The sequence below is a fragment of the Pogona vitticeps genome, chromosome 15 (assembly GCF_051106095.1).
Source record: "Pogona vitticeps strain Pit_001003342236 chromosome 15, PviZW2.1, whole genome shotgun sequence".
Taxonomy (NCBI): domain Eukaryota; kingdom Metazoa; phylum Chordata; class Lepidosauria; order Squamata; family Agamidae; genus Pogona; species Pogona vitticeps.
This window is the reverse complement of record NC_135797.1, coordinates 4,833,357-4,941,280: the sequence shown is the minus strand read 5'-3', so window position 1 is coordinate 4,941,280 and position 107,924 is coordinate 4,833,357. Positions and strand designations below refer to the sequence as shown.

The following is a 107,924-nucleotide window of genomic DNA, read 5'->3' as shown; positions in this document are numbered from 1 at the left end:
CCCCTGTGGGTTCCTCCTCCAATTTTGGAACGCTTGGGAGCTAAAATAGCGCTCGCTTGTTATTCGAAAAAGACAAGAGGCTCCCTGTTTGTGCGTGGGGGCGTTTTAATACTTGTTAATGATCTGGCATATTCCCAGTGTGGCATATCAGATATAGAGAGAGGGATTACTAGGACTGGGGGGGGCACAGAGTTCGAATCCCTGTGCAGCCATGGGAACTGTCAGAGGGAGCGGCGCTGGTAAAACCACTCCTTAAATATATGACTTATCTTGAAAGCTTGATCAGGATCAGTATAAATTGGTTCCAACTTGATGGCATAGAACACACACACAAGAGCGGCTCACGACCTGGTGAATTCCTGCCTGAGTCAGCATTTGAGCTCGCAGCTGCCAGGTCATGAGCACCGTCTTGAGATCCCCTCACTACAGAAGCGCCGGCTCCTTTTTGAAAGGCCACCAAAGCGCAACTTTTATTGAGGATCCCTACGAAGAAACGCCATGGGCAGGCAGAAATCCCACCGGTGCCGTTCTCTACACCGCGAAGGCGAGGCAGGCAGAAGACGCGAACCTGTTGAATTTCTGCCTGACAGGAAGAAACGGCTTCCAAAGGCCCAAGAGCTTCGCCCGCAGGGGCGACCCTTTAAAGCCCGCCTTTGATTTCGTCCATCCGGAACGAAACTACAAACCTTCGTGAATGAAATTGAAATACTTCGATTATAGAACGTTGAGAACAACCCAACGTTCCATTCGCCCCGCCTTCCCTGTCCTTCGAGCCACGCCCCCTCGAGATTTCATAGGGCGCCGTTCGGTCAGCCCCCCCGAGCCCTACGTCATCTCCCCCAGTAGCCAATCGCGGGAGGGAGGGGCGGGGCGTCCGGGTTAACTGACGGGAAGGGAGGCGGGGAAGGGAGACCGGATGCTGCGTGCAGGGAGCAAAGGAGGCGAGCAGGAGGTGAGCCTTGCACGGGAGGGTGCTCGTGGGAATGCAGGCAGAAGGCGCGGGCGGGAAGACACGCGTGTTAGAAAAGGGAGCCTTTGTTAAATAAGGGCCCTGAATGGGATTGGGAGTCATTGCAGGCTGCAAGGGTGTGTTTGTATTTAAGGGTGTTTATTATTATTAATTATTATTATTGTTGTTGTTGTTGTTGTTGTTCGACTTTAGCAAGCCTGGGTTCTGCCATCCGGACAAGCTGGCTTTCGACCGTTGTCTGACGGGGCATGTTTATTTATATTTATTTATCTATTTCAGTGTTTTATAACGCTGCCCCATTATATATATTGCACCATTCTGGGCATTTTACAACAGTAGAGGAAAACATAAACTAAGGAATCTTATGAGCTAGGTGTGTCTCAGTCTGAATCCAAAATTCTCTTTTAATTTTTGACATCGCTATTTTCAACCACTTTTTCAAATGTATGGTACCACATTCATTTATTTATTTTTTAGTCACTGGCTCAGCCCCCCCCCCCCCCCCATTCATTTACTCTGTAAGTTATATGAGGAGGTGAAATCATCATAATCTTAGAATTGCAGAACTGGAAGGGACCCTATAGATCATCAAGTCCAGCCCTTATCAAGGAGTGCCAGTGCTGGATTCGAACTCCCAACCTCTGGCTCTGCAGCTAGGGACCTAGCCCACTGAGCTATCCAGCCAGCTTATCTTAAAATGTAAATCCTTTTTCACCCTACCTTTATTTCGCAGGTGTGATTCCATATAGGCAAGATTAAAAACAAAACATTCAGATAAATGAAGATATTTTTGACCAGAAGCTGGCTACTTAAATAGCATTCTCGTGGCTGTTTGCTAGATCTTCATGTGTGTGTGTGTGGCGGAGCATAAATTGCATGCATAGAAATGCCGCATGGATTGAATTTCTCCACAGTCCCAGAAAATGTGTCCTGTATCCAAATAGCCTCGTTTTACTCGGTCATGAGGTTGCAATTACAAATGATCGGGTGTACGCCGTTGTAGGTGGCTTTAGTACGTGGTCAAATCAAGTGGTTTAACCTTTCCTGGCCCTCCTCAGGGTTCCCGATGCAGCGGACAGTAGCCGTCCTCGGTGGTGGGGTGAGCGGCCTGGCGGCGGCCTTTTACCTCACCCGAAGCCCGCAAGCGCCCAAGGTAAGAGATGTATCTCGTGTGACGGGCTGTGGTGTGTAGCCAAAACTGTCCTGAGGTTAGAAACGTGCGCAGCCAAAAGTACAGTGGTTCCTGTTCCAGGAAAATCGCTGTTAAGCTAAAACATCGTAAAGCAAAAAAAGAAAAAAAAAGAAACGCATTGAAACCCCTTCAATGCATTCCAATGGGGTCAAAACTCACCGTCCAGTGAAGATCCTCCATAGGGCAGCTGGTTTCCCTGCCTGTCTTGCGAAGAATCTGTCCCAAAAAAACAGCGGGGAGCCATTTTGTTTACCCGGTGGCCATTTTCAAACTGCCAATCAACTGTTTTAAAATAATCATTTTGCAAAGAATCAATTCCCGAAGCAGGGAACCGATCATCACAAAGCGAAAAAACCCCATTTAGACCATCGTTTTGCGATTGCAATTGCTATTGCGAAAAGATCGTCGTAATGCGGTTTTGTTGTAATGTGGGGCAATCGTAAAGCGAGGCACTACTGCATAATGGATCCCACCAGAATGGAACAGGGGGCGGCCGGGTAGCCTGTCTTAAGAGGGTCCCAGACAAAATCTTGAAAGGTTGTGTTTTTCCCCCCCTCAACTTTAGCCGTTCAACCGCCAGATGATCCATCTTTTAAAGTAAAGTGTGTTTAAAAAGTCATGTTTTTCCCCAAAAAAGGAAACAAGGTTTTGATTTCAAAAAGAGGTGCTGTTTTGCTCTTTGAGCATCGTCCCTCCCCGATTATCATCCTCCTAGCATGGCAGAGCTGGAAGAGACCCTCTGGATCATCCAGTCCAGCTCCTGTCAAGTGCGGGGGATTCGAGCTCCCCATCTCTGGCTCCTCAACCAGAGGCCTCCACCACTGAGCGATTCAGCAGTTCCCAGTTCCACTGGGTCACCTTTTCTCGCCTTTTCTCCCGCCAGGTCATCCTTGTGGAAAGCAGCAGCCGGTTGGGAGGCTGGATCAATTCCACCCGGAAAGAGGACGGGGCTGTGTTCGAACATGGACCCAGAGGGATCCGTCCTGCCGGGGCCGTGGGGAAAAATACTCTTCTTCTGGTAGGCTGAGAAGCTGGGAGAGGAATCGAGATATCGTAGGACCTCCGTATCTGAAGAATCAGTGTTCACTGATCTGCGGTCTGAAAATATTAAAATGTTTTTTTTAAATCCTATATATATATTTCTAAAGAGGAAGTTACCCAAATTATGTGTAGCATTTGCTGTTAAACCCGAGTTTGGTCTAATCCACGTTTTTCAGCATCCGCGAGGGGCTTGGGACCCATCTCGCGCAGTAGTGAATTCTCATTTACGGTGCCCTAAATGACTGAGGGTGGAGGAGAAGGGAGAATCTGAACTGGGCACCAGCTTCTTTGTTTGATGGTTTTCTTAGCTGCTTTTTCTGGCTGTGGTCTTCCTCGGGTAAGCCTGTGATCTTACGCTGCCGCAGGTATAACAAGTCTATGAAACAACTTTTTTTAAAAAAAAAAAACTGTTTTTACAGTGGGACTGTTTAAAAAGAACCGATCCGAGCTGCGATAAGAAGACATGTAATAAAGATCACGACTCAGAGCATCCTGCCTCTGGTACCCTAAGGGTGTTTGGCCCTCTTGAACCATGGTGTACAACCTTTGGGAAAACCCGGATGTTTTTAGACTGCGACTCCCAGAAGCCTTTGCACCACCAGATGTGCCGACCGGGGTTTCGGGGCATTGTAGCCCAAAAACATCTGGGCTACCCAAAGTTGAGAGCCACCAGTCTAGAGGATGGGCTGCGATTTCCATTACGCCTAGCAAAAACCAACAGAGTGATAGGAGTTGTAGTCATAAAATATCCATTTTGTGGAAGGAATCGTTTTAAAAAGCAGGGGGGAAAAACCAGCAACCCGCTTCACCTGTCTTACTTCCAGAGAACGACCCGTTAAACCAGACACAGTTTACTCCACAAACGGGTGTGGTTTGCATTGTGGGAATCATCCTCTTAGAACTGCAGAACTGGAAGGGACCCTTTGGATCATCCAGTCCTGCCCCTGTCAAGGAGTCCCCGTGGGGGGGAGATTCGAACTCCCAACCTGTAGCTTTCCCATCTTTGTGCCCTGTCCTTTGACAGAAAAGAAAACATCGCTGTCTCCAGCTGCTTAGCAAATTGCAGCACCCTTAAATACTGTTTCTTTTAACCTGGCGTCCTCCTTTCCGTGATGGTATGTTCAATTGTCTAATCATGCTGGGGAAAGGTTGGAGGCAGCAGGAAGAGAGGAAGACGACCATGTGTGAGATGGACCGACTCTCTAAAGGAAGCCACAGGCTTGAGTTTGCAAGACCTGAGCCGGTCTGCGGAGGGCGGGACATTTTGGAGATTGCCTGCGATTCCCCGTTCAGCTTCCTAGCCTCGATGGTCCATAGGGTCCCTTCCAGCTCTGCAATTCAGTTATGATGATGATGATGATTCATGGGGGCGGAGGTAAATCGACGGCCCATTACGACAACAAATACAACTCGCTGTCTTGTTTTGAATCTGTTGCTTGGAAAACACACACATGCACACGCACACGCGCACACACCGAGATTTTCTTGCCATGGCTAATACATGATGGAGCTAAAATGTAGACAGCATGGTCTGCCGTGTGGTTGAACATAGCTGGATTGTGATTGTTTTCAAGGTTTCAGATCTTGGGCTTGAAGGAGAGATTCTTCCCATCCCCGGTGATCACCCAGCTTCCAAGAACCGCTACCTCTATCTTCACGGAGCCCTACATAAGCTGCCTTCAAGCATCGGGTACGTCCGTTTTCCAGAAACCTGGAAGATGATTTTGGGATATCCGCCTGTCCTTCTCTTAAGCGCCGCCGGCAATATATTGTGTGTTTTCTCCGGGATGTGCGAGATGATTTTTGATTGAAGGAGATCGTGCTGTGGTGTTGTGGCACCTGTAGGACATGCTACGAAGGGGGGCTTGTGGAATTCCGGCAGGGAGAATAAAAATGAACCTTTTTCTAACATAAGAAAAAAATCCAGCAAGTACAAAATGATGGAAACCCCGGAGAGGTTACAAAATTACCAAATTGTGTCAAATAATACAATGTTTTTAAAGAATCACAACTAAATTTGCAACTTGTTTCAAAACGGAATGTAACTAAATATGACAAATTATATCTCTAAATAGTTTATCATCTATTTACTCCCTTGACCTTTTAGCGCTCATATTAACCCTCTGCTTTTTCGGGGCGGGTTTCCAGCGGCCTCGTTCGGACTGTGCCGCCCTTCTCCCGCCCTCTGATCTGGTGCGGCCTGAAAGAGCTAATAACTTCTCGTGGCTCCGAAGAGGACGAGAACATCCATGCGTTCGTGCAGCGCCGTTTTGGACAGGAGGTATGAATCTTGTAGATCTTTCAACTGAACTATTTCCAAGGGCCATTAATTTAAAAAAAAATCCTTTTATCTTAAGGAAAAGGTTGCCACATTTTCTTCCCAATTGTGCTCCTCTGCCTTTTACTGTTTGAACAGTTTGTGGAAGTTAAAAAGCCTGAAAGTTTAGGGTCCCTTTGCCAGTAAATACGTCCCCCTGCTCTGTTTCTTCGTGCCAAGCTCGAGAGAGAGAGGGCGGGGGTAAATATCCAGTGGTGTCCCCTCAGGAGAAGGCCATAAGGAGAAAAGAGAATTCTGCAAACGCCGAAGTTGCCAACTTTTCCCCCTATCCTTGCTCTTCTGCTTCTATGAACAAGAAAATTCCTAAGAACTAAGGAACATGTAAAGAGGAGACCACGTTCTTGCTAGCAAGAGCAGAAGTATTCGAACAGCTTGGTTTGCCCACATTGGGGGGCAGAACCGACAAAGGGAGACTAAGATGGCAGGCGGGAACCTAGTATTCCTAAATTGAAGAGTGTGGCAGGAAGGAGTAACCTCGAATGTGCATGAAGAGGTTGAGGAGTGATGTTTTGCTGAACTTCGTTCTGATGGACGCTGGACGACGAGAGAAGCGAGCCAAGGCTGGGACGTGGTTTTAAGGCTTTATCAGCAGCGCGCAGTGCTGCGGAGAAACGACGGCACCCTTCCTACCCTTCTGCAGTTTGTTATCACACTTCTTCCCCCCTGCCCCTCCCTGTATGGTCAGGATGAGGCCCTTGGGGGTGGACATTGTTAAAATGTTGATTAAAATGCATCGGCAGTTTTGGCTGACCGCCAGCCTGCCCTGTGGCCCTTGAAAGCTAAACTTTGAGAAAGATGTTTTTTAATTGCCTGGCCCAGAATCCCCCAGCGCTGAGGTGGGGATGCTGGGATTTGTAGTAGGTGTTGTTGTTGAAGTCAAGTTCTGCCCGGCGTCCCGCGTTTTCATCTCTGCAGTTGGCCGACATTGTGATCGACAGCCTGTGCCGAGGGGTGTTTGCGGGAGACTGCCGGGCGCTGAGCGTGCGGTCCTGCTTCCCGGCGCTGTTCCAGGCCGAGCAGAAGCACCGATCGGTCCTTGTGGGCATGGCGTTCGGCGGAGGTGAGGCTCGGAAGGCAAGCGTAATGCCGTGGTGTTTTTTTTTTTTTTTTTTTTGAGTCTGTGTAGAGCAGAGGGGTGAAATTTCTGGAATGTTCCAATTTTTCCCGGGGGAAAAAAACAACGGATTTTTTTTAGAAAAAATAGAATTTTTTGGAAGTTTTACATCTCAAGCGTTGAGGCTAATTCCCTATTGAGGGAGTCCAGCTTGGGTTTTTTATATATATATATCATAAAGGTGGGGTAAAATGGAATTTAATTTAATTTAAAAGACCACTTCAGAGAAAAGTTGGATGCTCACCAATTTTTGTAACGCCACCCGACCATCCTGAACGCACGTGATGCCATCTGGCTTGGGAAGCTAAGCAGGATCCGGCTTGGTTATTACCTGGATGGGAGACCTCCAGAGAGAACCACTTCGGCAGGTTGGGCTAGCCTAGAATCCCGCCTGGAAATCGGGACCCTTTTTGACCCTGGGTTCAAATAAAGCAAATGACTAATTCAGGATAATCTGTTAAGGCTGTACCTGTTGTTGTTGTTGTTGTTGTTGTTGTTATTTAAACTAGAGAAAACCGCCCCGGTGGATTCGCCGCTCATCCGTCGGGCCCAGGCGGAGCGCTGGAGCCAGTGGTCTCTGCGGGAGGGCATGGAATCGCTTCCCGAAGCTTTGGTGGACGTCTTGAAGCGGCGGGGGGTGGAGATCCATTGCGGAGCCCCCGTACGGCAACTGGAGAGGACAGCGTCCGGTTCCTGGCGGGTGAGGAAGGCGGAGCGAGGATCAAAGCTTTCTCCCTCTTAATTTGAATTTTATCCTTTCCGTTTTATCCCTGGATCTTGGCCGAGAAGGCAAGGAATTCTGGCGTTTTTCTTCCGAGCCACGTGTGGTGGTTCTCCTTCCCGTATCTGGTGGTTCTTCGGGTAGGTGGAAGTACAAGTCCCAGCGTCCCCATCCGGTCACCATGCTGGCGAAGAATGATGGGGGTTGTAGTCCCAACTCCTTTTTTGGAGACCCTAAACTCTCTCTTTCGGGAGGCCAAAAGGTTGATGTTGAAAGCTATCTTACTCTCTGGAAAAGACAAATCAGGCTGGAAAAAAGGTGGGAGACTCCTCTACCTCACAGGATTCCCGTGAGGGTACAGGAGAGGAAGGGAGAATCACCTTATACCATTCATTCATTCATTCATTCATTCATTCATTCATTCATTCATTCATTCATTCATTCATACCCCAGCTATCTGGTCAAACGACCACTCTTATTAATAGGAATAAAATTCTATATTAAAGAAATGAGTGTGGGATGAATTCTCTGGGTGGTGTTTGGTTATTTTAAAATACAGTGGTGCTCCGCTTGACGATGATAATCAGGAAAATCGCTGTTAAGCGAAATCGTCATCAAGCAAAAAAACCCCCATTGGAATGCATTGAAAATCGGTTAATGCGTTCCAATGGGGAAATACCTCATTGTCCAGCGAAGATTGCCCATAGAGAACCACTGATCAGCTGTTTAAAATCGTTGTCTTCCGAAGCTTCTGTCTGGAAAACAGCCATTTTGCGAAGGGAGGGAAGCCATTTTACAAAGGGCAGCTATTTGGCGGAGCCAGAAAAAATCATCGTTTAGTGAACAAACGGTTTGCAAAGCAGGCTTCTAATCAACGTCAAGCAAAAAAAACCCATTGGAACCATCGTTTTGCAATTGCAATAGCGATCATAAAAAACTAATTATCAAGCAATTTCGTCGTCAAGCGGGGCACCACTGTAAAGCCATAGAACAAAATAAAATCTTACCAAAATTCCACGAAGGAAGGGATGTATGCAAAGAAATCGCTGTGTGGCACTGGAAGGCTGTATATCTTGGCCAAACCGCTCAAGAACCTAAAGTTCTGTTGGGAGTGTAGTTATTTTGAAAAGCAAAGAGGGCAAGAAATAACAAGCGAGGGCATCGGAGAACAAAACAAGGTTTTATTGCTGGTATCAAGAGCTTTTGCAGATCTCTGTGTAATACCAGGAGACGGGAATTTATAGAAAACTGAATGTTGGGTTTGAGGGGGATGAAGAGCCATATCGTTTATGCCTATCCTGTCTTGAAGATGGTCTCCCTCTGGGCTGTGAACGCGTGAGATTGGTGGGGAGTAGCCCATTCAAATGCTATCAACCCTCCAATGAAATCCCAGCAATTAGAAATCTAGCAATTCAGGGAAAAGACTAGGCTACTGGCCTGCTAGATTTCTGTGTGCAGGGAGTGGGTTGTAACTTGGCTAAATGGCCTCCGGAGAGAGATTAAGACACTAGGAAGAGTCAAATGAACCCTGACGGTGCTTTTCTTCTTTAGATCACCCTGGATGATGGCGGTGTGGAGGCCGATCACGTCATTAGCGCTTTGCCAGCCAGAGGTAGGAAGGGCCACCTTTGCTTTTGATACCGGGGTTTGATGACCTCAGCAGCCTTGGGTCCTTTTTTTTAAAGGAAGAAAACTAAATAAATAAACAAAGGAGCATCAAAGGAAGGGGGCTGGCTACCAGCTGGAAGAGCAAGACTCCGTATTGACACCGGGTCTTGCTTGTGGGGATTGTTGCGGACGTTAGAGGGAGGCTTCCGGGCAAAAAAAATTAAATTAAATTAAAATCACTCGCTCGTCTTTCCTTCTGCGCTTCCTGCTTCTCCTTCATGTTCTCTTCCTGCTTTCAGCGCTGGCCGAGTCGCTCCCCGCCTGGGCCGAGCCGCTAGCCCGGGAGCTGTTAGCCATCCAAGCCGTTTCGGTGGCGGTGGTGAATTTACAGTACGAAAACGTGGCGCTCCCTGTTACGGTAAGCCACCGCCTCGCCCACCCACCCCGTCATCCGTAGTCAAAGCATAAAGCGGTAGAGAAAAACGATCTCTTTTCCCTGGGCCGGATTGTCGATTCGGTCTTCTGCAGATATATTTGCCCGCTGGGGGGTCCCGCTGGGCTTGACGACGGCTGTTTCTAAGCTTTGGCTCGTCGTCCGGCTGTGCTGGTGTAATGTGTGTTTTCAACAACTCTTTCCTTCCAGGGTTTTGGGCACCTCGTTCCTTCCTTCCAGGACAGCTCCTTGCTGGGCATTGTTTACGACTCCGTCGCTTTTCCCGAACAGGACGGGTCCGGAAGGGGTGGCGTGCGCCTGACGGTAAGAGCTGGGCTGAGGGAGTAGGGAACAGGCGAGGAAATACCTTAAGACAAATATCTTGAGCCAAATTGCAAGTAAAGGGGCTCGCTATGGGGCCCGTGAACACATTTGATATTTTCCAGATGAAAAATTAGCTTTTTGCAGTTGTTTTGTTTCCTCTGGGAATTAAAGCGTTTTATCGGTTTGCTGCTGAGCTGATAGTGAGGATGGAGTTTCAGTGGTCTGTGGGTTACCGTCGTTTACAAAAGTTTGCTTTTATTCCAAGCTTGGGAATGGATTTGGGGAGAGTTCCCCTGCGGATGCCGAAAACGGCAGATAATAGCAAGCGCTATACATAGCGTGGTAAAAGAGAGGAAAAAAATCAGAAAAAATATTTTTACCATTTATTACATTGAACTGGCCACTAGAGGGAGCCAGAGACCATGTTGTGTAGGCTTCAACAACAAGACTATGGTAATATGGTCTCTGGCTCCCTCTAATGGCCGGTTCTGTAAATACATCATAAAAATATGCATTTCTAGGTTTTTTCTTTTAATTTTTAAAAATATTATTAGACTGTGGATAAATGAAACCACAGATACTGATCCCGTGGGTATGGGGGGGGGGTAACTACACAAAATAGGCTAAATCATTGTGCAGCTCTTTCTGGTGTTCTTTGCTTTGTAGGTGATGCTAGGCGGTGCGTGGTTCACACCGGGTCTCGGGGACCCCGACAAAATCTCCCATGCGGCTTTGTTGCAGCGTGCCCAGGCTGCCGTCAAGGAACACCTCGGGATATTGGCCGAGCCCTTCCGCACTATTGTCAAGGTTCATAAAGTATGTATGTCCTGGAATTGGTGTGACAGATTATTTATTGGAAGCCTTGGGAGCCACCGGATGGGAGGAAGAAGTCTTTCGTTGCCAGACATCCCTGCTGTTGTTTGACATCACCAGCGGGGGGAGACTTTTTATTTATTGGAAGCCTTGGGAGCCACAGGATGGGAGGAGGAAGTCTTTCATTGCCAAGCATCCCTGCTGTTGGTTGACATCACCAGCAGGGGGAGACTTATTTATTGGAAGCCTTGGGAGCCACAGGATGGGAGGAGGAAGTCTTTCATTGCCAAGCATCCCTGCTGTTGGTTGACATCACCAGCAGGGGGAGACTTTTGGCAACGAAAGAGTTCCTTCTGCCATCCGGTAGTTCCCAAGGCTTCCACACAATGGAAGGGGATTGTTCACAGGTCAGGAAGCACATGGGTGAGGGCGAGGAATGGAAAAGCAAACGGGTGTGCCGGCTGGGGATTCTGGGAACTGTAGCCCCAAACAGGAGACATTCCCCGCCCACAGCAATTCATGTAAGTGAAATGAAGATCCTCCAGGGTGAGATTTTGAACGTTCTAAAATATTGTCTATGTTTTGCAGGCCTGCATCCCGCAATACACGCTCGGCCACTGGAAACACATAGGTAGGCCTTGAAAGGTTCTCTCTTCCTCTACTCCCAGAATAAATTATCTGCCTGGAGGATGGTGGGATATGTAGTCCCCGGTATGATTTTTGGCTTCCCCAAACCCTGCCTTAAATCTCACCCGCTCCATACAGATTTGGGTGGTTTAGCGCCAATCCAGGGCTCCTAAGCAGAGATGTAAAAATTTCTGAAGAATTCCACAGGGAAAGCAAACAGGGAAGAAACTGTGTGTTTATTGGGCGGGGGGGAAAATGGAAATTTTTGGAATTTTTACATCTAAACCTAAGACCCCCTTTTCTCTCTTTCTTTCTCTCCAGAGAATGCCAAGGCTTTCCTGGAACAGAGAGAGCTGCCTCTGAGCCTAGTAGGGGCTTCCTACGAGGGTGTATCCGTCAACGATTGCATTGCCAATGCCCGGACGGCGGTGACCAAGCTTCTCAGCCAAGTCTGAGCCTCAGATTCCCAGACTGGAAAAAAATATATATATGGTTCCCTCGGCCGACGATGGCTCGCTTCCCATCCGGCTTTCCTTCCAGGACTCTGGGCCAGAAGGGTATGGCGTCGGGTTTTTCCAGCGAGGAATCCCCCGACCTCCTGTGGTTTTTAAAAGGTGAAGAGGTGGTTGTAGAATGGAAAAAAAATCCTTAATTTTCCTCCTTTTTCTTGCTTAGAATGGACGTTTTAAGGGCTGTGAAGAAGAAAAAAAATCTCAGGAATGTGGCAAAGGGGGCTGAAACGTCAGGCCTCCAGAAAGGCCTAATAATAAGCAGTAATGACATGCTGTCAGGCCAATTTTGACTGATGGGCGACCCTCTTTTTTGGGGTTTTCCAGGTAGAGAATATTCAGAAGTGCTTTACCCTATCCTTCCTCTAGGGGCGCTGTGGGACTCTGTGCAGCTTGTCCAAGGCTACCCAGGCTGGCTCTTCTCCCTGGAGGCCCAGTGAGGGGATTCGAACTCCCAACCTCTGGCTTAAACCATTAAGCTTTCCAGCCAGCTTCACTCAGATAGGCTTTGGGGGATTCTAGGATTCAGAGAGCCCCAGAAACCCCCTATTTCCCCATGGGGGTGAGCGACGGCCTCACGCTTTCCTGCCCACCTTATCCAGAGGGGGGAACATAATGTTTATTTTTCTCCTGTCATGTCACACCGAAAGGGTGGTTCTGCTGCTTTCCAAAAGACCCTCAAATGTTCACTTATCTATTCCCAATTTTTAAAAAATGAACCATACATCATCATTCAATTTTAACTCAACAAAGTCTGAAAAGAGTGATTTTTCTCTTAGGGTGAAACCTCCACCCCTATGGTGGGTTTTGATCTGCAAATGTCATAAACCCCCCTCCCCTGCGCATCCTTACTCGTGGGTTGTCCTGGCTGGGGTTCATGGGACTCGTAGTCCAAAGCATCTGGAGGATTGCCAGATGGTTCAAAAGCTCCTGTAATTTTTATATCCACCTTAAACATGCACCCCGATGCACTGGGGAGGCGCCCACGGCTTTCCTGGCGGCTGTGCAGAAGCAAAAGGGAACATTTTGAATGCTGATGTTTTTGGGCTGTCGGAGGTTAATTCTGCCCCCATTTCTGGTGAAGGTCTTAAGGGCTTGCGTTTTTATACCAGGTAGAAATTCAACAGGAAGACTATGCAGGGGTGTAGAGTCGTCCACCTGTACTCTGGATTTCAGCTTGCAGAATTTCAGCTTGCAGAAACACCCGGGACCAAATAGCCAGTGGTCTGGGAATTAGGGACCTTTCTCCCATTTATTCTCCTGGAATGGGAGTGACAGCTGTGGACTTTTTCTGCCTGGCGCCTTCGGAGGCAGAAACCCGAGATCAGGGCGGGCAAAAGATGGCGATTTAACTGGAAAGGACGACACAGTATTTAATCTATGGACAATATATTTTTATTTCTTTTTTTTAAAAAAAGCCATTATCAAAAACAGGAGGGGAGGGAGCACAGGGGCCTCTATCGTCAAGAGAGAACTCCATAAATAGAATAAATAACTACACACTGTTGGCTAAAAGCTCGAGATTGTGAGACGCACGAGGGGGGGGGGTTCAGAGGTGGGCAGGGTCTCTTTGACAGAGGGGGGGGGGACCAGCCCTAAAGGTATTCGGTGTGTGTTTTGTGTGACACAAGACTACAGCTACAATTTCTGTGCACACAGCAGGGGCAAGCAGCTGTGGCCCTCCAGATGTTGTGGACTACGGCTCCTATCATCCCCCGCTGCCAGCTATGGGGAATGGGAGCCAAAGACCCGAAATCTGGGAGGGGGGGCACAGAGGCCGTGCTTACAAACCCAGCTTTGGGGGGGGGACTCAATGAGAGTGATTGACGAGAAAAACAAAAGAGTGCAGCAGCTTAAAGAAAGGAGTGGTGGTCCGCCTCGTTACACCGGTGTAGGCAGCTCTTCTCTCTGGATCCAGCGATGCCTTTCCCCGGCAGGATTGTGGCTACAGAGTCCGGTGTATTCGGAGGCAGAACTGAGATTCCAGCATCCGGTGACCGGCCTTCGGAAGGCGCGAGGAGCGGTTATTGCTGCAGAGGGGAGAAAACCTCTGACGGGTTCAGGGTCGCTCAACAAGCGGCGCTTTAAAATCCTTGGCAATTAAATTCGCGTCTTGCTGGGCATGAAACAAATCCAGATGTTCCGGCATTAAAGGAGAGCTGTAGCCAGAAGTGGGAAAAAGACCGGGGGGCCCAGACAACAAACCTTAAGTCTTCTTGGCAAAATCGCGGACTGCGTCGCGGTCAGTTTGCTGCTCGTCTGCCGGATCTTCTTCCTCGGAGGTGGAAAGCGGAGAGATGACCCCCTCCGTGCAAAGTCTGCTTCTCTCCGGCGCGATCGGATGATGTGGACAAAAGCGGAGTAAGGGGGCGTGTGAAAAATAACGGGGCCAAAGATGGATTTACAAAGAAACGGGGAAAGGCCGGTCTGTGTTTGGACTCGAAAGGCTCTTAAAGCGGGTCGGGGCAGCCGCGCCCGGCTGCAGGCGTAGCGTCCAGGGACCCCCGTGGCCGCCGTGAGCCGACAGGGCCGTGGGATCGCAGGACGCACATTCTGTTCTGGAGCCACAAGCCGTGTAATCGCAGCTTCCACCGGGATGGCGTGCTTCTGCTTACGAGGAATCTGCCACTGCGGTGGGAGGATGGGGGAGAGCGTGGGACGAGCCCCACAGGCGATTCGGGGGTCGGACCAAACTTAGACCACCGCTCTCCCCTAACCTTCACATTTCAAGTTAACATTGTCGCTCTTTAAAACAGTGTTGAGACAGAGAGTCTCCCCCCCTGCCCCAAACCTGCTCTCCGTAAGCACCTCGGTAGTGGGATAAGACCCCGACGCAAGGGGCGGGCAAGGCCATGCCACAGGGCGAGCTTTCTGCCGAAGGCGAGCCAGGATTTGGGTTTCCTGCTTTCAGGAGGGGGAGCTGGAGCCCGGAGCCGTTCCCGTAAGGGGAGGACGGCGCGGATCTCCTGCCCGTCGCCGCCGTGACGTCCTCGCCCGCTTCGGGGCCTCTCTGCGGTCCTGGATCTGGGCGAAGTCCGGCTTTGAAACCCAGCAGGGAAGAGCGTCCTCGACCCCCTCCGAGCCCCGGCGCCGCCTAGGATTGGTTCTAAAGCACCGAGGCTTGGCGACAAACTACGTGGATGTGCCTTTTTTTCTTTAGTCCGCGATTTCGGGGCCGGTGTGGTTGCTCTTTGGCTTCCGGAAGGAGGCGTCCGGGGCGGGGGTGTCCGCCGGAGGTTGGCGGGAGACGTCGCTCGATTGCCCTGCTCTGGACGCCTGTTTCCTTTTCCGAGCATCTTCTATCCGGTGCTTCAGGGCGTCCGAGGTGGGGCTGATCGGGGAAGAAGCAATACGGCTCGTTTCTCCCTCTTTCTCTCGAGTCATGCCAGGAGACCGCTTCGCTTCTTTTCCCGCGGCGGGCTTCGTCGGGGGGTTCTCCGACTTGGGGGGCACCGGTTCCTTCCTCCCGGCCTCCAGCAGGGCCTGGACGGTGGCGAAAGGCACCTCTCCCCACCCCATGGCCTGGGAGAGTTTGGCGAAGGGGGTCTTCCGCAGCATCTCCTGCCGAAAGTCGTGGTTGCTGCCGGTGGGGTAGTTCCTCCCCCCCAGGCTGGGCAGGGCCGCCTTCCCGCCCTTCGCCGCCCGCGGGTTGGTACCGATGTCGGCCGTGATGTTGGTGTACAGCGGGAGCAGCTCCTTCGACAGGAGGGTGTAGGCCAGGGAGTTCATGCCGTCCTGCGTCCACGCCCGGTGGGTCCGGATCAGGAGGTCAAACCTGCAAGGGAAGAAAGGCCGGAGCAGAGGTTTGGTCCGCCAGCTGCTATAAATCTATTATTTCAATTTAAATGATTTATAAGCGGCCTTTCTCCTTGGACCAGGGTGGCATACAACAGATAAAACAACAGATTTTAGAAACACGGTAGATCAGATTTTTTAAAAAATCCAATGGATATTAAGGCTAAAAATCAAGTTTAGAAACAGTTCGGAAACATTTAATAAGAATCCACCATGAGCCGTCAATCCTGACTTACGGGAACCCTTTTAGGTCCTTTTAAAGAGAAAGGTGGGGTAAACATATTTTCAATAAATAACAGCAATAAATTTCCTAGGTAGAGAATATTTCAAAGTGGTTTTACCCTCCCCTTCCTCTAGGGGCGCTGTGGGACGGTGCAGCTTGCCCAAGGCTACCCAGGCTGGTTCTTCTCCCAGGGGTGGGAATCGAACTCCCAACCTCTGGCTCTGCAGCCGCAGACCTAACTCACTGAGCTATCCAGCCAGCTGCTAGCCACTGCACTGCGGTCCCCGGAGAAGAGAAAGCGGGCATACCTGTGCGGGTTTTCCTCATTCCCTTTGTCGCCCTTGTGCTTCACCATTTTGTAATGCCCCACGGAGACCGGCGGCCGCGAAATCTTCAAGCCGGCCAGGCGTATCCTGCGGGGGAATGCAAGAGTCCCAGAGTCAGGACTAGATTAGGGGGTCCTGACATTTCCAGGGGGCGGGGTCTACCGAAATCCCTCCCTCACCCAATCTTTTCATAGATTAGTGAATTTGGAAGTGTGGTGTCCAGAACTGGACACAATATGCAGTGGTGCCTCGCTTAATGATTGCCCTGCATTACGATGAATCTGCTTTACAACAATCTTTTTGTGATGATCGGTTCCGTGCTTTGAGAACCGATTTTCGCTTTACGACGATCAAAAACGGATGATTGTCGGGTTTTCAAAATGGCCGCCGGGTGCTTAAAATGACTCCCTGCTGTGCTTAGGGATGGATTCCTCGCTATACAGGCAGCGAAAATGGCCGCTGTATGGAGGATCTTCGCTGGACGGTTTTTATCCCATTGGGACGCATTGAAGGGGTTTCAATGGGGTTTTTAATTTCACTTTAAGATGTTTTCGCTTAACGGCGATTTTCCTGGAACGGATTATTGTCTTTAAGCGAGGCACCAGTGTACTCAAGGTGAGGCCTAACCAGGAGAACAAGTATCTCATGGGGTTTGGAGACTTATACCTCTCTTAATAAAGCCCAAAATAGTGTTTGCCTTTTCTGTAGCAACACCACACGGTTGGCTCATATTCAGCTTGTGATCTAGGACGATTCCAAGCTCCTCCTCGCTCGTGGTATGGCTGAACCAAGTATCCCCCATTTTCTAACTGGTTTCTTTTTCTGAGGTGCAATCCTTTGCGCTTCTCCCCGTTGAATTTCGTTCTGTTTTTCTCCAGCCCAGTGGCTCCAGCGTATCAAGATCACTTTAAATTTTGTTTCTGTCTTCCCAGGGTATTAGCGATTCCATCCAACTGTGTGGCATCTGCAAATTTGATTACCATCCCCTTCATCCCCTGATCGAGGTTATTCATAAAAATGTTGAAGAGCCCTAGATCCAGGACTGAGCCCTGGGCTACCCCATTTATCATCATCCTCTGAGTATGATTCCGGATACGATCTATCCAGCCCACACCTCGTTAGCTTGCTAATCAGGGTATCCCAACATCACACAAGATGTTGGTAGGGGTGGTGTTGTGAGGTGAGAGAATTCCAGCCCACCAGGGCACTGGATTCGAGTCACGTCTTTTTTTAACCTGTGTTTTAGGCTGGTTTTTTTCCCCCCCAGAAAGAATCGGGAACTGGCGATGCAAAACTCCCACTCTAGTTTCTTGCTGTTTTTTCTTTATTCTCAGCTCGGGGGTTAAGAATTAAATTGTTTTTCCCCCACACGGGGAGGGGGAATAGCTGCCATGGCAACCCAGGGAAACAGCCATCATCGCCAAAAGCATGCCAAGGGCACACCTCGGGAGTAAGGAAGAGCTAAGGTTTGCCCTGGACAAACGACGGGAACCATTTTAAAAAAACGTCAATTTTTTCGGGGGGCTGCTTTGTGGATCACGGTCTCGGCGACACCCATCATCCCCCAAGTGCTAAGGCATCCAACGGCAGCTTCTTCGTGGAGGCCCCGGACCACAGCACCCATCATCCCCAGCGGGCCAGCCGGGTTCAAGCATGATAGGAATGGGAGTCCAGTCAAAAACAACGGGATGTCCCCTCGTCCCACTTTCAGCCCATACTGCTGTTCCCCAAACCGCCATAGGCTCCCTCTGCTTCCGACTCCGAATCCCACGGTCCCTTGCTGAGCCGTGTTGGCTGGGAATGATGGAAGCGGTAGTACAAAACAGCTGAAGAGCCCTGGATTTTTGGGGGGGAAGGCTGGTATCCTATTCTGTTTGAGACTTCAACTCCCGTGGTGGCCCATCCATCCCTCAGGCTGGCTGTGGATGATGGGAGCGGTAGTCCAAAGCATCTGAAGGGCACTCTGTGCCAGGACTGACAGGATGATGGAGCCAGACACACCCTCACTTACCTGGATTCTGCCGCCTAACTTTACCACACCCTGTGTGAGGAGAAATGAGCATGCAAAGGTCCCAGGGAGCAGAGAGAGACAAAAAAAGGAGAGATGATGATGATGATGATGATGATAATGATAATGAAGGAGGGGAGAAGGAAGACAGGAAGGCAGTGCCCCAGCTGGAAAAGCTCAAACTGGGGAATGGAATAAGCGTTACACACACAATGGGGAAGAGAAAAAGCGTTGCACCTGGTACTACGAGCACTGGGTTCAAGATCTAGGCTGTACTGGAGGAAGACCCAAACAATGGAGACAATGACCCCAAAAACGGCCTAAACGAACACTTTTGTCTGGAAAATGCGTGTCACTACGGGGTGGTTCTGCACCACAAACGCGGAGGAGGAAAGCTGGCCCTCAACTGCTATTCCTTTTTTTAAAAAAAGGAAGTTTCTAGTCCTCAGGTTCGGGGCCCTGCTTCATGAGGCGGGAGAGTGGGTACGGTTTCCGGGGGCGTGAAGGCCTATGGCCGCTGAGGACGGCAGCCCCAGCCAAGCAAGCGGTTCAACCTACGGCGGGAGGTCAGAAGCGCAGGAAAAGCAATGCCCGTTCAAAGCATCAGCCTCGTGCCTCGAACGCGGGGGAAGGGAGTCGCTCACCTGGTGGCAATGTCATCATCCTCACCCCCCCAGCCCCAGTACTCGTTGGGGAAACCGTTGATCTTCAGGTACTGCTCCGGAGTGAGAGCCGAGACGCCCCCAAAGTACTGCGCGTAGGGAAGGCTGGAGGCAGAGAGAGAAAAATCAAGATTTCGCACAGCAGGATTCGGGAGCAGCGAATCAGCCGACACCGATCCTGCCAATCCCAGGATCCGAGTGTATTTAGGAGTTGGGATTCGTCGACAAAAAAACTAACAGCTCAACTGAGTCCCAGTTCCTTCAAACCCTGCAGTTGGTTCACCATTCTTTAATTCGTGCCGAGATCTCCTCGCCCTGGATCTACATCCGTGATTCTTAACCTCCGGGCGCACAGATCTAGCTGAATGACAACTCCCATCGGCCGAGCCGCGGACGATGGAAACAGTTGCCCGACTGCATCCGGAGGCCCGGTTCCGAACGCCATTCGGGTGCCTCCCGGCGCATGGCGGGAAACCGAAACAGAGGTTTCCCAAGCCCGCCTCGGCCTGCGGCTTCCCCCAGGAAAGCCGATTTCGGCCACGCGGCCCTGAAAAGGGGCCAAACCTGGAAATCTGTCACCTAGACCCCCCCCAAGCGGCGCCACCCGGGAAGCCTCTCGGGCGCTCCCGATGGGCCTCCGCTCCTTACTTGTATCCGAACTTGTTCATGGCGATGGAGACGTGCTTGGGGCTCCAGGGGTCGCAGACGTAGAGGTTGTGGTCATTCTCGGGGATGAGATCCACGTCGTGGACGAACAGGCAGGACCACTCCTCGTCCTTCAAGGCCTCCTTGACGCCCACGTTCAGAAGCTTGGCCCGGTTGAACGTGGCGTTCCCGGCCTGTAGGGGTGGGGGGGAGAGCAGGGGTTGATGAACAGGGCAGGAGATGATGAGAGGAGAGGCCGTGAGCCAACCCAACATAAAAAGTGAAAAAAGGCTCCTTGCAAAAGACAGAGGAGCCATTCCACACTCAACCCTCCCTCTGCTTCTTTCAGGGCTTCTGGTGGCTGGACTACAAACCCCATCGGCCCCATCGGTGGCTACAACAGTCCAGCTGCCTCTGGAGGCTCAACTTCAGGGCCACTGAGCTGAAAAGCGGGGCAAAAAAAGGGGGTCCTTTCGTCAGAAAAAAAAATATGGCTGCAGTAGCTCCAGGATTTATGCCTCTGGCTGCAGAGTCAAGAGGGTTGGGAGTTCGAATCCCCACGGTGCCTCCTCGACGGGGTTCTGGGCAAGATGGTCTACAGGATCCCTTCCAGCTCTGTAGGGCTCAGATTATTCTTATTATTCAAAAACACCAGGCATAAAAACACTGACTGGTGTTCTATAATAGGGACAGGCTTTAACCAAAAACCTATCTGTTGATGATGATGATGATAGAAAGGAGGCCGCCCCCCTTGTATCTATCGGCCAGAACAGTAGCAAATACAGGCCACGGGCCCACCCACCTGATGGACCACGTAGATGCCGTACTGCAGCTGCTGGCGTTGTAGAAAAGGGTGCAGGTAGTAGAGCAAATATCGCAAGTGGGTCTCCCGATTGCGGTGCGGGATGATGATGGCCGTCCGGGAGCGTGGCTCGCAGTTGGGAGGCTGGTACCGGCCTCCGGGGGTCACCGCGGGGTTCTTCTCCCGGATCTGCTCCAGCGTCGGCACCTGGCTGAAGCTCACCGTCAGGGGGCCGACTGAGATCGGGCCGGTAGAGCAAGGAGACGAAAAAGAAGCAGGGGATCAGAAAGAGCACCCTTGCAAGGTCCCACACCCCAGGTTCCAAAAAATAAAATAAAAAAAGAGGCCCCGGTGCGTGTTCTGGACACGGATAAAATCTCAAAGCACTCCTAAGTTCCTGGTCCTCAAGAGAAACGTTTTTTTAAAAAGCAAGGGAATCGTTTCTGGCTAAACGCTTCTCGGCCCAGATGCGGAGAGCTAAGCCGCGTTCACCTTTCTCTTGTCATGCTAAGGGGACTCTGTGCGTGTCAGGACTTTGAGTGATTTAATCTTTAAAGCAGGATTTTGGAGCAGGGCAGGGAGTGACGGACAACCTAACCCCAAAGATAAGGATAACAGCAGCAAATACTACACACGCACACGAACACACACACATCCAGTTTTGAGGTCTTCATTCCTTTCTTCACTATGATAAAGAGCTTGCCCTTGGGTAAAGCTTGGAAGACATTTGCTTCCTTCCCTTGGCTTGGGTGACCGGGTTAATGGAGGATACTGGGAGCTGTAGTCCAAAGGGCGCCTTTCTAAGCTGCTCAAAGATTCTGGGCTTGGTAGAAAGGTGGCTTCCAGCACTCCGAGTTCCATCCTCCACAGCCGCCACCCTCAACCCGACACTGTCCAGATGCATCAGGCTACACCCCTCCCTGCATCTTCCCGCCCTGTACTGAAATGCCCTCAAGATGGGCCGGAGGGCAGCTCCTGAGGGCCTGAGAATGATGGGAGTCGTAGTCCAACAAAGCTGGAAAGCAGCCGTGGGTGGGGGACCCGGCTTATCCTGGCCATTGACCCATTTGCTTCCAAATGCATTGTCCTCCAACAGAGGTTCATAATAATAATAATAATAATAATAATTAGCTGTCATTTCCTGCATCAGCAGCAGGTCAGACTGGATGGTCTTTGGGGAACCCTTCTGTCTTCCAACGGGATAGGATCGCCCTCTGCCCTGCCAGGAGAGGTTGGCAAAGCTGATAGAAAAAAAGTGGACGGGTTCAGACCTTTCTCCTCCTTGAAGGAAATCGTTCCTTCGCTACCCCTCCCGGACCTTCGCTCGGGATCTGTTACGTTCGATTAAACATTTACCTAAACCCAAGCACGAGGCAAGAGATCGGGCCTCGACGGGAAAAGCGCTGGGCTCATGCGCTTTGTATCTTGGCTTTCATTATTTCTCCCTCGCACGCTTTTGGCCGTTTTACCCTGGCTTGAACGGGGCAGAGGTTGGGAGTTCGAATCCCCCCCTTGGAGTCTCCTGGAGAAGGGCTAGACTGGATGATCTCTAGAGTCCCTCCCAGCTCTGCCATTATCCGATTATTATTAATTTGAGGATCACAGCCTGTTTGCATCTCACCAATCAATTAGTTCAGGACTCTTTGGCGCGGAGAAACTAACAGGGTGAATTCGGTCGAGGTTTCTTGGTGGAAATAGTTTTATCCGGGGGGCCTCGAGAACCCAGAATCCTTGATTAAGAAAAATCCACCCACCCACGCCCCGTCTCTTGTTGTCTGCATTCTGCCCCTTGGCCAGGGCGTTCCGGCTTTCCAACCCCACCCTCGCCGATTGGAAGCACCGATCCTGCCACGCGTGACTCACTGAGATAAGGCGACCGTTCGGGGCAATAGGGCAGAGGTTTCCCGGGCCTCCCGCTGTGGGTCTGCAGCAAGAGGCTGAGGTTGGTGTAGACATCGCGGGTCCGGGAGTAGTCGAAAGACGGGTTGGCCTCGTGCCCGAAAATAGAGGCCAGATTCCGGAAGCCGCCGAAGGAGAAATAAGCCATGAAGGCAAACTGGAAGCCGATCAGGAGGGCCAAGGTGCAGGGCCGGTCCAGAAGCCGCCGGAGCATGGCGCTGGGGTGCGGCCGGGTGTCCTTTCTGGGCACCGGGAGGATAGCGATCGCACCTGCAAAAAAGCAGAAGAGGGGTTCGCTTGAGGATTCCTGGCTGGAGGACTGTGGGGTTTGTAGTCCAGAGAAGGTCCCGCATTTCCAAGTCCAGATTTGGGACACCGATTTATGCCTAGCCAGCTTTACGAATCTCATTGACTATTTTGTATCGCACTGCCAGAGCGCCTGGCGCCTCCGAAATTTAAAAAGACAGAATCTTGCCGACCTATCCGTCTATCTACCGTGTTTCCCCAAAAATAAGACAGGGTCTTATATTAATTTTTGCTCCAATAAAAGCAGTAGGGCTTATTTTCAGGAGATTTTTTTTTCATGTACAACAATCTACGTTTATTCAAATACAGTCGTGTCATCTTCTGGTTGCTGAACAAGAGTAGAGGGTGGGGGTTTCACTTAACTAGGGCTGATTTTCAGGTTAGGCCTTATTTTCAGGGAAACGGTAAAATATTCTTACCTTTTTGCCAAAGGTGGATTACATGATTAAAAGACAATATTTTTAAAGCAAACAACGGGGAGTATGCAAATACTAAAAAGGGATCAAATTAAGTAGCACGCTAAAAAACGGTAAACAAAAGCAACACCAAAACACATTCAAAGCAGTAAGGTTTGATTCTCCCCCCACACACACTGTTTGGGGGGTGAGAAATGCCCACGGCTCAACCCCCCAACCGGGATAGTCAAAACTGGCCAGGACGGACCACCGCTTGAAAGCACTGGGGCGCTTCTGATATCCTTACCCCTCGTGACTCGCACAAAATCCCTTTTGCCCCACGACATGTTCCTTCAAAGACGAGCAATCCTCTTAACTGACAACACATACATTCAGAATGTGAGGTTTTTCATCTGACTCCCCGACGTTCCATGTCAGAATGACGATTCACTGGTCCCCTCCCCCCGCCCAAGACAGAACTCAAAGGCACCAGTACAGGACTGGGAAGAACTGGCTCTGCACCAGTACCTAAAAGAAAAACCTAGGTTACTTTAGTGGGTCCTGAATAGGAGCCAGCAGAGAGACGTTGCGGCTAATAAGGCAAACACAATCGTTAAGCCGCCTTAATGGAACCATGAATAGTAACAGCTTTCCTCTGTTTTGGGGTTATTCACCATCTCTGGGTGCTGCGTTTTAAGAAAGACACAGACGAGCCGGGGGTGTGAACACGGACGTTGTGGGGACTACCGCTTATGAGGAAAGATGTCCAAAGTTTGATCTGCAGACCCTATAGATGAAAACGGGCTGAAAAAAAATAGAGCCATCTGCAAATATTTGAACACTCGGACCTGGAGATGCTCCCTTTTGCTCCACAGGGCCAGATGTTCGGTGACGCTTCCTAAGTGCTGTTCTGTCTCGGAAAATGCCGTGCGCTCTTCTGCTGTCAGTAATTAAGCGGAGCCTACGGGATCAGGAATCAAGAATAAATAGGGCCACAATTACTGACTCCAGGTTGTACGGACCAGCAAGCGGTGGGTCTCTGCTTTGGACCCTCCAGATGTTTTCAACTTCAGTTCCAAATCATCTGGACAGCCGAAAATCAAAAAGGACTGGGTCAGAGCATTATTTTTCAAACTGGGAGTCCCCAGATGTTCTTGGACTGCAATTCCCAGAAGCCTTTTCACCCCTTGCTGTGCGGGCCAGGATTTATGGGAGTTGCAGTCCTTAAGAACATCTTAAGTTTGAGGATCACTCAGGACCTGTAGGACTGGAAATGCGAATTTTCACGGGGGGCTATCCAGACCCCTTTATTTAGCATGACCCTTGCCACAAGCTAGTCTCCTCCAAACCCCACCCGTCCCAGCCTTAAGGGGGACGATGGGCGTCGTGAACCAAAACGCTGATTTGGAGACGGCTCCGATACGCTCATCCTTCCTCACCCACTCAGGTCTCTCTGGCATGGAAACGACGACGGCGGGTCAAAAGCTGAGGAAAAATCAATCACGACACCCCAGCTATGGAAAAATGCAGAAAACAGCCGCCAGCCCCCCACCCCACCCCAAGGCACAAATAAAATAATTAAAATAAATCTCAGCCAATTCAGACATTGTTCCGAACATACAGAAATAGCGCGACGTTGACAGGATGGGAGTCTGCTTTGGTACCAAAAGTGGGGTAGGACACGAGGAGAAGCCACCCTCCAGGGTCAGTGAGCAGCTAAGGACGATTCAGTAAAACAAATACATCATTTTCTGTTCTCGCAAAAGGCTAATAAGTTTAAGTTTATTTCCCCATTACGCTTGCTTAGTCCTTCGGGCGCCCGGTACGGTTTTGCTTTTTTCGGTGGCCGCAAAGGAAATAAATTAGACCCCAGGAATTTCCATTACATTAGAATATCGGAAGGTTACGCGGCCGACTTAATTTATGAATTTTTTAACACACGAAACGGGAAGCCCACCGCCTGGGACACGCCGTTTGCTGGGAAAGCCAAGGTCAGAGGAGGATGAATCATCTTCCCAAGCCTTTCACGGCGTTCCAAAGGCTAATTATGAGAATTATAAATTACAGTTATTACGGTCGACGCCAAACCGGGCCCTAAGTTTTCCTTTCTGCCCACCGGTAAGCGGTTCCGGAGCCAGACAATTAAGGGCTGGCAAACACCCACGCAGAACGCTTACCCCAAAAATGCTCAGTTATGGGGCCAAGCCGATTTTTGCATCCAGAAACCTAAACCTTTAACAACTTCGGAGGTCTTGGTTATGGTTGGCACGTGTAATAAATTCATATTATTAAGAAGTCTTTGTTACATTCCTCCCTGCACCCATGGGCTATCTCAGTACACCTATTTTATCTTCACTGCAGCCCTGCAAGGTAGTCCAGAAAAATAAGCACTGATCCGGTATAATCCCATAACCTCTCAGAAGACAGTGCATCTCTGCTAGCAGCCACTCTGGAAACAGTCCGAGCGCTACCTCTGTCCATATTTACTTACTGTATTTATATTCCAGTTTTTAAACCTATGAAATATCTCTAATTAAATCAGTCTCTCCTACGAATATAATGTTCCAGAACAATCCATGTTACAGACGCTCTCTGCTTCCTAAAAGCTGTTAAATATGGTAATTCGGTGCATGACATTTTGGGTCCAGAATCAGATTTAGCAGGGAAAAAAAGAGGGTATTTGTTTTTAAAAGCAAGGTTCTAGATTTCATAGTTGCAGAGAGAGATCGGAAAGTATATATGTACGGGCAAGCTTCGGAAGCCAGAGCGCAGGCAGAATTGAGGTTTCCAGTGGCTTCGGCGTCCTGCGTAAAATCCCAGATTATCGGAAAGCAGAATAACAAGGCATAAATCCACATACAAATTTCAGAATAAATCACGGAAGGAAGAAATGACTCGGGTTGGCCTTTGTCCTTAAGACAGCGGCTGGGGAACCGGTCGATCCCGCCTCGTGGCACAGTCTGTTCCTCTCCCCCCGAATGCCATCCTGCGAATGTCAGAGAGGCTCGGTAGCGTTCTGTGGAACTCTGAAGCTGGCACACCTGGAAGGGTGAAAACTCTCTCTTCCAGTTTTGGCTTACCTTCTATCCAGTCATCTGCTCTCATGGGTTTAGCAAATCTCCAGGCTGTTCAACTTTAAGGATCCCAATGAAATGTATGAGCAGAGGAACCCACACCCATATATATAGAGATTATATATATAATCCCTAAGGGGGTGATCAAAGCCAAGCCAACCTGGGTAGAGGGAGGGAAAGGAGAAGCAGAGGGCCAGATCCTGCCTCTCCGCCCCCACCCCATTCTCATCTACCCGGATCTATCTTCCAGAAAGAAACAGGTCATTAATTGCACCCAAGCCCTTCCTGGAAACCAGCCTTTGCAAAGCTGGCACTCAGCATCCTTGATCCAGGGGGAGGACTGGAAGTGGGGTGCAGAGGATATACCCCCTAGCCCCCCCAATATCCTTTCTTGCAAGGATGCACCCCCTCCCTCCTTCCCTCCGGGTCACCTCCAGGTACCTGAATGCGTGCAATTCTCACGATCTCAACCCCACCCCAGGATCAGCAGCACCGCCGCCGCCATCTTCAAGGAGGTGGGGGGGAAAAAAATCCAATAAAAGGGGCGGAGAAGCAGTCAAGGGGAGGGGGGAGGTTGGAAAGAGAAGGGTTTGTGACGTAGGTGAACAGGGCGGGGCTTTGAAAACCCCGCCCCTTAAAGGGAACTCCAGGGACGCCCTTCTCAAGGAAAGGCGTGATTCTCCGTGATAACCTCAGAAGGGCTGGAAGGGACCCTCGAGATCATCCAGTCCAGCCCCTTTTCCAGAAAGCCCAGGGGGGGATTCGAACCCCCAACCTCTGCCTCCGCTCAGCTGTCCAGCAGTCCTGTTGGATCAAATTTCAGACTGCTGCCGACATGGAAGGACAACAAAGAAGGGGAAAACATTGGTGGGATATTAAATAAATAAATAAATAAATAAATAAATAAATAAATAAATAAATAAATAAATAAATAAATAAATTGTGGCACTTGAAAGACTTGGCAAATAAATAAGTCGGCTGTCCTGGATCCAAATCTACTTCTTCAAACCCCAAACGGACAAAAACATGTCTTTTATGTTTGATACCTATCCTTCTATCACACCATCGTGGGGAAAGGTATATACAGTATATAGAGAGAGGACATATATGTGTCTCCAAAGAAGTGGATTTTTGGTCCAAAATTGTTCACAAATCTGTTTGCTTTCAAAGCGCTACAATGCCTACATTTTTTCCTTTTTCTTCTTTTTTAATATATTTTTTTCCCTTTTCTTGGAAAGGAGAGAAAGAGAGGGTCTGGCAGTTTTTTAAAATGTGATTTTCTGCACAATTTAAGCCAAAGGAGCCCCTGCAGAATTTTCCTTTGAATGCAAAGTTGTCCTGAGCCTTCTTGGAGTGAGTTGCATGCACTCCTCTGAGCATGCACAGAGCGGGAGACCGTTACAGGGTGGCCCATATGCTCTCTGCTCCAGCTATGACCAACCGTACAGTTTAATCTGTTGCAAGAAAAACGAGGCATTCTGTGGGACCATCAAGCCCGCAAAGTTTACAGTGGTAGAAAAAGCTTTAAATGCAGTGCATTAGATACATGAAGGATGATTCTAAGTTGGCATGTTCAGTTATCTCTACTGAAACGCTATCTAAACGTTCTGTGTCTTCCCTGAGACTTTTTTGTAATACAAATTGGTGGTTTTCCAGGTATCACAGCATTCTTGGTCACTTTTTTTCCCTAGCAGCAGACTGAAACACAGCGATTTTTCCAAAGTTTCTACAAAAATAAAAGCTGGAAGGACCTGTCCTTGTGAAATGAACTGGGATAATATAAAATGTGAGGAGACATTTCCTGCAACCTGTAAAACAAGTTTATTATAGATAAGAAGCACCAGGAATCCAAATTTCTTGTCCTTTTGTGGGGGGAGAAATGCAGGCATACCAGCCCTTATTGAACTTAACAGGCCTTCCATTGCAAACTGTTGAAAGTTTTGAAAATTATCTTGTTTTCAATCTGCAACATATTTTTGGAGGGTAAGTTTTAGGTAATAAAACCCTTGGGACAGACACCGAACCTCTATTTTGGTTCTTAAAACTGTCGTTCCCACGTTAGCTCAGGATTGACTCAATCATAAATGGCAATTTTTAGTTTTATGTGATGTGGATCTTTATATTTGTCTTTTAAGTTGTTATACTATTGTGTATTTTCTTAATAAAAATAAAATAATTATAAATGGCAGCAGCTGGTTATTGGAGGAGCGGATGCGCCCTTTAAAATCTTGAGATATGTGGTTATTTTTATTTTACGAAGCCAAAAGGTTGCGTAATTTTATGCCTGTTTTAGGGCAAAGAAATCCGATCCATGCACCACTTCTGCATATGCAATTTACGCTGCATCTCACGGACACAAGAAGAGCTTGCAAATGGCTATTGAAGTCGCCGGCTTCTGGTCAAAGATAAGTCTCATGATCTTGGCATTTTAATTTAATTTTGACTAGTTTATTTTACGTCGGTAATTTAAGGTTTATGCAACCCTTTTGTGGTGAAAAAGAAGATGGGTTAAAAAGGAAAATGTGGTGATGGGGCCACTATGGCTTGTTTAAAAGCGTGGAGGGAGTGATTTATTTTATTTATTGTTTGCATGTATAAATAAATATATTTGCATTTAATATGCAAATATTTAATATGCAAATACCATCTGGTAGAATATACCAGATGGGCGGGATATAAATCAAATAAATAAATAAATAAAAATAATTTTTTTAAAAACACACATCCGAATACAAAGCACCGTTGTGAGATCCGTGGTGATTTATTTGTTTATTATTCACTATTAAGTCCAGGTTTTGGGACTTAATAGCGACCTTTACAGCGAGCCCATAGAAGCCCTGGCTTCCTACTGCGAAGGAAGGACTGAGGGGGAAAAGCGGTAGGCCTCGTTGCCATGGTAACAAGGCGAGCGAGCGACTGACTCGCGGCGGCGCCGGCAAGCTTCCGCGTTCCTCCCTCTCCCCCGCGCCGCGATTGGCTGGCGGGCGTTCTGGGAGGGCGGGACCGGAAGTGCCTGGGGAAGGTTGCCATGGGTGCGGCGGTGGCGGCGGCGGCCGGGGGTCGATGCTGGTGCGGCGGGAAGGGGCGGTGCCGGCCGGACCCGTGCGGGGTGCTGTGCCTGCTGCTCACCTACCTCAGCGTGGGCTACGCCGACTATGTCATCCTGGAGCATGTCCTGCTCCAGCCGGGCTTCCGGGGCAGGTAGGGCCCTCTGCACATGCTCAGGAGCACTGCCCCTTTGGGTAGCCGGGCAGGATGGCCGGGGGTGGAAAGCAGTCAGCACATGCTCAGGAGCACCGCTCCCCCATTGCTGGCCGGGCAGCGTGGGCAGGGGGGTTGAAAGCACTCTGCACAGGCTCAGGAGCACCGCCCCCATTGGGTGGTCGGGCAGGGTGGGCGGGGGGTGGAAAGCACTCTGCACATGCTCAGAAGCACCGCTCCCCCATTGGGTAGCCAGGCAGGATGGGTGGGGTGGAAAGCACTCTGTACATGCTCAGGAGCACCGCCCCCCATTGGGTAGCCAGGCAGGATGGGTGGGGGTGGAAAGCACTCTGCACATGCTCAGGAGCACCGCCCCCCATTGGGTGTGCCCGGCAGGGTGGATTTTTTGCCGCTGAGGGGTTGGGGAGTGGAAAGCACTCTGCACACGCTCAGGAGCTCTGCACTCTAGCTTGCCAGGGGGGTGTCTGGTTTCTGTGGGAAGGAATGCTTCCCGTGGAGGAAAAGAGGCTTTGCACATGCACAGAGGCACTGGGCCATTGGAAGGTGGTGCAGGCCTGGGGGTGCATCTTGGAAGCCAGGTTTCCTCCAAGAGGGAAGGCCGTCTGCACATGTTCAGGGGCCTTTTGCCCTGGGTTGCAAGCATGGATGGGTGTTGTTCTTTTCGCAGTTCCTTGTTTTTCCAAATTACATCTCCAAAACACCTTCCAAAACGGTGCCCCTGAGCATCTGCAGAGTGTCCTGTCTGGGGATTTTCAGAGGTCTGTATCCAGGAAATGAATTCTTGCTGAATAGCTCAGTGGTTTAGGGATGGGAGTTCGAATCCCCTCCACAGGGCCTCCTTGACAGGGGCTGAACTGGATGCTCTCTGGGGTCCCCTCTAGCTCTGCCATTCTAAGGTTATTCAATTAGGATTATTTTCCCGGGAAAGGAACGGGGCTGCGGTAATTGGCTTAATTTAGGCTGCAGTCATAAATGCACTGGGGAATAAAAACCAATAAACATGATGGGATATGTTTGCAAGTAAACTTGTCTGATGATGTGAGTGACTTTTTCTTCTCATGCACTAGAATGAAAAACCGCAACATTTCTCTTCTTTGTCTAAAAGGAAGTGAAATATCTTTTGGCACTTGAGATGTGGGAGGACAATTTTTGGAGAAATTGCATAAATGATACAAATGGGGCGCAGTAGGGGGTAGCTGCTGCTTTGAGGGTACAGAATGTTCAAAATCAGAAGCACTGGATAGGTTGTTTCAGTCTTGTGGACCAATCAGCCAGTCTTCTTCAGCTTGCTGTCGTTCCGCACCTACTTCTTGTCTTCCGCTGATGCCCAAGGCGAAGAACTTTGCAGGGGCTGGCAGCCTTTGAGCAAGCTGTCATAACACGTCAAGGCAATCTGCTCTGTGAGAGAGAGAAAGAATAAATTTGTGAATATTCTCTACATCTAGTGACTGGTGCCCATGAGGTGGGCTTTGAACGTCCTGTTCCTTGGACAACTTGTTCTTTGATTTCTCGCTGCTGCGTTTTCAAAGTGTGAAGCCTTGAAACCAGAATAGAAAAATGTCCGACTACCTCGCACCAGAAGGGCAGGTTAAGTCATTCTCCTATACAGTATGTAAATGTGAATTCCTATCATCATAAAATGAATACCCCTCCCTTTCTTTCCACAAAGCAACCCAAGGCTTGGCTATATTGGCCATTTGATCCCTGCCGGGCTGTCAGAAGGTGCCGCTTGCAACCGGATCCTCAGAGATTTCAGGCGATTGTGATGACAGTAGAGATAGAATGGACCTCTCCGATTTCACTGACTTTGCCTCTTTGAAGTGTTAAGTTGCTGATGATCTCACTGCTTCCTTTTGTCGCAGCCTCTGGTGCCCGTTCCATGCTGTAGCGTTCAACTTCATCGTGGTGATGCTTCTGGCCTGTCATATGCGAGCTGTCTTTGCTGACCCAGGTAAACTTTCTCTGTTTCTTGCTCGAGCCCCTCAATGCCGTGCCTTTATGCCTTCCGGGGATAAAAAGGCCACTGTGTGGGCCTTCTTTTCCTCTTTCTTAAATGTCTTACCTTCGCTGTTCCAGTCCAATGCCCTTCCCACCAACTCAACCTTGCAGCTCTTAAGTGGGATACAGTATAAGTCCCGTTTGTAGCTTTTATGCCTTGCTTTGCAGCTGTAAAGAGTCGCAGGCAGTTGGTGGTATTAGAGTACAGTGGTGCCCCGCTAGACGCTTACCCGGTAGACGACGAAATCGTTTCACGATGAGTATTTTGCGATTGCTATTGCGATTGCAAAACGGTGTTTAGATGGGGAAAATCCGCTTGACGACGATCGGTTCCCTGCTTCAGGAACTGATTTTTCACTTGACGACGATCAAAACAGCTGCTCATCGGGTTTCAAAACGGCCGCCCGCTGTTTCAAAATGGTTCCCCGCTGTGTTTCCTCGCTTTACAGGCACCGGAAAATGGCCGCCCTATGGAGGATCTTCGCTTTACGATGAGGTATTTCGCCCATTGGAACGCATTGAGCGGTTTTCAGTGCATTTCAATGGGCTTTTTGCTTTCGCTTGACGATGATCTAGTTCTACAGCGCTTTTGCTGGAACGGATTGTCGTCGTCAAGCGGGGCACCACTGTATTAGAGTCGGACTTCGGAGATCTAGATTCCAGTCTGTGAAACTGTCAGAGTGGCCTTCCTTCCGTCCCTCTCTTTTCTGCCTATCTTACCTTGCAAGGTTGTTCTGATGATACAGAGTGGAGAAGCGGAGCCAGGGTGCTGACTTGAGCCCATGGAGGAAAGGCAGGACATGAATGGAGCATATACATTTTTTTAAAAAAAAAATCTAGAGTGCTTTGAAATTTAATAAAAACAAGGCAGTTCCTTGCGCTCAGGTTTCCAGTCTAAATGGGCACACGGCGTAAAAAGAAAGAGAGGCCCACAGGGCAAAGGAGAACAAGAAAAACAATCTCTGGATGTGATGATGTTTCTGAGCTGGGTAGAGCGGTGGCTGGAGGGTAGCTCAGGCGAAGGAGAAGAAAGCTGCTGTTTGCTGCTATAGAAGATGAAACCTTCGCGTTCAGAGACAGGGTTTGTTGCCATATGAGGCGTGGAGTAGCTGCATTGTGCAGAGGGTTGGTCTAGATGGCCTCTCCAGGTCCTTCCAACTCTCTGGCTCCGTTCTGCCCATGTAGAGACAAGGGTCCGAGTAAACAAAGCACCGCTGAACACAGTACTCGTAGTTTTGAACAGCTCTTGCGGAGTTGCATTGAGTGTTTTCAAAGCACTTCGACAACCCTGCGGGGTAGGCCACACACGGACAGCCTTGAGGCTCACGGGACTGATTTGGGAATCAGGGGCAATTACCATCCTCTCTGAACCAAAATGCAGTCTACAAAGACACAGTCGCCTGTCCTCTGCCGTCCCCAACATGATTGTCTCCATATGAGAACTGGAGGTGGGAAATGGCCTTGCCAGAGGTGGGCACCATGTAGCCCTCCAGATGTCGGATTGCAACTCCCATCAGCCCCAGCCAAGGGGGAGGTACGCTGAGAGTCTAGTTATGTCTGGAAGGCTGTACTCTGACCGCGCCTGCCTTTGGCAAATCCCTTCATTGAGTTAGCTTGTGGCCTAAGCAGGATTCGAACTGGGGTTTTCCAACCCCAATGGCTCGGTCCCTTATCCCCCACGCTAGCGGTGATGTTAGTGGCGTCGGGCAGGAAAGGGGCCTTCTATTCTTGTTCTGCAGATCAATCTTCCACAGACATCTGGTATGCCGGCGGGAAAAGACCAAACTCTAAACCAGGTGCACCCTGGGTGGTCAGAAAAAGCTGTTTTAAATTTCTTTTAAACTGTTCCTTCCTCTGTCCCACCCTTTGGCCATGTCAGTCCCATTCCCCACCCCCCAAAAAACCACCAAAATTAAGGGTCCTGTTCCCCTTGCACGCAGGAAGATCCTGGGTGCATTATTTTCTCCCAATGAAAAGGCAGGTTTCAGGCTCCTGTCTTGATGATAAATGAGGAGATTCCCCTGTGTCGCCTGGTTTGGAGAAATCCTGGCCCCGATCCTCGTTCCCTGTAAAGGTACCGAGGCCTGTCCTGTTCGTTGATGAGTAAGGCTTGCTCCTTTTGCAGCTGCTTCTCAGCACATGGAGGCAGAGCAGCTGCCGGAAGCCGAGCTGCCTCGCTCATCTGTTTCTTTTTCCAGTAGCTGCTCGCTGGGGCTCCAGCTGCAGGACATCACCTTGGCCTTCTCAGAGGTATCATCTTACCCTGGAAAGGGGCTCCGGAGCCTGTGGATCCTCAGCCGTGTTTGTCTCCGGCGCAAGGGAGGCCGTCCATCATCTTTGCCAGTGGCATCTGGGAGCGAAGCCGACAGGGGTCGACTTTATTTAAACGGATTGGCCTGCTTTGTTTGCATGGCTTCGTTCTCTCTGCTCCCCTCCGGACGCACAACCCGACCATGGCGCGCATGTTTGCTGCGTCACACCGGAGAGGGAACATCTCTGTTGACTCATGGGCCTGCATCATTGTTAGAAGTTCATTCTGTTCCTGTTCTTTAGGTTTTGTTTAGTTGATGCTATGCTTTGAAAAGGGGGTGAGGAGAAGCGCCTCTTGGTCCTCCTTGGCCTCCAGTTGAATTTTTTTTCCTGACATGTTTGCTTTAAGAAGGAAAAAAAGGCACTTTCTGAGCCAGAGCAGATAGCTGGCCAGCGCTGCATTCCAGCAAGAAAACTTGAGAACAGGACAGCCTCTATGAAATAGAGGAATGCTATTCCCCTGCTGTTTATCGCAGGCAGTCTGATATTGAGAGGCATACTGCTCCTGCCTCTGGAGGTTCCTTTCCAGGCAAGGAAAAGGAAATGCTAGGAATGAAGAAAGAGCTGAGAACCCATCTCCACCCTTCACCCCATATATTTATATTATTAATGAAGAAGCACAAAGAGACATTATCTGGAAAGCAAAGATCATCATTCTTTCTTTCTCTTTTAATTACGGATGGAAGAATTCAGCCAAATTTGAAATGAGACGGGAACTGGTTTCTCTGAAGAGTAGAAGGTGGTGCCAAACCTAGGCAGGGCCTCTATGGGGAGCTTATTTAAGGCAAGGCTGGGGAGTTGATTGCTATCCCAAAGTCAGACCCTCCAGCTTCCAGCAGCTCCCCTCAACATAAGTGAGGACACATTGTCATTTGAACCCGGCAGGATCCGGAGCCTTACGAGGTCCTCACCCTCGATTTGAAGCTGGTTTGAAAGGAAACACGACAGCCGCAGAAAAATAATCCAAACACACAGGGTCTTCGTGGGTGATGTTTCTAAGACACCAGCATTTAAGAACAGTGGGTCAGGTTATCGTTCTGGAACACAAGTCTTGGAAATAATGTGGGTTGCTCGGGGAAGAAGGGCAGCTGAATTGTGCCAGGGTGGCTTTGTAAAATCTCGTGATGTGGAGGGCGAGGGCCTCTGGGAGTGGGGTCGAAAAGCAAAGGATCCACCAGAGTCCAGTGCAGCTGAGCAGTACCTGGCTTAAAAGAGATGGATGGGCTTAGCTTCTGCCTCCCGCTTTTTTTTTTTCCAGGCATGGTCCCGCTCCCAGACACAGCCCTCGACTTCTCTGACCTGCGAAGTAACAACAGCAGCAGCAACAACAACACATCACACAAGAGCAGCCGGGTAAGTCTCCTTATCGAGACAACCCCACAATAAAGTGAATCCGTACCCTAATTCTGGGGTTTTGCTTGTGAACTGAATTGTCTCTGGCCCCTCCGTTTCTTCTTTCCTTTGCACCCGCCCCTCCTCCAATCCGCCCTCGGCCACCCAGAATAACGAAGACTGGACGGTTTGCAACCGCTGCGAGACCTACCGGCCGCCCCGGGCACACCACTGCCAGGTTTGCCACCGCTGCGTCCGCCGCATGGACCACCACTGTCCTTGGTGAGGAGCTGGCACTTTTAAGTCACAGAGCAGGCAGAGGTTGGCACTGAGCTGGGGGGAGAAGGGTGGTTTATTCTGTGTGGATCCTCCTTTCCCTTCAGTGAGCTCAAGGCGAGGTACACCCCACGCCGTCTCCCCACGTTGATTTCACAACACCCTTGCGAGGTAGGACAGACTGAGAAAAAGAGAGCGGCTGACCTGGAGTGAAGCAAGGACAGCTCGCCAAGGACGGCAGCAAAGCTAAGCCTCTGTCCGCGCTCTAAACCGTACAGTCTGTGTCCTGTGTTTTGCATGGGCTAATTTAAAGGGTCCTCTTAGGGGGGAGAAAGCTGGCTGGATAGCTCAGTGGTTTGGGCATCTGACTGCGGAGACAGAGGTTGGGAGTCCGATTCCCCCCACTGGGCCTTTCTGTGTGTGGAGCCAACCTAAGTGGCCTTGGGCGAGCTGCACAGTCCCAGGGCACCCCAGGAGAAAAGAACGGTCAATCATCTCTGAGTTTTCTCTGCCTGGGAAAACTCTGGAAAGGGTGGCCGTAAATCAGAATTGACTTGACAGCAGGGAGAACGAGCTTCCCAACTCATTTCGTAAAACAAAACACATCATGAGACACAATTGCTCCTCACTCCTTTCAGAGGCTTTCAGAAAACAACTGGTTTTAGTGTTGTGGGGGCTTTGTGGCGCTTTTTAACCCACTCGCAATTCTTTGTCCCTGTCGGCAGGATCAACAACTGTGTCGGGGAACTGAACCAGAAGTACTTCATCCAGTTTCTCTTTTACACGGGTATGAGAACTCCCGAGACTATGCCTCAAGGGGAGTAGACCGGGGTGGTGGGGGGAAGCGACGACGTCGGGGGCAAAGCAGTTGAGGATATGAGTGGGGCCCCCTTGCTTTGTGGCTGTCTCCCTTTGCGGCTTTGTCGGCTGTGAGGTCACCCTCCCACTTAGAAAAAAAAAGAAGAAGTTTGGATCGTTAGTTGAGCCCTCTGCTTCCCCTCTTGAAGAATGCTGTGGGTTCTGCAGGCCTGCGTAGTCCTGTGTTCCCCGGCCCGCGGAGCAGCTTAGAAGATCTTTTGAAAATCGATCTGGCACAGCTTACGAGATGTTGGATCTGTTCTCTGAAACGAGAGCAACACTACAGCCTTTGGCCACAGGAGGCTGCTGTTGCCTTAAGCCTACAACGTTGTGTCTCATGCACACCGTCACTTCTTGAGCCGCCCTTGGCTTCTCACTGATTCCTTTGAGTCCCTCCGAGAGCCGGGAGTCTCCGTTCTCACCCTGGGCTCAGGACCTTTTCCGGGCGGGAAGCTTCCATCTCTTCCTCACCGTGCTTCATCTTCACACCGGGTTCTCCACCTCCTCTTAGAGTCCCAAGCGAGAACCTCTGAACCTGGGGCTTGGGGGGGGGTCGTAAAAAAAGCCGAACAGATCATCCCAAGGCTTCGTACTTCCCTGGAGGCGCTGCCTTGGAAAGTGGGAACGCAACCAACCACCAACCGCCCACCTAAGTCTGTCCCTTCCTTTCCAGAACCTAGTTTGGGAGCGGGTGGGAGGTAGTCTTGGGACATCCCAGTAGATCTCCGGGTTGTTTGAGGTCGTTGGACACACGTGTCCGAGTCCCGATGGTTTTACCATCGCAAAATGTTTCCCTCCTCCTCCTCCCGCCTCCGACTTGAATTAGGAGCTGACCTCCGGGCAGAAGGAGTGGGAGCGCAGCTCGACTCCAAAACCGGAAGCGAACGCAGGCATGCATCGGAAGATGCAAACGGGGTGCCCTCTTCCTTGATTCTCGTTGGATTCCCTCGGCTTTCGTTGGCCATTCTTGAGGTCCCAGTGGAAAACACAAATCATAGATCCAAGTGCGAAGGCCGCCCACTCCTGACCCAGAAAAAAAAGAGAGATCCGTTTCTCTCTCTCTTCCCCTCTCAAGGCTTAACCTCTCTAGAACGGTATTGGAAAAAGCCCTCGTTCCTCATTGAGACGTATCCTCTAGCCTCACCACCCTATCCAAGCGGTCTCAAGGACCGCGTCTCCCTCGATGAGCCTCCTCGAGTGCTAAGATCCTCAGGGGAGGCCTTGCTCTCGGTCCCAAAACCTTCTCGGATGCCCTTGGTAGGGGGCACGGGAGAGCTGGGCCTTCTCGGTGGCTGCTCTCAGACTCTGGAACTCCCTCCCACTGGAAACCAGGCTGGCCTACCTTGGCTCTCGTTCCACAAGCAGGCCAAGACCTTTATCTCTAGGCAAGCTTTCCCTGAGAGATATTTTTTAAATAGAAGGTTGTGCCTTAATGCTTTGACTGTGGTGTTGTTGTTGTTGTTTGGTATTGCTTCCCCCCCCCACACCTTTTCATAGAACAGTGTTTGCTTGATCCCCTTTAGTATTTGCATATTTACTGTTTAGCTTTAAATATTGTCATTTCGTGATGTAAGCCGCCTTGAGTCCTTTTTAAGGAGAAAGGCAGGGGGAAATATTTTTAATAAAAATAATAGTAGTAGTAGTAGTAGTACTGTGTTTCCCTGAAAATAAGACAGGGTCTTATATTATTTTTTGCTCCAAAAAAACCAAACACATTAGGGCTTATTTTCAGGGGATGTTTTATTTTCTTCATGTACAACCATCTGCATTTATTCAAACACAGTCCTGTCCTTGTCTTCTGGCTGCTGCACAAGGGTGGAGGATGGGAGTTTCACTTCACGGGGTGGGGGGCTTATTTTGGGGGTAGGGCTTATATGACGAGCACCCTGAAAAATCATACCAGGGCTGACTTTCACGTTAGGTCTTATTTTCAGGGAGACAGGGTAAAATATTCTAAAAGATAGGTGGCTAGGTTGATAGATTTCCTCCCCTCCCTTTTTTCCTTTGCTATCTTCCCCAGTTTCCTGGCCTTCACTGACCTTCTTCTCTCTCCCGCTCCCTCTCCCCAGGCTTGGCTAGCCTTTACGCCATGGGGCTGGTCTTGGCGACCTGGCTATGGCCGGCGGACAAGAGCCCCGCAGGGAAAGCCGAAGGGGCCGAGGGAGCCGCATCCGCCAACCGGGTCCACATGTGAGTGTTCACTTTCCTCCTTCCGCCCACCCAGCGGTGAGTTCCTTGACTCGTCCTCTGCAGGGTTAAAAAAAAAAATTAAAAAGGAACACAGAGCGAAATTGCCATGTTGCGCCCTGCCTGCCAAGAACAACTGGAGCTCAGAACGTTGGCTGCGCGCCGAGCGAGTGCAGTCCAAGTTGGCCTTCCGAAAAGGCTCTCTGAAAGCTGCCAAAGCGTAGAGATTTGTTCCTTCCTCCGCCCCACGCGCTCCATGCCTTTCCCTCCTTCTCTCCTCCCCAGTTTGGACTGGGCTGCATCTTCGAATTCCCTGCAGTGCCGGCCCTGCTTTTAGGTAGAACGAGGCTGATGGTGGGGAGATAATGGGCATCAGCCAAAGGAGCTGCCTGTGGTGTGAGGAAGGGCAGAGAAAGAATCTTCTTTTTTTTTCCTCCGTGTCCAAGGAAATTCAGAGAGATGCTGGGTTTCGTTTGGGAGTGAGAGATTTCGGGCCCTGTCTCTTTAACGCGGGCCACGCTTCGCCCCGTTTCTCCGGAAAATATTTCTTCGAGCTTATGTCATCCTTTCCAATGTATAAAAAGGGCACCTAAAACCTTTATTAGAAGGCACTTTTCTGCTCAAGGATCAGAATGAGTGGAAGTTGGCAGACTCCCTTGCCTACCTATTAGCCGAGAGCAAATCCGTTGGACTACGGTGGAACTTCTGGGCTTTCAGCCTTCTTGTTGGGGTTTATGACACTGATAAAGCTTTTTCGTTTTGATTGGCAGCGCCCAAGAGCCACCCTCTCGCTTTCAGGCCTTGGTGCCTGAACGAGAAATGATCATGCCCGGGGCCGTGACTTCGGGTCGTCTGCGCTGGGCGAGGCTGTGACTTGTTGAGTCGCTCGTCGCCCTGGGGAGCCTCCCCCAGCTGAGTGCCCCATAGATGACTTGAACTACATTTCCCATAATCCCACGGGCAGTCGACCGTGGCCCCTCCATGTGGTTCTACTTCAAGGCCAATCCTTGCCAAGAGTTGGTCGTGCTAGCCTGTGATCTTCCCTGGGGACCAGAGAGGCCCGTTGGGTTGACCACGCTGGCTTTTCATGGCTCCTGCATGGACGCTGTTCATGTGTGTATGTGCACACGCTGTCTGTGATGCGCCCCAGGCATGTTCTGCCCCTGCCTTTCCCAAAATATAAAGTAGATTGGGCGTGTTTCTTTGCAAGAAACTGACCGCGCTTCCACTTTCTCTCATTCCAGCGCTCACCGCATCATCTTACTGGTGGAATCTATTGTCTTCGGGCTGTTTGTCACCGTCATATTTTACGACCAGGTCAGTTTGGGGGAAACGGGTTTGGGAATCAAGAAGAACCCTTGGCTTTCCCTGTTGATCCTGCTCCCTTTTAACTCAGTGAGGCTAGACACTGGCTAGATCTCCAGGAGCTAAAGGTTAGGGTCAGGTCGTGTCTCTCCGACCTCTTCCCCCACCCCCACCCCCAATTTCAGAATGGCTTTTTGTGGCTTGTGTCTCCCAGCTGGTCTCCATCATCACAGACAAGACACCCATTGAGCAGCTGCGCCATCGGCTCCTGAAGGAAGCGCGCCAGGAAGTGTCTCACACGCGGAAGCCCAAGATTGCCCTTTTGCGGGAGGTGTTTGGCCGAGGTACCTCACCAGGGTGGTGGTGGTGGTGATGGAGGGCTAAAGGCTGGAGGGATATTTCCCCCCACCCATGATGGGACACAATGATCAACTCTCTCCTCCACTCTGATTCCCACTCCCCGCCCCCTGCATTTCTTTCCAGGTTTCGTGATCTGCTGGTTTTTCCCATGTAATTGTAGCTCCCCGTCGCCCGGCGGGCCTTCCTACAGCTACTTGCCCAACTATGACGTGTGACTGGCAAGGGGTCGAGCCCTTCCTCCCCGGAAGGTTTTGCTCCGCTCGTGTGCATGGCGCTCTCTTTTCTCTCTTTTCTCATGGTGGGAGCGAAGGTTTCGTTCTGTTCTGTTTGCTGCGGTTGGCAGAGGCGGCAGCACCTGTGAATCGCAACGCTTCCATCAAATCCTGGAGGGGCGTCAACGTCTTCCCCCCCAAAAAAAAATATTCCCCCCCTCCGGACCCTGTGGTGCTCCAGTGGGAATCCGTGCTGTCTCACCTCTTCTCCTCCTGCAAAATGAAGGTCAACCGGAAGCCACTTCCTCCTCCTGTGCATTTTGGAGAAGGGCTGTATTTTCACCCTCTCTGGAAACCTGCCTGAACACGTAACAGGGCCTGGAGTAGGAGGAAGCCCCCATCCTTCAGCCCCTCTCCCTGGATTTGGCCCGCCTCACCCCACGAAGGCCTTCTCTGGGTCTGGCCCAAGATCACCCGCGTCCTACCGGGGTCGGTAAAGAGAAGAAGGCCTTCCAGGATCCCCTTCGCTGATTCAACTTGTGTGTCGTTGGGAGATGGCTGTGATTCTCTAGGGACCGGTGACTTCTGCCCCATGGAGCCATGTTCCACTTACCCCAAGATGTGGGAATTGGGTGGGCCGACCATCCTTCCTGGGTGGCCGCAGCACCCCGTCCGTCTGCCTCTGGTCGGCTGTGCGAGTCTTACCCGTCGGCTTGCACGGTTGGTATATGGGAAGGAGTTGTCTCGACACAGTCATGATATACAGTACGTTGTTTCAGATTTCGTTCCCCCTCTTGCTTTTGGTGGATATGTCGCTTGACAAAAGGATGGCTTGGTTTCACGTTATCTGTCTTCGGGACGGCTGCCTCCCTTAAGGCACGGATCCCAAAGCCGTCCATTAGTTTAGCAAAGAAAAGTTCAGGTTTCTAACCAAGCCGGGGGTTGGGGGAGGGCGGCTCTCCCAGTCCTCTTGGACTGTACCCCATTTTCCTTCTTCACCGTTGACCATGCTGCCTAGACCTGACTGGGCTCCAAGTCCAGCCAGTAATCATTGAGGAAGAGGGGACACGTTTAGGTCAGCTTCCCCTGCCTTGGGGTTTCGAAGTTTTACCTTTAAGGAACTCTTGAAAAGCACTGGAGGGAAGTCTGGTGCTCATAATATCATCCTCCCCCTCCCCCCCATCCAGTGTTTTATGAGTACCCCTCCCTTCCTAATCCTATGCTTGGTCTTCCATGCTATTTATTTATTTAATTTATTGAGTGCAATCCAGCTCCAGTCCATTTAACACTAACATGACGGTTGAAGTGGTTCGTTAGAAACTGCTGTAAAACCCAGCGCCCTTAGAAACAGGCAGGAAGGAGAATTTCTATTACTCCTGTCCCTCGGGGGCCTTGACGAACTCATCATAGGAAGGCACACCAGAAACAAGGGGCCACCACCAAAAAAAAGGTCTTAATGAAGATCATCCGGGCAGGGGCTCTGAAGACGTGAGCATGGAACCTCAAGGAACGAGACGTCTTCTCGAGACGACTTAGAGACCTTTGTTAGGTTTCCGTGTCTTCCAGCCCCAGGGTATTTGCTGGACCCGTTAGATTTAATGGCTTTTAAAACATAATGAATGAAAAAGGCTGCCCTTGATTCATCAGTCAGGACATGTCATGTAATTTTTTATTTTATTTTTAAAAATCGGTTAAATAAGAGTTTTGAAAGGCTCTTATGAAAACCATAGAAGGCGAGCGTTATGAAAGAGCCATTTTGCCTTTCCTCCTGACATTTGTGTAATTTTTTTTTTAAAAAAACTCATTTATGGCCCAGAAGGTCCCTTTGGGCCTCTGGGTGTTGTGGGGGGGCATTATGGGATGTTCCGAGGGGCCTCCAGCATGTCTGCCCCCATCCCAAGCAAATTTTAATGTTTTTAAATATATATATTTCTGGACACTAGAGGGCGCCAATGAGCTGTTTTGATTTTAAAAATGCATTTTTGTATTAATAATGTTTGGTTGCAAGGGCTCCTGGAAGCAGGGGTGGCCCCCCCCAAGGCCCAAGGATGAGCACAGGCAGGCTGTGGGACTTCGGTTTCCCTGGACCACTGGTTCCTAGCACCCAGCGCTACAGGATTTCCATATTTTCTTTGCCTGAAGCCTCAGTTTCTTGTCTGCTGTGGATTTGTTTTCCTTTGCTTTGATTTGTGCTCGAAGAAGACTTCTCTCCCAACCTCCAGCCATCTTCCTGCAAATCCTTTTTTTTTAAGTCACTGGTTTGGCTCAAACTTGACAGATAAATTATGAACTGTGAACTTTACTGTAAAATAAACGGAGGGCGCGAGGAGACTGTATGTGGAGTTTAATTGTGATAATTTTCTGCCATTAAATAAAAAGTCTAGACGTAGCCCCAGCAGCAAACCTGGCAGGAATCAGGGGGAGGGGAGCGCTTGATAGCCCTCCAATGTCCTGCAGGCAGCGTGTTCGTGTTGCGAAGCAGTGTTAGGGGTGTATGTGTGCAATAAGTCATATCCACCCCACTGTTCTTCTGCTGTTTTCTTAGGGTGTATTTACGCGAGATGCTTCATTTAATGGCTCAGCGCCAAGTGGTTGAGTAGAATCCTTGCTTTTACTGCTCACTTTGTGTTACTTAAAAAAAAAAAAGCAGGAGTCTCTTTTCCCCCTTGTTACAAAGGATAACCAATCCGCATTTTGTTTTTGATTTTAAGAATACTCAGAAGACCTCTTCCCGTTGAGCCCAGCGCCCCGAAGGGCATCTTTCTTGCTTCCAGAGTTTAAACGATGGCTCCCATGGGTGACCCACACATACATCCAGGCACATTTTTCTACATTTCCCCGATGTCGCCTCTCTCCCCACCAGCTCTGGATTGTCGGGTGACTCCTTCAGAAACAACAAACAAGCCGGCGATGTGGTTCTGCAAATGGGATCTAAATTGGTGGGGATAATTGTTGCCTCGTTAACTCCAGTTGCTGGTTTTGGAGGTTTACATTTGCTGGTGTGACGTTCCCGACCCTTTTCCTTGGGGCTCTTGTTGGTTGCACAGTAGGAATGGTGGTAGATGTGTACGTTCACATACATGTATATAAATCTCTGTATTGGGAATCCACAGAAAAATCTGGCTTCCTCGCCTTTAGAGGTTTGAGCGAATTTGCGTATACAGCGGGACCCCCTTATCTGCTGGATCAGTAAGCGCTGATTCACTTATCCACGGTCTGAAAACATTAAAAGTATTAAAAGAAAAATCCCCAATATATATGTTTTTAACAAAGAAGCATCTTGGGGGGGAGCTTGGAGCTGATTCCCCCACGGATACTGGGGTCCATCTGTATGTACATTTTTGCAGAGCGTTTCGGCAAGTCCTAAGACAGGAGATGTGGAGGGCGAGCGGAGCTGAAATATCATACGAGGCCTTCGGGGGACCTGGCCCCGATTCACCCCTAGGGACTAGAAAATTTATTTTTGAAGGGAAAGCACGGGCATTTTAAGGAGCGTTGGCCCTTAAAATCTTTTGCTTGAGTTATACGTCGGTGTTGCACATTTCCGCCCGCTCCGTTCTACTTTGAAATGACCCCTCCCGTGAACGTCATTTGCAAATACGGAATGAGCAGGTGAATCCACATCACCTTTCTCTCTGTCGTGGCCCCTGCCCCCAAATTAAGCTGCCAAACCAAAGAGGGGTGCTGTGGCCCAACTTGTGTAGAAGAAAGCTGTGAGCCCAGCTCTAACATGGAAATCATCATGCGCTCAGAGGCACCCTTGTCCCTCCATTATAATTGCGAACCTAACCACCCCGCGTTTTCCGTTGGCTGTGGCTGATGGACCCTGGGGTTTTAATCAAAACTAGATTTTTGCGATCCTGCCGTCTTTTTGTTCCCCCTATCCCTCGGCCCCGGTGTTTCTCCAGAAGACATCCTGGTAATCTTAGCTGTGAATGCAAGCAAACATTTTTAGATTCCTCTCTTGTCTCCCGTCGAGGCTGGTGACAGTCTTGTTTAGAGGCAAAGTGCTGGCGGGCAGGCGTGGGTGACTTGATCTCAGAGTCTTTTGACTCTGTCGGCTGACTCACAGAGGTGGGTCTCCTCCTGAGCGGCAGTATCTTCCACCCACAGAGCACCGCTGGCAGGAATGTGTGTACTGCTACCCAGTTAAAGGGTTTGATGCCAGCTCAGTGGTTGCAGCCCCATCCTGCAGAATAGTGGGGGTCTGCGGCCTGATGTTGGCACCCCTATGAACCAGCACTCTCCGAAATGTCTACTCCTGAACAGCCCTGCTCAGCTCTGGCAAACTTAAGCCAGTGGCTTCCTTTAGGGCGTTGATCCATCTCCTCTTGGGTCTTCCTCTCTTCCTGCTGCCGTCCACTTTTCCCAGCGTTAATCTCGCCTTCTCAGGAGGTCTCCAAAACAGGACAGCCTCAGTGTCATCATGTTGGCTTTCAGCAACAGTTCTGGCTTGATTTAATCCAGGGACCCACTTGTTTGTCTTATCCAGGGTATCTACAAAGTTCTCCTCCAGCACCACATTGCAGATTAATTAATTTTTGGTCAAGTTTTCTTTCCTGCCCAACGTTCACCTCCATCCGTAGTGATCGGGAGCAGTACAAGAGCATGGACGGTCTCGGTCTCCGGGGAGACACCCTCACACCTTGATGATCTTTTCTAATTCCTTCATCGACGAAGCCCTAGAGGTCTTCCTGCCGGTCAAAAGGAGGGCAGGAGAAGTCTAGGGATGCCCTCAAACTACAGATCCCAGGATTCTCTAAGAGGGGAGCCATGACGGTTAAAGCGCGATCAAGCCACTGTAACCATGTTGTGCGTAGATCCAATGTGCTCAAGGTCTAAGCTGCTGGTCAGCAGCTCCCCACGGCCTCAAATCACGTCAGTTCGCTGATGATGAGCTGCCTGCTGGCTTACACAGCAATTATCATAACCGGCATCTTGGAACAGCAGAGCTGGAAGGGGGCCCCTCGAGGTCATCCAGTCCAGCCCCCTGTCAAGAAGGCCCAGTGGGGGGTTCAAACTCCTAACCTCTGGCTCCACAGTCAGTGATCTAAACCACCGAGCAATCCGGCAGTCTTTAAGTGTGTACGAGGGTTGGAGGTGCCTATTTATGAAAGTTGTGTTTTGGACAGAGGAAGGGGTGCCCTTATGATGCCAGCGTTAGTTGCAGTCTTCCATAGCAAGAATAGACGGTCAGTGTTCGTGTATGCAATCTGCGTTCCTTCCTTCGAGATTTTAAAAATATATAATACTTTTCTTCACTGAATTCTGCTTGTACGTGTGGCTCAGTTGCCACGTGCACGCTGTCTTCTTTTCCCACCCACCCACCCCGAATCTCCGTTTAAAAGGACAGCCAGGAAAGCCAAGACTTCCGACACCCATCCACCCCCTTTTTAATTCCTCCTGCCCGTGGAATGGAAACTTTAGCCTCCGTTGCGGGTTCTGGAATCCGATCTGCCCAGCTTCCACAAAACCCTTGGGAGACTCGGAGAGGCTGGAGGCGAGCCCGGGAGCCTTTCGGCACCGGGATTGAGTCAGAGGGAGCGAAAGCGGATGGAGAGATGGAGGAGGAGGTGGTGGTGGCGAGAGAGTCTGGAAAGAAGATCTAAAAAGGCAGGAGGGAAAAACCGGGGGGGGGGGGTGCCTTGGCCCTCTTCCGAAGACCCGTCCGGCCTGGAACCTCGTTTTCAAGGAGGCCGGACTCGTAAGGCGAGGAAAAACAGCTGTCGGGCGGAGCTCATGGAGGGCCAAAGAGCCAGGGGAGCGAGGTTTCTAGGAGACCCCAGAACTTTCTGAGCATCAGGCCTTCATACAGTATTCTCTGCCTTTTGCTACAGTCCTCGGTGTTTCTGGGACAGAAATGGGTTTCTTCCCCCCATCCACCCATGAGCAAGACCTTCTTGCAGACAATCAAGAAGGTATTTAAGGATGGTTGGGTCTTGATTGGGAATCAGGAGCCGTTAACCTTACCAAAGACCGGCTCCTCGTTTGTTGGTAAGGACGGAGGCAGCTGCTTGCATTTATTGGACTCTTCCCCTCCTCATCCATTGTAACCCCCTTTACAGCCATCTAAACAAGCAGCTGGCCCTCAGCGTGTTTTGTAGACGCCGAACCCTCTGCTGTATTGAGGTGGACCTCCTTTCTGCCATCTTAAAACCCGGCTCCCTTTCCTTCGGCGTGCTCGCCTTGCGAAAGCCTTCCTCTCCTCTGGATTGGGACAGGGCGTTTTAGGAGCTCAGCCCTCCTTTCCCTCGGTTCCTGACCCCTTGATGGCAGAAGGAGTCCTTCCGAATCTCCCAAGACACATCTCAAAGACTTTGCTCTGTTGCTCTAGAGAAGGCAGGATGAGAACCATGCAGGACCAAGGAACATGCAGATGATCCTCGACTCCAGCTCCCATCAGCCCTTGCCAGCATGGCTAAATTGGGGGTTATGGGAGGTGTAGTCCACCAGCAACTGAAGGGCCCCCCCCCCTCCAAGATTACAGTTAGGGGCTAGGACTAAGTGGAGAATCCTTGCCGTTGGCCAGGAAGGCTGGCCTAGATGACCTTTTCTGGTTCTGCATGGCAGAAGCATCATCCTTCCAGGCCTTTGATGCTGCTGGCAGAGGTCCCCGGGAGGCCTTGTGGCGCAGTCATTAAATTGCAGTACTGCAGCCCAAACTCCACTCACTCCAATCTGATTCAATCCCAGGAGGCCAGCTTGAGGTTCACTCAGCCTTCCATCCTTCCGAGGTTGGTGAATGGAGTACCCAGCTTGTTTGCGGGATGGGGGGAGGCAATGCCTGCTTGGTGGCCCCACTGTTGGTCCCGAAGACAAGAGGCAAACCTGTGGCTTCCTTTAGAGAGTCCGCCCCTCCTGCATTGGGGTCTTGCTCTTTGCCTGCTGCCTCCCGCCTTTCCCAGCACGAGGGTCCCTTCCCCAAAATCCTGTCGCGCCCCAAAGCAGGAGAGTCCATGTTTTTCCCCCACCTCCAAACCCACTGCTTTCTCGCAGCAAAACTGCACCCCAAAGAACGACATGGTGCCAAAAAGCCGGTTTTATAAATAGCTTTAAATAACTCGGTAGATTTTTTTTATTTATTCAAACTCAAGAACCACAACTTGATCCCAAAACAATAATTATTAATAATAACACGCCACTGATACAAAACCGATATAAAACCCTCCCTCAAGACCTGGGGAACTCGCCTCAGGGCCCGATTTAAAAAAAAAAAATTGTTTTGCTGCTATTCATTAAATTATAATTAAATTAAACGATCAGTCTTCAGTGGCAGGCTCTTAAGCTGGTGGAGGTTTTAGGGAAAGACCACCCCACCCCCACCCCAAACCGAGACATTTGGGCACATAATCCCTCTGGGTCTACAGAGGTTTTATGGAATTCACCCCATCCAGGGGGAAAAATTTCAGTGACTCAGCTGCCCCAACGTGGCCGTCATTGAACGCCACAGGAAAAATCAAACCAGACACAGTGCTATTTTGAGAGGAGAGAGCCGGACGGCTTCTTTCGTCCCCGTGTTCCTATCGCCACCATTTGCCCCTAAAATTGGGGAGGGGGAGGTGTAGAAAGGGACCCAGGAGTCCTGCTTCCTTCCCCATCACTATATTGACTCCGGTTTCAAAGATCCGCGCCAGAGCAGCTCCGAAAAGGGAGCCGGGATGGCAGGGGATGAGGGATCCTTTGGGATCACGAAGTCAGAGGAACCGTTCAGCTCTCGGTCCTATTGAAAGCCACAGAGTGTAAGATCAATGGGATTCAGGGTGCTGCACACCCGGATGGCCCGTCTCTGACGGATCCCGGTGGGTGCCACAAGGCATGACCTCTCATGCTGAACTGATGAGAATTAGGATTTTCCCTGGTTTCCGTGGGTCCGATCGCGGGTCCCCGCTTCTCTTTATCGGATGGAAAATACATGGATACCGGATGCTCTGGTCTCCCCTTTCCTGTCCTGGCCAGACTCCGTCATGAACATGGGGGGGGGGCTCACTTTTAAGGCCGAGAGGGATGCATCGGTGCTCGGCCGCCGGACGCTCCCCCTTCTTAACCCCACGGAGAAGGCCTTCCTTAGCCTAACAAGAATTTGGAATCTTCCCCGCCTGGCTTGCCATAAATTGGGAACCAGCCCGGATGCAGCAGCGTGCGTTCCATGGGCGAAAATTCCTTGCCATGACCTTAAAGGTGCATTTTCGGGGTGCGTGCAGCTTGAGCGGAGGCCGCTTTCGTCTCCAACTCCCGTCTCCTTCCAACCTCCAGCGGGAGGAAGATGGAGGTCAGCATGTCAAGAGAGGAGCCCTCATCCTGACCGCTCTGGGGTTGGATTTCCCCCTTCAACCCGAGGCCTGTAATTACGCTGGTGCCTCCTCCCGGCCACAAGAAAGGGGTCCTCTGCCAGAAATCCGGAGCGGCTCGGGCCGTTCTGGCGGACGCCGGTCCCGGCTGGAGGGGGCTGACGACAGAGCTCCTTCGGTGCTGGGGGAATGAGGTAGACGGTGCTGATCCAAGCACATTTTTCCTGCGGCCCCAGAAAACCGTAGAGTGTAAAGAAGCCGAGGGGGGACGCTCCCGCCTGCGTGCTTTTGGTCCCGTTCTTTTTCGTTTGCCGAAGATTAAAAAACCCTTCCCGCGACTAATGCACAATGTACCCAGAGTGGCGAATAAATAATAACAACAAAAAGATAATAAATACAGCGTGGGAGCGGTCGGGATTGGAGAAGCAAGGGTAAAGCCACAGCGGAGAAGTGGCCGGTCGGCGACCTCGGCTGACCCCAATGTCATTCAGCCACAACGATGGCACACTTTCTTTGTCCAGTTACTCGACCTGGGAAACCTGGAATCAGAGAGGGTTTCTTTTGCACCCGCCTCCCTGGAGTCCGTCAGAGAATCTCGCTCGTGTGTCCCCGGGGAGGGGGGAAAAAAGCCAGCCAGGTGAGACACTCAGGTTTCATTTCCTCCCCACCCTTGGGTTTGCGTTCTGCGTGCTTAAGGAGGTTCAGATCATTTTTTTTTTGCCCCAGGGAAAAACCCCATAACCACAGGTCCTGGAAGGATCCAGAGTTCTCATGTGGGGGCCGACGTGGCACTGGTTTATTAACCGTCCTCAATCGCCAAAGGCCTAGTGGTCCGGTTTTGTGCTCTTCGACCCATGGCGTGCCTCCTCCCACAAACAGGCGTCCCGTCGGGGCGGTCTGTGCCACGCTGGAAGCTGACCCCCAAAGCCCGCCGCCTCACGGGGTCTTATTTACGCCCTCGCCGGCTCTGTAGGACCTCTAAGATGCGCGCCTTCTGTTTCAGCCACTGTTGGGACAATCTCTTCGGCGCCTTAGGGACAAAGAAGGTGTACTTGAGCCGGGGGGCCTTCTGGTCGGTCACCACCAACGCCTGCACCGTGAGCGGCTCCTTCAGCGGCCCCCGGCCGGTGAGGATCTCCACGGCTTTCGTGGCCCCGCTGTAGCGCAGGGAGGCCCCGCCAGGGAGGTTGACGTCCTGCTCCGAGGGCACCAGGATGTAATTGCCGTTGAGGGCGTACGAGCCGTCCCGCCGGCGAAGGGCCAGGTAGATGCCGTCGCTGGCGGACGACGACCTGCCACTCTGCCGGATCAGGATGCGCGTGGCTCCGGCCGGGAGGGTGACCACGTCGTTGTACCCGTACCTGCCGACAAGAAACACGAGACGCATCAGGAGGAGTTACGGCAGAGAATCGCCAAGGTCTCGCCTGAGAGAGAAGGTTGCAAAGTCTTATCATTTTATTCTTGGCGCAACAGTGTTTCTCCTAGCACAAGCTTTCCTCTCCAGTCTGCAACCCAGCTCGCTTTTAGCTCTGTGGCTGATCGTCAGGAAGTAAGCATGGGTGTCACTGGCAAACTGAATGCTTAGATGTGGAGCTTGGAAGGAATGACGTATCTGGGAGGAAAACCATGCTGTGGACTTCAGAGGACATCACCAAGGTGTCCCTGAGTCAACAGAACCCACCATTCCCAAGATCTAATTTGTCTTGCTGCAGTGGTTCCCAACCTTGGGTCTCCAGATGTTCTTGGACTACATCTCCCAGAAACCCTGGCCAGCAGAAGGCTTGTGGGAGTTTCAGTTCAAGAACATCTGGGGACCCAAGGTTGGGAACCACTGCAGCAAAACAAATTAAATCTTGGGGATGGTGGGATCTGTTGACTCAGGACAACAGGTCATGGTTTTCCTCCTAGAGACGTCATTCCTTCCAAGCTCCACGTCTAACCATTCAGCTTGCCAGTGATGCCCATGCTTACGTCCTGATGACCCACCGCAGAGCTAAAAAGCGAGCTGGATTGCAGACTGGAAAGGAAAGCTTGTGCTAGGAAAAACAGGCTGCAGGACGTGCTAAACATAGCACCCAAACATGCGTGGGGGTAAACTGCACCCAGACAAGCGTTTATCTTTTATACAGCTCTATAAAGAATTTGGATCCCCTTTAAATATTTCTTAGCCTGTGTTTGGCTGCCGAACGAAAAGCGCTCGGGAGAGCAGTATTTGTCTGGACATGCCACAGAGAATGTCGGTGTTTTTCCTTCCCGTTTTAATGCCACGAGCCAAAAATGTCACTCACTGAGGCTTGGTGAAGGAGCCGTAGATCTTCGTGCAGGCCGAGTTGTCTCCCCCACACACCATGCATTTATCGAACTTCTTCTTGGAGCCGATGATGCGATCACAGCCAGCGTGGACGCACCGTCCCTGGACACAGACGGAGGTGGACTCTGGGGAGCACGGCGTTCCATCGGCCACCTAGTCCAAAGCAGAAATCGGTTTTCTATCTCTCGGGATTTACTGGAAATTGCTTTTTCAAGGCTGGCTCGCTTAAAACCTTCTTTATAGCCTCGCCCACCCTGGTGCCACGGACAGAATAGGGGCTGTTTTCTGTTCCACAAAGCCTGTCCTGCAAAACGCAACCCCACGGGCTTCGGAGGGCCACAAGGTCTCCGTGCGGTGGTCACACTTACCCGTGGTTCCAGGACGTAGTAGTAACCGAGCGCATGGGACTGGCAGGTGAGCTTGCACTGGTCCCGCTCCGCCACGCCGCTGTAGCGAGGAACCCAGTCCATCGGGGCGGGGTAGTCCTTAAACATGTCCGTCCGGTGGTTGTACGCCGCGCACTGCTGTTCCCGGTAGGTCAAAGCTGGAAGAAAATTTGCACCATAGGGTCAAATGCTACCGCCAGGGTAGGATGATAAGGAGATAACGTCTTGTAAGGGAGAACGTGGATGGGCCAATGCTGAACAGAGATCAAGGCGTCTGCAATATGTAAACCGTTGTTTACTTGATCATTTCTCGGATCGAACGAGCATATTTTTAAGAGAGTGGGGGAACAACTTCATTCTAGTCTTCTGTGAGGCTTGATGTGAGCAGCCGGCCAGGCAGCGCAGATTTTTAATTGGCTTTCGGATTCATACCGGCAAATGTGTGAATCTTTCTGTCCTTAGCAGCCTGCTTCCCTTCTCCATTTCATCTTTGCACCCCCTCCAATGAATGTTAAGCCGTTTCCGATCTTAAGGCATTTCTAAGGATTTACAGGCCACGATTCCAAAAATTCAGCCACGCCGTCAGCAGGGGAAACAAAATCTTGATCGTTCGCTGCTTTGGCATGAAAGTCTCAAATAAGAGAGAAATATCTTACCGTTCCCGTCAGGGCAGGCTTTGACGTTACAGGAGCGATACTGCGTGCGCTTCCCTTCGCAATACTTGCCGCCGTTGCGCGGGACGGGTTTGTCGCACTCCCGGGTGGAGTACTGCACCCCCCCTCCGCAGGTGCGCGAACACTCCCCCCATGGGCCCCATCGTCCCCAGCTGCCATGGATGGGAATCTGTGGATGGAGAGAAAGAGAGAGAGAGTAAGGAAAAAAGGAGATACGAGAGCCTTTTAAGGCCTCACCGCACTTAACAAATATTATAATCATCTTTGAACTGCAGAGCTAGAAGGGATCCTATAGATCATCCAGTCCAGTTCTGTCAAGGAGGCCTGGGAGGATTTGAACTCCCACCTCTGGCTCCACAGCCAGAGACCTAAATTACTAAGCTACGCATTCTCACAGCTGTGGTGTGGAATCTGTGGCCCTCCAGAAGTTACTGAGTTTCAGTTCCCATCATCCCCAACCCTTGCTGACTGAAGCGGGTGGGAATTAAGAGTCGTACAATATCTAGAACACCACGTTTCCATATAGTGACCCTGTATTAGGATATGATGAGTTAATTAAACCTTTTTTATTCCTTCTCTTACCAATGTCTCAGAGTGAGTTGTTGAGACTGTAAGTGCCAGTTGATGAGACAAGCAGGGGTGGTCTGCTCTGGGGAGGCCGGAGGCTAATCATCCTCTGCTAAGTCCCTGCACTTCTGCTAGACAGCTAGAAGTTTTTGATTCAAAACTCTGCAACTTACGTGATACGCCTTCAGCTCCACTTTGCTGATGCACTGGCCGCTCATACAGCTTTTCCCTTCCCCGCACGGCGTCCCGTCAGCCCAGGGGAAGTATTTGGTCTGGCACATGAACTGCCCGTTGATCCGGCCCGTGCACCACAGCGAAGAGCACGGCGTGTGCATGTTCGGGCAGTGGCGAGAGTCGGGTCCAAAACTCAGCTGGCATTGCTGGTCTACGTCGTAACTGCTGCCTGGGAAGACCGCTGGCAGGCTGAGGGGTTCATGGGGCTTATCTAAGAGACAGAAGCCTGCAGAAACGGAAGGCAAAATACAGCGTTGTCTAAGCATCACGTCTTCCTGAATCCTTACAAATGGGGAAATCGACGCGAGCGCTGCAGCTCTTAGATTAAAATTGAGCTTGAGATTAAGATTTGGAAACATTTCTTCCAAAAGAACACAGCTTCACAGGCCTTGTGTCTAGGCATATTTATTTTATTGTTCTTTTGGTTTTTTTATTTAAAATATTGTACCATTCTCCGTTCCCCTTAAGGAGAATCCAAAGCAGCTTACATCGTTAAAAGGTGATATTTAGCGCGGAAATCAGCAAGTTTACAAATACTGAAAAGGATCAAACAAATGCCACCACGGTAAACAAAAGCGATACTAAAAAATGCGCTCGAAGAAGTAAGGCACAAAACTCCATCGAAAAACCCTGCTCGGGCAACCTGCCGTTAAGGGAAAGCTTGCAGGTGTTTATATCTGCTGCCTTTCAGTTCCTGAAATTAGTCTAGGAGCATCTGCGGCAGCCCTGTCAGTGCTGCTGCGAAACCGACACGGAGTTCTGTGTTACCCTAAAGACTACGGAGTTGCATTTGCCAAAGGCTTTATCCAGGAGACACATCTGGTCCAGCGCATCCCAGCAAGCCATTGGCAACAGCGGATCCCGAAGAAGGCTCCCAGGTCTTTTCACAAAGCTTTTCACAAATCAATCAATCAATCAATCGATCGATCCATCGATCAATCGATCGATCAATCAATCAAATGTTGCTTGTTTTCATTTTGCATCGGGAGCTTTTGAAGTGCAAAGACATGTTTCACCCTGCTGGCGTGTTTGCGGGGGAAAACTTGACGTGGGATGCACGGATCAGACGGCAAGGCAAAAACTCACCGTGGCCGTTGTCTAGGAAATCGGTGATGAAGCGGCCACTGCAGGGGGACCACATCTCGTCGGGATCCACGGGGGACATGATGGAGGCCATCATGTGGCGGGTGGTGCTGTGGCGGTTGAGCTCTCTGCAATGTTTGTCATCGTCATGGAGCATGTTAAAGACGTGGCCTATAAATGGGGGAGAGACCATCATGCTGGGAAAAGCCGAAAGCAGTAGGAAAAGAGGAAGACCCAATATGAGATGGATCAGCTCCCTCAAGGAATCCACAGGCTTGCAAGAGCTGCGCTAGTCAGTTGAGGACAGTTTTAGATCAGTTGTCTTTCTCTCTCTCTCTCAAAATCAAGTTCCTAGTCCCTATTCTTCTCTGTCTCCCCCCCCCCAAACAACCCTGCTAAACAGGTCCGACAAAAATGAAAGCAGAATAAATAGGGAAAACACATGCGCTGCTCTGCTCCAAGGTCTAGATTTCTCCCGAACAGATGTTTTAATGTATGCTTTTATTTGGAACTGGTATCACAGCCGCACACATTGTTACATCCTTCCGCTTCCATTTCAGGAGACGCTTTGTAATACCATGCCTCTGATATAAACACTGCGTGTTTGACAGGCGTCTGGTTTGGCCGCAGTGGGAATGCAATGTTAAACTAGTTAGGCTTTCTGTCTGATCTAGCTAGCTCATCTTGTATTCCTATTTTGGTATTTTATATCAGCGAGAGTGTCCTGGATTCTCTTTACCAAACTAAAGAGGAGAATTTGAGTCTGGCAAGGATAGTGAAAACAATCTATTAGAAATCTTAATTTTCTTGCAAAATGTTCGAACAGATGATCCAACAACCTGAGGCTGTAATACTAAATACCAGTGATTTCCACCCCGGGGTACGCATACCCCCCCCATGAGGACAAACAAGGACACTTAGGGGTACACAGAGAAAAAAATGAATCATGGGGGGGGGAAGGCAAAATCGTCAGCACTGTAAGACAAGATGCAAGTCAAAAATTAATCCGAAGAGTAACCCCTTACAGGGTCCACGCATGAAAAAAGGTTGGAAGCCACTGCTCTATGCCAGAACCTGTGAGGGCGGGCAGGTTGAGATGCTGATCAAGCGTTTTCCCTCCAGAAACGTTTTCCTTCAAAGCAGCTGCCCATGGACACGAAGCCTCCGCTTACTTCCCGCTGGTCAATCGCCAAACAGACGCAGGCGGGAAGTAAGCGGAGGCTTCGTGTCCATGGGCCGCTGCTCAGGCTCAACAGCTTTGAAGGAAAACATTTCTGGAGGGAAAATGCTTGATCAGCACCTCAACTTGCCCACGATTTAGGAAACCTCGTTAACAGGATAAACAGATGTCCCTGACTTCTTAAGGCAGCTCTGCTTCTAACAAAATGTTGTCTATTTTGACGGTAAGCCTCATCGAGTTCGGCAGCATTTCTGAGCAGCCAGGCGGAGGACGGAGCCTCTAATTCTTAGAGACTTTTCGGCAGGAGCTGGTCTGTCTGGGATCATTTCGGGCCGTTCGAACGGAATCCCGCCCTCTCTCCCGCCTTACCAAGCTCGTGCGCCGCGGTGAAGGCAGACTGCAAGCCGTCGTCCTCGACAATGGAGCAGCTGCGTGCCGGATCGCACACGGTGCCAACGTCCGCCATGCCCAGGGTCCCGCAGCTGGAGCGCCCGCACAGATCCTGGCAGAGAAAAAAAAAGAAGCATGTCATGCAGACGCTGCCAGCTATTCAAGACGGAATTATTTTTCAATATACTGTGTTTGTGTTGTTGCACTATCTGTCAGGCCCAGCAAGAAGACTTTGCATGCGAGAAAGCAAGGAATGTTGTTTCCCAATTCACAACATACTGTACATTAATTACATGTGAACGCTTGCAATAGATATTAAGCGGGAATAAGTGTGAGAATCCCACCCTCCTGTTTTTCACAACGTTCATCCAATGTTTGTCGTTCTGCCTCTCTTGCCAAGGATAAGTTTTCATGTCCCACCTATCCAATCACTCTAGAACTATGCCTCCCAACATTTGAGTAACCCGGGTTTGTTCATGGACTACAATTCCCAGAAGCCTCCACCCCCAAAGTTGTGTTTTTACAGGGTTTCTGGGAGTTGCGGTCCGAGAACAACGCGAGCGACCCAAGTTTGGGAACCACTGGAGTACAGCACGCCGTACGGATGCTGATCACGGTATATTTCTTGACGGCTATAGTCGTCGCCCCAGAGGGAGGCTCATTCTTGGCTGGCCCAGGAAATTCAGCAGCCTGAGACAGAGCAGCACATTCAGTCCTCACTCTGATATATCTCAGGAATTTAGGCATCTGTGTGTAGAGCCGGAGGTGAGTTCAAATCCTCCACTGTGCCTCCTGAACTTGATGATCTATAGCTTCCCTTCTAGTGATGCTGTTCTAAGATGGCTATTTATTATTAAGGGCTCGCGGTGGAATCCGAACTCGCCTTTCCCTGCCCCTAATTCGACCCTCTAACCTAGCGTTCCCCCAACCCGGAGGAGTCCCATCGTCCCCATCCAGCAGGACCGTGGCTCACTGGGTCAGTGGCCCAAGGGAGAGGCCGTTCAATAGGTCTCATTGCCATCTGGCTGGGGCAGGGGAGGCTTCGCTAACCATTACGCTACGCTGCCTTTGAAGCAGCTGCTCCCGAGCCTCTCCCTTTGGAGAGCGTCCAAAGGAAAACGGGACACCTCCAGTCTCTGGACAGTTTTTACACCTGGGCCAAGCATGGAACACACGGGCGTCCTTTATGTGGATTGTAAAACGCAGCCGGTTGCAGTGTGCGATTTCCAAAGCCACCCGGCGCACGTCGGGCTTGCGCCGATCCGAAAACAGAATCGTTACCTTCCTCGTGAACAGGATGGCGGTGTCGAAATGCTCGGGGTCCTGGTCGCTGGGCTTGTTCAGACCTTTCTGCCAGGCGCAGAAGTTCCTCAGCGTCTCGGCCGCGTTCGAGGACACGCGCAAACCGTCCTCGCCTTCGCCGATCACGACCAGCCGGGTCACCACCAAATTGACAGGGTTCTTGAGGCTGGGGTGCCGGAAGAACTTGGCCGCGGCCGCCATGATGGTGAGCAGGTAAGGTTTGAGGCCTGCCCCGTGGAAACGCGCCATCTCCTCGTCGGCCACCACCAAGGTCTCCACGTAGCGCAGGATGGAAGCAAACCTCTGCAGGGGGGGGGGGGGAGAGAGAAGGAATAGAGAGTGGTGACCTTCATAGGACCTCATGCCTGTAAGGATATTGCTTGGATAAAAACGGGGGGAAAATTACATTCATTGTTTCAGGAAATCCATCCAGCGATAGAGCAGGAGGAAAAGACCTAAACTTGGATACAGAAAACTCTAAAGCAGATTTCTATTCGCAGAAGCCCCTGTTCAGTTATGATGGAGAGGCCAGGTCAACCTGTCTTTTTCTAGCTAAAAGGAGAAAGGAGCGGGACCTCAAGAAGGAACAGGAAGGAAGTCTACCAATCTGCTGGCGGATCTCGAAAAGAGAAAAGGGAAGAATGTATCTACACTGTCATCTTATGAGAGGGGAAATTTACCCCGGCTGATTGGATTCACACGTCCAACCCCATCCCTGATCAGATGCTTGCGGTACGTGTCAAGGCTTGGATCCGGAGCGTTTCAAGGACTGCCACAAGGCAGGTCCGTGAGTATCTTGGTGGAAGAATGCCAGTGGGGAGTGATGGGAGTTGTAATCCGAAAGGAGAGGAGCGTGTGGAGGAAGGCTGATCTGAGCCCATCAGATAGACGGGGGGTTTTCTGGGTCTGCTCAGGGGTGGCATGGCGCAGCCACGTGGCCGCTAACGTCTTCACCCGCCCCGCCCACCCTGGCTCCTTGGCACGGCTCTGCCCACACCGATTTCCATGCCCAGTGGATGCCCGGGCAAAGAGCCATTGTGGAAGGAGGAAGGGATGGTGGGTTGGGGGTTCAGACCGAGGGTTTAGCCACGCTGCCCCAGGGTTGGGCTTTCCCGGATTTTATTATCTCTCTGGCTTTCCCTGAAGAATCATCAGAAGAGAGCAGACACAGCTTCTGGGGAGGGACCCCTATATAATATATAGGTCTGAGCAGCATAAATCCCCCTCACAAGCTGACCCACACAAAACAATCAGTTGCCTCCATTTCCCCATCTGATACGGGATAATCAGGCAACCTATGGAAATCATGACGTGGACCCACAGTGGATCTTTAAAAATAAGGCAGAAATATTATCGCTCTAGGCTTTTGTGTGTGAGAGACCATTTAAAAAAACCTTCCAGAATATAAGATTTCTTGAAGGATTCTGTAAAAAAGGAGGTTTCAGGTTGCCTAGAGACAGACTTTTAAATTTGAGGGTGAGAGGGCTGAGTGGCAGAGTCTGGGCATGTTACTTGGGGCGGACTACAGTTCCCAAAATCCCCTGAACTGCATGAGTAATGGTGCTGCTGGTTGGGAGATTAAGGGGGGGCTGTAAACCCCCCCAAATTAACATTTCCAAAAACCTGCACAGAGTTATCTGTAATGTCCACTGTTATGAACATTTTGATGGCTGCTAACTTGCTAATCCTACTGGGAGTGATGGGTTTTGTTGTTGCGTTGGAGACAGAAAACGAGGATGATTTTAAAGTATTGGCAGGGTAAGGCAGATCGCACTGGAGCCAGACAACGTTGGCGTCTTGCAGAGAAAATATTAACTGGATTCAAATACAGAAAGCTCGTCTTTTTGTGCCCCCTCCCTCCCGTTGGACTACAGTTCCCAGCATACACCTAACCAGCATGTTCGAACTGGGAGTTGTAGTCCCAAAGAAGCCACATTTTCCATCTCGGCTGACGACCTAGCTTAGCAAGTAGCACAAAACCAGGCGTCGGTTTCCAATCCTGGGCAGGGCTGGTTAATTTTAGACGCCAGTTGGACCGGCTCTGTGCCCATGCGTTTCATCTCGCGAGCCAAGACTTCACCACCGCTTCCAAATACGCGTAGAAGCCCTGGGCGGTTCTTGGTGACTCTCCCGCGCACTGAGGAGGGGAACCTGGGCACCATGCTCAAACACCCTGTCCTGGCGGTACCCCCCACTTTTCCTGCGTACGCTTAGGGGTAAAAGAGGGATCAGGCTGGCAGCTATGAGCAAACGAAAACGTGGACCCATTCAGAAACGGAGAAGGCCAGATCAGGATCTCACCGACTAGCAGAGGGCAACTGAGGACAAGCCAAGACCTCCCGAGAGAGAAAGAGAGAGAGGCACTAAAACTAGGATGCTATCCTATAAATCCAGAGGTCGGGATCCTGGCCAACGTAGGCGATGCATGACTGGCGAGGATTTGAGCCCGTTCCGGCCACTTTCTGAGCCACCCAACCCCTGAAAAAAAAATAACCATTTAGCAACCGGACAATACCTTTGCTCTCCTCTGGAACTCTTGCTTCTTGGCCAACGTTTCGCCATCCCAGGCTGGCCCGCTCTCCGGCGCCAGTGAACCGACGCCGCACATGGGCCCGTCGGCTTTTTCCGGCATCTTCCTCCTCACCACGTGGGCCCCGGCTCCTCCCGCCGTGTTGGGGGCATCCCCTTCCAGGGGCTGGATGTGGTACTCCGCGCCACGGTACTGCAGCACCCCGATCAAGGAGGTCCCATCGCAGTTGAGGGCCGCGATGGACTCGGGGTCAAAGTTCACCGTGCCGGTGTAGTAGGCGCCTCGCTCGGCCAGGCCGTCCGCCGCCTGGCCGAATTTGCCCAGATACTGGACGGTCAAGCCTTCGGTGAAAAAGCTGGGGTCTTTCTCCAAGTTGAGGACCAGCTCTTCGCCAAAAACGCGAAGGCGGTAGGAAATCCGGGCGTCCGGACTGTCTCTGTCGGGACCCAGGCTGTTCTCGAACAGATTCCCTGCGTCCGGATTCTCAGGATGTAAAGTGGCATTGAGTCTCTCAGGGAACACAACTTCTTCTACATACGTGCTAAGAGGAGCCCGTTTGCCCACTGCCCAGGTGAGGTGGCAGAAGGTGGCAACCCAGAACAGCCACATGGGAATTGGAATCATTTCAGCCCAAATGAAATTTTTTGGGGGGTTGGGGGAAGCAGTGGTTTCAGGGGAGAAACCTTTCCAGGGAAAAGGAGGCCCTCTGAGATTTCAAAAAAGAAAAGCAAGTGATATACACAAAAGAGGTTCTCAAACAGATCACCCTCGTCCGGATCCACAGAAATGAAAAGTGTGGAGATTATAAATACAAGTTATGGACCGTTCTCATCTGTTATCACACGACCTAAGCAAAAAAAGGATATTTCCTGGGTTTACAGCCACGGAAATCTGGAATCTCTAGTCGCCACGCACGTCTGACACAAAGCGGCTGTTTTATATGATCGTTCTTTAGAGCAAAGAGTAAAAAAAAAAATCTCTTTCCACAACTATATAGAGACGTTGGTGGCTTTTCTTTTTTTCTCCTTCCCCTGGCAAGCTTTTATTTTCCAAAAGCTTTCTTCTGCTCCACTCGCACGCTCTCAAAGCTCGGCAGCTTTCCGGCAGAGGCTGTGTCTCCCTCTCTTTTTTCTTTTCTTTTTGCTTCAGTTTTAAAAATAAAAGAAATATATTTTTCAAAGGCTCTGCTTCCTTTCACTGCTGAGAGAGAGAAAAAAATCAGCAGAAGGGATGGACCAAAATCCGGAGAAAAGTACGTTCAAAGTCCGGTAGCGGTTTTCTCTCTTTTCCTCTCTTAATAATCCTTGGGAATGCCGGAGTTTGAGGGAGAGAGTGTGTATATATATATGTGTATGTGTATATGTTAACTCTCCGAATGAATGTAATCGCTTCTGTCACAAGATACTCCTTTTAACAGCTGCTTCTTGGCTCCTGTTGATTGGCTGAATAAGACAATCTTAGTTTTTTTCTCAATTTTTTTTTTTTAATGCTGATGCACTTACAGACGCAAGCTGGGAATTGCATGATGATGACTTTTGGATCTGGGATTTTATTCCCCCCTCCCCATCGCTTTACTTTTAAAAAAAAAAAAAACTCTTGTAAGACACAAGGGGAGGGCTTTACGAGGGAAGTGGTGATTTAACTTTTGCAACGGAGCGGCGTTGCAAAATTCTGACACAGCACTTTTTTTTAAAAAAAAATAACAATTAAAAAAAGCAAAGGAGAAGAAAGGAAGGAAGAAAATAAAAATAAAAGTCTTCCAGTGTCTAAGCATTTGCTTTTCTCCTAAATTCCCTGCACCTGCTTCTCTGGGTTTTTAGATGTTTTTTGCCCTTCTGAGCTCTGGAGGAGACTGAGCTGCCTTCAGTTATTTTATTTATTTATTTCAAATATATCTACACGCCCTTTTTTCCCCCTTCAGAGTACCCAATGTGGCTTCCAGCAATTCAGAGCTAATATAGTGATGCCTTGCTAGACGATGATAATCCATTCCACTGAAATCGCTGTTTAGCGAAATTATTGTCTAGTGAAAAGCATTTCCCCATTGGAATGCATTGAAACCTGTTTAATGCGTTCCAATGGGGAAGAATCATCGTTGTCTAGCGAAGATCGGCCATAGGAAAGCCACTTTGGGAACCACCAATCAGCTGTTTAAATCGCTGTCTTGCGAAGCTTAGGTCCCCAAAACACCTGTTTTGCGAGCGCGGAGGGAGCTGTCAAAATCGTTGTCTAGCGGAAATCGGTTTGCGAAGCAGAGACCAAACATTGTCCAGCGAAATTCCCCCATAGGAATCACTGTTTTGCGAATCGCTATAGCGATTGCAAAAAGTCAATGTCTAGCGAAAAAACTGTCATGCGGGGTAACTGTCTAGCGAGGCACCATGTAGATTCTTTCCTAATCCCATGGAGTAATTCCTGCAACCTTACACCACTGTTTCTTAGACCCTAGCACCAATGTTTTATTGTGTGATCTTCGTGTACTACTTCATATCTCTTAAGAAGTGGTCACAGGACCTTAACATTAAAATATAACAGTTCCTTTTTATGGTGCCACAACATTTTCTTCTTTTTTTATTTTTAATTTTTGCTGTTTTTTTTCCCCTGGCAGCCTCGTACTAGTTAGGTTTGATCCTGTGTCGCTTCGGAAAGGAGACCGATCAATGCATCTGGTGTGTTTCCATCTTCGGAAGCGTCTAACTGATAAAAATTAAAGCAGATGGCCAGAGGAACAGTTTCAAGTTCTCACTGGGGTAACCCCTTCATTAGGTCTGCTAAACTGGCATAGCCGGCTCTAGTATGTTTCTGCCCACGAATCTGTGCCGGGCATTTTTTTAAGCTCTCAGAAATGTTCCTGTCTCGGACTATAAATCCCAGAATCCTACAGCCAGGCACAATGCCCAAAAAGAAAAAAAAAAGGTGAATACAGTATAATGTTTCCATGCTTTGATACTGTAACATATTCCATCCTTTTATGTTCTTGTTATTTACTTTGCTGCAAGATCTTAATTGCTCTTTATATACAAAAAAAAGTCCCTGCCAACGTCAACAGCGACACATGCAATTGAAAAACGTGCTTATTGTTATTAAAGCTACGGTCCAATTTAAACAGAAGACAAGCAGAAAGATCTGCAGCCGGAGGGGGGGGGAAGAGAAGGGGTTCAGAAAAAGCCATTGTGTGCTCTGTAGTTTTATTGTTCTGGTGTGCTTTTTACTGAGCAACGAGAGGAGAGTAAACAGGGCTGGTTGTCTTTCCCCCCATGCCTTGCTAAGCTTGGAACAACGAGATGGAAAGGGGGCAGGCTGGTGTTTTTTTGTGTGTGTGTATGTTTTCTAAAACTTTCCCAGATCTCCAATTAAGTTATGAATCTTCTCTTCTACTTCCCGTGTTCATCTTCTCCCTAATCTACCTCTATTTTGCCCCTTTAAAAAAATCAGAGCACACCTTAAGGCAAAAGAGCGTTTTTTTCGAGACGTTGTCCTTCCGGGCACGCCGATCTTTCAGCGCCACTTGCCCAGGAGATCAAGCCAACCCGCCAAGCCCGGCGGTCTCTCCAGTCCTCTGTTAGACCGGCTTCAAAGAGTTGTTGGTTCGAAGGTGTCCTTGGGTTAAGGGGCTGTCCGAGAACAGTCCTCAGTTCGAAGGGCTACTGGGTGTAAGGATAAAGGATGGCGGACGACGTGATTCGTTTTAAGGTTAATCCGATTGAAATAGCGCGGTGCGATCAAGGCCTAAGAAAGGGGAATGGTTGTGTGTGTGTGTTGACACATTCTCTCTCTTATCTCTGTGACCTGGCCACCCTAGAACGAGTCAGAGAAGTGTGAGATGCCTTCTGCTGGCCTTTTTGGGAAAGTCGGCTTCCCCGTCCTGACTTCTGACCCGTCTCCGAAGCGACGGGTCATTTCTTGACGACAAGCGTCGGCGATGACGCTGTCCTCATTCGGACCAGCGTCTCGTTTTTCTCTCCGTCTCTCTGACGGCCCGGGATTTCACGACAGCCGTGCGTTTCCCAGGCTAAGTGGGACCTTTGGGAAATGTCCCGTCCTGTACGCTTTTTCCCACAGCCCCCTTGGGCCGCTTTGAGGAAAGCCGGGATCAAGGCCAAGCTGAGCGCGGCTCGGCAAATCAAGCTCTACCAAGGGTTAAGCCTCTGCAAAATATAGCATTTTCAAAAAAGAGGGGAAAATCCAGCCAAGTTCCAGAGAGAAACTTTTCTCTGAGCTTGGCAGCTGGGCCGACAATTATATTTTCCTCTGTTTGTGGCAGCTTCTTTCTTTCTTTCTTTCTTTCTTTCTTTCTTTCTTTCTTTCTTTCTTTCTTTCTTTCTTTCTTTCTTTCTTTCTTTCTTTCTCTCTTTCTTTCTTTCTTTCTTTCTTTCTTTCTTTCTGACCCGGATGGGCAAATTGTAACCCTCCAAATCCTATCAGACTACAAATCCCATTGGCCTGTGTGACAGCAAGGCGGAATACTGGCATCTGGAGTCCAAGGACAATCTGGACAGTGACCCTTTCCCCTACCTCTGCTGTGCAGGAAGGGCCTCACTCGGGGAGACGCTGATTCCGTGTCTAGAAGCAGTGCCCACCTAAGGGGCGAAAATGGTCTAATGCCGGCTTGCCTTAATCTGCATTTGGCAATTTAACCTTGCTCTGGTTTTGTGATGGCTCAGCTGGAGGACAACAGCACGGCTTTGTTTGCGTGTTTGATGTCTCCATGGCACTGTAGCACTGAATTTGCAAATCTGGAGGGATAATGTTCTTAGAGTCTAGCAAGCCCTTTTCCCCTTCTTCCCTCTTTTTATTTTCTTCCTTTTGTGTCATGTATTTTTAGTTTACAAACCTGTCTTTCTCCCCCCCTCCCCTTTAATTAGCAGCAGACAGTTCCCTTGAAGAGAAAACAAAAGAGCATGCTTTTTTGTTTTGTTTTTTGTCTAAGGACTTTAATTAAAATGTTTCAAATGAAATAAAATGAAATATTTGCTGGCTTACAGTAGCTGCCGAGAGAGACTGGGGAGCATCTATGTTAGTTTAAGAATGGTCCAGAGAGAATAGACAAGATTTTTCCTCCCCCTTCTCTCTCTTGTAATATTCAAGATTAGGTCATCCAAACGAATTGATTGACAGGCACGGGAAAGGAAAAAAACGTTTCCTCACACCCCGCTTGACTAATGTAAAGAACTCACCGCCACAAGATGTGGCAACGCTCATGAGCTCAAACAACCGTCCCTGCGGTTTTTCCTCAGAGAAATGAGCAGAAGTCGGATGAGTCACTTATTTAGGCCTGGAGGCTTAACGGCCGTGAGGCCTAAATAAGGCCTTCCAGGCGTTGCGGCACTCCGGATCCCATCAGCTCCGTCCAACAGGGCAAGGCATAATGGACTTCGTAGTCCATCAAACACTGCAGGCTTCCCCCCCCCCCTTTCACAGCTTGAGGCTGGGATGGAGTTTTTGGAGAGGCAGAAATTGCCGCTCCAGCGTCGGTCGGATCCAGCTTTCGAAACAATAGGCACAATAGAGGGTGTGTTGTGTTCCAAACCAGCAATCTATTCTCATCGGGTGTCATATTCTATATATATAAGATGATAACAATGGGCAGATTCTATAAGAATTTATAGAAATTCCTTCTTCGTCCTTCCCTCTCCCTCCCTCTCTCTCTTTCCTATCCCTTGTCCTTCCCTAACCTCCGACTCTCTGCCTCTCCCTTTTGTCTCGGCTCCAGTTCGGAGAACTTCCCACCCACGCTGCCAAACAGATTTGGCCGCCTGAGGCCCAGCAGTCCCCCGGCCCCTCTCCCGAAGTCCTAAAGCAGCCAAACGGCTCAGAAAAGCCTCTCCCCTTTTCTGGACATAACAAAGACGAGGCAATGGAAGAAGCAAGAGTTTGCCGTCCTTCTGAGACCCTCAAAATATGCTGCCTGAGGCGGCTTCTTCGCTGGGCCTAACGGTAGGGCCGGCTCTGCGGGTGAAGGAGGGAGGGAGACCCTTCGGCTCACCAGAGACTTGGCAACCCATCTCAACCAGCTCGGCTGGAAAAACTCAAGACAAGACGTAGAGGAGGCTAAGGATAGCACAGGGGTTGAGGTCTTTGGCTGTGGGAGGTTGGGAGTTCGAATCCCGCCAGTGCCTCTTTGACAGGGGTTGGACCTCATGATCCACAGGGTCCCTTCTAGCTCTATATATTATATTACCGTTTTTTTCCGTGTTTAAGATGCCCCCATGTATAAGACGCCCCCCCTTTTCTAATCCAAAATTAAGAAATCTAAAAAGTGGGGCTTAGCAAGTGGAGAGGGAAAGGGATCAAAGCGCTGCAGGATCGCTTTGATCCCTGCTTTCCCCTCCACTTGTTTTTGTTCTCTCCTCAGCTTACTTCCATGTATAAGACGACCCTCAATTTTTAGTCTAAAGATCTTAGACAAAAGTATAGTCTTATACCTGGAAAAATATATATTATATTATATTAATCTCATCTCCCCATGCCACCCCATAATTGCACTGTTCTCTCAGCCTGGAATGTGATGGCTGGAGGAGAAAGCTTTGAAGATACCATGAACTCTCAGAAAGACTTACCAAGTGGGTCCTCGATCAAATCGAGCCTGAATGATCCCTGGAGGCAAAAGAAAATGTTGGCGCCGAGGCTGTCCAACGCTTGGCGTATCATGAGAAGGCAGGATTCTCTGGAAAATATGATAATTCCAGGAAAGGTGGAAGGCAGCAGGAGAAGAGGAAGACTAAATACGAGGTGGACCGGCTCCCTAAAGGAAGCCACGGAATGTAGCCTAGAAGAGCTGAGCAAGGCTGTTGAGAAGAGGATATTCTGAAAATTGCTCGATTCTAGGGCCACCATGATTCAGGAGTGACTTGACAGCACACAACAAACATCAGCAACAAAGTCAATTCCTTTTTAAAAAGTAATCAAGAAGGCATAACTAAATTAAGTTACGGTTGCAATGTAATGAAGAGTAACTTCTTTATAGTACTGCTGTGCTGCTAAGGCTCAGGGTCTAAAACTTCAGAAAGCTGATACAGGAATTGTTTCTCCTGTGTAACAATTGGAAAATGAGTCTCTTTATCTGTGTGCACAAGACAAGATAATCAGACAATGGGAATCCCTCTTACTGGGTGGCAATGACATCACAAAGGCTTGTTCTCCTCTTCGGCTTTGGTAAGCTGTGGATTTCAGCAACCCTGCTGAACCTTTCTAGTTGTGTAACTGTAACTCTTTAGTAACTGTAACTTTTTAGTTGTGATGGAGGAGAGATCGCATATGGCTGAAGGGTTGACACACGTGTCACGTTGCGGATGGGAAGAGGGTCTTTTGTATCACCGGGAAGCATTTGGGTCCTTTTTTCCAAAAAAAGGAATTAAGATAGTTACTTTTGAAGGAACAGAAAAGTAAAGAGTTATTTTTCAGAAACTACTCCAAAATAGTAATTACTTGGCAGCGGAGCTTGAAACGATCATAGTACGTAACTCGCGGCTCGGGGGATGTCTTTTTCCCCAAACTTTGCTGAGGTTTGAGTAGATCAGGAGCAAAACTGAATCATCCTCAGAATCTGTGCCTACTCCTAGTTCTGGACTTAATTTCCCCCGGACGAGTCCCACCTACTTCTTGGACATCGGGGGGAAATGGAAGTACAATTTCAACGAGGCAGAACAAGATGTAGGAAACGGGTTCGGATCACCCGCCCACCTAGGCTTTCGGATTTTCCCCTTCCTGAATCAAATATTCCATCTCCTGATCGTCTCCACCCGTTCGCACGGGACCAAGCATCAAAGCGAGGAAACTAGGTCAGATATTTTTACGGTCTTCCTTGAGTCATCCCGATGCTCTTGCTGCCTTATCGCTCTGCAAAGAGTCGGGTGTTTTCCCTCCTTTAAAAAAAAAAACCCAAAGCAGATATCTCTCTCCCTCCAGCTAAGAAACCTGTAAACCAAGGTGCAAGAATTACGTGCTATAAATATATTTGCATGTATGTCTTGCTGTAGGCAGAGTGTAGGGGATTTTAACACCTTGCCACCTGGGGTGTGGGTGGAGCGGCCTACGACTCTCCGCAGCCTGATGGGAGCTGTAGTCCAAACACATCTGGAAGTCTTGAAGTTGCTGATTTAGGCACTGTAGGGCCACAGGACTACATCTCCCAGAAAGCAATGCAGCCACTTCCTTTTTTGGTACATTCACAACAGGAAGCAAGGCCGGAGCTAGGCCGTGCAGCAATAGGGCTAGGCCCTGCTTCCAGGTGAGCGAAATTTAGGTGTTTGTTAAGTGTGGGTCTGTGGGCTCGTCGTAAACAAGGGGAATGAGATACCCCATCCTGGTGGTTGTGTGCTCTGACAAAAGCAGCTCTCTGGGTGTTCACAAATGTCTTTCCCACAACCTTTGCATTAGCGATGTCCAGTACTGGGGTGGACCCAGTACTGAACATCGTGTTCCCTCACCGATTCCCACAGCCCCATCCTGGTCCCTCGTTGCGAGAACAGCAGCAACCCACCAGCGATCTCCTGCTCCACCCCACCCTTCGAAGTTGGACTGTTTGTGAACATTCTGTGACATCACATAAGGTCAACAGACACCCTATAGCCCCCCCTTTTTAAGCCAACTCATGGATTGACTGCCATGCTGAAACATAACAAGTTAGCAGTTCCTGAGAGTTTTGTGATGCTTGTGGGGTTTTTCCCCAAATTCTTTTAGGGACAGCGGGTATGACACACACACCCGTCAGCTGATCCATTTTTTTCTGACCTATATTTGGAATGGAAGCCAGGTCTAGGAAACTGGAAGAATCATTTCCACCTTTTTCCCCCCATTGGGCGTCTGACTCTGGAGGGGAAGGATGGACGTGTCGGGGTGGGAGAGGATGATGATGATTCTAGCAGCCGTGAGACTGAAAGCTTTCTATCCCCTTGTGGATCAAGGCCTTCCTTCCGCTCGTGACCCTGCCACCATAAACACACACACTCATCTTTTTAAAAAATTCCGTATACGGGCATACAGGAAAACATGACTCAGCCAGCAGAAACCTGAGATAACCGAAGGAAATCTGAATAACAAGCTTTGTTGTTATTATGTGCTGTCGAGTCCACTCACCGCAGTCCTATGAATAAGCAATTTTCAAAATGTCTCGTCCTCAACAGCCCTGCTCTGGCTTTACCGAGCTAAATCCTGTGGCTTCCTTTAGGTTGTCTGTACATCTCATCTTTGGTCTTCCTCTTTTCCTGCTGCCTTCCACCTTTTTTTCCAGCATGATTTGTCTTTTCCAGAGAATCCTGCATTCTTGAGCCGGGCCCAAAAGGAAGACGGCTTGAACATCAACCTTTTTGACTTCAGAGATTGTTTGATCTGGGATCCACGAGTTTGTCGTTCTGACTGTCCATGGCGGCTCCTCTAGCACCACATTTCAAACGAGCTTATCCTGCAAAAAAAATTGTAGTGTGCTATCTTCCGATTTAGGCTGCCAGCCGGCCAGGCAGCTAAATCTCTTTCTAATGGACTCCATTCATTTCTGTTTCCCCAATACTCATTTGTTTTTCTCTGGCCACTGAGCATGCTCCGTCCTCATGGAGTTGTGTGTGGTTGCACTTGGCATTTACACAAACTGAGTGCAACGCCCATGTGATGGGCTAGTGACTGTCAAGGCCAAAAGGAAGGAAAGAAGCCTTCACTTTTTATATAGGAACAAAATCCACTCAGTGATAGAGCAGGAGGAAAGATCCCTACACTTTTTTTAAAAAATAGAAGCCCCTGGAGTTGGTTTCCATCTTCACTCCAACAGCCGTGGTGGAGAAACCCATTGCCCCTTGCTTTTTCTAAAAAGGCAGTGGAAAATGAGAAAAATGATCTCAAGGTGGATATCCCCCATTCCATTACCATCATCCCCCCTCTTAGCTTTTCACATTTTTCATGGGATATTTTTGAGGGCCCACTTCTGGAAATCTTAGCATTTCCCTGAGCCTGCTGATAACCTTTTTTTAAAAAAATTATAATAATCAAGAGATGATGCCGTTTCAGCTACCTAATTAATTATTGGCACTGACAGGGCACAGATTGGAAAGGGACGGAAGAATGATACACGTCGATCTTAGTTAGGTTCCCACGCGGGATGAGAAATCGCAGCCTGTACTCATGGAGGTGGGAACGGGAGTTTGGAATAAAGATTTCGGGGAAGAAGGTGTGTCCGAAGCCTCAAGGTGTTCGGGCTGCGAGTTCGGGCATTGAGCAATTCCGGCGTTCTTACAGGATGGGTGAAGTCACCTCTCTTTATATCAGCTTTAGAGCGGGAAAAGTCATACCTTATTAAAAAAGGAAATCGGCGAGGCTGTTATGGCAGGAGACATCCTCTGACAGCGGTCAAGGCGTTTCCTCTCTTTGCTCACTTGGTGATTTGCGCCAACGCCTGGAAATTGGTTTATCAGAGGTGGGCAGGAAAACGGTATACGTAAGGTTGTTTCTCATCGTATCTCAGCAAGAACTGGGGCTAAATCTCATTTCCTCCGGAGGGAGGGCCGGGGATTCGTCACCTAGCCAAAGGCCCACGGAGAAAGGGTGGGGGGAAAATGCGGCCGGAATGGTGGAAAGGCATCCGCCCCGAGTGCGAATGCTGCTACTCTCTGGGCAGAAAGAGGATTCTGGGATTTATAATCCAAAAAAACCCACAAAGAGACAGTCAATTTTTCCAACCTTCTTCCCCAGGGGCAGATTTGACGGGCCGGCTGGAGTATCCTGCATTCAAAGCGGACGCGAAAGGCCGATTTATGGACGTAACACAAAGGAGCGTGCGCTTTGCAGTAGGATGATGGTTTTGGAGTAGTCTGTTGTAGGATAGTGGTCAAGTATTGAATTTCTTTTTTTTTAATTCTTAAGTCCTAGCAGGCTTCAGCACTCAGAATTGGAAAGGATGATGGTGATGATGATTCAAAGATACCAGGCACAGTCGATCGAGATTATAAAAACATGGATTACTATTCTATAACAGATACAAGTTTTTACCTAAGGTGTATTATGGTCTGTAAGCAGCAGAATCTCTCTCTCTCTCTCTCTCTCTCTCTCTCTCTCTCTCTCTCTCTCTCTCTCTCATCTATCTATCTATCTATATTTGTGTGTATGTATACTGTATATGTGTGGATAGATAGATAGATAGATAGATAGATAGATAGATAGATAGATAGATAGATAGATAGATAGATAGATAGATAGATAGATAGATAGATAGATAGATAGATACAGTGGTGCCTCGCTTAACGAGCGCACCGTATAACGATGAAATCGCATAGCGATCCGTTTTTTCGGATCGCTAATGCGATCGCTCAACGTTTTTTTAATGGGGAAAAATTCGCTTTGCGAAGACCGGTAAGCGTTTCGCTTACCGATCTTCGCAAAACGAACCCCGACGATCAGCTGTTCGGCGGCCAAAATGGCCACCGGAAGCCAGGAAATAGCCCAAAATGGCCGCGCGCAGCGTTTTCGCGCCCTCGTTAAGCGAGGCAAGGGCGCGAAAATGGCTGCCGGCCATCCCGAAGCTTCGCTGAACGGTGAGTATTTGGCCTATTTGGAACGCATTAAATCCCTGCCCCGTTCAGCGATGCTTCAGCATAGCGAAGGTTAATCCGGAACGGATTAACCTCGCTATGCGAGGCACGACTGTAGGTAGATAGATAGATAGATAGATAGATAGATAGATAGATAGATAGATAGATAGATAGATAGATAGATAGATAGATAGATAGATAGATACATACATACATACATACATACATACATACATACATACATACATACATACATACATACACCAGTAGCAGTGCCACGGAAGCACAAACCCCTAAATCAAATCCAGAGACGTCTTGCAAATCACGGGCTGGACATATTCTTAGAAAGAGGCTCCAAATTCTGGGTTTTTTCCCCCCAGCCCATGACTCTTTATTTATCTTTTGCAACGTCTGGCTAGACCTTCCTATAGAATTTGTCTCTCCTTCTGTTTCCACCACACAGACCAAAATAATAATAATAAAAAGCAGTGCCTGTGGTGGCAGAGGGGGAAGGAGAGACTTGTAAGAAGCTAGACAAATAAATACACACCATAAATCAGACCGGGAGAGGAAAATTTAGGGTTCAGAGTGCTGGCATTGATTATTTTTAAGAGGCCGGCCTGGGTTCAAGAAATGATTCGGATTCCTAAACAGCAGCAACACACTAGTATTTCCCAATTTTCTAAATAATTGTACATTTTGTTCCACGATAAGTTAATGCGATTGCTATTTGTTGTCGCGACATGCCGTCAAGTCACCTCCAGCTTCTGGTGGCCTCTGAAATGCCCTGTCCTCAACAACCCTAAAAGCTCAACATTGTGGTTTCCTTTAGGGAGCTGATCCATCTCGTATTGGATCTTCCTCTTTTCCTGTTGCCTTCAACTTTTCCCAGCATTATGGTCTTTTCCAGTGAATCTTGCCTTCTCATGAGGGACCCAAAGGAGGACAGGCTCAGATTTGTCACCTGTCGCTTTTTAGGTAGTGTATATTGCCAGCTACAATGCTATTATATAGCCTCTTCTTAGAATATATATTGAGTCAAGCCAATGTCTAGCCCTGTGTAGTCAAAAGACATGTTCTTTCTAGAATCCAATATTGTTGAAACATTTTCAACCCGTGCAGTGTGTATGTGAAGACACGCACCTCTTTCAGACTAGCCTTTTAAATGTTTCGTGAGCATCAATGTATTGATTTTATTGGCTTGGTCAATAGGATATTGACCAGCTAGGCTAGAATATCATCCACTTTATTTTTGATTTGTTTTTAATCTTTTTGTTTGTGTTTTTTTGTTTGTTATGTTTCCACAAAACCAAAACAAAGACAATAATAGGGTGGCAACTCTAAAGGAACAGATGCATTGCATTTTGAGATTTTTGCAAATATAATTTATTTATTCAGACACACCAAGCAGAGATCTATACATGCACGAGATTTGCTCTCGGTGTTGCCTACAGAAACAGAATGTACTCTCAAAAGTGCACACTGGACAAAATCTGTGAGTCCTGAAGAAGCCAGCCCTATTTTCAGTTTTCATTTCAATGTCCTTTCTGGGGTCGCCAAAACATTAGCAGAGTGACCTAAAAACTGTGAATAAGGTTTTGTAAGCTGCTTCGAGTAATACTGCTCGGCGGGAAAAACAGGGATGAAAAGTGATGAATCAATCAACCGAGAGCGAGCCTTTAAAATGGTTTTCTATAGGGCAGGATATACATGTTTTAATATTTCTTGTTTGTTTAGTTGTTAAGTCATGTCCGACTCTTCGTGACCCCATGGACCAGAGCACGCCAGGCCCTCCTATCTTTTACTGCCTCCTGGCGTTGTGTCAAACTCATTCTGGTAGCTTCGGTGACCCTGTCCAGCCATCTCGTCCTCTGTCGTCTCGTTCTCCTCTTGCCTTCACACTTTACCAACATCAGGGTCTTTTCCAGGGCATCTTCTCTTCTCATGAAATGGCCAAAGTATTGGAGCCTCAGCTTCAGGATCTGTCCTTCCAGTGAGCATTCAGGGTTGATTTCCTTCAAAATGGACAGGTTTGTTCTCCTTGCAGTCCAGGGGACTCTCAAGAGCCTCCTCCAGCACCACCATTCAAAAGCATTAATTCTTTGGCGGTCAGCCTTCTTTATGGTCCAGCTCTCATTTCTATACATCGCTACTGGAAAAACCATAGCTTTGACTATGCGGACCTTTGTCGGCAAGGTGATGTCTCTGCTTTTTAAGATGCTGTCTAAGTTTGTCATCGCGTTCCTCCCAAGAAGCAGGCGTCTTTTAATTTCGTGGCTGCTGTCACCATCTGCATGGAGCCGAAGAAGGTATATTTATTTGCTTTCACGTATATGTCTTGATATACGTGAAAGCAAATAAGAAGGTGAGCTATGTGGGAGCGGCTCAAGGGCTGAAAGGTCCTACACGTCTCCCATTCCTGGCAGTAAACATTCAATTATCAGTGAATCCAATCACTAAAAATTTGCTACCCTGGCATGACCCTCCCACCTGAGACGGCACCTTCACTCTGCCCAACGGCAGAGCTGGCTCCCGGTTCTTCCACCAGCACTGCCTGGATGTAGAACCGCATGGAGGGAAAAGAGGAGGAGAAAACAGGCCTGTGTCTTTAGGAGATGTCGCTCCATCCTCGGGCCGAGGATGTGATAAACAAGCCTCTGACATCTCCGGAGGAAAACAAAGGAGGGCGAGGAGAACAACAGAAGGGCTCTAATGACTGTCCCGGGGGGTTGCTACTGAGCCCGCCCTGCAAGGGGGAAAGGCTCCCGAACAAAGGGTCCCTCTCTAGTTTGCTGGCGTCAGCGGTGCTGGCGTTGGCTCGGCCTGTAAGAAGCCCGGTTGAAGATTTCCGCCATGTCCCCACCCGGCAAAGATCACGACATGCTTTGGACCGTTGCTAAGACAGAACGGAGCGGGTAGGCCTTGTCCCGGATTTTAGTCCGAACTCTTTCTTTGCCGTAGCTGGAGATGCGAGGGATTGAACATGGGAACTTCAGGAGACAATGTAATGGAGCGCTCTCAGAGGTTTAGGCCTCTGGCTGCAGAGCCGGAGGTTGGGGGTTCGAATCCCCGCCGTGCCTTCTTGACAGGGGCTGGACTGGATGATCTAAAGGGTCCCTTCCAGCTCTGCTGTTCCAAGATTATTATTATCCTCATCATTGGTGTAGTGGAATCAGGGCTCACGGGGTGAACATCCTGTGCCGCCCCCAACAGCAGTGGCTGCCAACCTTGGGTCCCCAGATGTTCTTGGCATAAAACTCCCAGAAGCCTTTTCACCACTAGCAGTGCTGGCCAGGATTTCTGGGAGTTGCAGTCCAAGAACATCTGGAGACCCAAGGATTCCCTGGATTCGCTGAGTTTAGCTGTACAGTAATCCTCACAGTTGCTGGGAGAGAAACAGGTTTTGCCAGGAATGCCATCTCCCTGCAAACAATTCCCTTTACACTATACAATATTTGAGAGCGGTTTGAGGGCGAATGGGCAATTAAGAGCCATTGGAGTTACAAAAGACCTGCTCATAGTTGCTTTGGGCTGGTCGACCTGCCTACTTGCATTTAATTCTCCTTGGAGTGAGGGGTGGGTTGTGGGGAGCATTGTGATGAGCATCTGTATTTCCAAAGTTACCCGTACCATATTGCAAAGCATGCGCTGGCCCGCTCTGCAGGGCTGCTAGGTTGGCAGCTTCACGTTCCCTGAGCTCAGGTTAGGCTCTTACAATGCCATGGAAGCAGAAAATACAAGGATCCGGGAAGAGGTGTTTCTTTTTAACCCATGCGGTCGGTTGTGGATGCTTCCGGGCCTTGTGGCTCAAGAAGGCTCATGAGTTCTGGGGCTGGTCCCCCATCTTCTGCTTTGCTCCAAATTACTCAATATGATTCAGTCAATCTGAAAAACATATATCCACAGAGCTCTTGAAAATTGTTGGGTGTCTCAACAAACTACTTCGTAACCTGTATAGTAACGTTGTGTTCATTCATTTTCATATCAAAGCGTGTATGTAAATTATACAGTGGTGCCTCGCTAGACAGGTTTTTTTGCTAGACATTGACTTTTTGCAATCGCTATAGTGATTCGCAAAACAGTGATTCCTATGGGGGAATTTCGCTGGACAATGTTTGGTCCCTGCTTTGCAAACCGATTTTCGCTAGAGAACGATTTTGACAGCTCCCTCCGCGCTTGCAAAACAGGTGTTTTTGGGACATAAGCTTTGCAAAACAGCGATTTAAACAGCTGATCGGCGGTTCGCAAAGCGGCTTTCCTATGGCCGATTTTCGCTAGACAACGACGATTCTTCCCCATTGGAACGCATAAAAAACAGGTTTCAATGCATTCCAATGGGGAAATGCTTTTCGCTAGACGATGATTTCGCTAAACAGCAATTTCAGTGGAACAGATTATCATCGTCTAGCGAGGCACCACTGTATTTTTATATTGGCTGTCTCGCTTCCCTAATGCTGTTGATGTGGCTTTTCTCCCTCCCTCCCTTCCTTTCAACTGAGCAAAGCTCTGTAAAGTTGAATGCTCCGTTTTTAGCCAAGATTTTGGACATGATTCTGCACCTGGATTGTGTTCCGAAGCCACGGTTTCTGTGCTGTAGTTTTGTTTGCTGTTGAGGTCATTTGACCCCCCGAGCAGTGTGTCATCTGTCTGTGCCAACAGGAAAAAATTTAAAAGGCACGGGGAAAAAAGTTTTAAAAAGAGCCAGGAGGAACATTTTCTGCTCACGCATCGGAAAGATCTCAGACCGGTTTTGAACATTTCTGCTGGCCACAATGTGGTCCACTTTGAAAACTTACTCATAGCTATATATATAGCTATACCCCATGCGTTGATACATCCTGTGTATTAGTTAGTCTTTAAAGTGCCACATTTTTAAAATCCTTTTTGTTTTGTTTTGTTTTAGTTTGGTATTCTTTCTTTGTCTGATATACTCAGAGCAAGATTTCAGAATTATAAAAGAGAAACCCAAGTCTCGAGATGTATCATATGTATAGGTAGATAGACACTTTTTAAAATGGCCTAACCAATTTCAAAAGTAGTCCCGGATGTCTAAAAGATATGTCACTTTATTACAATATAAAAGCCGCCCATCTAGTTTGTAAATTGTAACTTGTTGTTAAATCGCCTCTAATTTATGGGGGTGATGCTATGAATGAGCAAGCTTCAGATTATCTTGTCTTCAGCAGCCCTGGTTGGAAAGGCTTAGAATGGAAAAAGGAACCCTTTTAGGTCACCCTAGGTAAGAGGATTCTCGGGAAAAGGCCATCATGCTGGAAAAGGGGGAAGGCAGCAGGAAAAGAGGAGGACCCCGAATACGAGATGGATCAACTCAATAACAGAAGCCACAGGCTTTTGAGTTTGCAAGAGCTGAGCAGGGCGGTTGAAGAGAGGGCATTTTGGAGATGGTTCGTTCATAGAGTCGTCATGAGTCCAACATGAGTTGATGGCAGACAACAACACAACAGGGAAAATTCAACAGGTGAAGCCAAGGAGCTGGAGGTATGTGTGTATTCGGATTCCCCATTTTTGATCAAACGGTATTAAAATAAGTATTGCCCAGGGATGTTTTGTGTAAAGTATTTCTTCCACGATATCTAGCGGGTGGCTGTCCTATCCATATAAAGTGCCACCTCTAAGTGGAGAAATACAGGAAACGGAACACCATCCACAGAGAATTCACACCGGCCACAAGTTTGGTCACCGCCTGCTGCTGGCTGCAAAACGGGACTGCGTGTGAAGTATCCGTTCTGTTCCCAAATGTGCGAAGAAGCCTGCGGGGAAAACAGCCTGGCTTCACCCCAGTATTCGGCACCGGACGTGACGAGGGGAACAGACCCTTCTCGTGGTTAAGGATCCTTAGGCAACCCAGCAGAGGTGGTGTGGAAATCTTCCCCAGAGGACATCATGCCGGGTTTACCAACGTGGGTTTGCCGGTGGGGTGATTTTGCAGGTGGCCAATGTGGCCTGCACCAAGCCCGAGGATTCGAGGAGTCAAAGGGGCACCCCCCAGATGGCCAATGCAAAGATTTAAGAACGGCTTTGGCCCCGTGTTTTCTGCCCCAGTCTCAAGGCTGTTTGTCTTCTTCTCTGTCTTCTTCTCTGTCCTTTCAGGATAAATTAGGGTCTCAACGCTGGTGGCAGGCAGGGACGGATCCCGACCGCAGTGAACCTTCCTCTCTTTGTTATCCCCTTTTCGCCCTCTCTGAGACCCACTGAATCATAGAACGATGGAGCCGGAAGGGGCCTCGAAGGCCATCTAGTCCAACCCCCTGCTCAAGGCAGGAATCCAAGTCAAAACAGATCTGACCCAGGGTTGTCCCATTTTGTCTTGAATGCCTCCGGTGCTGGAGCGCTCACCTCCCCCCCGAGGTCATGGCTTCCGTTGCCGTACTGCTCTAACAGTTAAGAAGTTTTCCCTTGTCTTCAGCCTGCATCTGGCTTCCTGTTTCTGGAGCCCAACATGACTGTGTCCTGCACTGTGGGATGATGGAGAACAGATCCTGCCCCTTCCTCTGTAGGACTCCCTTTCAAATATTTGAAAAGTGCTCTCCTGCCTCCCCTCGGTCTTATTTTCTCCAGTCTAAACCAGCCCAGTTCTTTCCATCTTTCCTCCTCCTAGGGCTTGGTTTCCAGTCCCCGGATCATCCTCGTGGCCCTCCTCTGAACTGGGTCCAGTTTGTCTGCCCCTTCTCCTTCTGCAGGATGATTGCAGGGATCTGTCAGGGGAGGGCTCCCTCCGCAGATCTGTTTTGCTGGCTTATAAGACCTGCCGGCCAGAAAAGAGAGGGGAGGAAGAGCTGATAAGCTGCGTTACACCAGACCCAAACCTTCCATCTCGCGGCTGTGATATGCATACCAAATTCAGCCAAATGGAGGGTAGCCTTAAATAAGTTTTTTTAGGCTTGGGTGGTGGACCACATGCATCCTGAGTCTTTACTTCGAGTTATCCATGTGCGTTTCGTACAAATCCTGTGTTTTTTGCACTTTGAAACCCTACAGAACTTTTACAAAACATTGACCGTCATGTTGGATTCAGGGGGTATTAACTCGGAATCCCCATCTGATCGGCCCATGACGTATTTGACAGTGGCCCTTAAAAAAAACACTCAATTTTTGGACTTACATAGTGTTCTAAGAACGCTACAGAACGTTGGCATAATTTTTGTAAAGAGACCAAATTTGGACGTTCATCATTAACACAGCCGCTTCTTTGCCTTTTCTGGAGCGGGATTCTGGCACAGCACAAAATCTCCAGGACAAAGCCATAATGAGAGTCAGACAACTAGGTCTTTACCGCGGGGAGCCAGATGTAGAAGCCACCAAATCTAGAGGTGAACTGACTGGCGAGCATTAAGAAAATCAGAGTTTTATGCAACCTCGCATGCTGCCTTTAGTAAGTTGGGCTGGGCGGAGCTTTCTGGGTTAGGGGGGGACTGTCAATCTATCCAGCACTAACCAATCATTCCTTCCCTGTCTCTGAATTCTGAAGAGCCCCGCCTCTCTGCTCTGTACCTTTCCCTCTCTATTTTATCTGTCAGAAGCGGCGAATTTGTTGGTTGCTGAAAGCAGTCAAGCTGATCCGAAGGCGCTGATTTTCGTGGGGATCCTTCTTTACCTTTCAGAGCTGAGTTTCTTGCCTTAGGACCCTGCAGGCCAATTCACCCTCGGGCAGCAAAGATAAGCCAAAATTCCAGTGGTACCGTTTTCTAATCTCGCTCCAGGCACAGCCCCGGCTGAAATTCACCATCTCCCCCGCGAAGTCCTGAATCAATTAGCCTGCGGGAGACTTTCAGAAATGATGACCTTGCTTAAATAAGGGCAGGCATTAATTTTTTCTGTCTCTTCCTATACCACCACCCCCTCTTCCCTCCCGCCAGACCTCCTGCTTCGTAATCCATGTGATGTCTGTATTTCCACACAGAATGGAGGAATTGGACTTTATTTCCATTTCAAAAGGCCAAAAAATTAAAAAAAAATCATGAAAAGAACACCTCTAGTTTGCTCAGTTTAAGTTGCAAGAATCAGCTCACACAAAAACACTCAGCCTCCGGGGAATTTAAACCGGCTCGAAAGTAAGGCGCAGCTTCAAAAGGCCATCTTTTCACACCCTATGTCTCCAAGCTGAAGAAGAATCAAACAAAAGCAGCCCCCAGGCATCTAAAGCTTACCACCATCATGAGGGCAAGAAACTTGATCTTTTAGAATTAAAGACAGCAAGAGAGGCAAATTCTTTAGAAACTGTATTCTGGAGCCCAATCAGTGGTATTTTCGCTTATATCCCCACGATCTACAATACTATGCTATACAGAATGAGGATGACCTGGTGTCTAAAGGATAGTGGGGATGATGGTTTTTTACATATTTTCCATATCTTTTTGGGATCTTTTCTTCATAGCAAATGTACCATTTTGACTGATTTGCAGGGCAAGTTTATTCAAACCCATCTAACTATATGTGTTGCAACCGAGCTCTTGAATTTTTCAAAACACTAAAAAAGATAAAGCTTTTTCTAAGGAGAAACGTATTTTCCCTCCTGTACCTTTTCAGGAAGTAGATTTTTGCCGAATAATACTAGAGGCCCTTTTCGTTTAAGGCCATGCACAAAAGGGTTTACACCCAAGGAAATGTGGATGAGGAGGACCAGTTTAAAGGTGCATTTGTTCGGGAAGGAACCTACAGAGCAGATTAGCTTTAAGTCTCCCTCAGTAGACCACTCCTTATTTGTTAGTTTACTTCAGCTGGCACTTATTGTCTCAGTTGTTCACTCAGAGACTGTAGGAATGAGAAAATAAAATAAAAGACAGGGCAATTAAAAATAATAAATTAATAAATAAAACACATAGCAGATAGAACATGTCACTCGAATAACTTCGGACAGACTCTGTAACGAACCCAGACAGACCCCCAGCTGGAAAAAAAAGGCAGAAAAAAATAATCTAAGGTAGAGAGGTAACTATTGGCTGTGACTGGATTGATTGACAGTAGCCGAGGAATTATGGGTTACGTAGTCCACGGAAGTGGCATCTGCAAGCTCGGATCAGAACATACACACCCACCAAATGACTTCGTTTTTTTCAAAGTCCACCAAAAAGCCTCTGAAGTGGCAGGAGGTACCCAAGGTAACCGGCTGAAGATCAACAAGGCTTTTTATTTTAAACCGGGGTGGCGGGCTTTCAAGGCCTTGACAGATTACAACTCCCATCATGCTCCTCTGATGCTCCCCTATCCTGGTGAGGACTGGTGTGTTGGTGGTGTAGTCTCGAAGGACTTCCAAATCATCCTCTTAGAACGGCAGAGCTGGAACGGACCGCATCGATCATCGAGTCCAGGCCCTGTGGGGGAATCGAATTCGCCACCCCTGGCTCCGCAGCCGAGGTCTTTCTGGTAAAGGCTGCTTTTCTGTGCCAAGGGACACTTTGCCCTCACAGAGGGGTGCCCAACCTGTCATAAAACAAAAACTTGGCCCTTCTTAACTACCCGGGACGGGAGGCAAAGTGGCAAGAAATAATAAAGAAAGAAACGAGCAATATTGTCTGTGTTTGGCCCATTGTCTGCTCACCTTTTGCTCTCTGAAAAGCTTTTTTTTTCTCTTGGCAAGGCCAGAAAAGGCATAGAAGCTTTTTGCCTCCTCCTTCTGAGCACAGCCGCTTAACTGTTTCTCCATCTGCCTTGTTAGAAAAGAACCCTTTCCAGCACTTAAAAAAAGCCTAAATGTGCGTTTGATGAGAAGGGTAGGCAATGCGGTTAATGGTTAGAGCCCTGGATAATGAACTGGAAAGATCTGAGTTCACCTTTCCGCTCAACTATACAGCTCACCTTTCAACTAGAGCTTGGAAGTAGCTAGTTACAAATAACTAGTTACTTGTAATTCACTCCTTTCCCAATTTGTAACTACATTACATTATGCCTCTTCAGCTTAATGAAGGATAACTTCACTCCTTTTGTGCTGCAATTTTAACTGTTTAGTTCCTGTTAGAATTATAAGTAGGTGCCCTGTGGAAAGGGAAGGAAGGTCCATGTCTTAATATAGACGTACACGGCGCCTCATGGGGCTTTCGTGAGTCATCCTTCCAACCTGCAATTCTGCCTCTGGACACGGTCCTGAAATGATAAACAACTGCCTTTTTTAATAGTAACTTCGCAAAATATTTTGTGCCTACCTCACAGGGCTGGTGTAAGTTTAAAAGGGACGGTAAGAATTACACCCCTTATTGTGCCCTTGTCTTGCTGATACGAAGCTAAAGAACAGGTCACTGATAGGGGTTGAATATTCAGATTTCTTGGACTACAAATCACACAATTGCTCTTTCTGCTTGTTTTAGAGACACCTGGACAGACAACCTAAATGTGGCTCGCCTTGGGGAAAAAAGGGTTTGAAGCTTAGCTAGGCCTCGCTCGGCCTAAGCTTCCTGTTCAGACAGAAAACTCCCAGCCAGCACTGGGGCAGGAACAGGAAGCTTGGGTGGACCTAGGCCTAGTCACTGGAATTAGACATGGTCTAGAGGGGCGGGGTAAAAATCAAATAAATAAATAAATAAATAAAATAAATTAAAGGTCACATTTATTTATTTATTTTATTTTATTAATTTATATGCCGCCCACTCTGCCCAGAGGTCTCTGGGCGGCTTACAATAATTAAAATTCAATACAATAAAAATAAAATGATTAAATACAATTAAAATACAATTAAAATTGCCATCATCAGGACCCACAGTTGATGTTATTTCAATTAAAAGCCTTCTGGAACAGGAAGGTTTTGACCTGGCGCCGAAATGTCATCAACGTCGGCGCATGCTCTATACATGGAGTCAGATCACACATTAAGGCTAATGCAGATTTCTCTCTCCTGTAACATGATCCCTTCCAGCTCACAGATCTTTCAGTGCTACCTGCCCGAGACATCAGACACGCAAACAAATCTGGGCTATCTTATAGATGATCCATTGTAAAACAAAAACTAATCTCACAAGGCAGATAGAGACAAGCTTGTGTTTGCATATTCAGACAGTGTTCTCCTCTCAAAGGAGCACTGTTTCTAGACACGGAATCAGCATCTATCTGCCGAAACCCCCAGTTAATACCCATGACATCACTTCGTTCAGAGGATGAGATAGGAGCCTTGCTCACATCTTTGGGGTCAACTTGGCTAAGTGGGAGGGCTACCCCCCCCCCAAGTTTAGCTTGACAGTGAAATTGCTCACACCCTGGAGGCTCACCGACGGGGCACTCTGTGCATTCTCAGAGACGCGGTGGTTTTGCATTTTCAGGGCAGTTCGGCATTTATAGGCAACGGAAAGAAATCCAGACGCACCTATCCACCCCGCGGCACTTTTCTTTTGCTGGTGGAACAGTTGTGCGAAATCCGATTGGCAGGCGTACAAGTCAGGGGAGACCCCTTACAGCCCCCACAGGCTGGAAACGACAATGATTTGTGGCTTAATTTGGAAGGGGCCATCTGGAGGGGGTTAGAGACAAGATTCCTGACATGACTCGGGATGGCTGGCTTGTGAGAAACATCTGGAACTTCAGTGTGGATTTTTTAAAAAGCCCAAAAGCCACGAGCTTTCATGGGAGACAAAGCCAGCCTCTGTTATGAGCTTTAAATAAAATCAAACCAAACAAAGGAAACCCAGTTTTTCTGCCTCTGTACGAGAGATTCTCGAATCCATGCTGTAAGAGGAATATATGAAACAAATCCTTGTCTCAAAAACTTGGATAGGACTTTTTTTGTTTGAACTACGGGTCCCAGAATCCCCAGACCAACAAAGCCAGTAGGCCTAGTAGCCGGAAGAGGCTCAGGACTGTAGCCCAAAAAACTGAATTTGCCAAGGTCTGTCTTGGATCCTGTGACTTGAGCCAGTTGTGGATAATGATAATGATGATTCTGCAACCTGAATGTACAGTATGTATGCAAGTCTCGGATTCTGCAAGTGGAAGGTACGCAGTTTCCAGATTCTGCAACTTGAATGTATTATGAACATTCTGGGTTCTGCAAGAGAAATCGGTTGCACAGAATCTAAATAGAGGATGCAAATTCATCACACCCTGCATATATTTTCTCAGCTTAAATTATGTACAGCTCTGCTGAGTCTTTCTTTTGAAGTTTTGAAGAGAGTTCTACCACTTTTCAGTGGAGGGGGAAAAATTCTCCTTCCTTCCTTCCTTCCTTCCTTCCTTCCTTCCTTCCTTCCTTCCTTCCTTCCTTCTCTCTCTCTCTCTTTCTTTCTGTGGGTCCTTGGCCAAACCCCAACCGTAGGCATGGACATCAATGGAGTTACTTTCAGAAAGCAAATGCCTGCAAGTTACAAAAATAAGAAATAGATCCGATTGACCAGTTACGCTCTGAGGGACTACCACTCCCAAAATCCACAGTGGCTCGGCGGGAGGAATATGGGAGTGATCGCCTGCATGTAGGTGTGTTTTCAAAAAAAGGCAGTTTAAAGCTTCGCTGTTCTCTAGGAGTTGGCGCCGCTCACGCAACTCGCTGATAACACACTCCTTTTTTTTGTTTTTAATTGTTTTTAATTTTAATTTAACAATGCTCCGTTGATCTCTCTCTCTCTCTCTCTCTCTCTCTCTCTCTCTCTCTCTCTGTTTTGGCAGCCGAAGAGATGGGCAGATTCTTGGGTGCAGGCCAGCCGGGGCCTGCGTGTCCCGGCGCGGCCGTGACGTCTCCGGAGGAATATACAGCCCAGCTCAGAACTCTGGATTCGGAGATTCTCGGAAGGCGACTGCAAGGAAAGGCTTCTCTGCTTGGATCCAAGCCCCCGGGAAGAGAACAAAAGGGGAATGGGGTGGAAAAAAACCTCGCACTGCAACATGGGCTAGTCCCTACCCGCCCTCTTTTCCCACTTCCTTCTGATCCGTGAGCCTCGGCAGCTGGTGGAGAAAAGTCCTTGGCAAAAAGCTGGCCAAATAAATAACAGAATTGTAGGATGATTCGACATTCTCTTTTCTGGCCACTCCATGGAAGCGAAGATGGTCGCCCTTTTCTGCGTGCTTCCTCCTATCGGTCCCATAAAACCCTCTGCTGTGGTTGAATGCCTTCCAAGTTCCCACCACTAAAGGCCACCCCATTCCTTAGGGCAGCGCTGTTCAAACGGTATCATGCGGCTACAACTGGCGAGGTGCGATGGCTGTTTGTGTTAGGTGCTGTCAGGTCGCCTCCGACTGATAGCGATGCCATGAATGATCCCTCTCCAAAATGTCCTACCCCCAACAGTCCGGCTCAGCTCTTGCAAACTCAACCCTGTGGCTTCTTTAAGTGAGTCTGTCCATCTCGTATTGGGTCTTCCTCTTTTCCTGCTGCCTTCCACTTTTCCCAGCCTGATGGTCTTTTCCGGAGAATCCGGCCTTCTCATGAGGTGCCCAGGGTAGACCCACAAGTTGGTTTGACAATCTTAGAAATATCTTAGAGCTGGAAGGGACCTCGTCGTCAAATCTAGCCGCTGTCAAAGAGGCTCGCCAGAGTCTCGAACTCCCATCCGCTCGTTCTGGAGCCAGAGACCTAAACCACTATCCTCTGGTTAAGATCTCAAGTTAAGATCTTACTTTGAGGCCCTCCTCTTTGTGTTCCCCATTCGTCAGTGGATGATGGTGCATGTAATCCCACACATCTGGAGAGTGCTGGTTTGTAGACAGCTGTGTCACATGTAGAAGCCAGAATTAAGCTGACTTGATTAAGGAAATAGTGATTGTTATCCAATTCGCCTGATCCGTTTTGGCTTGTTTTTTAAGATTTTCGTGTTATTCTTGGGTTTCTTTCCCTTAAATGATTTGTTTACTTTAAGAGTTTAAATAATGTTTTTCACGTGATTGGATTTCATAGCACTGTAGCAAACACTAATCAAAGCGTGAGCAAAGCAAATCAAAAATTAATTTCTGACAGATTAAAAGGCTGGAATAAATAAAGAGAAAGCGTTTTCCCAACAGGCGCCCACAAAAAGAAAAAAGTGTCAAGTTGGCAGCACCCGGCTTGGGTAAAAGCAGCTTACAGTTGAAATAGCATCAAACAATTGAAATAAAAGCTAGAATATTATTCTGTTTCAAATTTTTAAAAAATTAATGACTTTTTTCCGGGGGGGGGAATGAACCCCTTTTCCGTCTGGCGCCAACTAAGGCTCTGAAGTCGGCGCCCTGTTTTTCTCTTTTACCAAGCCGCTTATAAATAGAATAAAGCACCCAATAAACTTTTTTGCATAAGCAACGCAGGAGAACAAAATGAACCGCCCAAAACCATAAAACCGATGGCAAAAGTTGCATCCCCAATTAACCGCACAAAGAAGACGCTCAGGGTGGTAAAGACAGACCCGTTGCTTCCAAATCTGAGCTTATGTTTTACAAACAAATAGCCGTGTAGTAGTGAGAATCTGTGTGGTGTCATAGTTAGAATGCTGGATTGGGAGATCAAGTTTCTAGTCCTCACCATACCATTGGATTCACTGGAAAACCTTAGACCAGTCACTTTCGGTTTCAGCCTGGTCTACCTCTCAGGGCTGTTGTGAGCAAGGAGGAGGAAGAGGAGTTCTATAAACCCCACCTCGAACTCATTGACGAAAAGGCTTAACCTTAATGTCACAAATAAGAATGGGATTGTTAGATTTCGTGGACTCCAACTCTCGTAATTCCCCTTCCTGGGAGTTCTCCTTGACTTACATATACCTTATGGACACCTCAGTGTGGCTCGCCTGAGAAAGAGGCCTCAACTGGAAGGCATGGAGGCTAAGCCGGGCCTAGTTCCACCTGAACTTCCTGTTCCTGGCCTGGTGAACAGGAAGCTAGGCCTAGCTAGGCCTCAAAGCTTTTCAGTTGAGCTACAGTGAGGTGCCTGTAAAGCCGGAGCAACTCCGGTGGAACCCCGGGGATGCGGAGTTATGGGGTTGATAATCCCAGAAGTCTGAAAAGCTAGTCGCAAATACCGTATTTTTTTCCGTGTATAAGACTATACTTTTGTCTAAAATCTTTAGACTAAAAATTGAGGGTCATCAGAAGTAAGCTGAGGAGAAAACAAAAACAAGTTGAAGGGAAAAGCAGGGATCAAAGCGATCCTGCAGCGCTTTGATCCCTTTCCCCCTACACTTGCTAAACCCCAATTAGATTTCTTAATTTTGGATTAGAAAAGTGGGGGGCGTCTTATACACTGAAAAATATGGTAAAAACAAAGGATTGAGATCAAGATGTACTTGGTGCTAATTAATTGATGTAACAGACACTGGGACAAATGACTCCAAGTGTACAGCGGGAACTTCCAGGATGCAACACTGTGACCCCCCAAAATTGATTCATTTGGGTTTGGGGTTTTTGGGTGGGGCAATTTGTCCGGATGACTGTAAAACATCTGCTGTTCATTAACAATAGCTCCGTTGACTGGAAGGAGCTAATACAAATTAATGCCCAGAACGGTGGGGGAATTTCCTCGGGCTGCAGTTACAACATGCTCGTCTCGTGCCCTTAGGGTGACGAGCAATTCATTCAGCGGGAGCTGGGACATGCTTCTTTGTTGAACTACGACTCCCAGCATCCTGGTTGGGGGATTCTGGGAGGTGTTGTCCAGTAAAAAAAACCTTGCCTTCAACAACGCGCCGATTACATGAGAAAGGGGGAGTGAAGCTGAGTTCCATGATGCTCAGAAAAATTACTTTACCACAGTGAGGTTCCTTCTGTGGCCGGAGGCCATATTGTCTGAGGCATTCTGGGAGTTGTAGTTTAAAAATATATATATATTCCAAGCGTTGGTCCAGGAGGTGAAATACAAGGCCAGTTGTGAGCCTCCACACCTCTCAAGTTGCATCCTTTGTTATGTCACAATCTTCAATTATTCAATTCAATTTTATTCTATAAATAAATTGCTCAGCATCGGGCCTGAATCTGGGCCTCTCCTGGTCTCAGCCAACAGATGGAGATTTTTTTTTTTTGCCCACCCGAAGGTGGCTGGACTCCGGCCTCCATTATCCCCAGCCGTGGACTCTGCCAGATGAGGCTGATGGGAATCGGAGTTCACAGCCATCTGGAGAACCCCCCGGCTGCACATCCCTCGTGCGCACTGGCTGTGACGATTCTGAGCAGCTGGGATGATTCAAAGGGCTGGGAACAGAGAGGGGACTCTCAAAGGCCCCCAGTTCGAAACCCGCTCCCATTCCTCCTTTTGGGCCCCCAGGGCACGTAGCGAGAGACACTGTGTAGGAGGAATCGCACAAGGCTGCAGGAGGAGAGAGAAAGAGAGGACAAACCCTGCCTCCAAAAATGGGATTTCGTGGGCCCAGCAATCATCCGGTGACAGATCCGAACAACGAGTCTGCTTTCTGTCCGTTCCCTCCTTGAGAACATCAACAGCGTGACAGAGACATGCTATTCCCTTCTCTCCACCCTGGGTGCAACATCTTATCGGCCCTGCGGTTAAAGATGCGCCTCCCAGCTTCTCGCTCACCTCCGGTGAAAGGGGCAGAGAGGGGGCCCTGCCCGTTGGGGAGGCCGGAGGACAAGCCGGAGAAGGGCGGGCGCCGGCAGGACATCCAGGGCTGTGCTCCCGAGGGCCGGAATTTGGTGGGGGAGAAACTCTGCTCCAGCTGAAGCCATGGAGGAGGGGCAGGAAAACAAAGAGCCACGCTTCCCCATCTCTGTTAACTTACTTACTTCCTTGCTTCTATCCATCATTATTAGCTCCTTCCTTCCTTCCTTCCTTCCTTCCTTCCTTCCTTCCTTCCTTCCTTCCTTCCTTCCTTCCTTCCTTCCTTCCTTCCTTCCTTCCTTCTATCATTAGCTCCTTCCTTCCTTCCTTCCTTCCTTCCTTCCTTCCTTCCTTCCTTCCTTCCTTCCTTCCTTCCTTCCTTCCTTCCTTCCTTCCTTCCTTCCTTCCTTCCTTCCTTCCTTCCTTCCTTCCTTCTATCATTAGCTCCTTCCTTCCTTCCTTCCTTCCTTCCTTCCTTCCTTCCTTCCTTCCTTCCTTCCTTCCTTCCTTCCTTCCTTCCTTCCTTCCTTCCTTCCTTCCTTCCTTCCTTCCTTCCTTCCTTCTATCATTAGCTCCTTCCTTCCTTCCTTCCTTCCTTCCTTCCTTCCTTCCTTCCTTCCTTCCTTCCTTCCTTCCTTCCTTCTATCATTAGCTCCTTCCTTCCTTCCTTCCTTCCTTCCTTCCTCCCTTCCTTCTATCATTAGCTCCTTCCTTCCTTCCTTCCTTCCTTCCTTCCTTCCTTCCTTCCTTCCTTCCTTCCTTCCTTCCTTCCTTCCTTCCTTCCTTCCTTCCTTCCTTCCATCATCTGTCCATGGGGAGTAATTCTAACCCAGAGGCGGACAACATCTGCAGGATTGGGCCCATTTCCCAGATGCTTGGAGGATGCATGGCAAAAATTGGGCCTGAATATCTTTATTCTCTTTATTTCTTTTATTTATATTCTACTCCATTAATGCAAAAGCCCTATCCTGGGCGGTTTAACAGCAGATGGAAACAAAACACAGAAAGCTAAACAAACCATTTACAAACCCTTAAAAACATTTACATTTTAAAGACAAATATTGTTGGTAAAGTAGATAAACGGGTAAAACAAAACAAGCAGAACAGCTAAACATGCATTTATTGTATGCTTTCTGTTTTGTTCCAGTTTCTGCTGCCACCTTTGTAAGATCTCAGTACTGTATTAAGCCACGGATTCCCGTCACAGTCCATTCCATTCACTGTCACTTCAAAATATTGATTTATTTTTAAATTCATTTTGTTATTGTTGTGTGCTGGCAAATCACCCTCGGTTTAGGGTGACCTCATCCATGAGCGGTCTCCGAAATGTCTTCCGCTCAACTAACCGGCTGTGCCTTTGCAAACCCAAGCCCGTGGTTTCCTTTAGGGAATCTGTCCATCTCGTATTCGGGGTCTTCCTCTTTTCCTGCTGCTTTCCACTTTTCCCAGCATAATGGTCTTTTTTTTCCAGAGAATCCTGGCTTCTCACGATGTGCCCAAAGTAGGAAAGCTTCGGTTTCATCGTTTCTCTCTCTCCAGAGTACAGTTCAGGCTCGATCTGATCTAGGATCCACTTGTTGACCTTTCTGGCAGTCCAGGATCTCTGCAAAGCTGTCCTCCAGCACCACATTTGCAAAGGAATCCATTTTTAAAATTTAACTCATTATATTCGTGAAGGCGTTCGCACTGATCACCATAATCGCCCATCTCCTGAAAAGGACAAAAGCTGATCTCACAGCCATAAATACTGCACTCCCAAGCCAAACTACACCAGAGCACAGAGTGCTGTCCTCTGAAGATGCCGGCCACAGAGACTGGCGAAACGTTAGGAAGAACAACATTCAGAACACGGCCAAAGAGCCTGAAAAACCCACAACAACCATTTAACTCATTAAATAGCATTTATTCATCCATCCTTTAGCTTCCAGGCACTAGATCATGCTGGTGGTCAACTCTGTAGTTCAGAAGCTAGCTAGATAAGGAGCCAAAAAAAAGTCACAAGGTTTTTTTTTTGTCCTTCCATTGTGTGTGTTTTTTATTTATTTATTTATTTATTCTGGAAAAGCCGCTTTGGAGCAATCTAAAACCAGAATTCTGGAGTGCCATCTTAGCAGTAATTATAGGGCGGTGGCTGACTGCAAAATCCACAGTTCTGAGCTCATATTTCTGTGGATTTCAAACCCATCTTTGATCCTGACACGGCATTCTTTGGTGGCCAGCTTTGTTTATTTGCTTGCTTTGGCAACAGCGTTTTTTAAGGCCGGTAAGGGAAAAGGGAGGGGTTTGCCGAAGACGGCGTCACGAGTGCGAATCACCTGTTGGCTTAAAAAATGCCCGTTTTCCGGCCCAGATTTCTGCTCGATGACTCTGCCCTTTGTGGGAAAACTGGGTCCTTCAAACACCAGATGGTGGCATGTTCAAATATCCCCATCATCCTTGGCTTCAGGGCTTTTAAGTTAGAAATGTTGCTTCTGGAGCTGTCATTGACAGCTCCAGAAGCAGCATTTCTAACTTAAAAGCCCTGAAGCCAAGGATGATGGGGATATTTGAACGTGCCACCATATATATAAAGAGTGCAATCGTGAAAAATTTGTGGTTTTTTGGAAGCAGATAGACCTGGGAAAATGGGTAATCTTGTTTTGCACTGGAAATAAGTCTTTACATTGGAAATACACCCACAGAGGAACTTTTCCAGAAATTTTAAAAGCATTCAGCAAGAGAAAGAGAAAGTGTTTGAAGACTTCCCATCTTCCAACCACAGATTTGACGAGGTATCAGGAACAGAAAAAATAACTTTAAATAAAAACAGAATTCAAGGTGGATTGAGAGACCAATTGCCACTATATGTAAGAATTACTGATTCAAAGGGAGAAAACGCTTCTGATACTGGGTGTAAGGATGGAACAAAGCATGTCAGGTTATATCACTGGGCTTCCTCACCTCCATTCTTATCTTTATTTCTATTTAATTGTGGGATTTGTGATAAGAGTGTTTCTGCAGTCTCTTTTTTTTAAAAAAATATGCTTTTAAACATGCTGGCGCTCATGGAATACTGCAGCAGGTTACGATATTTTGATGCCACCAAAGTGCGGGAAAGGTCCTTGTTTTCCCTGCAACCCATTATTGGATTGGTTTGTACGAATGATTGCTAATTCATGTTCATTAGTTAATAATTAATATTTACTTGTGATGGAAGAGCAACTCTTTATTAAACACCCCTATAAATAAATAAATAGATAGATAGATAGATAGATAGATAGATAGATAGATAGATAGATAGATAGATAGATAGATAGATAGATAGATAGATAGATAGATAGATAGATAGATAGATAGATAGATAGATAGATAGATAGATAGATAGATAGATAGATAGATAGATAGATAGATAGAACCATCATATCAGGCTGGAGCAGGGGTTTCTAAAGGATGAGAATTTCGTATTTCCTTGTCAACATCTCTCCCACTCTCTCACACACACCTGTAGGCCTACATCATAGCAACATTGCACCATTAAAGAACACAAAATTGCATAAAATATCAATAACTGCCGGTGAGCCCTTAAATCAGGGAGAACACGATGTTCAATTAGCATCTTCTGCTGTTAACAAGCACCACATTCTATATTTGAACGAAAGCAGCATCTTGCTTTCCGGGAAATCAGATGTCGCCTAGCAGAAAGTCCAAATTCTGCACTCGGAAAATCGCGTTCCGGAGTCGAGGAGTTCCCATGTGGATGGGAGGCAGCTTTCAAGAGCGCAGTGTCTGGAGCGATAGCTCTTTATCCCCTTCTAATTGCAAAGCTGCCCTCTTATTGATTTCTGATGTCATTTATCTCCTAATTTTTTTAGAGGGTGGGGGAAGAAACTAATCGCAATTAATTTTGTGCGCTTGTGTGTTTTTGGCTGCTTTACATCATCTGGAGCAGCTGTTTGGCCCTTCTGACTACCGCTTGCCAAGCTGGCCGCTCAGGAAACCAATCCTTCCTTGACCAAGGTCATGGCGAAGCCAAAAACAGTCCAGCTGGACGCTGGACGGATGCTTTAAACAAGACCTTCCTTCCCTGTTGGAAATGACTCAGCTCTATTCCTGTCCATAGGCATTTTTGCGCGGCGGTGAAACTCACAGCTGGCAGGAGGAAAATTTGCTCCCCTTTGACGCCGTCCCATGGGCGCTGTGCCTACATTTATTCACAGCGGGGGCAAAGTATGGCAGCGGCCCTCAGAGCCACTGAAAACTTCCATCCAGAGTGAGGGCAATTTCATCAAGGGATGAAATTGAGCCCTCTCAAATTTGGCAGGTCCGGATCTCAGCTAGCCCACCATGGTACACTGGGTGTGGAAATCCATGCCCTATGAATCTCAACTTCTTAAATATTGTTTTTTCAAATCAAGTTTCTAGTCCTTAGGGTAATGAAGAGATGCTTGGAAGTTATATGCGCAATTCCTGGCTAAATCTCATGGGGGCCAAGAGATGGCTGCAGCGTGTTCTGAGGGCCGAGGTCAAGAATAAGACGACGTGCAGAAAGTTTTGCACAAAGATGCGATGGTTTTATGCAAAAGGGGTTACAGGAAGAGGAACACGCCCTGCGCGATGGAGCTTGCTCATGTTTTCCTTCCCTCCACAGGCTTTGGAGGTGACCGAAAACGGGAGCTTGCCCAGCCCTCTGGATCCAATTTTGGCTATGATGAGAAGCTAAGATCCCATCATTCACACCTAAATTCCCTCATTTAGACCACTGTTGCGATCGCAAAAAGATTGTCGTAAAGCGGATTCGTTGTAATGCAGGGCAATCGTTAAGCGAGGCACCACTGTATTTGAAAATTGCTCTCCTGTCTCTCCTCGGTCTTCTTTTCTGAAGACTAAACAGAAAAGGCCTGGTTCTTTCAGCCTTTCCTCCTAAGGCTCGGTTGGCAAAGAATTTCCCAGGCCTCACATCCTGGGAAATTCTTTCCTGGGCCACTGGGGTTTACCTCCAGGTGTGGTTTCTGATGGAGTAAAGCCAAATGGAAAATCATTCGTATTCTGTGCCTTTAATCTTTATTTTTGTTTATGTGTTTCTTTAATTTTTACCAAGGTCCTGGAAAGAAGCCAGCCCTACGTGCTTCTGTCAATAACCTGGAGGTCTCTTCCTCCTGCACTATCACTAAAGGGAATTCCCTAGCAGAGTCAATAGTTACCTGTTAATACGCCCCAGAGGGAGGGCTTCTCTTCAAGTATCACAAGGTCAGCCCTTGATCGCTGCCTTCTGACAGCCAAGAAAACCATTAAATCCTAACGACGGCAAGAAATTTTAAGACTTTTCGGAAACTTGAGAATAGGTTTGCGTCTTCGGGATGTTCCAGCTTCTGCTGAGGAAGTGTCGCCTGATGCAAGAGAGCAATTGAACAATAATTCTCCAAATGGAGTTAAGTACATCTGGGATCGTCTGAGTCATTATTAGGGTCCACGGAGGGAAGAAGCCCTTCCCGGAAGGCTAATCCGGCGGTCGGCTGATGATTCCCAGCTCCCAGTGGGGAATAACTCATGAGCCGGGTCCCTGGCGAGCCCACAGCTGACCCGAAGATTTGTGCGCTGAGACACAGGAAATTCCTTCCAGCTTCTTTTGTGTTTTGTGGGGAGCGAGGAAATTCTTTGGGAGACAGATGGATCCCTTCATGGTGTCGCTTTGGCATGTGTGTGGGTGGGTGTTACCGAAGGCCCTCTGTTCGGGTCAAGAGAGCTAAATCCTGACCCACAAAGGAGTCGAAGGTTCACATATTTAAAAGTCCCTGAGGAAGGAAGGAAGGAAGGAAGGAAGGAAGGAAGGAAGGAAGGAAGGAAGGAAGGAAGGAAGGAAGGAAGGAAGGAAGGAAGGAAGGAAGGAAGGAAGGAAGGAAGGAAGGAAGGAAGGAGCTGATGGTGGATAGAAGGAAGGAAGGAAGGAAGGAAGGAAGGAAGGAAGGAAGGAAGGAAGGAAGGAAGGAAGGAAGGAAGGAAGGAAGGAAGGAAGGAAGGAAGGAAGGAAGGAAGGAAGGAAGGAAGGAGCTAATGATGGATGAAAGGAAGGAAGGAGCTGATGATGGATAGAAGAAAGGAAGGAAGGAAGGAGTTATTAATGGAAGGAAGGAAGGAAGGAAGGAAGGAAGGAAGGAAGGAAGGAAGGAAGGAAGGAAGGAAGGAAGGAAGGAAGGAAGGAAGGAAGGAAGGAAGGAAGGAAGGAAGGAAGGAAGGAAGGAGCTGATGGTGGATAGAAGGAAGGAAGGAAGGAAGGAAGGAAGGAAGGAAGGAAGGAAGGAAGGAAGGAAGGAAGGAAGGAAGGAAGGAAGGAAGGAAGGAAGGAAGGAAGGAAGGAAGGAAGGAAGGAGCTAATGATGGATGAAAGGAAGGAAGGAGCTGATGATGGATAGAAGAAAGGAAGGAAGGAAGGAGTTATTAATGGAAGGAAGGAAGGAAGGAAGGAAGGAAGGAAGGAAGGAAGGAAGGAAGGAAGGAAGGAAGGAAGGAAGGAAGGAGCTAATGATGGATAAAAGGAAGGAAGGAGCTGATGACGGATAGAAGAAAGGAAGGAAGGAAGGAGTTATTAATGGAAGGAAGGAAGGAAGGAAGGAAGGAAGGAAGGAAGGAAGGAAGGAAGGAAGGAAGGAAGGAAGGAAGGAAGGAAGGAAGGAAGGAGCCGCTCTTCGCAGGAGAGTCCAAAAAAATGGAAGTGTACGTATTGGTCCATGCTGGTTTTGATTGATACGAAGGGCAGAATCACCCCTCCAATTATGGTGGAGCCACCAGTTTCCAAGGGCTTCTTCTCCAGCGGCTGGTCTTTTGTAAATCCAACAGGTCTTGATTACTCAAGATATTCGTCATTACAGCTAGGATAGCTCGCAACAATCTGTAAATTCTGTTTGGAGAACGGGGACCAGCAGTCTCTTGGACGGCAGTCAACTTTAACTTGTGGAGTTTAGATGAAAGCCTTTACACACACCACGCAAAACTAGAACCATCAGCCTGCCCAGTGCTTCTCATTCCCAGCTGCTTAGCTGAGGATGATGGGGAGGATAGCCCAGCTAATCTCTAGGGAACCAGTCTGGAGGGTGGGTGGCCTCATCTGCTGAACGGATGAGCAAAATATTGGGAAACTGGTGGTTTTCATGCAAGAATTGCTCATGGGGTTAAGTCTTTGGCTGTGGAGCCAGAGGTCATGAGTTCGAATCCCCCTGGGTCTCCTTGACGGGCCGGACTGGATGATTTATCAGGTCCTTTCTAGCTCTGCCGTCCTAATATGATTATTAAGGTTGCGTAAAGACTTCAGTTTAAATTCAGTGTTTAGTCTCAACTTGACTCACCGAACCGATGGCTGAACGTCGATGCTAATGTCAGTCCTGCTAATTTGGTTGGGTCTACTCTAGTTTGGATCTGGGAAGTAGCCACAGGATCCAAGCCCTTTGCTCCCTAGTTATAGGACTTTTTTGCATGCCTGCTGCCTTTCCAGAAGAATTACACACTTTATAAACTGGAAAGCAGGAAACAACAGAAATATAAATCGACAACACGCAGTAACAACTCACTGCCGTCCTTTCGCCCTCCTCTCCCCAATACTGTACCAAGAAGGCATGCGGAAAGGTTTCAAATAGGTCTGGACGAAAACACCCCTTTTACACCTTTCCCCCTATTTTCTTGCTTTTTCCTCCTGCCCTCCTTGAAGGAACGAGCTGGCCCAGGAGGAAAATCAAACGTAAGTCGAAGAATAATTTGATTTTGCTTGCAGAACTACGCTAGGAGATAAAGGTGGGACCGCCCCCGGTTGACTGTCTCGGCTCCCATTTCTGCCCAGTTTTCTGGCCTGGTTGCCGCCGCCGATTAAAAACAAAGAGGGGACGGGGGAGGAAAAAAAAACGGAGAAAACCCCATATATTTCGTTCGGTTTTTAGCTGTGTCAGTAAAATACTTGGCTGATGTGTATGCTTCTCTCCCCTCACCCCTCCGACTACTTTTCCGAAGGAAAAAGGAGGGCTTGGCAGCCGAAAGCCAGAGGAGGGTCAGACAGACAGTGGGGTGCCAAAAGGACAGACCACAGGGGAAAAAATACCTTAGATTCTAGGAATTTGGGTTTTTTGTGGGGGGGGGAAACACCCTTAGAAGGGAGACAGAGTGCCCCCCGCTGGCCAGTGTCAGCTCTGCAGTTAAGAGGTTTTTTTTTTTTTTCTGGTTAGCTGTCAGTACGGCTGAGAGTTTGAAATCTTATTTTTTCTGCTAGAAATCCCATTATCCCCGCTCCAAGCTGGCGTGTTTAGGGAATTCTGGAGGTTATTTAAAATAAAACCTTCTGCTCTTTGCAGGTAACGAGTTATTTGCCTGTTCCTTTCTTCTTGCGACAACCAAGGGGATATCTTGAAAGAGTTTCGTCCGCTCCGGGCGCCATTCGTTCTGCTCCTGGAAATTAAGCCTTAAAAGGAAAGGGAAAAACGTCCGTTTGCTGAAGGTTTCCAGAGGTTGAATAGCTAGGAATGGTTCAGCTGGAGATCGCCTGCTTTGGGTGGGGTCAGACTAGGTGAACTTTGGGGTCCCCTCCGACACGCTGAATCCCAACACCCCCTCTCTCAACTCTGTATGAGACCCGTCTTGTTTAGATGAATCCATAAACTGGTCCCTTGGTAGAGGCTTGGATCGACGCTGAATCCTGCAGTGCCATGAACCGATCTTTGAAATGGCTAGTGAAACCTTTTCTTTCTGCCTCGTAATTGAACAATCCTTGTTTTACCGGGGTCGTGGTGGTAAGGTTAACTTGGCATGATTCAGTCTCCTTTTTAACCTTCTTTTTGGCTTCATCGCCTGTTATTTGTCTGAAATGGGGAAAGAACTGGGGAGAAATTTGCTGTGATTTCCTGCATTGGCTGGGGTCCAGCTAGATGATCTCTGAGGGGCCCTTCTACTTGACAGATAGGTTGTCCTTGAGCTCTCAGATCACCTCTATTGTGTCACGGGGGGGGGCTCAGCATGTGCACTAGCAAACTGCTCCCTGCGTTTACAAGTTGTGTAAAATGCTCTCTGCGTTTACAAGAAGTTGTCTAAGTTTCTCCTGAATGCCTCCACAGCGCTGTAGCGCTCAACACCTCCTGAGGCCATGGCTTCCGTTGTCGTACTGCTCGCACAGTTAGGAAGTTTTTCTTCATCTTCTGCCTAAATCCGGCTTCCTGTCGCTTGAACCCATGATGAACGTGTCCTGCGCTCTGGGAGGATGGAGGACAGATCCTGCCCCCTCCTCTGTAGGACAGCCTTTCAAGGATAAGAAAAAAATGCTCTCCTATCTCAATCTTCTTTTCTCAAGGCTCAACAAGCCGAGTTCTTTCAGATGGTGGATTTCATTCGCAAAGATCCAACTCTGAAATAGTTCACTACTCCCAACAGCCGGCAAAGTTATTATTTTGGACTACAGATCCCAGAACCCCCCTTTGGCAGGCCACAGTGACTTTCCAGATTTTTTTTTTAAGGGGGGTGACATCTGTGAACGTGTTACGCATTTTCTTTCTAGAAAATATTTTCTTCCCATCTTTCTCCTTGAAAAGGACCCATGGCGGCTTACATCATCACGCTAGCCAACATAAGGGCAATATATTCACGGGAGGGTAGGGGGAATAATGAATAATCGACCCAAAAGCTTACAGAGGGAGCCCCTATCGCTCCCCTCTGGTGGAGATTGTTGGGGGAAAGTTGAACTTCAAAAGTAACTTAACCACGCTCTGAAAGAGGAACAAAAGAATTAAACAAGCTGGCCGATGATTTCCAGCCTATGATGCACACACAGAGAAACGTATCGGCTCATTTGGTGTAACGGGAGATTAGCTCACAAACCTGGGCTAAAACTACCATAATCTGGGTTCTTTCTGTTTTGCTTTTTTAATTGCACAGAATTTCCACCCCAGCGTGAGCATCTGAAGTCAATTTATCCTGAGTCGGGTTTTTAAAAATACATCTCTCACGTGGTGTTGTTTCTTCAGAGGCCAGCTGTTTTTTAAAACATGCAGCAGAAAGAGGGCTTCATTATCACCCCATTAATTAGAGGTGTCAAGAAGCTTTTAAAAGTGAATTTTCTTAGCATGGGGCATCCTCTTGACAGTCCCCATAGCCACGCCCCCACTGAGAGTCCAGAAACTCAGGTAGGTGGTAGCGATCTACAGTGGTGCCTTGCTAGACGATAATCTGTTCCACTGAAATAGCTGTTTAGCGGAATCATCGTCTAGCGAAAAACATTTCCCCATTGGAATGCACTGAAGCCTGTTTAATGCGTTCCAATGGGGGAAAATCGTCATTGTCTAGCGAAGATCAGCCATAGGAAAGCCGCTTTGCGAACTGCCAATCAGCTGTTTAAATCGCTGTCTTGCGAAGCTTAGGTCCCGAAAACACCTGTTTTGCAAGTGTGGAGGGAGCTGTCAAAATTGTCGTCTAGCGAAAATTGGTTTGCGAAGCAGGGACCAAACATTGTCCAGCAAAATTCCCCCATAGGAATCACTGATTTGCGAATCGCTACAGCGATCACAGAGTCAACGTCTAGCGAAAAAACTGTCATGCGGTGTAACTGTCTAGCGAGGCACCACTGTATTTCTTGGCCTTTTTAATCTCATCCCGGGGTAGGTCTTTTGGAATCCTCATGGCTCTTAATGGCCCATTCGAGACCATGCCTGTTCCTCCTTGCCAATACTCTGTGTGGCAACCGTGCTCAATCACAGGGACATAAAAAGTGTTTTTTGGGGGAATCATGCCTGGTTGTAGCCAAAAGGGGCAGGCTGCTTTCTCCTCCAACGCCTTGTTGCCGTCTCCCGGTATCTGCTGCCTGAGGCAAGCCCCTTCTGACCATTTTTCCAAGCCCAAGATTCAAACCCTAGATCTAAACACAGGCTCACCCAATAAAAGGTCTGCCTTGCAAGGATAAATTTCCTCCGTTCCTCGACTTCTTTTGTACTTCTCTCGCACTCGGGTGCATGATTTCATTGGGATGACCCAGTTTCCAGACGACCTTGGTTTTGCACACACACACACACACAAACACACATTTCTTTTCTTTCCCTTCTTTTGCTGACAGAGGTTCAGGCCAACATCTGGAAGCAATTCGGCCTGTAAATAGCTCTTGATTCCAACTTTCCACAAGAGCCAACGTTTCAGGGCTAGAGAGGGGAGGGGAGGTAGCGAAACCTTCAGCGATGGGGTCTGGTTTTGATTGTTTAGAGGTGTCCCCCCCTAGTCTTACATTCCCCAGATGTTCCTGTGGAAATCAGCAGAAAGGGATCAGTGGGGGGGGAAATACACCCCAAACTGTCTTCTTATCCTTGAATCTAGCCTCCCTCTTTTAAAAAAAAATCACTCCCCTTGGCTCTGACTTCAGAAGAAACGAGTTCGAATCTCCCAAGGGACCAGGTTCGCAAGGGAAACTCGCTAGACTCTGGCGTTGGGGTCGCCAAGGATGTGGGGCTGGGGAAAAACAAACTAGAAAGATAAACTTGACAGGGGGAAGGTCAGAGCCGTTGGGGTGTTTTGATTAAGGCAGGGCCGGCCCTGCTAGAAGGTATTGTGAGGTAACTGCCTTAAGCGAAGCTAGGCTTTTCACTATTCTTCCTCTCCTCCCAATGTTTGATAAACGGGTCTGGGAGCGCTTGGTTTCCCAGGCCTCCGAAACACGTTGACATCTCTAAACCGTGGGGACGGCTCGCTCTGATCTCCCAGGGGGAAGGAGGCTTGGCAGGGAATCCGTTCCAGCTTTTGGCTGGAACTTGAATGGCAGTATTCAAGGGGCTACACTTGTGTAGGAGATATAATTCCTCGCTTTGGATAGTTCAGGCCGAAACCCAGAGCGGATTCACTACCCCCACCACGTTGGCATAAAGCCTCCCCTGCTTCTAAAGTACAGGGTTAGCAGCTTTTCTTTGGCCCCGGGCGGGGGCCAAAAAAAATTTGGGAGAGCTCTCTATTAGAAGGCCAAGAGTGCCCTCCTAAAAAAATAACAAGTTCCTTTTGCAGGCGACCTGAGTTCAAAGGGTTAAAGGCCTGTTTGAGCAGATTCGGAGCTTTAAAAAGGTGTCTGTTGATACTGTACCTGAAATGAGCTGAGACCCCAGTCCTATCATAAGAAAAAGTCCGCTCCTGGTTTTCCACCTCCGCTTCCTGTCCTTTTGGACAATCTAATTCAAGCCGGGAAAGTTGCTCCTTTCTCAATTAAACACGAGAGCTGAGAAATGTCCGAGGGTCACAGCATAAGCTTTTCTCACCTCTGTAGCTTGTTCTGTTTCATGATTGGACGCCAGGAGATAAACACAGCCTTCATTTGCTAGTCGGATGGCTCGGGCATGGTGGTCGGTCCGAAGGTCAACACCGGATCGCTCCTGATCTGTGATTGTGCGCTCCCTGTATAGGCTTCTTTGACCCTAATCGTGAATTCGTTAACCTCGCGGCTGTCTCTAAGTAGCCAAAACTGCCATTAAGGTTAACTTCTTTTCTGCCTCAGGCGGAAAAATATCTAGGGACGGCCCTGGCCAGGCCTTTCAGGCCATCGGCTCCAAAGAAACCGAGTTGACTAATTTTGATTTTAAATGTAGGTGTGCAGATGTGTGAGTTTCCCCACTAATCCGTACAGAGAAGAGGTGGTTTCCTCTCAAATTACAATATATACCCCTAAAATTAACCATGTGCTGCATTCACACAATTAGCCTTTTTGCCTTTGTGTGTGTGTGTGTTTGTCTGTTTGTTTGTTTTGGTGATGTATTGTTTTGTCTTTAAGCCAAGGCTGATCTCGGAGGCTCTTCGGGGCAGAAAGAAGAAACAGAATTTAAAACAAACCAGGCAGAGGAAACCTTGACATCTGGACGATTTGTGGATTTTACAAATTTCATGATATGCAGAGAAAGACTTCCACCATCAGGGGGAGGCAGCAAACTTTCTAACTGCATTCTGCATCCTAGAACGTGCTACTTTATACCCAGGATGGAAATCTTGTGTATAAATATTTTTACCCAGCCTTTCTTCTTAAAAAAAGGACCCGGGGGGGCTGACAGATAATATTTAAAGCTAAAAACAGGAAGTATACGAATGCGAAAAAGGACTAAATAAATGCCACCCTGAAAAATGGTGAAGAAAAGCAATATCAAAAACACATTCAAAGCCAAAAGGCTCAACCATCCGTTTTTTAAAACCTCACTCGGCCAGCCCAGTCACAGAGAGAAAACTTGCCTGAAGAGAAAATGTCTTGGCCTGCTTGAGGAAGGACAGCAAAGATGGGTCCCGCCTGGCCTCCAGTGGCAAGGAGTTCCACAGCCAGGGAGCAGCCACCGAAAAGACCCTCTTCTGTGTCCCCACCAAACACAACCGTTAGGGTACAAAACTTGTAAGATAAATGCAGGCTCAGAGGCACATAAATGGCCGCTTTCCGATCTGTTAGTGTCACTATTTTGCCTGATTTGTGATGGAAACCATGATTTGGTCGTCTTCTTCTGTGAAGGTCTCCACGGGGGGGGGGGGGGGGGGATGAGGTTCTTCCCCACTGTGGCTGGCAAGTCTGGAAATGGGCAACGTGAACCTCTTCCCGGGGTCCTGGGTCCGTCTTTTGGGCCACTACGGTTTAAAGTAGGGTCCAAACGAGCTTGAATGGGTCCAGAGGAGGGTCACGAAGATAGTGGAGGCTCTGGGAACCAACTGAGGCCATCTTGAGGGGGTCTGTCTCTAGCCTGGGGGAAGAGAAGGCTGAGAGGAGACAAGACGAGCCAACGGGAAGCTAGGTGGTGTTTCTGTTGGTCCAGACAAATCCTAGAATCCATGGAGTCAGAAGGGGCCTCTAAAGGCCATCAAGTCCAACCCCCTGCTCTTTGCAGAAAACCAGATCAAATCAGATCTGACACAGGGTTGTCCCATATTCTCTTGAATGCCTCCAGCATTGGACGTTATGGGTTCCATTGTCGTACTGCTCTAACAATTAAGAACTTTTTTTCTGACCTTCAACCCAAATCTGGATTCCTGGAATTTGAGTCCATTATTGTCCTCCCTGCGCTCGGCGATGATGCAGAACAGACCCTAACCCCTCCTTTGTAAGACTCCCTTTCAAGGATTTGAAAAGTGCCCTCCTATTTCTCCTCAATCTTTTTTCCTCAAGATGAAACATGCCCACTTCCTCCAGTCTTTGCCCCAAGGTCTCCGGTTTCTGGTCCCTTGACCATCCCAGTGGCCCTCCTCAGTTTGGCCATGTTTGTGGGCATCTTTCTTAAAGTGTGGAGTCCAGAACTGGACGTAGTCCAATCAGTGGTTCCCGACCTTGGGCCTCCAGATGTTCTTGGACTACAACTCCCAGAAGCCTTCACCACCACCTCTGCTGGCCAGGATTTCTGGGAGTTGAAGTCCAAGAACATCTGGAGGCCCAAGGTTGAGGACCACTATGACACAGAAGATCATGAGACAGGAGAATTCAACTCAACATTTAAAGAAAGTTCCTTCTCAACAAACAGGACCTCCATTGACATTTTTTCTTACTCTTACATTCTAGTAGTCTGGGAAAAAAAAACTCATCAAGGCTTATTTGAACAAATATTCTATTATCTCCAGCTCCTTGAGTAGACCGTAGGACTTCAGCCGATGGGAGCCCGTTCAAGACAGGAGTTGCGACTAACCCTTAAGGAAGAATTTTCTAGGGTTACGAGCGACTGGCAGGCCTTCCGACTCCACCGTTCTAAGGTTCTAGTATTCTCGAAGGCTTTCGCGGCCGGGATCCGATGGTGGTGGTAGGTTTTCCAGGCGGTTTGGCCATGTTCCGGAGGTTTTTCGTCCTAACGTTTCTCCAGCCTTCTGTGGCCGGCGTCTTCAAAGGACAGGAGCTAGAACTCTTGCCTGAAACGGAAACCTCCAGAACACGGCCAGACAGCCTGGAAAACCTACCACAAGCTTCTAGTATTTAAAAAAAAAAACATTTTAGAGCAGCAAAACAGTCTGAAATGCAACGAAGCGCAGTCAATTTTCAAGCAGAGAGGAGAAACAACATGATGCTACCCAGATGCTTACAGTGGTGCCTCGCTAGACGATGATAATCCGTTCCACTGAAATAGCTGTTTAGTGAAATCATCGTCTAGCGAAAAACATTTTCCCCATTGGAATGCATTGAAACCTGTTTAATGCGTTCCAATGGGGAAGAATCGTCGTTGTATAGTGAAGATCGGCCATAGGAAAGCCGCTTTGCGAACCGCCGATCAGCTGTTTAAATCGCTGTCTTGCGAAGCTTAGGTCCCGAAAACACCCGTTTTGCAGAGCGCGGAGGGAGCTGTCAAAATCGTCATCTAGCGAAAATCGGTTTGAGAAGCAGGGACCGAACATTGTCCAGCGAAATTCCCCCATAGGAATCACTGTTTTGCGAATCGCTATAGCGATCGCAAAAAGTCAATGTCTAGCAAAAAAACTGTCATGCGGGGTAACTGTCTAGCGAGGGACCACTGTATTTTTGTACTGGAAAATAAAATTAAAAATTAATGTCAACGGTGAACATTAATCTAGGATGCCCCAGATTGCTATCTTTGTCCCAGGACTGACCCCAATATTTTACACATTCCTTCTCCAACTGCTTTGCTCAGCGACTAGGCTAGCTGTGGGCGACCTCTCTGTCATCCTGCCTCCATACATCAGAGAGGTGTTTTCTCCGCATCCTTTGTCAAACGGATGGCACTTCCTGTCTCTCCAGGTCGGGCCCAGACATATTTAGTTCGTTTAATCTTTTACCCATGAATAATCTCCATCGCTAAGATCACGCTTGATATCAAGGCGAATGTCTGATACGCGCCTTCTAATCCGCCAGCCAGCAGGAAGGCGCTTGAGTGATCTAACGCGGATTTTCCTCCTCGTTCCTATTCTCCTCCCTTCCGTCTGCCCCCAATTTTGGGGAAGGGGTGACCCCGAAACTGACTTTCATCATGGCTGGTTCAAGTGGACGGTGGCCGAGAGGACCCTTTCTGGAGGATCTACATGCAGTTTTCTAGGGTGATTTAAGGGGAAGACACAAAATTAGAGACGGGTTTTTCATCATTAAAGTACATTTCACAGTAATCAGAAATCCCTGGTCTATACATGGAGCTGAGTAATATAACAAAAACTGGAAAGTTAATTGGTGAATGTCTTAAATGGTTGATAAGTACATATAATGCTTAAGTTAGATTACATATCTTGATTATAATTGTTTAGAAGGTAACGACGATAAGTCACAAACATGAAGACACTAAGTAATATATGAATTATAGTTGGTCTATGCAGTTAAGAATGGTTTGAATATAAGATCAATATAGGTCTAAGTTTATATATTATATATTAAGCTAGGAAGTCACTTTTTGATCTTAATAATGGTTTAAATATGTTTAGTAGGGTAATACAGTTTATGTAGTCAGAATTATATATTAGATGGATATGACCTAAATATGTTAGTAGGGTAATATGGTTTATTTAGTCAGAATTATATACTAGATGGAGATATGGAAATTATCTCCCTGCATATATGTCTGTGTTTGTTTTGTATGTCTGTTTATGTTATAATAAAAAGAAAAAAAAGGAAAGGGGGGAAGAAAGTACATTTCACAAGAAGAGGAACGGCAATGGAGAGGAGGAATCCACCAGCTCCTCAATAGGGAACGAAAAACAGGATCTGAGTGGATGATTGAAAGAATAATACTCAGCTTTCTGATCTCCCTTCTTTGGCGTTCTCTAGCCTCGCCTAAAAAGCAGCTGAATGAAAGCACAAATTTCCACGAAATAGGCTCGTGGCATTCAATGTAACCGAACAGTGGTTCCCAACGTTGGTCCCCCCAGATGTTCTTGGACTACGATTCCCAGAAGCCTTTGCTCCTCGCTGTACTGGCCCGGCTTTCTTGTAGACCAAGAACATCTGGGGACCCCCAGGTTGGAAAAATCCTAATAATAGGACCGAAGAGAAGAGGAAGCATCCAAGGTGTTTGTTGAGATGGAGATCCACAATTAAAATCCTATTTGGCGCCAGATCTGTTTGGGGGTGGAAGACCCACAGAAAGCCTGCGTGAGGCTCGGGCTGAAACGTGGGGCTGACCCATCGCTCTTATCTCCCCCAAATGAGACTCACTAGCCTCCGGTCTTGGCCAATTTCGATCCCTTCCTGATGTCATGTTGGCCGGCTGGTCATCTTCTTCCCCAATGAGTGCCCCCCCCCAGAAATGGGCTGAGCGGGGCCGGCCGAGCCCCCCACCCACCCCACCCGTCAATCTATTTCCAGATAGGCCCTGGTGAGGAACAAGCCGGCTTATGGCCCCAGCCTGCGGTTAAGCCGCTAACGGTGGTAGATCCTGGGAGCTTAATGACAAAGTCAATTAGACTCTGCTGTCTGTTGTACGCTAACACAAGATGTTACCGAGGGAAGGTGATTAACGGTAACAGAAGGCTGGAAATACCCAGGTAATTCCCACTGATACATTGAGGACAGGCGCCGGCCGCCCAGACCTCGCACATTTGGCAGGATTAATTGTTACGCTGCGGACCGCTCGGAGCGGGGCCTCGTCGAGGCCAAGGCCCTCTGAGACTGCATTGACCTGGGAGGTTCTGGGTGGGAAAAAGGGTGCTTGACATTTCTAGGGCCTCTGGAAACACACCAAGTGGCATGGGTTTCCGCCCCTGCTTTCAAGTTACCGTATTTTTCGCTCCATAAGACGCACCAATTTTTTAGGAGAAGAAAACAGGAAAATATAATCTGTTTTCTTCGCTCCATAAGACGCAAGACTTTCCACCCCCCCTGTTTTGTGGGGGAAAAGTGCGTCTTATGGTGCTAAAAATACGGTAATTCGAAGTTTTTTAAAAAATATCATTCTGCACGGTTTCCTTTGACAGTCAAAGCCGATCGCGCTTCGAAATTCCTGGAACCGTTCTGGCTGGGATTCTGGATGCTTTTAAATGGGAGGGGGGGAGAAATGATTTGCGATTGCCATATTTGGCTTCTCCTCATTGGCGTTCATTTTGCAAGCAAATCTGGTCGTGCTGGAAGAAGTCAGAGAAGAAGAAGAGGGCGTGCGAGAAGGTGTGACCCCATAAAGGAAGCCCCAGAAATTTGTCACAAGACCCAAGTAAATCCGAGAAGAAGAAAAAAGATACTGTATAGCTCAGTAGTGTAAGAGGTTGGGAGTTCAAATCCCCGCCGGGCCACCTTTACGGGGGGGCTGGATTCGATGATTCTCACGGTCCTTTCCAACTCTGCAGTGCTAAGATTATTACTCTTGTGTATGTACATGATGTGCCAACAAGTCGCTGTAGACTATACTGTAGGCAGCTGTGTGAATTAATGACCCCTAAATGGTTTCTCATTAACATCCTTACTTAGGTCTTGCAACAGAATGCTGGGGCTTCCTTTATTGAGTGAAACCTTCCCATGCTCGCTTTTCCTCTTTCCCCACCACGTTCACCTTTATTGTCTTTTTCTGCCAGGTCTCGCCTTCTCGTGATCTTCTCAAAGCGCGAGGGGTGCAGTTCCATCTTTTCAGCTCCTAGCGGGCGTTTCAGTTTGATCTGATCTAGAACCCACTTGTTTCGTCATTTCGGGCACCCCTGATAGCTCTAAATCTCTCCTTGATCGGCACGTTTGAAAAGAATCCGTTTTCTTTTTTTCCTTCTTTGTGTGTCCCGCTTTCTGGATCTGTCTGTTCTGCCTCATCCGAATGATTTTGACCTTCATCTCCAGATCTTCCGAAACCCTCTCCAGCTTTCCTTTCCCCCGAGGAGAGCAAGAGAAAACAACCAGGAAGCAAAAGCTAGCAAGTTTCATTTCCACCAGGAACAGGTCTTTTGCAAAGCCAATGGGTCTGAATTTCCAGTTCAAACTCAAGCAGCTCCAAACACTTCACATGTAGGGACAGCTCCCTATGGAGCTCAGTGGTTGAGGTCTCTCTGGCTGTGGAGCCAGAGGTTGGGAGTTCGATTCCCCCCACTGGACCTCCTTGTCAGAGACCTGATGATCCATAGGGTCCCTTCCAGCTCTGCAGTTTTAAGATGATGATGATCATCATAATAATTTAAGATTATCACATGCCCATACTCTTTAAAGGCCTCTTCTAGTTCCTTCTTGGCCCCTTAGAGGACCCTTCCAACTTCATGTTATTATATATTAACTGTTTTTATGTTGTCTGTTGTGAGCCGCCCAGAGTAGACAATGTCTAGATGGGCGGCATATAAGTGAAATAAATAAATAAATACCCCGTATTTTTCGCACCATAAGACACACTTTCCCCCCACAAAACAGGGGGGTGGAAAGTCTGTGCGTCTTATGGAGCGAAGAAAACAGATTATATTTTCCTGTTTTCTTCTCCTAAAAAAATTGGTGCGTCTTATGGAGTGAAAAATACGGTAATCGATTCTATTATTTTGCCTTTCTCAATTCTTTCTTGATTTCTCTGTCCTCTTTAAAGTCTGGATGAAAATGTGGAAGATCAAAGCCTTGGACACTCTCAATTCCTTTATTCTCTTCCCTAAAGTTAAGCAGTTCGTCCGTAGCTGTGATTTTCCTGCTCGAGGAAATGAATTGGAGTGAATTACTAATTCACTTGTAATGAATTAGTCACGTGTTCCAGAGGGGTTTCACATAGCACGGCTTGGCCACGAGGGTCCCATCGATGCCCTGTTTGGGATCTGTGAAATGGTGAACCAGCTTCGGGTGGCCTCTGGGTATAACCAGCATCTCCCCGATTTCTTTCTCTGTTCTTTCAAAACTGCCTGCCCCCCCCCGTCCCCTTTTCTGATCCACTCGTCCCTTTTCCCTGCGCCATTATGATCCGACACCAGCTGGGAACCCAATTAGCCCAAGCCGCTTTTCCAACACCCCGGGTGTCTAGAGGAAAATGCTCAAAACCTTGACAATCCCCCCCCTGCACCATCACAACACCCTCTCCTGTGTTTAAAAGCTTCTTTTTTTTAAAAAAAAAAGAGAGTATAAAACCACGTCTGATTTATTTATCTCTGTAAGGGAGAAATGATATCACTCCTCTTGTTGTCGTCCTTCTACATCATCGTCGTCGTTATCGTCGTCGTCACGCAAGAAAACGACAACCCAATAAAAACCAGTTAGCAAAATAATAAGCCAAAATCATCATCGCAAGGAATATGCCGGTTGTCGAAAAAAAAGATAGCTTTTCTGTATGGGGCGGGGGGGATGAAAACCCGCCACCAGCCTGGAACTCCTAGGTCATGAAAAGCTACAGGCGAGGAAACTGAGGCCAACCTCCTTTGGGCACCTCACGAGAACAGGATTTCTCCAGCTTTGAAAAGCTGAAGGCAGCGGGAAAAGGGGAAGACCAATTGCTTAACACAACACGTCCTGGAAAAAAATGTAGGCTTTGGAAGCCTACGATGGACAGATCTGAGTTAGGTCTCTACCAGGCGTGCCCCCATAGAAGACCCCCTAGAGATACTCCTTCAAGACGCCCTATTGCGTCCTTTTCCAATGATTTCAACAATCCTGCACCACTTGAAATTTAGCATTGAAAAAGTGTGTTTCGAAGACACTCGTAATCCGGAGGGGGGGTGTTAATCGCCACCCTGTTTAGCTGGCGTATAAATCCGGCCCTGTCCTGAATCCACCGACCCCCTGGAGACCCTTTTACCACCGCCGCACCACCCGGGAGCCCCCATGCAAGCCAGGTGCCCCCTCCCCGGGGAGCTTAGCCAAGGGTCAGGTCCAAACAGGTGTTATTTAACCCAGTGCAGGAATGCTAAGTGCCTGATCAGTGTGGCTGTTGCCACCATAATCCTTTAATGCTCATCAACTCCTCCTTCCCCGGGCGCCGTTTGCCTGCCTGATCCCAGGAAAGGCTATTTAACACAGCTGCTGCTTGACACTCACCCTGGGGGGCTCCGATCCGCTTTTGCGGCCACCAGCCCCGCGGCCGCTTAAATCACCCGCCGTCGCCTCTCCTGCACGAGCTCAAGGCATTCTGCCGCCTGAGGCCAAGGACGAAAGGGTGGCCGCCTGGCTCCGTTCAACCTACGGCACGAGGCTCGCCCAAGGTGTGGTGGTCCCATCTGGACTGTCCTCGTCTCCCTCCCTCCGCCACGAGAATGCAAAACCGGAGGCAGCTGTGTCGGTTCTGCTGAACAGGCCAGCTTGGCCAGTCTGGAGCGGGTCTTTTGCAAAGCCAACG

General features: G+C 48.6%; 4 protein-coding genes across 7 annotated transcripts; 2 read left to right on the top strand and 2 right to left on the bottom strand.

Annotated features, from left to right (window-relative positions):
• The first annotated feature begins 895 nt into the window (after positions 1–895).
• On the top strand, positions 896–13,205 carry PPOX (protoporphyrinogen oxidase). Of its 2 annotated transcripts, none has more exons than XM_020797463.3 (13): positions 896–952; positions 2,029–2,123; positions 3,046–3,180; positions 4,778–4,893; positions 5,352–5,484; positions 6,457–6,601; positions 7,165–7,355; positions 8,928–8,988; positions 9,284–9,402; positions 9,628–9,741; positions 10,408–10,557; positions 11,143–11,185; positions 11,503–13,205. In XM_020797463.3, exons 2-13 carry the CDS (start codon positions 2,037–2,039, stop codon positions 11,634–11,636), a joined length of 1,428 nt encoding a protein of 475 aa, XP_020653122.3. In that variant the 5' UTR covers positions 896–952; positions 2,029–2,036; the 3' UTR covers positions 11,637–13,205. The 2 variants fall into 2 exon arrangements, with proteins under 2 accessions (XP_020653122.3, XP_078238049.1); XM_078381923.1 differs by lacking the exon at positions 896–952 and adding an exon at positions 970–1,104.
• B4GALT3 (beta-1,4-galactosyltransferase 3) lies at positions 13,063–28,308 on the bottom strand. 2 transcript variants are annotated; one of them, XM_020797398.3, is made up of 7 exons: positions 26,267–28,308; positions 22,015–22,320; positions 20,152–20,387; positions 19,353–19,543; positions 18,687–18,809; positions 16,017–16,121; positions 13,063–15,465 (listed from the first exon to the last, which is right to left on the bottom strand). In XM_020797398.3, exons 2-7 carry the CDS (start codon positions 22,262–22,264, stop codon positions 14,847–14,849), a joined length of 1,524 nt encoding a protein of 507 aa, XP_020653057.3. In that variant the 5' UTR covers positions 22,265–22,320; positions 26,267–28,308; the 3' UTR covers positions 13,063–14,846. The 2 variants fall into 2 exon arrangements, with proteins under 2 accessions (XP_020653057.3, XP_078238048.1); XM_078381922.1 differs by lacking the exon at positions 26,267–28,308 and having other exon boundaries at positions 22,015–22,937.
• Positions 28,308–84,257, top strand: LOC110080983 (palmitoyltransferase ZDHHC3). 2 transcript variants are annotated; one of them, XM_072983871.2, is made up of 9 exons: positions 28,308–29,026; positions 30,910–30,998; positions 34,614–34,708; positions 34,857–34,969; positions 35,689–35,750; positions 37,891–38,011; positions 39,253–39,325; positions 39,528–39,657; positions 82,950–84,257. In XM_072983871.2, exons 1-9 carry the CDS (start codon positions 28,854–28,856, stop codon positions 83,213–83,215), a joined length of 1,122 nt encoding a protein of 373 aa, XP_072839972.2. In that variant the 5' UTR covers positions 28,308–28,853; the 3' UTR covers positions 83,216–84,257. The 2 variants fall into 2 exon arrangements, with proteins under 2 accessions (XP_072839972.2, XP_020652994.3); XM_020797335.3 differs by lacking the exon at positions 82,950–84,257 and adding an exon at positions 39,797–42,221.
• On the bottom strand, positions 46,924–64,200 carry ADAMTS4 (ADAM metallopeptidase with thrombospondin type 1 motif 4). The gene is made up of 9 exons (XM_020797455.3): positions 58,816–64,200; positions 56,280–56,603; positions 54,978–55,110; positions 53,432–53,599; positions 52,285–52,571; positions 51,527–51,713; positions 50,853–51,028; positions 50,462–50,637; positions 46,924–49,534 (listed from the first exon to the last, which is right to left on the bottom strand). Exons 1-9 carry the CDS (start codon positions 59,452–59,454, stop codon positions 49,120–49,122), a joined length of 2,505 nt encoding a protein of 834 aa, XP_020653114.3. The 5' UTR covers positions 59,455–64,200; the 3' UTR covers positions 46,924–49,119.
• Positions 84,258–107,924: the final 23,667 nt, after the last annotated feature.

Coding starts and splice junctions, on each gene's coding strand:
- PPOX (XM_078381923.1), top strand. CDS start 1,056: ATGGGATTGGGAGTCATTGCAGGCTGCAAGGGTGTGTTTGTATTTAAG. Junction 9,403..9,627: donor ACGTGGCGCTCCCTGTTACG/GTAAGCCACCGC, acceptor CTTTCCTTCCAG/GGTTTTGGGCACCTCGTTCC. Junction 11,186..11,502: donor CGGCCACTGGAAACACATAG/GTAGGCCTTGAA, acceptor CTTTCTCTCCAG/AGAATGCCAAGGCTTTCCTG.
- B4GALT3 (XM_078381922.1), bottom strand. CDS start 22,459: ATGAGATTCGTAAAGCTGGCTAGGCATAAATCGGTGTCCCAAATCTGG. Junction 20,388..22,014: donor CGAACGGTCGCCTTATCTCA/GTGAGTCACGCG, acceptor GCCCGATCTCAG/TCGGCCCCCTGACGGTGAGC. Junction 15,466..16,016: donor AATGAGGAAAACCCGCACAG/GTATGCCCGCTT, acceptor CTTCCCTTGCAG/GTTTGACCTCCTGATCCGGA.
- LOC110080983 (XM_072983871.2), top strand. CDS start 28,854: ATGGGTGCGGCGGTGGCGGCGGCGGCCGGGGGTCGATGCTGGTGCGGC. Junction 29,027..30,909: donor CAGCCGGGCTTCCGGGGCAG/GTAGGGCCCTCT, acceptor CTTTTGTCGCAG/CCTCTGGTGCCCGTTCCATG. Junction 39,326..39,527: donor CCGTCATATTTTACGACCAG/GTCAGTTTGGGG, acceptor TGTGTCTCCCAG/CTGGTCTCCATCATCACAGA.
- ADAMTS4 (XM_020797455.3), bottom strand. CDS start 59,454: ATGATTCCAATTCCCATGTGGCTGTTCTGGGTTGCCACCTTCTGCCAC. Junction 50,638..50,852: donor ACTACGTCCTGGAACCACGG/GTAAGTGTGACC, acceptor GCTTTGGACTAG/GTGGCCGATGGAACGCCGTG. Junction 49,535..50,461: donor GGCTCCTTCACCAAGCCTCA/GTGAGTGACATT, acceptor TCTTGTCGGCAG/GTACGGGTACAACGACGTGG.